This window comes from Phocoena phocoena, chromosome 1 (genome assembly GCF_963924675.1).
Source record: "Phocoena phocoena chromosome 1, mPhoPho1.1, whole genome shotgun sequence".
Classification (NCBI taxonomy): domain Eukaryota; kingdom Metazoa; phylum Chordata; class Mammalia; order Artiodactyla; family Phocoenidae; genus Phocoena; species Phocoena phocoena.
This window is the reverse complement of record NC_089219.1, coordinates 109,041,610-109,153,837: the sequence shown is the minus strand read 5'-3', so window position 1 is coordinate 109,153,837 and position 112,228 is coordinate 109,041,610. Positions and strand designations below refer to the sequence as shown.

Genomic DNA, 112,228 nt, shown 5'->3' with positions numbered 1-112,228 from the left:
GTGCTGTGATTGTTCTGAAGACGGAGTGGCTCTAACCACTGTGAGAAGCCCAAATAAAATCGATCCCCGAAAAACAAAACAAAGCAAAACAATAAGCAAATGTAATTTAAAAAAGACACCGCTGGGAATTCCCTGGCGGTCCAGTGGTTAGGACTCAGCACTTTCATTGCCGTGGCCCAGGTTCAATCCCTGGTTGGGGAACTAAGATCTTGCAAGCCATGTGGTGTGGTCAAAAAAAACCAAAACAAAAACAACTCATTATTTACAATAGCATAAGAATATATAAGGTATTTAAAAATAAATCTAAGAAAAGTTGAGCAGGACCTGTTTGGAAGAAATTATCAAACTTTACTGAAAGTCATTAAAAACACCTAAGTAAATAGAGAGATATGCCATATTTATGGATTCAACGTGGTAGAGCTTTAATTCCAACTCTCCCCAAACTAACCTTTAGAGGCAGTGTAACTCCACCAAAATCCCATCAGGGTTTTTAGAGAAAACTGACAAACTGATTTTCTTAATTGTATATGGGAGCTCACAGGCCCAAGAATTAAAAAGACATTCTAAAGAAAAAGAATAAGGTGGGGAGATTTCCCATATCAGTTATTAAGGTTTATTACAGAGCTATAGTATTTTTGACATGGGGTATATGTACATGTGTAGATAATAGACTATTTGAGCAGACTAGAAAGCCCAGAAACAAATTGCACATTTAGGAAAACTTGAGTTATAACAGAATGGGCATTTTTTGACTGCAGAAAAAGAATGGACTATTTAATAAGTGATACTGGAAAATAGGATATCCATTTAAAAAAACACATCTATGGTCAAGAGCAAACTTTAAAACGTTTAGAAGAAAATACAGAATGTTTTTTTGACCTCAGAATAGGAAAAGATCTCTTAAACCAGACACAAATGGTACAACATATATTTTAAAAGATGGATAAGTTTAACTTCAGAGTTAAGAACTCCTGATCACCACAGACATGATAAAGTGAGTAAAAATACAAGTCACAAACTTGGAGAAACATGTTTCTAAAAAAGGATTAGTATCCAAAGTTAGAAAAATAACTCCTCCAACTGAATAAGTAAAGGACAAATAATAGGAAAATTAACAAAAGACATGAACTGGCATTAAAAAAAAAGAAACATGAAAGGTACAAAAATATATGAAAAGGTGTTCAAGTTCACTAGTAATCATTGAAATACAGATGTTAATTTTTTATCAACCAGATTGGTAGACATTAAGAAGTCTGATAGTACAAAGTGTTGGCAAGGATGCAACTCATCCAAAGTTCTTATACACTGCCGATAGTAGTATCGAAGTACAAATTGATAAAAATCCCCTGTAGAAAACCATCTAGCATTACCTCTTAAAGTTGAATATACATATTCTCCACAAACCAACAATTCCACTCCTGTATATATACCAGGAGAAATATAAAAGAATGCTATTGTGGCATTGTACATACAAGCAAAAACCAAACAACTCAAATGACCACAGCCTGGAGAATTATCACAAAAATTATGGCATAGTCACAATCGAATATTATAAAGCAGTGAAAAGAATGAGTGAACGAACTAGAGTTGCATCCAATAATATGGGTGACTCTTAGAAACATATTAGTGAGTGAAAGAAGCAAATTACAGAAGATTGCATACATTATTATATTATTTTTATAAATCTCAAAATAAAACACTATTTACAATAACAATACACTATTTAGGGATGCATACTTATGTGATAAATCTATTTTTGAAAAAGCAAAGGAGGGAATTCCCTGGCAGTCCAGTGGTTGAGACTTGGCACTTTCACTGCTGTGGCCCGGGTGCGCAGCCAAAAAAAAAACAAAAAGCAAAGGAGTGATATAGAAAATTCAGGATAATGATCGCTTCTGGGAAGGAGGCAGGAAGATGATTTAAAGGAAAGAATACACAGGTAGATGCACTGAAATGGTAATGCTATATGTTTTAAACTGGGTAATGGATTCATAATAGTTCATTTATTACTATGTTTCATAACTAATATGTTACATATTTCTTTTGAATGTATCAAGGGACTTCCCTGGTGGCCCAGTGGGTAAAAACTCCCCACTCCCAACGGAAGGGTCATGGGTTTGATTCCTGGTCGGGGAACTAGATCCTGCATGCTGCAACTAAGAAGCCCACATGCCACAACTAAGGATCCTGCACGCCACAACGAAGATCCTGTGTGCAGCAACTAAGACCCAGCGCAGCCAAAATAAATAAATAAATATTTTAAAAAGTATTAGGCTTGATGAAGGCAGGGAAAAGAACAATTTTCCTGCACTGCAAGTATATTATCAGAAATCCAAAGTTCTTTGGCATACAGAACTCATTGGCTCCAGAGATCACTATGTGTTCGTGGGGGTGTCCTCTGAAGAGCCGAAGAGGGAACAGCTTAGAGAGAGCTCATTGGGAACTCTTGCTTGTCCATGCAATTCTTGGTTTCGGAGGGGCAAAGGGCTTTCCTTCCAGATAAGTTAACCCCCAATGAGAACAATTCAATGGCAGTCATGAAATATAACATGGTAGTGGAGAGCATAAATTCTGTAGTCAGTCCCTCTGGATTTGGATCCTGGCTCTAATAAAGCTTGGTGATCCTGAGCAAGTTACTTAACTTTTTAGAGCCTTGGTTTCCTCATCTATAGAATGGGGATATTAATACAATAATCCTATGACGCAGATGTTGAAATTAAATAAGTAAGTGTATGTAGAACACAGCACAGTGCCTGGCACTTAACAACTGCTATATAAGTGTTTGCTATTATTATCCTCCCTGGGTTTACTATGTTCCTCATTTCTTGCACCTTTTCTCTTGCTATGGAGTGTCTGGAAGTCAATGCTGTTTTACTTTTTCACTCAAGTGGAGTTCTAGAGCAAACTCTTCCCATATCACAGTTGTGCAGTATTGATAGTGTGTAACAGCAACAGAGAGGGGAGGCTAAGAAGTTCCACAGTTCAAAGTGCTGACAACTACTCTGGGTTACATACAGTTCATTTGGTGCTAGAAATGTAATAGATATTCAATGTATGATATGACTTGAAGAAAGGATTCCAGTTTAAGCTTAGCCTGTGTGTGTCCCAGAATTTAAGTGTCAAAACAAGTCTTGGGACTTCCCTGGTGGTGCAGTGGATAAGAATCCACCTGCCAATGCAGGGAACGCGGCTTTGAGCCCTGTTCTGGGAAGATCCCACATGCCGCGGAGCAAATAAGCCTGTGTACCACAACTACTGAGCCTGCGCTCTACAGCCCGCGAGCCACAACTACTGAGCCCACGTGCCACAGCTACTGAAGCCTGTGCACCTAGAGCCCGTGATCTGTAACAAGAGAAGCCACCACAAGGAGAAGCCCATGCATGGCAAAGAAGAGTAGCCCCTGCTTGCCACAAACTAGAGAAAGCCCGTGGGCAGCAACGAAAACCCGAAAACCCAACATAGCCAAAAATAAATAAAATTAAATCTTTAAAACAAACAAAAAAAAACACAAGTCTTTATGATGGTTGGGAATTGGTCTTCCAGACATTTGGTTTATTTCTAACTAGAAATTTCCCTGGTGAAAAATTCATCCTAAGGGAAGAGATAGTCTAGGTTGTGGGTTTAGCTAGAGTCAGAGCAGAGGTAATATTCTGACAATACAGTCTCTATGAGGTAAAGTGTTTTTTGACCCACCTCTTCTGAGTTCACTCAAACCTCAGTCCTAGGGTATGGGAGAGTCAAGAAATTCTCCTTTACCGTTGCTCTTGTCACTTTATTTTACCTACAGACTTGTGTGGTTTGGGAACTAGAGATTGCAAACAGATCCGTCTCTATTACTATATGAACTCTATCAACTTTTAATTTACTTTCAATGCACCATTTACCATTTAATAAGTAAAGCACAAAAACTAGGTTCTGTGGGCATAAAAAGATATATAACAAGGCCTGATTTCTGTCTTTAGGAAACTTACAGTCTGGTATGGGAGATGACATATCCATACAACTATGATACCGGTATTAAAATGATAAATGCCAGAACAGAAGGTAGTGGGCCTCTATGAAACTGTCTGGCCCACACTTCCCCTCCTGTCCATCCATATGGCTATTGTGAGAGCTGCCGTGTTCTGACATGGCTCCACCATGCTGGCTGCCACAGTTCAACAGTCTGGGGTAGACATCCAAGCTGGGCCAAAGCTCTTCTCTTGAATTTTTGTAACTGGAATGGGAAATGCATCCTGGCACTTACTAGGTATTCAATATGTACTTGCTGATAACTGAGTTGTAGTGAGAAGAGCAATTTCATTGCAGTTTTAATACCATGCCTGTGTCTTTATCCATTTGTATATACCTCAGATGTCACTTTCTAGATATATTTCTTTAATATCTCATTACATTTGCAGGCATGTACCTTCTCTTTATTCATCATTACAGTCCCTCAAAAAGGTCATATTATTTTACCCTGGTACTTACATACCTCACTAGACCCTTTACAGTCTGGATAGTTCATTAATTTTCCAACTTCTCTCCATTATTGCATTTCAAGAGACTTGTGTTTCTATCATTTATTCTCCTTACTACAGATTTCTAGCTATGATTTTATATACTATGTAAACCATCTCCATTTTATAAAGTTAAAGAGAAAAATAAATAAAAATATATACCTCCTGAATGAAAATAAATAATTCCAAAGCAATTGCTGATAAAAGTGTGAAAGGAACCCAAAGGGAAGAATCAGGAATGTTTCACTGAAGAGGCAAATACCTGAATTGAATTGAGGCCTGAGAATGAGTAGGGGTTTACCAAGCTGATAAACGTGGGAAAGGGGAGAAGCAGGAGAGAAGATAGTTCAAATACAAACATGAAAGTTTAAGGGAGGACAGCATAGTATGTTTGAGAAACAGTAAGTGTTCAGTAAGTGTTTGAGATGTATTCTCCCACCGAATGGGCAGAAGCAGTATCCTAGGGGCCTTATATGTCACTTTAAAGACTCTGGACTCAACTTTGCAATCAGTGGGGAGCCATTAAAAGCTTTTAAGCATGGAAATTATACCATTAGATGGTGGTTTTAGAAATATTAGACTGACAGGAATATGGAGGGTGCACGAGACAACAATTAACCTGAAATTCTTCCATTAATATGAGCCTCTAGAGGGTAAAAATCTCAAAGTTTTTCTTTTTTTCTTTCTTTTTTTTTTTTTGACTTCTCGCAACATAGATTAACACAGTGCCCACACCTAGTAGGAAATGTTTGTTGATGTAGAGACTCCAGTGTCAGAAGGAACACTCTGCTCCTCTTGGGTGATGAGAATGGACAGGATGACCCTTGTCTGATTAACAAACTCAGCTGGGGTAGGATTAGTCATAGAAATCTTTCTACAGGTGATGGTCAAGCTCAATCTGGAGGAAGGAAAGTACACTCCAAATGAAGGAACAGTGATAGAGACAAGGAAGCATGGGAACTTTTGGGGAAATACTGCTTAATTCAGTATGTTGGAGCTGACAATACATGAAAATGAAAGGTATAAAATCACAGAATCTCAGAGTTGGAAGGAACCTTTAAAAGTAATCTTGTTGCATCAGCCTTCTAATCATTCCTGCAAAGCCCCTGGGGGTAGGGTGAATTTAAAGGTACTGGTGTGGCATATGCTCAGGTGGCAAAAACATGGGACTGAAGTTTAGGCGTAAAGAAGAGCGAGATCTTTAGAGCTGATAGTCACCCAAGGACAGGATAGTTGAATCACAGGAGTAGATGAGATGGTCAAAGGAGAATTAGAAACAAGTGAATGTCTGCATTTATGGTGGAGGAAAGAGGTCAAGGAACCACAGATGGAATAGTTACAAGTAGGAAAACTAGAAGAGATGGGAGAATTTCAGGGAGGGGGCGGTTTGCAAACAGCCTTGTATGCTAGAGAGGCACGGACAATCTTCAATGTCTGGAAATTTGAAAACATCAAGTTATCTTTGATTCTCCTTCTCCTCTAATTAAATCTGAATTCCTGAACTTTGAATCAAAGGTCTCTAGTTTACTTATTCAAACTTCTCACTCATAGCTGCCAAATTTCAACAAACTAATTTTGCCCCTGTTAGGCTATCTTTCCTCTCTCTCCCTTAAAAAGTAAAACACATTCTTATTGAGAAGAGAAAAGAAAAAGGATGATGTTGTTTTGGTTTCAAGTATGACATGTATGTTCTTGGCTTTTATTTTCAAATGTATGGATCTGATCCAGGTTTTATAGGGTCTGAAGTTTATACAAGTTGGAGGTCTCTCTTTAAGAAAAAAAAAGATTTTTAATACAAAATTAGGTTTAAAGTTTTTAGAACGGGAAAAGATCACAATAAATTATTGGAGACTTGGATATTCAGTTTCCATTCTTCTGAAAACTCTTAGATAAAATAGCTTTTCTTGACAGATACAAATGACAGATAAAGTGGTAAATTCAAGATCTGTTTTCCAAAGAGAAGAACTGCCCTGGAATTTTTTAAAGTAGCACTTAAGTTCCTGTTTTGTTTGGGTTGAATAGCAGCACTGCTCGGGACTAGCATAGGGAAAAAGAGGTAGGGCCTGAATCTATTGGTTTATGTAAAATTTGGTCTTGCTAAAATAAGAAACAGAATAACCATACTTACTTACAAATCTATAGCAATGTCAGGCCCTCTTTCACTTAACACTTTCCAGAAAGATCAATCACCTTCTCCTTTCCTTGTGTTCTCTTCCCAAGTCACTTAATTTTTCCCATCTGTAGTGCCCTATATTTCTTTTCTGTTTTTAAACATTTTTATTGGAGTATAATTGCTTTACAATGGTGTGTTAGTTTCTGCTTTATAACAAAGTGAATCAGTTATACATATACATATGTTCCCATATCTCTTCCCTCTTGCTATATTTCTTATAAAAAAAACCCCAAAAACCAAAAATCCCAAAACTTAAAAAGACCCAGATTCTTTTGTGGCCATAAGTTTAGTCTGAAGGGAGAGGTGATGGTGAAGAAATACAATAATGAAGATTTCTTAACGATAATCCCTAAAATCAAAGACTTCCTCTAGCTAATAGGACTAACAGAAGTTCCACCTAATTTGCCTCAAACACGACTGTGCCCAAGACATCCCCTCTCAAATGAAAATTTCGCTTTTCAAAAACTCTCTAAGGAAAAAAAGCTCTTTACTTCCCTCAGTCATATCCCTAGTATTCCCCAAGCTTGTAGAAAGGTGTTATTAGATTCAGAAGAATTGTTGGAATTATTCCCATAAAAACTTTACCAGGAAGGTAATACAGGTAGTTATTTACCTTTTGAGAGAGTGATATCCAAGGCTGGCTGTTGGTAGGGCAGTCTCCTCCTACTCAAGCACATCTCTTGGCAGCCTCTCCTCTTTTCATCAACCCCTTCTTACAAAAGGAGAGTGGTTGGTGGCTCTCTCCCTTCCCCACTCCCACACTGAACTCAGAAGCGTCATGAATAGTTCAACTAAAATAGGATCAAGTTTCAGACACTCCCATAGTGAGTGAGAAAATGATCCCACTAGATTAAATTGGAGCCTAGATCAGTAGAAGTATATTTCCACAACTCTGCTAGGGCTGGGGCAGCCAAGGTTAATGGCTCAAGTAATACCTTTTAAGTAGGATCACATGGGTGGTAGAAGTTGGGTCAGTAGCCAGCTTTTTTGATCTCTGCGATGATTCTCTGCACTAGTAGCATCACCTGAGAAATTGTTAGAGCTGTGAATTATTGAACCCCTATTCCAGCTTTAATGAATCAGGAACTTTGGAGGTGTCGGCACCTGTGTTTTAACCAGCCCTTCTGGTTACCTGCAATGTATGCTCAAGTTTGAGAATTACTTGCCAACAAGATCAGTGAAGCTCTAAAATCTCCCCTTTTCCTCAAAAAGAATTTACTTAGGACATTTGGATCAGAAAAGTCAAAACTATTTCACTTAGCATTAGTTATTATACATGTACGTACACTTCAAATGCAAAATTTACTACTATTTCCTCTTAGGTTTTATTTGCGTCATTTAAAAAACTTCCATAGGATGTGTGTGCGTGTGTGTGTGTGTGTGTGTGTGTGTGTGTGTGTGTGTGAGTGTGTATATGCTTATAAGTATACAGAATATTTCTGGAGGGACGCACTACAGGGCTTCAAGGTGAGAATTGGGTGGCTTATATTGTACCATGGGCATATTATCTAGTCAAAATTAATTTGTTTCAATTAGACAAAATTTTAAACTATCATCACACCTTAAAAAAGTATCCTGAAAGATGTGCTATATTTAATAAATATTTACTGAATGCCTACTGTGTGTCAATCACTGTGCTGGATCCTGAGGACAGAATGGAGAATGAAGTGTAGTCCCAGCCCTCAAACTTTTATTTTCCCAGAACACTAATTATAGCAATTAAAAAATATTTTCAGTTTCCAAATTTCTTTTGAACTTGCCCGTACCATTTCAAATTGTGTGAAGGAACTGAGGGAAGGTAAGGGTATTATCTCTTTCTTTCCAGGAAAAACTAAAGCCTGAAACAAAACCACTCACTATAATAGGTACCATCTATTTAGTGATGGACCTTAAAACAAAATTGTTATATCTTTCTGTTTTGCATAATTATAAGTGTAATGTAAAGTCATAGTACATTCAAACATTACAGACATACACACCAAAAGGTAGAAATCTCCTATTAATCCCATTCTCTAGAGATAAACTGTTAACAGTTTGGTGGATTTCTCCAGCTTCAATTTCTACATTTACCATAATTTATTATTATTTACAAAATAATACTTATTTTATGCCTTTTCATTTAACAGTATATCTTGGACATCTTTCCATTTTAATACATATAAATCCATTTCATTCTTTTTAATGGCTGCTGAGCACGCAGGTACTCCATTACATAGATATCCCATGGTCCATTTTCTCTATAAATAGGCATTTGGGTTGTCTCAAAAAATTTTTTTTAATTAATTAATTTATTTGTTTTTGGCTGCATTGGGTCTTCGTTGCTGTGCACAGACTTTCTCTAGTTGTGGTGAGCGGGGGCTACTCTTCGTTGTGGTGTGTGGGCTTCTCATTGCGGTGGCTTCTCTTGTTGCGGAGCACAGGCTCTAGGCGCGTGGGCTTCAGTACTTGTGGAACGCAGGCTTCAGTACTTGTGGCTCACAGGCTCTAGAGCTCAGGCTCAGTAATTGTGGTGCGCAGGCTTAGTTGCTCCGTGGCATCTTGCTCTGTGGGATCTTCCCAGACCAGGGCTCGAACCCGTGTCCCTTGAATTGGCAGGCGGATTCTTAACTGCTGCGTCACCAGGGAAGTCCCTTGAATTTCTTATTATTATACCAACCTCGCAATGGATATCCTGTACATATATCTCCGGGTACTTGTGGAAATATTTTGTGGGATACATTCCTCAAAATATTAGAAATATAAATGCTGGGTTACAGGATATGAACATCCAGAATTTTAATAGGTATTGCCAAATTACACACTAAAATGGTTATAGCAATTTGTGCTTCATTCTTGTTTTTTTAACGGTGTCACCAATATAGATTACTTTCAATCTCTGAAATACTTGTCCATCCAACAGGCAAAAAATAATATCTTAGTTTCTTAGAAACTTGCATTTCCCTAAATACTATGGTATTTGAAGCTCTATTGTTTGAACATCTTTTGTAGATTTCCTGTAACCTATCCTTTCCCTTCTTTTAACTGGGCTATTCATCTTTCACTTACTGATTTGAAGAATATATGAATTCTTATATATTCTTATATATATATACATATAAATATATTTTAAAATATATTTTTACTTATAACTTTTTTTGATTTGTGCTTTTCCTAGTTCATATCCTCTACCACTCCCAATCTCTCATATTTTTTGTGTGTGTTATAAATTTATTTATTTATTTGTTTTTGGGTCTTCGTTGCTGCACGCGGGCTTTCTCTAGTTGCGGTGAGCACTTCGTTGCAGTGCTCGGGCTTCTCATTGCAGTGGCTTCTCTTGTTGTGGAGCGCAGCTCTAGGTGCACAGGCTTCAGTAGTTGTGGCTCGTGGGCTCAGTAGTTGTGGCACACGGGCTTAGCTGCTCCACGGCATGTGGGATCTTCCCGGACCAGGGCTCGAACCCATGTGCCCTGCATTGGCAGGCGTATTCTTAACCACTGCGCCACCAGGGAAGTCCCAATCTCTAATTTTTGAATCTGCTCTTTATCAACATCAGCTTCCAGAATTCAACCTCTTTTCTCAGCCCAATAACCTCTTTCTGGCTTCTCTTGTTTCCCTGAGCAGTCTCACCCCCTTCCAGACACTTGTAAACTGTACTTCTTCTGCAGCTCTAGAATCTTCCATTCCCAAGATACTGATCTAATTTGTCAGTCATTTCTCCAATTCTGGGTAAATTGCTCTGTTTCCTTTCTTTCCTCAGGCTTCTGAGTATTGGCAGAGAAAGTAATAACAATGCTCCATAGTTTCACGAAAATTTATGCCTTCTCACTTTGGGCTCTCAGAGCTTTTGACAATCTTTGTATTATACTTTTTTTTTTTACATCTTTATTAGAGTATAATTGCTTTACAATGGTGTGTTAGTTTCTGCTCTATAACAAAGTGAATCAGTTATACATATACATATGTTCCCACATCTCTTCCCTCTTGCATCTCCCTCCCTCCCACCCTCCTTATCCCACCCCTCCAGGCGATCACAAAGCACGGAGCTAATCTCCCTGTGCTATGCGGCTGCTTCCCACTAGCTATCTACCTTAAGTATTCATACTTTTTTATCCATACACTTCCTAACCAATTGCCTACAGCTGTACAGCTACAACCAACACCACTTCTACCTCTTATTCTCAGTAGAAGTTTCAGCTATTATTTCTCTTTGAGCATTGAAGCCATTGCACATGTGTTGTCAATTTCTCTTTCTTCTAGTTCAAAATGTTTATACATTTTCAGTAAAAGGGTGCCTTGGTTTTTCTGAGACTAACACTTCTGCACGCAGCCCAACCTATCTCCTGGTCCCTACTAAGATCAGTCTTACTTGTTTTCTTGAGCACATATATTTTATTGCATTTTTAAATTGTATTTTTCATTTGCCCCTTTCCACAAGCTCAGTCTGTAGACATATTTTTATATCTCTACCCCTACCCTATGCCTCACCCCAAACTAATGTTTGATAATATTCTCTTAATTGCCATATTTCTTGAGAAAATGGTGTATGCTAAAAACCTACCTGTATTTACTCACTTTCTATTCACATCTCACTCATCTGAACTATGGTTTTCACTCCTTCTACTTCCCTTAGGTTTGTTCATCCTCATCTCTGAACATATGATGCTGTTTCTAAAACTCTTTTATCTTGAAATTCCTTTGGCTTCCATTGCCCTGTTCTTTCCAGGTTGTCTCTTCCTTCTTCTATAACCTGAAACAGGCATTTCTTTTTTTTTTTAATTGAAGTACAGTTGATTTACAATGTTGTATTAGTTTCTGATGTACAGCAAAGTGATTCTGCTATACATACATATATATATATATTCTTTCTCATATTCTTTTCCATTATGGTTTATTACAGGATATTGAATAGAGTTCCCTGTGATCTACAGTGGGACCTTGTTGTTTATCTATTTCATATATAATAGTTTGTATCTGCTACTCTCAAACTCCTAACTTATCTCTTTTCCCTTTCCCCTTTGGTAACCATAAGTTTGTTTTCTATGTCTGTGAGTCTGTTGCTGTTTTGTAAATAAGTTCATTTGTATCACATCTTAGATTCCACATACATGTGTTATCATATGGTATTTGTCTTTCTCTTTCTGAATTACTTCAGTATGATAAACACTAGGTTCATTCGTGTTGCTGCAAATGGTATTATTTCATTCTTTTTTTTAAATGACTGAGTAGTATTCCATTGTATATATATACCACATGTTCTTTGTTCATTCATCTGTTGATGGACATTTAGGTTGCTTCCATGTCTTGGCTATTGTAAATAGTGCCGCTATGAACATTGGGATGCATGTATCTTCTCGAATTATAGCTTTGTCTGGTTATATGCCCAGGAGTGGGATTACTGGATCATATGGCAACTCTATTTTTAGCTTTTTAAGGAACCCCCGTACTGTTTTCCATAATGGCTGTACCAATTTACACTCCCACCAACAATGTAGGAGGGTTTCCTTTTTTCCACACCCTCTCCAGCATTTATTATTTGTAGACTTTTTAATGATGGCCATTCTGACTGGTGTGATGTGATACCTCATTGTAGGTTTGATTTGCATTTCTCTAATAATTAGCGAAGTTGAGGATATTTTCATGTGTCTGTTGGCCATCTGCATGTCTTCTTTGGAGAAATGTGAATTTAGGTCTTCTGCCCCTTTTTTTTTATTTCGGTATGCAGGCCTCTCACTGTTGTGGACTCTCCCGTTGCGGAGCACAGGCTCCGGATGCGCAGGCCCAGCGGCCATGGCTCACGGGCCCAGCCGCTCCGCGGCATGTGGGATCTTCCCCGACAGGGGCACGAACCCGCATCCTCTGCATCGGCAGGCGGACTCTCAACCACTGCGCCACCAGGGAAGCCCTTCTGCCCATTTTTGATTGGGTTCTTTTTTGTTATTGAGTTGTATGAGCTGTTTGTATATTTTGGAAATTAAGCCCTTGTTGGTCGCATTGTTTGCAAATATTTTCTACCATTCCGTAGGTTGTTGTTTCATTTTGTTTATGGTTTCCTTTTCTGTGCAAAAGCTTATAAGTTTGATTAGGTCCCATTTGTTTATTTTTGATTGTATTTCTATTGCTTTGGGAGACTGACAGAAGAAAATGTTGCTACAATTTACATCAGAGAATGTTTTGCCTATGTTCTCTTCTAGGAGTTTTATGGTGTCATGTCTTATTAAATATATTTAAGTCTTTAAGCCATTTTAAGTTTATTTTTGCGTAGGGTGTGAAGGAGTGTTCTAACGTCATTGATTTACTTGTGACTGTAACAGGCATTTCTTGAGGTGTTCTTTGTGTCCTTTTTCTTACCGGTTTTAGTTTTCGTGCTATCATTCCTGCAACCACAAGTCTCTTGTGGCTGATGTACAAATTTAGGTCTAGGTCCTATCCTCTCTTTTGCACAGATGTCCTGTAATTCCATACGCTTAATAAGCATTTTTACCTGGTTTTCCCACCAAGCAATCCAACAACTGAACTTCAACTGAACAAATCTGAACTTCCAGTTAGCATCTGTCTCTGTCATTGATATTATCCAAAAGACTTCTTTGACATCACAGCTTCCTTTCATTCCATATACAATTACATGGTAGGCCTTGTTGATTATTCTGTCACAACAGTATTTGTGGCAATCATTTTCTTTTCAGTTCCATTGACCTATGTCAAGTCCTTGTAATTTCTCCCCTGGATTTCTGAAAAAGTAGAATCCACCTAAGTGGATTTCCTGCTTGTAGTCTCTCCCCTCCCCAAAATAACCTGGATCAGTGTTCCTTAAAATTTTAACTTCGAGAAGTAGTATTTCCAGATAAAAGATGAATATTTTTAATTATAAATATGTCACATGCAATATTTAGAACACAATGATACTAAAAAATTATTTGTTGTTTATCTGAAATTCAAATTGACTGGCCAGCTTATATTTTTATTAGCTAAATCTGGCAACTCTATCTGGAGACACTAAGTAAAACTGATGTATCTGCAGACCACCATTTTAAGTAATTAAAAAAACTGGCTTACCATGAACTTACCAAAAAACTTGTGATAGTTAAAAATTTAATAGTAGTAATGGTAACTGTTTAATATTGGCAAGCTGAATACACGTGCAAATAGGGCAGGTTTCACAATTGACTTCTTAATTTTTATTTCTACTAAAATTAGAAAATCTAAATGCACAATGAGCTTGTCAGATATTGCAATGAGTGTTTGGTGGCTACTAGATAATTCCGAACAGTTGAATCTAGCATGGATCTAGCATCACGAGGAGCTTCTAATTGAAGACAGCTTTTAGTAGTGTTAGATCCTAAGAAGAGCATATGGCAACCTAAAAAATTGAAGTTTCAAGTTGAGAAAGAGTAGGAGTTGTATTCAATTGCATGGATTGCATTCAGCTCTGAAAAGCATTTTTTCCATACAGCTGCAACATTTGGATGTGGTTGAAAATATGTTGAATAATGTGTCAGCCATTTTTTTCTCTTAATAAGAAAGAAAATTATCATGTATTGGGAAATAATAAACTCCTGGAAGTAAAGGCATTTGAATAAAAGTCTGGTTTTCTTACAAAACCCTGATACTTTGTTTGTTTTTAAAAAATTAATTAATTTATTTTTGGCCGTGTCGGGTCTTTGTTGCTGCGCACAGGCTTTCTCCAGTTGCAGAGAGGGTGTGGTACTCTTCCTTGCGGTGCATGGGCTTCTCATTGTGGTGGCTTCTCTTGTTGCGGAGCACAGGCTCTAGGCGCATGGGCTTCAGTAGTTGTGGCTTGCGGGCTCTAGAATGCAGGCTCAGTAGTTGTGGCACACAGGCTTAGTTGCTCCACAGTATGTGGGATCTTCCCACACTAGAGCTTGAACCCGTGTCCCCTGCATTGGCAGGCGGATTCTTAACCACTGCACCACCAGGAAAGTCCCGAAAAATCCTGATACTTTGTTCTTAACATTAAAAATCATGGCATTTAGAATTTGAAGTAATAATTCAGGTTAATAAAAAAATGAAAATGTTGCTCAGATAAGCCATTTGAACAAGTCTACTTGGAAAAATTAAAATAGTTTTTGTTAGCATTATCTGTATAGTAAAGAAGGGATTTTTACTCCAGCCCTTATTTAGAAACTTGTGAGAGCACCTTCCCCATTACTGGCCTCCATACTTTATTGTGGAAAAAGCAGTGTTCTAACATTTGCCTGTTTCTTCTCAATGATTATGCTTACTGGCTGCTATTACTAAATACATTACTATGTCTACAGTTTACACTACTTTGTTATATGTTGAATCAGAATTAGGAGAAATATTGTTTGACTACCAATGTTCTCTGAATAAAACATGAAGTGGACTGACATTTTGCTTATTGTAGGAATAATATCCTTTGTACACCCAAAGCTACAACCCCATCAGTTTTTTTTGCGGGGGTACGCGGGCCTCTCACCGCTGCGGCCTCTCCCGTTGCGGAGCACAGGCTCCGGACGCGCAGGCTCAGCGGCCACGGCTCACGGGCCCAGCCGCTCCGCGGCATGTGGGATCCTCCCGGACCAGGGCACGAACCCGTGTCCCCTGCATCGGCAGGCGGACTCTCAACCACTGCTCCACCAGGGAAGCCCACAAAATAATTTTTTAAGTGAAAATTTTTCTAAATGAAAATGTCTTCTTCTATAAGCTGAATTTTTTTTTTAAACATCTTTATTGGGGTATAATTGCTTTACAATGGTGTGTTAGTTTCTGCTTTATAACAAAGTGAATCAGCTATACATATACATATGTTCCCATATGTCTTCCCTCTTGCATCTCCCTCCCTCCCACTCTCCCCCTATAAGCTGAATTTTTAATGATAAACCAAACAGGAAATTTCTGGGCATCTTTCCTTGTGTACCACATATACACTGTGAAATGATTCATATTGTGTACATCATTGCGTCCACTCATAAGATAAACGTCTGTTTAGCAAGTACAGGGTGATACTGCCCTTTCATGTTGTATACCATGATTTTGTATGATATTGATATTTGATTAGGGATTTTTGCTAAGAGCTTGTTATACTTTCTCCAAGCAAAATATTTATTAACTGTGTAGCTAGTTGCACAAGTTATCTCTGAAACAAAGTGACCTTTACCATTTTTTTAAAAAATGAGGGATGTAACTTGATCTTTTTTTATCCACAAGTTCATCTATTTCATTCTGGAAAACATTGCTTTTATTCCAGAAAAATACATTTCTTGGCAATGAGGTTATTGTATTTGGGTCAAAACTGACTTGAAGGCTTTGATGGCTTTCCAAGTCATTGACAAAATTTCCTAACAGTCGAGGTGTAGTGGGCAAGGGACAAATGGATGCTAGCCCAATAAAATCCAATTTTTAGATCTTCATAGTTGTACTTCCTATTTACTGTTTATTTTTTGTTGCTTGGATCAACTTACCACATTTAAAGCCACATAATAATTCATATTCTATATATGCACTGCAGTCTTGTTTAATAGCTAGCTACCTTTAATACGTAATTTGAATTGAAGTACTTGTTACCTTTTTTCACCACTACTTCTAATGCTTCAATGTACTTCATTTGAGTGAATGATTTTTCTCTTTTTGGTGAATTGGAAATATAATACAACAAAATGGTAACAAATAAAAATTTAATTTTAACAAATGTAAACAATAATATATGAATTATGTTAAAATACCTTGGCTGAGATAAACTATACTGATAACTAAATGAGGGAAATGGATCTGTGTAATCTTTGTAGTACATATACAACCTACAAGAATTCAAAGATGCTCAATAGCATAATGGGATTTCTGTTAAAATTAGAATAAATTTATGTTAGACAATTTGTGAAAGATGTGAAGAGGTGATGTGAAAGATGTGAAGAGTACACTGTAGTGCTAAAACAGGAGGATGGGTGGAATATATTCCCAGAGTCAGCCTTCTTCAGTTTGCCTCCCGCAACACTACTTACCAGCTGGGTGTCCCTTGCTTAACCTCTTTGCTTCTGTTATCTGCAAAATGTAAATAATAGAATCTACCTCACAGTGTCGTTATGAGGATTAAATAAGTACTTATAAAGCAGTGTGGACAGTGTCCGGCTCGAAGTGCTCAATGCTTCCTATTATTAGAAAATAAATCTGTGCAATCATCTTGCCACTTCTCTACTAAAAACCTGTCACTATGTCCCTATCGTTGATCAAAGGAAGTTATCTCATTCTTAATCAAAATACATTGCCTCCTGTTTTGGCTGTCGGTATCTCTCCTACCAGACATAAGCGCCCAGATCCTCTTACACTACCAGTTCTATAGCAGGCATTCAAAACTTGCTGAACTTTTTCCCACTAGGGACAAAGGTCCTTAAAAGAGGAAAAAACTAGAAAGGATTACAAATCACGAAGTGAAGTTTAAGCAGTAGGGCACCTAAAGAAGATTTACAAAACAAATCATCTGCAGAGTGGCCAACCAGGCGAATCCACCACCGAGCGAAGCTTTTTAGTAAAATTATTTTTCACTGACGTCACTCGATCGCTGACCTCTAAGGTAGAAGAGGCGGAATTAGAGAGACAGCTGGACTTCTTCCTCGCCCTCCCTCCTCCACTGGACTGGCTGGCAGCTCCGTGGCCAGCCCTGCTTCTGGTCGTTTTGCGATTCTATTGGTCAGTTTTCCCGAGGAGGCTGGCCTTGGGATGACCCCGCCCCATCTGGGGGCGGGTCTCTCCGTCGTAGGGGCTGGGGACGGTGGGCCGGGGGGCGGTTGCTGCAGCCGCCATCTTGGATTCCGCGGTAGCATTGGCGGCAGTACGGCGCCGCGTCTGGGGAGTGGCTCTCCCCTCCCCCTCCCCCCGGTTCCTTGGCGGTGGCTCCTCCCACTGGGGGGGGTGCGGCGGCGGTGGCATCTACAGCTATGGCGGCGACTACTGCTAACCCCGGTGAGGAGACGGAGGACTGGGGTGCCTCTCAAGGAGGAGGGGCTGAAGGGGTTGGCAACTGGGTAGACCCAGCGCTGAGGGGCCGTAGTTGGGGCTGAGGGCGCTGAGACGCGTGGGGGTGGCTACGGGGCGGTGGGGGAGGGGAGTGACCTGGGGGAGGGGAGTGACCTGGGGGAGGGGCCCGCCCCTGGGGAACAGGGGAGACCCGAGGTGGAGGGAGGGACCAGGCGGGTGGGAGTTGGGGATTCCTTGCCCCGAGTTCTGTTTGAGCAGCTGTCCGTGCGGGGCTGGCCCGCCTCCACTCTTGTGGCGGCTTTCTGGTGTGCGATGTAGTCCTCTTTCAGCCTTCTGCCCACTGTGGACCTGCTTGATGCCGAATAACTGTGGGCAGTGTGGCTCCTTTTACTTTAAAGGTAGTTGGGACTCGTAGGATCACGTTGCTGTTTAGCTGAGGTGTTACTTCCAAACGTTTAGATTTTAACTTTTAAAAATCTTTGAATTCATACTCAGTTTCTTAAAAAAAAAGCTGTACCTCCTCCCTCCCTATCCGAGGGCTATCCTTTGAAACTTGCGTTTATGTATTAAGAGGTGCCTCTAGTGTCATTAGCTGCTGAAGGCAGAGGTTTGTGTAATGTTTGAGTTACAGGATAGATCTTGCCAACAGCAAGCATCCAGGACCCAGATTTAAATCTTGTGAGGTGGGTCAAGGGAGTTCCCATTCTTTAAGAAAAGTTCAGTTCATGCTATTTCTCAATGAACATCTCTTCTAAAGTGGGAGCTTGAACGTGAAAAATCTAGTCAGTCATGTCTAAAAGATGGAATGGGGTGTAGTGCAGCAGCAGGTCTAGACAGATCAGGTCTTCAAATTCCTAGTCCCAGTCCTCTTTCCAGTACATTACAGTTATTTCTCCCTAGGAAGTATTTCATTTAAGGGATCCTAGTTTACTTTGCTGACCTTGGCTATTCCCCAGAAATCCTTATCTTTGATAGCCTTAGAAAAGAAGTGAGAGGTGGGGGTGGATAACTTGAAAATATGGTAGTGGGAAGGATTCACTGCTGTTCCCTTGTTAAAACTTAAATTGGATTTTTTTTCATGTCTCTGAAAGGCAGTAGTATTTTACAGTACTCAGCTTTTGCTATTACAATTGAATCACTGAAATTTACTGTCTTTCCTACCATGTTTCTGGGAACAGACCTATTTAAAGAAGTTAATTTGTCACATGTCAATATCATATTTTTAAATCTTTTAAATATTTTAAGAGGAAAAGGAGATAAAGTTAATGGCTAAAATTGCATTGCAGGAAGTGCTGAGTGATGGAATAAAATCGGAAAGATGCTATTACTATGGCAGACCTGACCTTGAAGTAAAATAACCTGTTAACTAGGGAGTAAATAAACAAGATTTTAAACTGATAACACATTGCAAAATACTTATATAACCCTAGTCAAGTTGCAAAGCATTTCTCTTATTAAGAGGTCGCCTGGGTAAACAAGTTTAGTGCATATGTCAGAAGTTTTTTTCTCAGCAGTGTGGGTGGGGTTGCTTTATTTTGTTTTGTTTTTTAAACAACAGTAACCAGAATGACAATCTCTTGACCACATTTTCATTAGCTGATCAATATCAACTTAAAACTGTAAGCAGAAAATAACATTCATTTGTGCAGAATCCTTGCTTATGATGAAACAGTTACTTTGTTTATTGGTCTTTGGCAGCCTGCTTCTGCAGTTTTTAGGGTTCTTTTTTTGCGGCCCTCTCACTGTTGTGGCCTTTCCCGTTGTGGAGCACAGGCTCAGCGGCCATGGCTCACGGGCCTAGCCGCTCCGCTCGGCATGTGGGACCTTACCGGACCAGGGCACGAACCCGTGTCCCCTGCATCTGCAGGCAGACTCTCAACCACTGCGCCACCAGGGAAGCCCTAGGGTTCTTTTTCGATGTTGGATAATTCTCCCATCTCTTACAAGTTACTGATCCCAAGTTCAACACATGATAATTAAATTAGAAAGTGCATTTTCTTCCTTCAATTCTCGTTTTGCCCCTTTGTATCAAAAGGAAGAGATCATAGCTGCATTGTGGAGTTTTGATAGCCTGTTCCTTTTGGGAAATGAGGACCATAAATGTAGGGACACAGGGTGGAAATGAACTGTGCTCAGAGAAAAGAAAGTAAATGGTTTTCAGGTCAGAATTCTTTGTTGCATGGTCAGACCTTTAATCCTTAGAGTCATTTTAGTGACTAGGGACATCAGACTGATTTCTTCGAGTTTTTTCTACTTTGTCATTTTGCTAGTTAAGTTTCCCTATGGTTCTTGTTTGTTCTGTCCTCACATATGTCTGCAAAGAATTTTGGTAATAATTATTTAACTCTTCTAAGCTTCATTTAAGTTAATCCTTAGTGTTAATAACAATACTTGATGATCATTTTAGTTGTATTTAGAGTTTGATTTAGAGACTGTTGGTGTCCCTTCAGGGTCTTGCAGGGGACCTGGTTCCTTTGCATTTTTCTCTATGTCTTAACATGGTGCTGGATCAAAAGAAGAGTAAGATATAGTTTATACTCCACAATCTAGGAGTTATGTTGAAGTAATAGCTCTAATGTGGTGGTGGCTTTTTTCTGCGTAATTGATAATTCTTCATATTCTATTATTTTTCACTAATTCTACTTACCAGTGGCAAGATAAGTGAGTGGGTAGGTGGTCCATGAAATCTTAGGCTATATCTTTCTTGTCTACATAATACTAAAAATTTTGAGAAACATTTAAAAAATTGCACGTGTGATTTGTAATGCATCGGCTAAGGCACTGTTTGGGAACAGATTAGTTATTTCATTTATAATTCAGTATTCAAACCAGAGATGTGAATGAATTTTTAGGAGTGCAGTTTTCTCCTTCCTTGATTCTGGTGTTCTCTTTCCCAGGGACCTCTTTTTGTGGTATTAGGTACCATTTATTGTGGGTAGAGAACGGGTAGAAGGCAAAGGAAGGAACACTTGTTTGGGTTTGTAAGGCTGACACTTAGGAAAACTTTTTTTTTCCACATAATTTTTACCTTCATAAATTATAGTTTTTAAAGCATCAATTAGCAGAATTCTTACCCATTACCTTTACTTAACCTTTTTCAGATACAGGAAAATAGGAATTTATGCAGTATAAAATTACGATGCCAAGATACTTTAAAAATTATATTCTATTTGCAAAAACCTATTTCAAAAGTGTTTAAATATAGTTTACTAATTCAGCAATTGAAATACAATTAACATTTTTGAAAAAGAACCTTAATCCATATACTTTTTTTTTTTTCCATATACTTTTTATGCTGTTCGAATTGTGGCACCAAACTGAATCTTTTCTGTTTTTTTAGAAATTAAGAAGTAGATACTTCTGCATTCTTGGAACTCTAGTTTTCTTGTTGTTTTGAAATAGTGGTCTCTCACTTTAGTTTTTTGCATTCCAGCCCTACTCTTCTACTCAAACAATCCACTAACAGATGAGAATATGTTGTTTCATGGATGTTTTGTGGAAGTCTTTTGTGGTTGTCTGCTATGGATGACTTTCTTCTAAGGCAGTAACAGTAGGGATTTCCACAGTACCAAGTGGTGGTTGATCTTCAAAAAACTAAATTGCAACACTCAAGGAAACTAAACACTTTTTCCTTGATTTTACTTAGGTTATGACATTTGGGGCATATTTAATTTCAAAACTAGTAAAATTTGAATCCTTAATTGTAGAAACTATCTTTGGAACCATCTTTTTTTTTCCCCCTTCAGGCTGTTTACAATATTTATTTTAAATGTTAATTCCCTGGCGGTATAGTCCTGTATAGAGGTGCAAGGGTGACATTTCTGTCAGTGCTATCCAGTGTCTCTGTGGTTGTATAGCTGATCTTATTTAGATGTAACAGTAAAGGAATACATTTAAAGCTCTTGTGATATGCAAGGCCTGAGCTCAGTGGAATCTATTTGGGCCCATCACCCACACCCAATGATAGGCCCTGCCTGTACAGCCATCTGTTTCTAAGAATGCTGCCTAATATGCCATGATGATTTCAATAAGTAGACATCAACGAATATTGGAGTTGGATTCAAGATAACTCCTATCACTTTACATGTAAGAAAACAAACCTAGAGAGAGGAACTGGCACATTTATTAAACATCTATTAAGTTCTTACTATATGCCAGGCTACACTTTCCTGTTTTGTTGGCTATTCTGTATGTTAGAAACCATCTCTTAGTTTCCAAATAAATTCTCTAAATTTGCATCTTTTCATCATTTCTTCGTTTTGTATTTGTCCCTTCACATTTTCTCTAGTTGAGTAGACAAACTAAGTTTATGACTTCAACAACTTAATTAGAATTTAAGTTCCATGAGAGTAGGACCTTTACCTCCCTTGTTCACCACAGCACCCTGCTGCTCCCAGGGGTGCCTAGTACGTAGGACTACAGTTCAGTAAATGTTTGTTGTATAAATGAATGTTGTAAAACCTGGCATTGGAGGTTCATATCTTTATGCACTGTTAATATGAAAATACCTTTGAAAGGATAACACTAATTAAACCATTAACATCATGAATTAATTTATAATAGCTAACAATAATTATATGCCAGATATTGTTCTAAATATATTACCTCACTTAATATTCATATATTTATCTCATTTAATCTTTTTCTTTAAAAAAAGTTATTTATTTTTTTAATTTTAGCTGCGTCTGGTCTTAGTTGTGGCGCACAGACTCCAGAGCACACGGGCTCAATAGTTGTGGCATGTGGACTCTCTAGTTGTGGCGCAGAGGCTCAGTAGTTGTGGTGCACGGACTTAGTTGCCCTGTGGCATGTGGGATCTTAGTTGCCTGACCAGGGGTCGAACCTGGGTCCCCTGCATTGGAAGGCGGATTCTTAATCGTTGGACCACCAGGGAAGTCTCCTCATTTAATCTTTACAAGACTCCTATGAGGTATATATTAATATTCTTGTTTTCAGATGAGGAAACTAAGGCACAGAGTGAATAATTAGTTTGTCTGAAGTCACATAGCTAGTAGGGGGTAGAGACAGTTTTTTTTGGGGGGTGGGTAGAGACATTTTGATTGCTGGCAGTCCGTCTACACAAATTTTCTTTTATAGGAGTTTTTTTTCTTTTTTTAAATTAAAATATAGTTGATGTACAATATTATATGTTTCAGGTGTACAACATAGTGACTCACAATTTTAAAGGTTATATTCCATTTATAGTTATTATTAAATATTGGCTGTATGCCCTTTGTTGTACTATAGATCCTTGTAGCTTATTTATTTTATATATAGTAGTTTGTAGCTCTTAATCCCCTACGCTTATCTTGTCTCTCCCCTCTTCCTTCTCCCTACTAGTAACCACTAATTTGTTTTCTATATCTGTGAGTCTGTTTCTTGTTTGTTACATTCAGGAGTATGTATTATTTTTTAGATTCCACATATAAGTGATATCATACATTGTTGTCTTTCTCTGTTTGACTTATTTCACTTAATACCCTCCAAGTCCATCCATGTTTTTGCAAATGGCAAAATTTCATTCTTTTTTATGGCTGAGTAGTATTCCGTTGTATATATGTACTACATCTTCTTTACCCATTTGTCTGTTGATGGACACTTAGGTTGCTTCCATATCTTGGCAATTGTAAATAATGCTGCTATGAACATTGGAGTACAAGTATCTTTTGAATTAGTGTTTTGTTTTGGGTTTTTTTTGGATAAATTCCCCCGAGTGGGATTGCTGGGTCATATGGTACTTTAATTTTTAGTCTTTTTTGGGAAACCTCCATACTGTTTTGCACAGTGGCTACGCCATTTTACATTTCCACTAACAGTGTCTGAGGGTTCCTATTTTTCCACATCTTCACCAACATTTATTATTTGTGGTCTTTAGACCGTATTCTTTTTTTTTTTTGCGATACGCAGGCCTGTCACTGTTGTGGCCTTTCCCGTTGCAGAGCGCAGGCTCAGCAGCCATGGCTCACGGGCCCAGCCGCTCCACAGCATGTGGGATCCTCCCGGACCGGGGCTCAAGCCCGTGTCCCCTGCATCGGCAGGCGGACTCTCAACCACTGCGCCACCAGGGAAGCCCTAGACAGTATTCTTAATTACTAAGTTATAAGACTTTCTCCATTGTGACTTAAAGTCACTTCCTACAGAAATGTGGCACAATGGATACTTTTTGAGGAGGAGGAGGGTGGGGTATTGTCTTTTTTAGTAGATGAAGAAGGTGAAATACCACGTCCGACAGCCAGGATGGCACAGTTGCTTGGATGGAGAAGTGAGTGCAAGGTGCTGAAAAAGTTGCTGGAAGAGTGTTGCAGTTCCTAAAATCTTTTCTGTAACTTCTTGTATTCTTTCTTCATAGTTGTTTTTCACCTCTTTAAATAACTTTTACTGGAATCCTTAACTCTTACTGGAATCCTTCTCCTAGTTCTTCATACCCCATAATTGTCCCTTTTTGATGAACTTCTTGAATTTGGCTTCAGAGACACTGCATTTCTTGTTCTTTCTCACTGACTCTTCCTTCTTCGTTCCTTAGGCCTGCTCATTTTCTTTTTCTTGTTCATTATGCTTCTCCTTTTCTAGTCTCACTCCTGGGACTGGAACTCTTAATTGATTAATTAATTAGTAAGCCAGTCAACTTCCTTCATTTCTATTTGCCCACCTACCTGCCTCAATTAAACATTTATTTGGTAACTACTGTATCTCCTTCCCTCATTTATCTTTTATATATTGAAGACTCTCTAAAATTTTTATTTCTGTCTTCTCATATAAGCTTCTTTTCCTGTATTTTCATCTATTTAAAAAAAACTTTATTTGAATAACTGTAACGTTATTTACATATATATATAGTCACCAGTATTTCCTTCAGATCTGCTGACCTTCCTAACTTTTCTGTATCTTTTGTGACTATTGCAGTTTTTCCAGTTCCCCAGGTTAAGCAATTAGATGTGTTTGGATTCTTATATGTATTTATCTGATTTGTTATCACATCTTCGTTTTTTTTGCATTTAAAAAAAGCATTTTTAAACATATAAGGATATTAAAACATATAAAACATTTTAACCATATAAAATATATACCCAAAATAGATGTATTTATTAATTTTTTAAAATTGGATTATAGTTGCTTTACAATGTTGTGTTAGTTTCTGCTGTACAGCAAAGTGTATCAGTTATACATATATGTATATCTACTCTTTTTTAGATTCTTTTCCCATATAAGTCATTACAGAGTATTGAGTATAGTTCCCTGTGCTATATAAGTAGGTTCTTAATTAGTTATCTGTTTTATATATAGTAGTGTGTATATGTCAATCCAAATCTCCCAAATTATCCCTCTCCCCCTTTCCCCCTTGGCAACCATAAGTTTGTTTTCTACATCTGTGATTCTTAAAATAGATTTATTTAAACATATATATGTTAAAAACTATTTTAATAAAAATTACCCATGCATATATTTAATGACTTAGTGTTACATGATTTGTTATAAAAACAGCAGTCCTCTACCCCTTCTCTCAGCTTCTTCTCCCCAATGACATCCATTTTTATTTCTTTTAACCAGACTTTTAACTTTTGATTAAATAAAATGTCCCAGAAGTAAAAGGCAAGAGTTTTCAAATTGAAGGAGCCAGAACAATGAATGAAAAACTCACCCACTCAAGGCACATTATTATGAAATTTCAGCATCAGATACAAAGAGTATCCTATAAGCTCCAGAGAGAAGAAAATTGGTCAGTTAAAAATAAGAAGGGGGCTTCCCTGGTGGCGCAGTGGTTGAGAGTCCGCCTGCCGATGCAGGGGACACGGGTTCGTGCCCCGGTCCGGGAAGATCCCACATGCCGCAGAGCTGCTGGGCCCGTGAGCCATGGCCGCTGAGCCTGCGCGTCCGGAGCCTGTGCTCCGCAGCGGGAGAGGCCACAACAGTGAGAGGCCCGCGTACCGCAAAAAAAATAAATAAATAAGGAATCAGATTAGTTTTGCTTCTCAGTAGTCACACTGGAAGATAGATGACAATGGAGCAATGCCTTCAAAAATCTGAGGGAAAGTAATCTCCAACTTAGAATTCCATACCTAGGCAAACTATCAGTTGGTGAAGTGGAAGAAAGATATTTTCACATACCCAAGGTCTCCCTTATACTCTTTCTCAGGAACTTACTAGGGGATGAGATTTACCAATAGGCGAGAGTAAACCAAGAAAGAGGAAACATGGAATACGGGAAAGAAGCAGTAGAACAGGATACGTCCATTTTGCATACATTGCTGTTAGTTTCCCTGTTTTCAGTATTGTAACCTCACTTTCAAATTTGTCTGGTGTTCCCCAGTCCAGAGGACCTCTGGTTTACGCTCTTCAGAGAATAAATCAGTTTTTTGACTGGGTGGTGGAGGGGCATTTTCCCTGCTGGAAGGGACAGGGAGAGGATCTGGGAATCCACCTGCTGCTTAAAAACAGATATCAAACTAATCCTTTTTATTTTAGCTTTCATTTGCCCTGCGTTCTACACCCCCACCTCATTTTTGATTAGTCTAGTTTCCCTGCTTCTATTCAAATCTGTCAAATTAATCTTTTAATTTACATTTTCTTCTTGTCACTCTGACTTAATATATTTTGTCTTTCAGTTGCTTATTGAATCAGATTTAAGATTTCATCTTGGCATTCAAGGCCTTCTTACAGTTGGCTAGCATTTGACATCTTATATTTTCTCCTGAATACAGACTCTATGCTCTTTATAGGCCTGTTTCCCTACACCTCCTCACAGCTATGTTCATACCTCCCTTTATGATTTGCTCATGTTCTTTTGTCTATGTGGAATGTCTTTTTCCTCTTCTTTAGTTTTTCTGAGGTCCAGCTTGACCAACTTTTCTGAAACTTCCTGGCTGGCTGGCTGGCTGGTAGCTTTATTTCCTTTAGTTTTTCCTTCCTGTTGAGTACCTTCTCTGTGCTAGGGAGTGTGTCAGACCTTAATTTAAACCATCTCAATCATCTTTTTTTTCTCTAAATTTCTCTATCCTTTAGATCCCATAAAAACCTATTATTGAAAGTATGGAATTTATTTTTTATGGGAAAATTTTGTTTTTTCTTAGGAAAGTTACATATATTAGCTATTTAAAATTTAACTGGAAAAAGTTAATAGTAATAACATATAAAGTAAACTCAGTTTTACTAATGATAGAGAAATCCACATCAAACCAACAATGATAATCATTTTGTACCTGGAAAATTCGTAAAAATTTGAAGATTGCTAAGGTCCAGTGCTGTTGGAGGTATGGATAATTTGATACCATTGGTGAGGTTCTTAATTGGTATGACCTTCTTGGAGGGTAATGGGCAGTTTTAAATATGCTCCTTTAGATCCAGCGAGTCATTTTTAGAAATTTTTTAGTTGTAGGTAATACTGGCATCTTTGCTTAAAGATATACAAGGATATTCATTGAAACATTATTTATGATAATGATAGTTTGAATGTCATAAATGTGTACGTTTGTACTATGAAATACTGTATAACTTAAAAAGAATGAGCTAACAGTATTTATTGACATGATATACCTTCCAAGATACATTGTTCATTGGAAAAAAATAAAAGTTTCAGAATAAATATAATATGGTCCCTCTCCTTTGTTATATAAAAATTGCTAAAACCCTGTAATATATGGTGTATAGAAAAAGGTCTGGAAGGATTCATATCAAAATGTTAACAGCAGTTTCCCATGGGGGAAGCTGGGGTATATGTGTGGAGGATTTTACTTTTGACTGCTTCTGTATTGAGTATTTTTAGAGACGTCTACATCTGAGTTTCTGTATATCCATATTTTAATATATTACTTTTGTAATGTAAAAATTAGTAATGGCAAAACCAGTTAACAAATTGGTGTTCGATATATTTTTACAAAGCTACTATTTAAGGCGTACTTTACAATGTGTCAGGCACTATTCACATGCAGTATCTAATTTAATCTTCCCCAAAGGTAGGTACTGTTATTAGCTACATTTTACAGGTAAGCCCTGAGAGATTAAATAATTTGCCCAAGGTCATACGTAGTAAGTGGTAACCCTAGGATTGGAATCTAGATTTATCTCACTTTAGAGTTTGAGCTGTGTTCTCTCAGATATTCAACGCATGCCACACACATAGACACATGCACATAAATTTTCTTTTTAAAAAATTGGGATCACGCATTTTCTGATTGTAAAAGTAATATATGTTTAATGTAAAAGAGAAAACGAAATGGATATGTAGAAAATCAAATATAGGAGTCTCTAAATGCCGTCCCATAGATAACGACTGTTAATAGTTTATTGTGTAACATTTGCTCACTCCATTCTAGCCATGATGTCATCCACACCATTTCTAGAACTGAGGCATGCTCTCACCTCTGGGTCTTTGCACTCTGCCTGGAATGCCTTTTTCCCAGATACCTGCATGGTTTGTTCCTTTACCTCCTTCTGACCTTTCCTTAAATGTTAACCTTTTCAGCGAGGTCTTCCCTCAGCATCTAAAATTGCTGGAACCTTTATGTATTTCTGAGTTGACTCCCCTAGTTTATTTTTCTCCACATTTATCACTATATAACATATCGTTAGGTCAAACCAAATGAAATGACTATCCATTTTTTACCTATAAAATGTCAGTTTCGGGCTTCCCTGGTGGCGCAGTGGTTGAGAGTCCGCCTGCTGATGCAGGGGACATGGGTTCGTGCCCCGGTCCGGGAGGATCCCACATGCTGCGGAGCGGCTGGGCCCATGAGCCATGGCCGCTGAGCCTGCATGTCCAGAGCCTGTGCTCCGCAACGGGAGAGGCCACAGCAGTGAGAGGCCCGCGTACCACAATAAATAAATAAATAAATAAATAAATAAATAAATAAAATGCCAGTTTCATATTATCAACCCATTTTATATTTTAATCATTTCTCAATTTATCTTTCTCTTCTACTAACATGTAAAAAAAAGTTAGGATTTTTGTCTCTTTTATTTATTGTTCTATCTCTAGGGCCTGCAACAATGCCTGGCATATAATAGGCATGCACTAAATAGAAATGAATTCTTCCAGGCTTTTGTTATGCATATAAACTTTATAAAGGATTATATTATATATAATTTTCTGTAGCTTATTTTCCATAATATATGGTGAATAACTTTCCATTTCAATGATATAGATCCACCTCAAAAATTTTTTTATATATTGAAATTTTTTTATTGTGGCAAAATACACATAAAATTTGTCTTTTTAACTTTTTAAAAATTTATTAACAATTTAAAAACAATTTTTATTTTATTTATTTCTTTTTGGCTGTGTTGGGTCTTCGTGCTGCACACAGGCTTTCTCTAGTTGCGGCAAGTGGGGGCCACTCTTTGTTGTGGTGTGTGGGCCATCCATCATGGTGGCCTCTCCTGTTGTGGAGCCCGGGCTCTAGGCACACGGGCTCAGTAGTTGTGGCTCACGGGCTCTCGAGCGCAAGCTCAGTAGTTGTGGCGCACGGGCTTAGTTGCTCTGCGGCATGTGGGATCCTTCTGGACCAGGGAACAAACCCGTGTCTACTGCATTGTCAGGCAGACTCCTATCCACTGCGCCACCAGGGAAGCCCCTAAAATTTATTTTTAATTGAAGTATAGCTGAATTACAATGTTGTGTTAATTACTGATGTACAGCAAAATGACTCAGTTATACCATTATATGTACATTATTTTTCATATTCTTTTTAACTATTTTTAAGTGTACAGGTCAGTGGCATTAGTATAGTCACATTGTTATGCAGCCGTCACCACCATCCACTTCCAGAACTTTTTCATCTTGCAAAATTAAAACTCTGTACTTATTAAACAATTACTTCCTGTTCCCCAGTCCCTCCGGCCCACGCCGCCATTCTACACTCTATGAATCTGACTATTCTAGGTACCTTATATAAGTGGAATCCTGTAGTATTTGTCTTTTTGTGACTGGATTATTTCACTTAGCATAATATTTTCAAGGTTCATCCATGTTGTAGCATGTTGCAGAATTTCCTTCTTTTTAAAGGCTGAATAGTATTCCATTGGATGTATATGCTATGTATTTAAAGATCCATTCATCTTGATCAACACTGGGTTGCTTCTTCCTCTTGACTATTGTGACTAATGCTGCTTTGAACCTGGGTGTTGTACAAGTGTCTCTTCAAGACCCTACTTTCAAATTTCTGTTCTTTTTAGTATATGCCCAGAAGTGGAATTGCTGGATTATATATTCATTGTAGTTTTAGTTTTTTGAGGAATTTCCATACTATTCTCAATAGTGGCTGCCACTTTTACATTCCTACCAAAAGTGTACAAGAGTTTCAATTCCCTCACATCCTTGTTAACACATATTATTATTTTTTTTATTTTTCATGGTGTCCATCCTAATGGGTGTGAGGTGATATCTCAGTGTAGTTTTGATTTGCATTTCTCTAATGATTAGTGATGTTAGGCACCTTTTCATGTGCTTATTGGCCATTTGTATATTTTCTTTGGAGAAACATATGTTCAAGTCCTTTGTCCATTTTTTAATTAGGTTGTCTTTTTTTGTTGTTGTTGAGTCATAGGAGTTCTTTATGTATTCTGGATTTTAATCTCATCACACATATGGATCACAACTGTTTTCTCCCATTCTGTGGGTTGCCTTTTTACTCTGTTGATACAGTGTTCTTTGATGCACAAAATTTCTAATTTTGATGAAGTCCAATTTATCTATTTTTTACTTTTGTTGCTTGTGCTTTTGATATATCCAAGAAATTGCCACATCCAGTGTCATGAAGCTTTTTCCCTGTTTTCTTCTATGAGTTGCATACTTTTCACTCTTACATTTAGATCTTTGATCCACTTTGAGTTAATTTTTGTATATGAGGTAATGTAAGGAAGGATACAACTTCATTTTTTTTAACATGCAGGTATCCAGTTTTCCCAGCACCATTTGTTGAAAAGATTATCCTTTCCCCATTGAACGCTTGTGACACTCTTGTTGAAAATCGTTTGACCGTATATGTGAGGTTTTATTTCTGGGCTCTGTATTCTATTTTGTTGGTCTATGTGTCTGTCTTTATGCCAGTGTCACACTATTTTGATTACTGTAGCTTTGTGATGCATCAACATTTTAATGGTGAGTATTTGAGTACTCTCTTTATCCAGTATTAAAGGCAGTTATAATGCTTGGGCATGTAACAAAAGACATGCATAAAAGAGTTTTTGTATTTTGAGTTTAGATGCAGTTTATTATAAATATAATTTGGAGGTAGGTTTTAGGAATAATAAGTAAAATATGAAAAAACACACCCAGGACTTCCCTGGTGGCACAGTGGTTGGGAGTCTGCCTGCCGGTGCAGGGTACATGGGTTCGATCCCTGGCCCGGGAGGATCCCACATGCTGCAGAGCAGCTGGGCCTGTGTGCCACAACTGCTGAGCCTGCGCTCTAGAGCCTGAGAGCCACAACTACTGAGCCCTTGCCCCTAGAGCCGGTGCTCTGCTGCGGGAGAGGCCACAGCAATGAGAGGCCCGTGCACCACAGGGAAGAGTGGTCCCCGCTGCCCACAACTGGAGAGGGCCCGCGTGTAGCAGCAAAGACACAACGCAACCAAAAATAAAAATGAGTAAATAGGCCTTCCTTGGTGGTGCAGTGGTTGAGAGTCTGCCTGCTGGTGCAGGGGACACGGGTTCGTGCCCCGGTCCAGGAAGATCCCACATGCCGCGGAGCGGCTGGGCCCGTGACCCATGGCTGCTGAGCCTGCGCGTCCAGAGCCTGTGCTCCGCAACGGGAGAGGCCACAACAGTGAGAGGCCCACGTGCCGCAAAAAAAAAAAAAAAAAAAAGAGTAAATAAATAGGTTTATGAAAAAAAGAAAACACATCCAAAGTGGTTCATATTTTATACAAGGTAGAAATATGATGAATTATTGTTACCAACATTTCTTTTTGAACATTTCATTATCTGTTCAACTTTTAATGCTTCCTTTATCATTTCTGTTTTCCTCATTCATGTTTTCAATGACTTAGTTTTATATTATTTCTTCTATTTCAGGAAAGGAAGTCACATTTAGTTAAAAATTATTTATTTATTTATTTGGGTGTGCTGGGTCTTAGTTGCAGCACGCGGGATCTTCATTGCCGCGTGCAGGATCTTTTTTGCAGCATGCGGGATCTTTAGGTGCAGGATGCGGGATGTAGTTCCCTGACCAGGGATCGGACCTGGGCTCCCTGCATTAGGAGTGCAGAGTCTTAACCACTCGACCATGAGGGAAGTCCCGAGAAGTACCTTTTCTATAAATTTGGGAGACTGTGTTGAATGACTAAAATATTTACTATTTTTCTGTAATTTCTGTCAAGTTATGATTTTAATAGAAGGTGCTTTTGTTCAGTGCACTAAGAATACTCCTTAACTGTGCTACACTTAACATCCCACTAAGTTCCTCTTCCATTTAAAAGGAGCTAACCGTAGTAAATTAAATCCAGAGTATGTTAAAAGAATCATACATCATTATTATATTAGGTCCTCAGGCCTGTAGTGACAAATTACCACAAACTAGAGGGCTTAAAACAACAGAAATTTATTCTTTTGCAGCTCTGGAGACTCAGCGTCCGAAATGAAGATATTGGCTGGTTAGGTTCCCTCTTTTCTAGCTTGTAGACACATCACTGCAGTCTCTGTATCCAAATGTCTGTCTCATTAAGTTTATAAAAACAGCAGTCATTGGATTTAGAGCCCATCCTAATTCAATATGATCTCCGTCTTCACTAATTATATCTTCAGAGACCCTATTTCCAAGTAAGGTCACATTCTGCGTCTCTGTGGACATGCATTTTTACACTCTTCAGCCCACTACAGTTTATTGAGCAAGATTTATTCCAGGAACTCAAGGATTGGTCACCCTGAGAAAACCTATATACTTGGGTCGTTAACAAACTAAAGGGGGAAAAATGCTTGTATCAATAAATGCTTTATAAAAACATTTGTTTCTGATTTTTAAAAATCCATTCCTGATTTAAAGAAAGAAAGACTATTAAATCAGAATATGGGAATTCCTGGGCGGTCCAGTGGTTAAGACTTGGTGCTTTGCTGTCACTGCCGTGGGCCTGGGTTCAATCCCTGGTCAGGGAACTGAGATCCCACGAGCTGCATGGCATGGCCAAAAAAAAAAAGTGAGTTAGTAAAGAGATTCTTAACCTTTTGTATCACATGGACCCCCTATGACTGGTGACATCTGTTGAACGCTTCTTCAACCTCATTGGGTCATTGTGGGAATAAATGAGAGGCACACAAGTTGCCCAGCACAGTGCCTGGCACACAGTGAAGACATAGAAAAAAATTAGTCATTATTATCACTGATTATCCATGCACTCACTGTAAAGCCAAGGAGTAACACTTTTGCTTCAAGGCTTCAAAAGTTCTTATCACACTTTTTGTGTTGCATCCACTCCTAAATAAAAACCTCCTCTGGTCTGGGCCAAGTTGGAGACCCTGGTGAGGGGCAGAAAGACTTGCACATGGGAGGAAACTCTGGTGAGCTGGTGGGGCAGGTCCCTAGGCCCCCAGATCACCCTGGCGTGCAGCTTGCTCTCCCTGTTGAACCCATAGAATGTTGTTCAGAGTGTAAATAACACTACATAGTATTTTGAAAAATCAATTCTATTAAAAATATAGCTATCAGAATATAAAAAATTACAAATTTGTAATACAAAAATTAATGTTTCTTCTTTATTAACACAATAAATAAGATGTAGTGACAAGTCTAATAATTGCCATATTCTCAAAGTAGTATTGAATGTAACAGTAATTCTAGATATCTGGAATAACTGTCATGTGATATCTGATTTTATTGATGACAAAATCACAGATACTGCTAAAACTACTGTGTTATACTGTACTTTCATGATTGAAGGAAATGCTAAATTTCAGCTAGAGATTAATGAAAGTAAAGAAAGAAAATTGTTCTTCATCCAAGTTTACCAGTGGATTTTATCCATTGACACACAGATTAAGAACCCTTGCAATAATGCAGTAAGAGAAGGAAACTAAATACTAGTGTAGGGCTTCCCTGGTGGTGCAGTGGTTGAGAGTCCGCTTGATGATGCAGGGGACATGGGTTCGTGCCCCGTTCCGGGAAGATCCCACATGCCGCGGAGCGGCTGGGCCCGTGAGCCATGGCCGCTGAGCCTGCGCGTCTGGAGCCTGTGCTCCGCAACGGGAGAGGCCACAACAGTGAGAGGCCCGCGTATCGCAAAACAAACAGACAAACTAGTGTAAATATTGAGTAAAGAAAGGTAAAATAATCATTCCTTGCAGATAATGTGATTGTATATTAAGAAAGTCCAATAGGGACTTCCCTGGTGGCACAGTGGTTAAGAATCCACCTGCCAGTGCAGGGAACACGGGTTCGAGCCCTGGTCTGGGAAGATCCCACATGCCGCGGAGCAACTAAGCCTGTGTAACCACAACTACTGAGCCTGTGCTCTAGAGCCTGCGAGCCACAACTACTGAGCCCATGTGCCACAACTACTGAAGCCTGCACGCCTAGAGCCGGTGCTCCGCAACAAGAGAAGCCACCACAATGAGAAGCCCACACACCGCAATGAAGAGTAGCTCCTGCTCGACACAACTAGAGAAAGCCCGTGTGCAACGAAGACCCAACGCAGCCAAAAATAAATAAATAAATTTAAAAGTCCAATAAACTAAATGCTTTTAGATAAGGTAATTTAGTACAGTTATTTGAGTACAATATAAACACACTGAAGTCAATAGCTTTCTCTTATTCTAGCAATAACCAGTTAGAAGTTGAAATGGCAAAGATTTCATTCACAATAGTATTAAGAGCTCTAAAATACCTAAAAATAATAAGAAAGATGTAAGACTTATGTGAAGAAAACTGTAAAATTTTATTAAAGGACATTAGGAAATGTCTGAATAATATTCCTGGATGATGAAGTGCAATATCGTTCTACTGGCCCCTCAAAATTATTATATAAATTTAATGTTATTGAATTAACCTCAAGCGTGTTTTTGTTGTTAGAACTTTATATAGATTTTAAATTCAAAAGGAGGATGAAGTATATGACATTAAAAGGTTTTTAAAACCTTTAAATTAAACTTTTTCTTTTGAGATGATTTTATATTCATACTCAGTTATGAGAAATAATACAGAGATCCCCTACCCTTAGCCCAGTTTCCCCCAGTGTTTGTACCTTGCAAAACTATAGTGTAATATGACCAGGATATTGACATTGGTACAGTCAAGATACAGAATATTTCTATCATCGCAAGGGTCCCTTGTGGTGCCCTTTTAAAGCAACACCCACTTTCCTCATACTTACACCCTCTCCTTAATCCCCAGCAGCTACTAACCTGTTGCCTATTTCTATAATTTTGTTATTTCAAGAATGTTCTATAAATGGAATTGTACAGTGTGTAGCCTTTTGCAGTCGGCTTTTTTCATTCACCATGATACTCTGGAGATTCATCCAGGTGGTTGTGTGTATCAGTAGTTCACTTCTTTTTGTTGATGAGTAGGGGTATATATATCAGTTTAACCATTTACTTTTGGAAGGACATCTGGAGTTTTTCTCCAGTTTTTGGCTATTAAAAATAAAAGTGCTCTAAATATTTATGTACAGGTTTTTGTATAAATGTAAGTCTTCATTTTTCTGGGATATATACCCACAAGTGCAGGGCTGGATTGTATGTTAATTGCATGTTGAGTTTTTAAAGAAACTCCCATACTGTTTCCTGAAGTGACTGCACTATATTATATTCTCACCAGCAATGTGTAAGTGATCTTTTTCTCTATCCTTCCTAGCATTTGGTATTTATTATTATTATTTTTTAGCCATTATGATAGGTATGTAGTGCATCTTATTGTGGCTTTAATTTGCATTTCCCTCTTGGCTAATGACGTTGAACATCTTTTCAAATGCTTATTTACCATTTGTGTATCTTCTTTGGAAAAATGTCTGTTCAAGACTGTTTGCTTTTTTACCGGAGTTTTGAGAGTTCTTTTTATATTCTAGATAGAAGTCCTTTATCCTTTGTTGCAATTTTTTTCTCACTCTGTAACTTGTCTTTTGATCTTCTCACAGTCTTTCACAGAGCAAAAGTTTTTCATTTCAGTGATGTCCAGTTTACCAGTTTTTCCTTTCGTGGATCATGCTTATGGTACCAAGTCTGAGAACTCTTTGACTAGCCCCTAGATCCTGCAGATTTTGTCCTTTTTTTTAAAAAATTTATTTATTTATTTTTGGCTGCGTTGGGTCTTCATTGCTGCATGTGGGCTTTCTCTAGTTCCGGCGAGCGGGGGCTACTCTTCGTTGCCATGCGTGGGCTTCTTATGCGGTGGTTTCTCGTTGCAGAGCACAGGCTCTAGGTGCACAGGCTTCAGTAGTTGTGGCACGTGGACTCAGTAGTTGTGGCTCATGGGCTCTAGAGCGCAGGCTCAGTAGTTGTGGCACACGGGCTTAATTGCTCTGCGCCATGTGGGATCTTCCCAGACCAGGGATCGAACCCGTGTTCCCTGCACTGGCAGGCGGATTCTTAACCACTGCGCCACCAGGGAAGTCCGACTCCTGTGTTTTTTTCTAAAAGTTACATAGTTTTACACTTTACATATAAGTCCATGATCCATTTTGATTAATTTTTGTATAAGGGGTCAAGGTTCATTTTTTTGCCTATGGATGTCTAGTTGCTCTAGCACCATTTGTTGAAAAGGCTATCTTTCCTCCATTGAATTGCTTTTGCACTTTTGTCAAAATCATTTGGGCACATTTGTGTGGGTCTGTTTCTGGATTCCATCGATCTAAGTGTCTGTCCGTTTGCCAGGGCCACACAGTCTTAATTGCTGTAGCTATATTAGAAGTCTTTCAGGTAGACTTTTCTCCCACTTTTTCTTTGTTTTAGCTATTATAGTTTCTTTACCTTCCTGTATAAATTTTAGAATGGTCATGTTTAATTTTTAATTTATTTTTATTTTTTTTGTGGTACACGGGCCTCTCACTGTTGTGGCCTCTCCCGTTGTGGAGCACGGGCTCTGGACGCGCAGGCTCAGTGGCCATGGCTCATGGGCCTAGCCGCTCCACGGCATGTGGGATCTTCCTGGACCGGGGCATGAACCTGTGTCCCCTGCATCGGCAGGCGGACTCTCAACCACTGCGCCACCAGGGAAGCCTCATGTTTAATTTTTTTTTCTTTTGGTACGCGGGCCTCTCACTGCTGTGGCCTCTCCCGTTGCGGAGCACAGGCTCCAGACGCGCAGGCTCAGCGGCCATGGCTCGTGGGCCCAGCCGCTCCGCAGCATGTGGGATCTTCCTGGACCGGGGCACGAACCCGTGTCCCCTGCATCGGCAGGCGGACTCTCAACCATTGCGCCACCAGGGAAGCCCTAATTTAAAAAAATTTTTTTTTAGTTAAAAAACATTTTTTTTAATACAATTAGTTTTTTAGTTTTTTTTTTTTTAAACCATTAGTTTTTATTTATTTTTGTTTTTGGCTGCGTTGGGTCTTCATTGCTGTGTGCGGGCTTTCTCTAGTTGCAGCGAACAGGGGCTACTCTTCATTGCAGTGCACAGGCTTCTCATTGCAGTGGTTTCTCTTGTTGTGGAGCATGGGCTCTAGGCATGCGGGCTTCAGTAGTTGAGGCACATGGGCTCAGTAGTTGTGGCTTGCAGGCTTAGTTGCTCCGTGGCATGTGGGATCTTCCCAGTCCAGGGATCGAACCTGTGTCCCCTGCATTGGCAGGCGGATTCTTAACCACTGTGTCACCAGGGAAGTCCCTAGAATGGTCATGTTTATATCTTCAAAAACATCTGGGTAGAATTTTGATAGGAATTGCATTAAACCTGTTTATCAGTTTGAAGAGAATTAACATCTTTTGTTGAGTCTTCCAATCCATGAACATGGTATGTCTCTCCATTTATTTAGGTCTTTGGTTCTTTGATCAGCATTCTTTCAGCACACAAATCTTGTGCCTGTTTGATAGATTTACACTTAAATATTTTTTCTTTTTTGAAGTGGTTATGAATGGTTTTATAGTTTAAATTTTGATGCCCATGTGTTAATTGCTAGTATATAGAAACACAGTTGATTTTTGTATATTTATTTTGTATACTGCAACTTTGTTGAATTCACTTATTTGTTCTAGGAAGGTTTTTTGTTTGTTTTCGTAGATTCCTTAGGATTTTCTGCAAAGACAATCATGTAATCTGCAAATGGGGACAGTTTTATTTTTTCCTTTCTGATCTGTATGCCTTCTATTTCCTTTTCCTGCACTTTTGCACAGGCTAGAACTTCCCACACTATGTTTAAATAAGTGATGAGAGTGAACATTTTTTCCTAGTTCCCAAATCTTAGGGAGAAAACATTGTCTTTCACCATTAAGTATAATATTAGCAGTAGTTTTTTTTCTTTCTTTTTATAGATACTTTTATCAAGGTGAGGACGTTTCACTTTATTTTAATTTTTCTATGTTTTTATCAGAATGGGTATTGAATTTTAGCAAATACTTTTTATGCATAGGCTGATATGATCATGTTATTTTTCTTCTTAGCCAATTAATATGTTGATTGATTTTAAGTATTGAACCAGTTTACTTCCCTTGAATAAAACACATGGTCACGTTGTATAGTTCTTTAGCTATTGCTAAATTCTGTTTGCTAAAATTGCTAAATTTTATTTACTAATATTTTGTTAAGGATTTTTGCATCTATTTTCATGAGGAACATTGATCTCTAGTTTTTGTTTTGTTTTTCTACTGTCTTTGCCTGGTTTTTGTATCAGGGTAATACTAGCTTCAAAACATGAATTGGTAAGTGTCCCCTTCCTCAAATAGTTTCTGGAGGAGATTGTGTAGCATTGCTGTTAGTTCTTTAAATGTTTGGTAGCATTCTCCAGTGAAATCAGCTAGACCTAGAAATTTTTTTTTTTGAGAGTGCTTAAATTATGAATTCAGTTTTCTAATAGGTATGAGGCCATTCATATCAACTATGTTGTGTTCGAACAGTTGTTTTAGTTTGTATTTTTTAAGGAATTGATCCTTTTGGTCTAAGTTGTCAAATTTATGTGTGTAAGTTTTAGTATTCCTAATTATCTCTTAGATTTCTTCAGGGTCTCTAGTGATATCCCTGGGTTTTTTTTTCCTGATTTTGGTAGTTTGTGTGTTGTGTGTCTTGCTAGAGGTTTGTCAGTTTTATTGATCTATTTAAAGAATTCTTTGTTTTATTTTTAAATTGTTTTTCTGTTTTAAAATTTTATTATTTTGTGTTTTCCATTATTTCCTTCCTTTTGCTTGCTTTGGTTTATTTATTTATTTATCCTAGGTTCTTGAGGTGGAAGTTTAGATGATTTGACTTTTCCTCTTTTCTTTTTTTTTTTTTTTTTTTTTTTTTTTTTTTTTTTTTTTTTTTTTTATGCGTTACGCGGGCCTCTCACTGCCGTGGCCTCTCCCGTTGCGGAGGACAGGCTCCGGACGCGCAGGCTCAGCGGCCATGGCTCACGGGCCCAGCCGCTCCGCGGCACGTGGGATCTCCCCAGACCGGGGCACGAACCCGTGTCCCCTGCATCGGCAGGCGGACTCTCAACCACTGCGCCACCAGGGAAGCCCCTCCTCTTTTCTAATATAGCATTTTAATGACTATAGCTTCTGGGGTGTCCCACAAATTTTACCATCTTGTAATTTCATTAAAATTTTTTAAAAATAAATTTATTTATTTATTTATTTTTGGCTGTGTCGGGTCTTCGTTGCTGTGCATGGGCTTTCTCTAGTTGCAGCAAGTGGGGGCTGCTCTTTGTTGTAGTGCGTGAGCTTTTCATTGCAGTGGCTTCTCGTGTTGTGGAGCACAGGCTCTAGGCACATGGGCTTCACTAGTTGTGGCACATGGGTGGGCTCAGTAGTTGTGGCTTGCGGGCTGTAGAGTGCAGGCTCAGTAGTTGTGGTGCACGGGCTTAGTTGCTCCGCGGCATGTGGGATCCTCCCGGACCAGGGCTTGAACCTGTGTCCCCTGCATTGGCAGGCAGATTCTTAACCACTGCGCCACCAGGGAAGTCCCTCATTTTAATTTTAGTTCACTGTACTTTTTATTCCCTTTGAGACTTCCTCTTTGATTATTTAGAAATGTGTTATTTAATGTCCAAGTGAATGGAGATTTTCTTGTTTTCTTTCTATTACTGATTTCTAAATAGTTTGATTCCACTGTGGTTGGAGAATCCAATCTATGATTATTTTATTTATTTATTTGTTTTTTAAATTTTTGGCTGCACTGGGTCTTCCTTGCAGCGTGCGGGCTCTTCGTTGTGGGTTTCTCTCTAGTTGCGGGCTCAGGAGCATGTGGGCTCAGTAGTTGTGACATGCAGGCTTCTCTCTAGTTGTGGCTCACAGTTTTGGTTGCCTCGTGGCATGTGGGATCTTAGTTCCTCTACCAGGGATCGAACCCGCATCCCCTGCATTGGAAGGCGGATTCTTCACCACTGGACCACCAGGGAATTCCCGCAATTCTTTTATACTTGTTGAGGTTTGTTTAAAGGCCCAGAATATGGTCTATCTTGGTATATGTTCTGGGAACACTTGAAAAGAATCTATATCTGCTGTTGTTGGGTGTAGTGTTTTTATAAATGTTAATTGGACCCTGTTGATTGAGGTATCATTGAGAACTTCTATATCTTTGCTGATTTTCTTTTTTTCTTTTAAGTTCTCTTTAATACTTATTTATTTTATTTTGGCTGTGTTGACTCTTAATTGAGGTATGCCGGATCTTTGTTGGCGGCATACCGGATCCTCCCCTGCGGTGCGGATTCCTCGTTGTGGCGCGCGAGCTTCTCTGTAGTTGTGGCGCATGGGTTGCAGAGCATGTGGGCTCTATAGTTGTGGCGTGTGGGCTCCAGAGCTCGTGGGCTCTGTAGTTTGCAGCATGCGGGCTCTCTAGTTGTGGCCTTGCAGCGCGCAGGCTTAGTTGCCCCGCAGCATGTGGGATCTTAGTTCCCTGACCAGGGATCAAACCCGCGTCCTCTGCATTGGAAGGTAGATTCTTAACCCCTGGACCACCAGGGAAGTCCCTGTTTAGCTATAGGTCTGCTGGTGACAAATCCTCCTTAGTTTTCCATCATCAGAGAATGTGTTGATTTCCCACTCATCTCTTAAACTTTTTTTTAATTTTTAAAAATTTTATTTAATTTTGGCTGAAGCAAAAGTAGTATATGACATTTAATAAGAAAATTTTGTAAAATAAATTAATGGAGAATGGAGGACTTTCCTATTAGATAATTCAAATGTACTATAAAGCTGTAGTTATCAAACGTGTTCAGTATTGACATAGGAGCTGGAAAATATATTAATACAGAATAAAAGTATAGAAAGAGATCAATTATTTGTAGACACCTAAAAGTAAAGTAAAGTAAGTAAAGTAGTAAAGTAAAAGTAAAGTAGTAAAGGAGTCATTTCCAATAAGTGAGGAAAGGATGGATTATCCCATAAATGATATTAGAATAATTATCTAACCATGTATAAGAAAATAATCAGAGTCCTGCCTTATGCCAGGTAGGCATAAGTAGTAAATTCCAGATGGATTAAAAATCTAAATGTGAAACACAAAAGTATTGTAAGAAAATATAGAAATAATCTCGAGGGTGGGGAGCTTTCCTAAGTAAGACAGAAATCCCGGAATTATTTAAGAAAACACTGATAAATTTTACAGCATAAAATTGTGAAATGTTATATATTTAAAGGCTAAGGTAGGTGATGAAAAAATATTTGTAATACATAACAGGCATATATTATCTTTTATATATTGATATCCTTTATATACTGATAGATCTTACAAATTCATTAGAAAAAGATATTCAGTATAAAAATATTAAAGATATGAAGAGTCAACTCATTGATTTCAGATGACTAATGTAGAAAGATACAAGAATTACAACAAATACTGTACCATTTTTACCTGTCAGGTTTGGTGAAATTAAAAAGTATAATATGCAGTTCTGATGAGGGAAATAGGTACTCTCATATCCTGTTAGTGGGAGCAAAAATTGTAGCAGGCTTTCTGGAACATAATTAGCCATGACCAAATGTGCCTGTTTTTGATCAGAGAGATAGGTGTATATAATCTGAGGGAAAAAATAAATAAAATGAGCTCAACTTAAAAAAAAAAAACATTTATTTATTTATTTGGCTGCACTGGGTCTTCGTTGCAGCACGTGGGATCTAGTTCCTCGACCAGGGATCAAACCCAGGCCCCCTGCATTGGGAACGCAGAGTCTGCTCTGCCACCAGGGAAGTCCCTACTCTATATAATTTTTTTTGAGTATTGGAATTTAGGTGATTTTTTAAATTTTGGGTTTTTTTGTATTTTCCAAAAAAAATAAATCAGAGGAGCTAAGTTATGTATATTTGTTGCATTAGTGAAATATGTAAACCAATTTGTGTGTGTGTTTTAGATTAATATTATATCACTATTACCAGCTTTTAAAAGAGAAGGCTATAGAATATAGTGCTACCTCTTCCAAACTGTATGAAGTTGGGGGAATTGAAGTGTAGGGAAATCTTTTCCCAGGGTAAGAATTCAAGAAAAGCAGCCTGGACGTGAGCATTTGGGTTTTCTAGCAAACTCCTGAGATTTTATCCATAGCTTGAGCCTTTCTTCTAGCCAGTTTGATGATGATGATAAGCAAGAACAATCTTTTTAAAATCTGTATTTCTGTTTTTCTCTGACAGAAATGACGTCAGATGTACCATCACTGGGTCCAGCCATTGCCTCTGGAAACCCTGGGCCTGGGATTCAAGGTGGAGGAGCCATTGTCCAGAGGGCTATTAAGCGGCGACCAGGGTGAGTTTGAGTGTACTATGTTACAAACGTCTCTCCTTTAAACCAGCCTGATTTTGTTAGTCGCTGAACCATCTATTCCTAACCCTCTCACTTCTTCTGGCTACTTACTACACTCCTATCAGATAACTTTCTTTAATCCCTGGATTTTTCTTTGTATGGAATTGATGTCTTTATCTTAGTTTCTTACAAGGAGTTTTATTTTGTTTTTTAAAACAAAAATCTCTTAAGAGGTAAAGGACTCTGGCTAAGCCCAAAGATTTCACCATTGCTGAGAAAATTTCACTGCTTTCATTAAGCTTTGTATCTGCATTCTCAAACTTTTTTTGGTAGGCCTTTTTTTTTTTCTTGGCTGCGTTGGGTCTTCGCTGCTGCACGTGGGCTTTCTCTAGTTGCAGCAGGCAGGGGCTACTCTTAGTAGCGGTGCATGGGCTTCTCATTGAGGTGGCTTCTCTTGTTGCGGAGCACGGGCTGTAGGTGCGTAGGCGTCAGTAGTTGCAGCACACGGGCTTAATAGTCACGACACAAGGGCTCTAGGGCGCGCGGGCTTCAGTAGTTGTGGTGCTCAGGCTCCGTAGTGGTGGCTTGCGGGCCCTAGAGCGCAGGCTCAGTAGTTGTGGTGCACGGGCTTAGTTGCTCCATGGCATGTGGGATCTTCCCAGACCAGGGATCGAACCTATGTCCCCTGCAGTGTGCCACCAGGGAAGTCCCTGGTAGGCTTTTTACTTTTCTGAATTTAGAGAAGGCTGAACTGTAGAATATGTCTCCTTTAAGTTATTGATATGTTGCCTTGCTTGGAACCTAGAGTCCATTCAGTTCCAAAATTATTTATTAGATGACTCATTAGTGTAAGTCATTGTGCCGATTGCTACTAGGATACAAAGGTAAATAAGGCACAGTCTTCGTCTTTTAGTTGCTTATGTTCTGAAAGGGATAATCATTACATGCATAAATAGAATTCAAGATAGAATATGCAAGGTTTGCTAAGAAGGGAACAAATACACTGCTGTGTGTTTCAGTGTATGGGAATACCACCATTGGTTGTTAGAAATTGGGAAAGGCTTCAGAAAAGAGGTTGCTTTAGAAAGGCCTGGAAGAATGGGTAGTATTTTACCTACTTTTTAAAGTATTAAAGTATTGAATTTCTTTTTCTTTCTTTTGCTTTTAATAATTATGTAGCTAGTGTTACAACTAGTCTTTAAGTTTCCTCTTACCAGTAGTAATGAAAGAGTGATCCCTGGGTTAAGGTGTTGACATGAGTAACATATTAAGACTTGCTATGTCTCCAAGAGCTTTATACATTTTAACTCATTTACTGAGGTATCTGGTGAATAAGTAACTTACCCAAGGTTTTGAAGCTAATAAGTGGAAGATCTATGATATGAACCTTGGGAGGTTAGCTTTTATTGTCTACTCTCTTAAACACAGTGTTATGGTTATATATAATAGCAAACAATTAGAAGCAGTATTATCAAAATTAGGGGATTCATTGAGAAAGTTGTATTGAAAATGTACAGCTATTAGAAGTGACAAATATGTATTGGTACAGAAAAATGTTTACAGTATATTGAGAAAAGAGGTTACAGGGGCTTCCCTGGTGGCACAGTGGTTAAGAATCCGCATGCCAATGCAGGGGACACGGGTTCAAGCCGTGGTCCGGAAGATCCCACATACCATGGAGCAACTAAGCCCATGTGCCACAACTACTGAGCCTGCGCTGTAGAGCCCACGAGCCACAACAGCTGAAGCCCGTGTGCCACAACTACTGAAGCCTGCATGCCTAGAGCCTGTGCTCTGCAACAAGAGCGGCCACCACAATGAGAAGCCCTCGCACCACAATGAAGAGTAGCCCCCGCTCACCGTGACTAGAGAAAGGCACACAGCAACAGAAGACCCAACGCAGCCAATAAATAAATAAATAAAATATATTTTAAAAAAAGAATAAAATGGGGCTTCCCTGGTGGCGCAGTGCAGGGGACACGGGTTCGTGCCCTGGTCCAGGAAGATCCCACATGCCGCAGAGTGGCTGGGCCCGTGAGCCATGGCCGGAGCCTGTGCTCCACAACGGGAGAGGCCACAACAGTGAGAGGCCCGCGTACTGCAAAAAAAAAAAAAAAAAAAAAAGAAATAAAAAAGGTTACAGTGTATGTAATATACCAACTCTATCAGAAAAAAATATATAAATAACGTGTGCATAGCAAAAAAACTGAAAGGATACTCATCAGATGTTATGGGTGATGGGATTATGGGTGATTTATTTTTTCTTTTGTTTTTAGTTATTTCTAGATTTTCTGAAGTAAGTGTGTTTTATTGATAATCAGGAAAATATATTAAAAGAAATATACATTTTTTAAAAGAAAGATTGGAAAATATAGAAAGAAGACTAAAGAGCAATAATCCTACTATCCAAAGTCATCTCCCATCAGTTTTTTTTAGTGTAATTACTTCATTCTTTATTCTATGTGTAGATTTCTTTAAATAGTTATAATCATATAATTATGTAGGTTTATATAGCCTGGTCTTTTCACCTAATTGTATACAATAACCTTTTTTCCATATTGTCACATATGCTATAGAAACATAATTTAAAATACTTACATAGAGGGGATGTACTTAATTGCTATTTTGGGACATTTAAACTGTTTTGAAGATTCGCTGTTATATATAATGCTTAATGAATATCTTTGTATATAATTTTTTTTCTCTGAGTTATTTCTTTAGGATAGATTCTTAGAAGTGGAGTTATTGGGTAAATAGGTAGACTTTGACAGGTGATCTGGGGCTACAGAGAGGAAGAAGAATGGACACTTTCAGGGTTGATGCTATGTACTTCATATATAACCCATTTAGAGGCCCATAATATCAGGTTATCACAGTAGTAGAGATGCCAAGATCATTGGGTTAAGGTGGTAACATGAGTAATGTTTTAGTTTAATGGAGTATAGAGATTAATAGGAGATTGGCCTATCTTGTTACCTATAATCTTGCCTAACCCCTTGAAATGAAAGTCACCTCTGCTTTTACTAAACATTTAAAGTTTATTGATTGTGCTCTCCATATGAAGCTTTCTCATTCTCACTTATATATTTTATTTGTCTAGGCAAAGAATCCCTTGAGGGCAAGTCTTTTGTTTTCACCTCATCTAACACAGTATCCGGAATGTAGCATATATTACTTGTTCATTAGGTGAATGAAGGAGAGAAACATCATTTAACAACCTTCGGGGAATTCCCTGTTGGTTCAGTGGTTAGAAATCCGCGCTTTCACTGCTGAGGACACGGGTTCAATCCTGGGTTCAGTCCCTTGGGAACTAAGATCCCACAAGCTGTGCAGCGCAGCCAAAAAACAACCAACCAACCAACCAGCCAACCTCCAGAGGTCTTAAAATCACTCCTTATGGAACATCACTGTTTTGAGAGATGTTTCAGAGAGCTTAACATAGCCTAAGGCAGACTATAGAAATGAAAAATGGTCCTGAATTATTCATATTAATTTTTTCTTGTCTTTTTGAGTTGATCCTGCTCCTTTTGTAGAGGTTGTACTGTGATATAAAACTTTGGCAAAGGTGGATTGCTACCCTAGGAAAATGAAAGGTAGCAATAGGTATTCTTTTTTTTTTTTTTCTTTTTGCGGTACGCGGGCCTCTCACTGTCATGGCCTCTCTCGTTGCAGAGCATAGGCTCACAGGCCTAGCCGCAACGCGGCATGTGGGGTCTTCCCGGACCGGGGCACAAACCCGTGTCCCCTGCATCGGCAGGCGGACTCTCAACCACTGCACCACCAGGGAAGCCCCGGTTATTCCCTTTTGATTGGCTAATTTCTTTGCCCAGTTTGGTACAACAGGAAGAGGTAATATACCTTTACTTATTCCACTTCCTCTTTTCCTTCTTCCATCTGAGTGGGTGTTCAGATAGCTTGTAGATTTGAATTTTTTTAATGTTCTGCATTTTCAATAGGCTTATAATATTTTTTGTTGGCTTTCCCCAGATTGGATTTTGATGATGATGGAGAAGGGAACAGTAAATTTTTGAGGTAAGATCTTAAAAAACTTTCTCTAGATTTCTGATATTAAAAATTATTTCATTATCTTTATATTTCTGACTCATAATATTTTTGTCTTTAGGCCTAAGGAGAGTGCTTCACCCTAAAACTAAAGTTACCTATTACATTATACCCCATAAAATTTTCAAGCATTCTGGTAATAACTCCAGAGGAAAGAGCTCAATGAGGGGAGAGCAGAGAATTTACAAGACCCTCTGTGTCAGTTATCTATTGTTGTGTGGCTTAAAAAGAACAATGATTTATTATTTTTCACAATTCTGTGGATTGGTTAGATGGTTATTCTGCTGATCTTGCCTAGACTCACTCATAAGACTGCATTCAGCTGCCTTGTCAGCTGGGAACTGGACTCAGCTGATAAGGCTGGGTATCTCTTTCTTTGTGGTCTTTTATCCTTAAGGAGGGCAGACTGAGTGTCTTTACATGATGATGGCTGCAATCCAAAGGGCAGGTCCCAGTCTAAATGCTTATCAAGCTATTGCTTTGCATTGACATTTGCTGTTGTCCCATTGGCTAAAGCAAGTCATATGTCTGAGTCCTGATTCAGTACAGGATGGTGCTATACCAGGTAGTGAATACTGCAAGGTGTAATTAGTTTGGGGGTCATTAATGTACTAATCTTTCATGCCCTCTAATACTCACTGACTTCTCCTACAGAGCAGGAATTGGAATTTGTATCTTTGAGTAGTGAATCTTCTGGAGAACTGAAAATGGACTTTTCAGTATATTGATGAAGGAGTTTTTTCAGAAAAGGGAAATTTTTATTTTTGCTTAAGACCAGTCACTTGGCTTTGTTTTTAAGTAAGGAAAGCAATAAGAGTCAAAGAATGGAAGATAACCTTGACTGCAACCTGCCTTTTTTCTTTTCAAATTTGAAAATATTACCTAGGTAGTGTCTACATTGCAGAATAACAAATATTTGAGAAATAAATAAAGGAGCCTTATTTTTTTTTTTTTTTTTTTTTTTTAAAACTTTTTTTTTTTAATATTTATTTATTCATTTATTTATTATTTGGTTGCACCAGGTCTTAGTTGCAGCAGGCAGGCTCCTTAGTTGTGGCATGCTAACTCTCAGTTGCGGCATGCATGTGGGATCTAGTTCCTTGGCCAGGGATCGAACCCAGGCCCCCTGCACTGGGAACGCAGAGTCTCATCCACTGAGCCACCAGGGAAGTCCCCAAGGAGCCTTATTTTTTAAACAATTTATTTTATTATGTGAGTGCCCAGGCTTCATTATTTGTTTGTTTTATTAACTAAGTTCTTAAAAGAAATATAAACATTATATTGCAAAATTTTTAAACAGTGCAGAGTTATATGTAATGAAAGTACATCTTCCCTCACTTCAGACCTTCAGAATCCTTCCCCTTAGACAATTAGAGTTTCCAGTTTATTAAGTATCCTTCCAGAAATATTCAGTGCATATGTAAGTGTATTTAAATGCACATATATGTGTGCACATACACACACTGTCTCCTCAGTTTTTGTTTTTACACAGAGGATGCCCATATTGTAAATTGCTTGCCATTGTTTAGTTTTGTAATGCTTAGTTTAGTCAGTTACATCGATCTGTGTATTTTTTTTAATATCGTTGTTGTTTTTGCAATGTTTAAAGTGAAAGCTTGTGTTTCTAGCTACTGCCTAGTCGCGGAACACTGCCATATATTCTTGAAAACAACAACCATGGCTTGGCCACCATAAAGAGATAGTTGCAAAATATTGGAGAAAGCAATTCTCCAGGAGAGCTCTTTAGACTTAATAAGTGTCAACAAATGTGAAGAGGGGTAGAGATTTCAATTTCTGTTCAAGAATAGACTTTTTTCATACACTTCCATTGGGAATTCCTCCAATTAGGAATCCCTAATTATAATGATAAATACTGTTAGTGGAACTGTGTTGTGCATATGAATGAGATAGAGGTAACCACTAGTCTTATTTATACCTATCAGTTAGCTCTATCCCTGAGTCATTGCTTCCATTTCCACAAAATCTGGTAGTCACAAACTATATGCAAATTTAAAAAGGTTTATTTGTCTTTTCCCCAACCATAAAAAAAGGTTTTCATAATTCATCTTACCAAGTAGGTCATTATGCCCAAGTGAGGCATCACCAATTTTTTTTATTTGACCATCGGTACTTTTTTATTTTGGCCTCGCGGCTTGTGGGATCTTAGTTCCCCAACCAGGGATTGAACCCATGTCTCCTGCAGTGGAAGCATGGAGTCCTAACCACTGGACTGCCAGAGAATTCCCAGTATTTTTTTTTTTTTTAATTGGAATTCTCCACTTTGGTCAATGAGTGAAAGTCTTATTTGCGTTGTATCTGTAAATCAATATTAAATCTCCTTGGTGGATGAAAGCTGTAATTTATTACCTCTGTTCATCATTTTGTTCAAGTGTCATTTTTTTTAAAAATTCATTTTTTAAATTTATTTATTTTTGGCTGCATTGGGTCTTCATTGCTGTGCGTGGGCTTTCTCTAGTTGCGGCGAGCGGGGGCCACTCTTCATTGTGGTGCACATGCTTCTCATTGCAGCGGCTTCTCTTGTTGCAGAGCACAGACAATAGAGAGATATAGGCTATATATAACGCTATAGGCGTGCGGGCTTTAGTAGTTGTGGCACACAGGCTCTACTAACTAACTAACTACTGATAGCTGTGGCTCGTGGGCTCTAGAATGCAGGCTCGGTATTTGTGGCACACAGGCTTAGTTGCTCTGTGGCATGTGAGATCTTCTGGGACCAGGGTTCGAACCTGTGTCCCCTGCGTTGGCAGGCGGATTCTTAACCACTGTGCAACCAGTGAAGTCCCAAGTGTCATTTTGTTATATTCTCCAGACAACATCTATAAAATAATTTTTTTTTTAAACAGAAGAAATTAATTTTCTTACAGTTCTAGAGGCTGGAAGTCTGGGGTCAAGGTGCCAGCGTGGTTGGGCTCTGGTGAGAGCTCTCTTCTTGGCTTGCAGATGGTTGCTTTCTTGTTGTGTCCTCACACAACAGAGGAAGAGGACGAGGAAGAGGAGTAAGAGAGAAAAAGAGAGAGAGAGAGACCATAAAATAATTTTTAAGAATATAAAGGCTTTGAAATTCTAGGTACAATATTAGAGTTGCTAGTATCTAGAATGCTTCTCAAATTCAAACAAATGCATGTACAAATCCACCAGGGGTTCTTGATAAGATAGAGATTACAATTCATTAGGTCTGTGGTAGTACCCAAGATTCTGCATTCTAATAGATTCCTAAGTGATGCTGCTGCTTCTTGTCCACTGACCACACTTTGAGTAGCAAATATCTGCAAGATTCATTCTTGAGATTCAAAATTAATATGAAAGGACTTCCCTGGTAGTGCAGTGGTTAAGAATCCGCCTGCCAGTGCAGGGGACATGGGTTCGAGCCCTGGTCCGGGAAAATCCCACATGCCGCGGAGCAACTAAGCCTGTGCACTGCAGCTACTGAGCCCATGTGCCACAACTACTGAAGCCTGCGTGCTTAGAGTCCGTGCTCCGCAACAAGAGAAGCCACCGCAGTGAGAAGCCCACACACTGCAACGAAAAGTAGCCCCTGCTTGCCGCAACTAGAGAAAGCCTGTGCACAGCAACGAAGACCCAACGCAGCCAAAAGTAAATTAAAACAAACAAACAAACAAAATTAATATGTAAATTGTAGGTCTCTTTTTTCAGCTTAGATCACTGTTTTCATTAAAAGTTTGTAGTGGGCTTCCCTGGTGGCGCAGTGGTTGAGAGTCCGCCTGCCAATGCAGGGGACACGGGTTCGTGCCCCGGTCCGGGAAGATCCCACATGCTGCAGAGCAGTTGGACCCGTGAGCCATGGCCGCTGAGCCTGTGCGTCCGGAGCCTGTGCTCCGCAACGGGAGAGGCCACAACAGTGAGAGACCCGCGTACCACACACACACAAAAAAATGATAATTTCCATGATACTTGAAAAACTCCTGCAACTCAATAACAAAAAAACAAGCTGATTAAAAAATGGGCAAAGGACTTTTAATAGACATTTCTCCAAAGAAGATACACAAATGGCCAAAAAGCATATGGAAAGATGCTCATGATCACTAATCAGAGAAATGTAAATCAAAACCACAATGAGTAGGCCATTAGGCTCGCCACCATCAAAAAACCCAGAAAATAACAAGTGTTGGTGAGGATATGGGGGAATTGGAACTCTTGTGTACTGTGGGTGGGAATGTAAAATGGTGCGGCCACTTTGGAGGAACATTAAAAACAGAATTATCATATGATCCAGCAGTGCCACTTCTGGTGATATATCCAAAAGAATTGAAAGCAGGATCTTGGAGAGATATTTGCACACTCATGTTCACTGCCCGATTTTTCATAGTAGCTGAGAGGTGGAAGCACCCCAAATATCCATTGACAAATGAATAGATAAAGAAATGTGGTATATACAGCTAGTGGAATATTATTCAGCCTTAAAAAAGAAGGAAGTTCTATCACATACTACAACGTGGGTGAACCTTGAGGACATTATACTAAATGAAATGAGCCAGTCACAAAAAGATAAATACTGTACGATTTCACTTATATGAGGATCTAAAGTAGCCGAAATCAGAGAGACAGAAAGTAGAATGGTGGTTGCCAGGAGCTGGGCTTGGGATGGGGGCGGGGAGAGTGGGAGGATGGTGTTCAGTAGCTATAGAATTTCAGTTTTTCAAGGTGAAAAAGTTCTAGAGATATTTTGTACAACAGTGTGAACATATTGTGGTTAGCACTACTGAATTGTACACTTAAAAATGGTTAAGATGGTAAATTTTGTGTTACACGGTTTTTGCCATAATTAATGAAAAACAAAAACAAAACAATCCCTAACCTCAGTGGTGTTGACAGGGTAGTCAGCTGTGCCCTCATGAGATCATCATCTTTTTTTGGAGTGTCTGATAAGTAAGAGTAAAGGACACATTAGAAACCTAGTCATGGGTTTTTAAGTTCTGTGGGATGCTGTTATTATCTCTATTGTTTTGTGATGCCTTTTCATTGGCTTTTTTTTGTTGAATATTTTTTACCCCTTTCTAGTTTTCCTTTCAGAGTGAAATAGATATAACAAGTGTAATGCCTTGGACTAAGCCCCTTTTTTTCTCCTTCAGGTGTGATGACGATCAGATGTCTAATGATAAGGAGCGGTTTGCCAGGTAATGTAGTAGAGCATCTTGGTCCTTGTCGTGGGACCAGGCAATTCAAAAATACTGAGTTTTGATTTTATCTCAGTGAGAGTTAATTTCTCTATCCAGTCTGTTTCTTCTTCTGAAAGCTGTTGAAATTTAGTATTATACTTGTTGTTTACATTCGGGTAACAGGGCTTCAGACTTATGGCTTCAAACTAATGGTATATTTTACCCGGTGTTTTTATGTATGTGTTAGATAGCTATACAGTGTGCTTGCTGGGTGTCCACAGGAACACAAACAATATGAATTTCTTTGTTGCATTTATTATTAAGTGGATCTACAAAATCTGTATAGATAATGGTTTTATTCTTTTAAAAATAACAGCAAAGAAATGATTTATGTGAAGACTGGAGTTTTTATTGAAAAAATATGTTTATCTGTCAAGAGGATGAAAAATAATGTGCTTTATTAAACAGATCCTTCTCAAGTCAAATATTGATTTATTTTTAGAAAGTTTATTCTATATATTATTAAGTAGTAAGTTATTTGTTTTTTAAATATCGAGTTTGCAGCCACCTCAGAAAAATGAATAATCCCAAATCTAGTGCTTAACTAATAAGCATTTACTATTTATTCATTGCTGATACTGCTGGTCTGGGGCCCATACATTGAGAACAATTGATGTAGAGGGCTAAGAAATATCAGTCAGAGTAGTTTAAAACTACTCTGAAGCAGTGAGATGCCATCATAAGCTTTGAATGAGATGCTAATATATAAAATGCATATGGGATTTTTCTCTAATAGCAGTATATAGGACTGATTAAACAGAAGCACTGTAGTCAGGGAGGTAGATATGAGGCTATAGAAATAATAAGACAGTGATAAAATCGTGAGGGCCTGGGCTAGAATGGTGGCAATGACAGTAGGAAAGGAGTGAATTTAAGAGGTTTTTGAAGAATTTGTTTATCGAAGTAGATACTTGTAAACATTTTAGGATGTGGACCATCTCTAAAATGAGAAGTTAATAATAGGGATTTGGGGAGTAGTTTTCCAAAAGCTGCATTAGAAAGTGAAGCCATCAAATAGTAGTGGTGGTGGTACAGGTTCATAGTCTCTTGACTGAAATTCCTAAAAGCTATGAAAACATGACCTGAACTGTTTTAGACTTCATTTGTCTTGCTTAATGTGAATATTTATACATTCATGTATTTCACTCGGAAATATTAGAGTGGGTAAGGGATTATGGATCTGTAGGGGTAGGAGTAGTAATAGGAATTTTTGATATTTAACTTTCAAACAAAAGAACTCATTTCTTTTTCTTTTTTTTTTTTCTTTTTGGCTACACTGTGTGGCTTGTGGTATCTTAGTTCGCTGACCAGGGGTTGAACCTGTGCCCTCAGCAGTGAAAGTGTGGAGTCCTAACCACTGGACTTCCAGGGAATTCCCAGAACTCATTTCTTTAAGATATGATTTGTTAAGCTAGTTCACCTCACATATCCTCCTTCGGAATTCAGTTAGAGGGTCTTTAGAAGCTTAAATGAATTTTCCCAACTTTTTGAAAAAATGATTTGTAGTTTGTTAAGGAATTATAACAACCCAATGAACATGAAACTTCACTTAATATCACTGTTTTCTTTCTCTTCTGGTAAGTATGCATAAGTTTTCACATGGTTCTTATCATTACTGTGTTATTTTTTGTCTCTTTTTTTTCCTGCTGGCCATTTTTTAGAAACTTTCCCATATATTGATAAAGTCATTATACTTGTCATTTTTAATAGCTAGTCTTTCAGCCTGTTATGTCATACTTAGACTTTTTTTGTTACTCTATTTGTTGTTAATCTCTTTATATTTATATATATATATATATTTAAGATAGAATTGATTACTGATAAACTGGCCTACCAACACCTTGTTTCTTCAGCTGTCACCAACCCTTATAGTATTTTAGTTATCCAGAGAAATTTAGTGATAATCTTTGTAGCCCCCTCCAGGGAAGGGGGAGTTGATACTAGGATCTAGTAATGTTATGGCTTTATTGCAGAGAAATGGGAAAGTGACTGAATAGAAATTTACTACTTTAGGATCAAATCATTGATAGGGAATATATCAGAAACTTAGCTCTTAGTTTTATTTATGTAATTTCTCCAGTGAAGCTGTTTGGTTATTTTGTCTGTGAGTGCATGTGTGCTATATGTGTGTTATAGAAAGATTGTGATCACTTGTTTGACATTCTTATCATGATTTACTGTTTGATTTTTTTTCATTATAGAATAGCATATGTGGATATCATTTTCTTTTCAGATTGGGAGCATTGTGTGAGAATGGTATTCCCTTGTTTGTTTCTTGTTCAAACTGTATATCCTTGGTTTCTACAGAGAATGATTGGCTTACTGTGCTCAGATTATGTTAATTTATAATGAATATTGGCCTTGCTTTTATGTTGACCTTTGTCCTGTAAGTTACTTTTTCTTAATCCTAACAGATGGCTTTGTAGAGTTACAGGCAAGGTTCTTGTCCATATTTCCATTTTCCCCTCTCTTCTCTGCATCTGTTTTGTTCTATTTCTTTTCTTTCCTTCCCTTCCCTTTTTTCTCTGTCCCTTCCCTCTCTCCTTCCCTTCCTCCCTCCCTTCCTTTCTTCCTTCCTCTTTCTTCCCTTCTTCCCTTCCTCCCTCCCTTCTTTCCTTCCTTCCTTCTTTATTTTTATTTTACTTTTAGCTTAGTTCGTTAATTCTGTTTCTAGGTCGGATGATGAGCAGAGCTCTGCGGATAAGGAGAGACTCGCCAGGTAGGAGAACAGTGTCTTTTGGCATGATGAAGCAGATCATGCTGCTTTTTCTATCCTTTTTCTTATTCTGCTCTTTTCTTCCCCTTTCTCTTCGTGTTTTTCCTTGTCTGTGGCAAGAGAGGACAAGATTTTTAGAAGTTTGTGTGTAACAGGAACTTTGGCTTCCCCCATCAGAAAGTGGGTGGTTGAAGGAACTTTACTCAGGCATTTAAGAAATTGCTGTTAGTTTTTATAGATTTCTCTTTTTATCTTTATCTTAGCACTAAGTTTCACAGAATAAAAAGCTTTCAGAAATAGTGCAGCTGTGCCAGTTGGTGCTTTAGCCGGGAAATACTCCTTTATCAGAAAACCAATAAATATATCTGTGTTTGCAATTAGTTCCCAGTCTTTAGGCCTCAGTATTTACTCCACACCTCTCTAGTAGGCTCACCCTTATTTTCCTGTGTAGACTCACAGTCTAGATTACTTTGTCACGGCAGTACTGGTGTTGCTTTGGTGATTGAATCTTTTGTGTTTCCCAGAAAAGCTTAGGAGCCTAGATGTGGCTGTTTAAAAGATCAGCCTTATGGATTTCAGTGTCAGAAATCTGTCAGATACTAGGAATATGGGTGCTTTATGTTTGAGTATTGAATTTTATGTTTCTCAGGCAAAGTAACTAAATGTCAATCTATGTTGTGAGACCTTTTCAGTAAAGGAGACTCTATGGAGTTCTCTTTGGAGACTGTTGTCGATAATGTAGAAATACTGTGGAAGAAATGTTGTGCCCAAATTTTCCTGTTTTTTGGTCTCTGTGATTTGGGATACTCAGTAGGAGGTAGATCACTAGTACCAGTACCAGTTTTTATTACTTCCCCCCTCTTACCTACCATTTCCTCTTTCAGCTGGGCCGCAAGCTCATTTTGCTGCCATTTCAACTTATGTCTCCTATGAACTCTTTCACTTTCATAAAACTGATTGTTGTGGTATGGTGGGAAGAACATTGCCTTCATTGGGAATGAGGGCAGCCCTTAGAAGAGTCAGTTAACTGCTTGACCTTAGTTTGCTCTTATCATAAAAAAGAGATTTATGTTAGATTTGTTGTGTTCTTTTTGTTTTGGCAGAGAACTTTTGTTCCAGTAGAATCCTTAAGTGGTAATAGAAGTCAATAAAAAAGACAAAAGCAAAGCTGCTCAAGTAAAAACAGAAGTGTAGCATGTTGTTTGGGTCTCTCCTTGAAGCAGTCCCACAGAAGACACTGAGGAACTATTAGGCTTTTCAGAAATCCAGTTTGAAAACTACTGGATTATTATTTTTAACAATGATACTCTGTTTGATTTTGAGGAAGTCAGTATTGGAGATATGTTCCACTTACCCTGGTGAGATCCAGATTGTATGTTTTCAGGCCTTTAAACATCTTCCTGTCCACTTCACTCCTATTCTCCAGTTCACTTTGTCCCAAATTGGGCACCCATAAGGGACCTCTAGTAGATGATATCTTACAAATCTCATGAGCTCAGTGTACTGGCACCAAACCCAGATAGAGAAGGTAGGGCTTTGTGCATTAGTGGGACAAGTAAAACTTCCAATTCTGCCGTCTAGTGTTGAGAATAAGAGAGATGCTTAGAACAAACAGCAATTTTATAGACCAAGGGAATCTATACTATCAATTCCTGTATCAGCTGTTGAGCAACATACTTGTGTTGGAAAAAATTGGTCATTTTATGTTTTCAGCCTTTAAATAGTTGAATTGGTAGACATGAAATCAGCCAAGCTGCTTTCAGCATTTGTTAAGACTGTCATTTTTTTTTTTTCTAACATCTTTATTGGAGTATAATTGCTTTACAATGGTGTGTTAGTTTCTGCTTTATAACAAAGTGAATCAGCTGTACATATACATATATCCCCATATCTCTTCCGTCTTGTATCTCCCTCCCTCCCACCCTCCCTATCCCACCCCTCTAGATGGTCACAAAGCACTGAGGTAATCTCCCTGTGCTATGTGGCTGCTTCCCAAGACTGTCATTTCTTAAAACACATTTTGTTCTGAGGGAGTGGTAATTTACATAGGAAGTGAAGGTTCCAGGAGTTAGAATTGCTGGTATCTGCTTGTACCCTGTCTGCCTCATTAGTTTCTATTCCATACTTGCTCTGCATGAGAAGTTTGGCGAGCCTTACTTTAACTTCTGAGACTTAAGCATCACTAAATCTAAATACCATATTTCTTCAGCAGCTCACTTGGTATTCATATCTCTCTCCTGGCTCCCAAATGGCCAGATGTGACCACCTGGATGGGGCTTCTCCTCTCTCTCTCTCCATGCAGGGAAAACCATAGTGAAATTGAACGGCGCCGACGGAACAAGATGACAGCCTACATAACAGAACTGTCAGACATGGTACCCACCTGTAGTGCCCTGGCTCGAAAACCAGACAAGCTAACCATCTTACGCATGGCGGTTTCTCACATGAAGTCCTTGCGAGGAACTGGCAACACATCCACTGATGGCACCTACAAGCCGTCTTTCCTCACTGATCAGGTCTCTGGGAAGCACAGCTGAGAGAGTCTAGAATCTTTTGAAGGTTTTGATCCTTTTGGGGTAGATGACCATAATCCTGAATAGCACATTATATTGGGAGTCAGAGCAGAGCTAAGTCTGTAGTTTCTTATTTATTTAATTTATTTTTCGACTGCTTTGGGTCTTCGTTGCTGCGTGCAGGCTTTTTCTAGTTACGGTGAGCGGGAACTACTCTTAGTTGTGGTGCGCAGGCTTCTCATTGCAGTGGCTTCTCTTGTTGTGGAGCACGGGCTCTAGGCGCGTGAGCTTCAGTAGTTGTGGCTTGCGGGCTCAGTAGTTGTGGTTTGTGGGCTCTAGAGAACAGGCTCAGTAGTTGTGGCACATGGGCTTAGTTGCTCCGCAGCATATGGGATCTTCTCGGACCAGGGCTCAAACCCGTGTCCCCTGCATTGGCAGGCAGATTCTTAACCACTGTGCCACTAGGGAAATCCCTGTAGATTCTTTAAAGCACAAGAATTCCGCTCTGAAGGAAATATTCAGACCATGGGAGAGTGAGTTTTGATCCCTGACTATATCATTTATTAGCTTTGGAGCAGTGAGAAGTAGAGAAGAATTGTGAAAGCTATTTAGCAAAACTTATAGGTACTTTAGAACTGTACTCATGAAGAACAGTGGAATCACAGGGAGAAGAAATGACTGTGTCCATGAACCAGTCCTTTTCCTTGGCTTTAGGGTTATAGAAGATGGAAGGAAACTATTTTTTATTCTTGAAGCAGCTTCCAGTTTTAGTGATACAAGGAGTCTAATAGGAAGTTGTTGTTGCTTAGAGATGTGCTCTGTTACATTTGATGCACTATGAGAAAAATAGAGAAGGCAAAAACATTTCCAGCCTTTCAGGAACTCAGTCTGAATATGGATATGTGAGTGGTAGGATACACACATAAGTGAAAAATGATAGGAAAATGGGTACGGAGAAGAAATGCCTTAAAAAAACTTATTAATAATTTATATAGGATTAAATGTGTGTGTGTGTGTGTGTGTGTGTGTGTGTGTGTGTGTGTGTGTATACTAGAGGGATAGCTAAAGTGAATAGAATGGCCAGGCCTGAGTGAGAATAGTCAGCAAAAACTTCAAAGAGTAAGGAAGCCATGTTGTGTTTTATTAAAAATAACACTTGATTATTGCAGAAAAATTTGTAAAATATAGGAAGTATAGGGAAGAAAAAATTGACCTGTGATGCCATGCTTTTATTCAGAGGATTAGAAGGAAAGAAAGAATATAATTTGGAAGAAAGCAATAAGAATTTTCCAAATAGGATGGTCTGTATGAAAGTACATATAGCACAGATATTATATATATGTACAATGAAATAGCTAATCAATTTGTTCTAACAGAACACATACAGATATTGATTCAACAAACTCCAGTAATGCACATTTTTAAGCTAACCAGGTTCTTTGTGCTATTAGAAATGTAAAGAATGGTAAGAGATAGTCACTGGTAGAAACAGACATGTAAGTAAATCAATCATAATATAAACACAGAATCAGTTCTGTATCAGAAGGAGGTGCAGTAATAAGTCCTGTAGAAGTGCAAATATGGAAAGCAAAGAATAGAGGAATAGGGTTGTAAGTATTGGAAATAACTTGATCAAAAGCATAGTGAGAATAATCAGGTTATTCAAGGAAAATCAGGTAGTTTAGCATGCCTTGGGAGATGGTAATAGGAAAGTAGGCTGGGACCTGATGATGGAATATTTAGGTGTTATGTTAAATAATTTAGATTTTAATTTTTAGGCAATGGGGAAAATTAAAATTAATTTAGGTTTTAATTTTTAGGCAATAAAAAATGTGGTAGCATTTTAAGGATGGATTGGAGACAGTGAAAGCAGGAAGACCATTTGTCTTGGCATGAGATGACTAGGACAGTGACATTGTATTTGAAAATAAAATTGATAAAACTGAGTTATCCCTGGAGTGTGAGAAAAAGGAGTTAAGAGTTTTGAGGCCTGTATCCTGAGAGGAAGGGGATACTGTTAATCAAGAAAGGGAATGCTAGAAGAGCACAGAGTATTGTTTTCGAAGGGGGAAATGACAGGTTTTGAGATGTTGAAATTGAATTGCTGGTAAAATGTCTATTTGGAGATGCTTAATAGATTTTAGGCAAGTCTAGGCATATGGATTTGGGTATCATTTCTTAGTGGAGGAGTGGATATGATTTCTCAGGGAGAGAGTATGGAATAGAGAAGAGAACTTAAGATAGAACCTTGGAAATGCCTATATTTGAGACTTGAACAAAGGAAAGGGAACCTGAAGCAGAGAAGGTACATTTGGAAAGGAAGTATAAGTTGGAGTGCAGTGTCATAGAAGCTAGGAAGAAATAAAATTTAAAGGATAAAGTGAACAACACTATCAGATATGCAGTGACATTGAGTAAAATGATATGGACTCAGGAAAGGGGACTTGAGTTGGCATTTAGGAATACATTAGTAACCTGAAAAAACATGAATATAGTGGTTTAGAGTGAAGATTGCAGTGGGTTTGAGAAATAAGTGAAAAGTAATAGAGAGTAGAGCCAGTGAGTGTAACACTACTCTTAATTTAAGCTTGGCGCTGAAAGATGAATCGGGCAAAGTTGAGCGAAGTTTTGTATAGAATTGAGAAAACTTGATCATGTTTAAGATCTGAGGAGAGGGACTTCCCTTGTGGCGCAGTGTTTAAGAATCCACCTGCCAGTGCAGGGGACACAGGCTTGAGCCTTCGTCCAGGAAGATCCCACATGCGGCGGAGCAACTAAGCCCATGTGCCACAACTACTGAGCCTGCGCTCTAGAGCCCATGACCCACAACGACTGAAGCCCGTGTGCCAAGAGCCCGTGCTCCGCAACAAGAGAAGCCAGCGCAATGAGAAGCCTGCGCACTGCAACGAAGAGTGGCCCCCGCTCACCACAACTAGAGAAAGCCCGCGCACAGCAACCAAGACCCAACACAGCCAAAAATAAATAAATAAATTTATTTATTTAAAAAAAAAAAAAGATCTGAGGGGAAAGAGAGAGAAGAACGCCAATATTTGTAGAGCAAGATCCTAAAAAGAGACCAGAGAGAGTGAGATCTAGAACTCAATTATTTATTTATTTATTTGAAAAGTAATTTTTAAAAATTTATTTATTTATTTAATTTATTTATTTTTGGCTGTGTTGGGTCTTCATTGCTATGCGCGGGCTCTCTCTAGTTGTGGAGAGTGGGGGCCACTCTTCGTTGCGGTGCGCAGGCTTCTCATTGCGGTGGCTTTTCTTGTGGCGGGGCATGGGGGCTTCAGTAGTTGTGGCGAGCGGGCTCTAGAGCACAGGCTCAGTAGTTGTGGCGCGTGGGCTTCATTGCTCCACGGCATGTGGGAACTTCCCGGACCAGGGCTTGAACCTGTGTCCCCTGCATTGGCAGGCGGATTCTTAACCACTGTGCCACCAGGGAAGCCCAAGAACTCAATTATTGTTAATGGTAAGCCTTTTTATTCCCTGTCTTGAGTTCTGAGGTAAAGAGGAGGAGATGGATAGTGACATAGACACATTGAGGAAATACCTATTGGAAAAAACTCTCTTGTCCGTGAAGGTAGTTACATTTAGGTTGCAAAGCTGTGCCTGTGGATTAGACAGAAGCCAGCAATTACTTATGGAGAATACATATGGCCTGAAGTGTCTTACTTCTTTCCATGAATAATATTTGGTTTTTCAGAAGAGTTCAGTATTAACTTGTATTTCTCTTCCTTGGGCAGGAACTGAAACATTTGATCTTGGAGGCAGCAGATGGCTTTCTGTTTATTGTCTCATGTGAGACAGGCCGGGTGGTATATGTCTCTGACTCAGTGACCCCTGTTTTGAACCAGCCACAGTCTGAATGGTTTGGTAGCACACTCTATGATCAGGTGCACCCAGATGATGTGGACAAACTTCGTGAGCAGCTTTCCACTTCGGAAAATGCCCTGACAGGTATGAGTTAATATGGATGGAAAATGAATAGCAAATTCTTTCTTCTTTTTTTTTCTGAGTTAGAAGAGGTATTTTAACTCTTAAATTTTTTGATTGAATCTGGCAAAACTTTTAGAATTTTCTCCTTTAATGAATATAATCTGTTCTTTTTATCCACTGCAGGTAATATATTTTGTATCTCATCTTTAGAAAATGTTTCATTAGTGACAATGCTTATAAAAAGTTTACTTTGATCTTAATATTAGTGTAAATACACAATAAAGGCCAAGCTTACAATAACCCCCACCCCCACCCCTCCAGCCATTCCAGAAGAATGAAATTATTCGTTTTCTGTCTCATTTGTATGGGTAAATACCTGGTATTTTTTCTACCCAGTTGTGCTTGGCTTTGGCTTGGTATTAAGTTCTATGATAGTAGATTTTTATTTTAGAGGGGGATGATTATCAGTGTGTAAGGTGTTTTCTTGGTTTGTTTTTGTATTTATACTATCTTTCTGTCTTGTTTTTGCCCCCACCTCCACACCCTCATTTAATGTTATTCAGTCCTTCTGCCCTAGTTTGGCTGAAGGAAACAAGTCACATCTGCTCCTAAGCGATCTAGAAAAAATTTTAATGTGGAAGCAGATTAAAACTGGTAATTAAAATAAAATCCATTATGGTCATATTAATGTTGGTATTTAGCTTTCATTTATGTTTTTATGGTTTCATTTTCCTAGTTCTTCTTTTTCCCAAAAGTTCCCACTGGTTTCTGTATAATAAAGGGAGGAACAATTTTAGCATGAGACAGATGGGTATTTCTGTAGCATATAAAATTACTTGTTATTAAACCAGTGACATTCACTCCATGCGTGTGTGTGTGCATGCATACGCACATGCATGTGTGTTTATAAAAATAATCAGACCTAAGGATATAGCCTTGCTCTTGCTTGCCAACTTTACCTACTTCTACTCCTGTCTTGCCTTGCACAAAGTTATTTCCAGTGCTTTGAACTGAAGAGTAAGATTCACTGATGGGAACAGAGGTGTTTTAGGCTTGAAAAAAATCCATCTCCTACTTGGCTTATTCTCTTATAAGCAAGGAGATTGGAGAGCATGAATAGGCTACTTACTTATCTTTGCCTCCAGTATCTCTCTCTCCCTCTTCCCCACACACAAGAATGTACTCCAGACTGTTCTTCACATCCTTCTTCAGGGCGTATCCTTGATCTGAAGACTGGAACAGTGAAAAAGGAAGGTCAACAGTCTTCCATGAGGATGTGTATGGGCTCAAGGAGATCTTTTATTTGCCGTATGAGGTGAGTGCCAGGATGAGGATTGTGATTTGCCGTAGGAAGAATTAAGAGCTGAGGGTTTGATTTCTGGTCAGAGGAGTTAAACTTCTAAAGCCAAGCTCCAGTTAGATTAAATTTAGCTCTCAAGACCCATGTGAGTTGTGACACAGAATAAAGCGTTAAGGAAACTAACATTTACTGAAGTCCTCCTATGCCAAACATTATGATAGGTGCTTTATGTCTGTCATCTCATTTCCCACAACTGCCCAATAGGGTAGAATTCATGGTTACTATTTTGCTGATTAAAAAAAAAAAAAGACTCAAAGAAATTGACTTCCCAGGATTACATAGACAATGTTTGATACAGGATTTTATTCTAATCCATACTAGTCGGATGCCAATACCTATGTTTTTTCCCAGTATATCACAAGGCAACATCCATGTACTCAGACCATTTCTGCACCCCTCCTTTTTATGTAGAAATTTAAGACTTTATTATGTCTTTCACTTAATATTTAGCATTAATAAATTATATACTATACATTTTAGGATTCTGAAGAAAGGATGGTGATACTTTTCTTCACAACTAGAGAAAATACTTCTTAAAGTCACAAAATAAATTCAGGTTGTATAATGGAAATTGACTACATTGTACGAGAGGATGCTTCTTAGAAATGATGAATAGGATATTAAGAAAGGTTTCCTGGGGGAGTTTAAAAATAATTGAATATTATGTGGCTTAGTGGTTTAGAGTAGTTTCTGGACCCAGACTACTGGATTTATCACTTATCTTCTGAGACCTTGAGCAGATTAAATGACTGCTTTGTGTTTGCTTTTTTTTAAAAATATTTATTTATTTATTTATTTTTGGCTGGATCGGGTCTTAGTTGCAGCGCATGGGCTCTTTGTTGCAGTGCATGGGCTTCTCTCTAGTTGCGGTGTGCAGGCTCCAGAGCACATGGACTCAGTAGTTGTGACGTGTGGGCTCTCTGGTTGTGGTGCGCGGGCTCCAGAGTGGGTGGTCTCAGTAGTTGTGGCTCACAGGCTTAGTTGCTCCACAGCATCTGGGATCTTAGTTCCCTGACGAGGGATCGAACCTGCGTCTTCTGCATTGGAAGGCAGATTCTTAACCACTGGACCACCAGGGAGGGTCCCCCTGCTTTGTGTTTTTATTTCTTCATGTAATATTGGGAGTTTTATCAACCTCATAAAGTTGTTATAAGGATTAGATGAATAAATATATGTAAAGATGCTTAAAATAGTACATGACACATGTAAAATTCTGTGTAAATTTTATTTATTATTAAAGAAGTGAAAGAAAGAAAGTAGAGGATGGGAGAGAGTGTTGCAACATGTGGACATGGCTAATGCAAAGACATAGGCAGGAACAAGATAAATAATAACGAAATATAGCAAATAGATTGTGTTGCAGCATAGTGCTGGAGTCAACAAACCACAACTCTTTGTTTGTAAATAAATCTTTATTAGAACATAGCCATGCCCATTTGTTCGCATACTGTCTGTAGCTGCTTTTGTGCTATAATAGCAGAATTGACTAGTTGCAACAGATTGTATGGCCCACAAAGCTGAAAATATTTACTGTCTGGTCATTTACAGAAAAAGTATACTAACCCCTGATGTAGAGAATCTCTGCATTTGCAGAGCATGTAGAACATTTTGACTTAAAATTCTGGGACAGTTACAAGTTGTAGAAATACCAAACCTGAATTCTTTATCCTTCCTTGTTAGGGGCATTGTCACCAATTTTCTGTGTCAAGTTGTATTCAGAACCCGTTATCTGGCTGTTAACTGATGGAAGCTTCTTTGATAGTGTAGTGCAACTTTTTTTTTTTTTTATTTTTTTATTGAAGTATAGTTGAATTACAGTGTTGTGTTAATTACTGCTGTGCAGCAAAGTGACTCAGTTATACATATATATTTTCATATTCTTTTTCATTATAGTTTATCACAGGATATTGAATATAGTTCCCTGTGCTATACAGTAGGACCCTGTTGTTTATCCATTCTACATATACCAGTTTGCATCTGCTAATCCCAGACTCCCAGTCCAGTCCTCTCCTACCTCCCTCCCCCTTGGCAACCTCCAGTCTGTTCTCTATGCCCCTGATTCTGTTTCTGTTTCATAGATAGGTTCATTTGTGTCATATTTTAGATTCCACATATAGGTGATATCATATGGTATTTGTCTTTCTCCTTCTGTTTTACTTCACTTAATATAATGATCTCTAGTTGCATCCATGTTGCTGCAAATGGCATTTCGTTCTTTTTTGTGGCTGAGAGTATTCCATTGTATATATGTACCACATCTTCTTTATCCATTCTTCTTTCAGTGGACATTTAGGTTGTTTCCATGTATTGGCTATCATGAAAAGTGCTGCTGTGAACGTAGGGGTGCATGTATAATACCCTTTTTTTTTTTTTTTTTTTTTTTTTTTTTGTGGTACGCGGGCCTCTCACCGTTGTGGCCTCTCCCATTGTGGAGCACAGGCCCCGGACGCGCAGGCTCAGCAGCCATGGCTCACAGGCCCAGCTGCTCCGCGGCATGTGGGATCGTCCTGGACCGGGGCACGAACCCGTGTCCCCTGCATCGGCAGGTGGACTCTCAACCACTGCGCCACCAGGGAAGCCCTATAATACCTTTTTGAATTATAGTTTTGTCTGGGTATATTCCCAGGAGTGGGATTGCTAGATCATATGGTAATTCTATTTTTAGTTTTCTGAGGAACCTCCATACTGTTTTCCACAGTGGCTGCATCAACTTACATTCCCACCAACAGTGTCAGAGGGTTCCCTTTTCTCCATACCCTCTCCAGCATTTGTTATTTGTAGACATTTTAATGATGGCCATTCTGACTGGCATGAAGTGGTACCTCATTGTAGTTTTGATTTGCATTTCTCTAATAATTAGCGATGTTGAGCATCTTTTCATGTGCCTATTGGCCATCTGTATTTCTTCCTTGGAGAAATGTCTCTTTAAGTCTTCTGCCCATTTTTCCATTGGGTTGTTTGTTTTTTTGTTGGGTTATGAATGATAGTGCAACTTAATTGCTTTTAATCTCTCTGTTCATTGAAACAGGTGTGGCAGTAGCTCTGTGGACCCAGTCTCCATGAATAGACTGAGCTTTGTAAGAAACAGATGCAGGTGAGATCCTAAGCTGTAAAAAAAAACCCAAAGGGATGGCCAAGTACCTTTAGAGATCGTCACATTTTCAACTATTTTACTATTGTACCTCCTTCAGTAGCCCTCACCCTCATCCCTCACTTCCCAGTTACTTTTTTTCTGGCAATATTTTCCTGAACTTCTAAAGCTTTTTCTCATCCTGTTTAAGGAAGTTATGCTACCACTTTACCTATTGATACTTTCTTCCTGCTGCAGTACCTTTCAGTTGCTTTACTTTGGCAAAGGTAAAAAATATGCTGGTCACTTTTGGGTGGGAAGGGTCCAAGTACACTCGTCCTGTTTTATAAACACCCAAGAGCCTAAAGTTAAAGGTACTAAGCCAGCATTGCCTTTTAAATGTTACTGGGTAGGGTTTTCTCCTCACACCTGTAATTTTTCTAGGAATGGACTTGGCTCCGTGAAGGATGGGGAACCTCATTTCGTGGTGGTCCACTGCACAGGCTATATCAAGGCCTGGCCCCCAGCAGGTAGGAAAGTTGAATAGTGACTTCTTCCTGGGTGCAGCAAGTTCCTCACAGAGTCCAAGAAAGTTAGCTAATATTTATCATGTACCTGTAGTATATGAAATGTACTTTGGTATAAACTGTAATAGGAAAGAAAAAGTGGACTCCTTCCCTTCCTTTATGGATCTTATATTCCAGTTAGGGAGATGGATTACTCAGACTTGAAAATGACTTGGTGATGGCTGTGTCACAGAATGTAGTTTTTAAATGTCCAAATAGTAATGTATACTGAATACCTGTATCTAAGTATTTGTGTGCAAAGAAGCAGTTGACGTCGAATGCAGTTGATTTGGGAAAGTTTTATAAGAAGGAGCAAGATTTGGCTGGAGAACCGGGTAAATGGCTTGATTGTAGTAACTTGTAAAGGGGATATTCTCTGCAAATACTTTAAATCAGGATGTGAGCGGATTAATTTTACTAGAACTTGAAGTCAAAAAGGGAATGTGAGAAAAGTGGTTGGGGTACAAGGATCAGCCTTTTAACCTGGCTTGTCAGAATTTCCAAATCGTAGCAATTTTATTACCTCCCTGCTGGCTAGGTGTGCCTGGGAAGTGGGGGTTGTAGGGAGATAGAAACTAAGAGAGGCAAGGTGGTATATTTTGGTAAAGGTTAAACTTTGGATTTGGAAAAACCTGGGTTTGATTCTGGCATTGTTATTTATTAGTGGTATAACTTAGGGTAAGTTGCTTGACTTGTATGGGAAAAAAAAACCCTCAATTTTCTCATCTATAATTTAGAGATAATATAACCCATATAGAGTTATTGTGAGGATTAGATTTAATGTAAGGAAAGCACCCAGCCTAGTGCCTGGCATATGGTAGGCACCCAATAAATGGTAGTTAAATGTAATTAAGAAAAATTAATTTTAAGTCATAATGAAGTTTGAACTTTTTAGTTTATATACTGTATAAACCATGCGTTTGAGATACACATGATCTTTTATACTTCTGTGTAGCTCTCAAAGAAATACTATTTTTCTTGGTAAAAAGAAGAAAAATATGCAAAGAGTAGGGGGAAAGTGCATCCTTCTTCCCTTTCCACATAAACATTGAAACACTAGCTTGTCTCTTTTCCAAAGTACATAAATAACTATTGGTGTTTGGTTTAATCTCATTTTTGTTGTTTGCTTACTTTGAAAGTCACAGGTTAGGCAAGACATCCGTTCTCTGCCTGTGATATGGTCACAGAGTAAATGGCTGTCTTCATATGTATTTGGTTTGGCCAGCATAGTCTTTTAGAATACTTTGAATGGGACCTGTACTCTGCAGTTTATTATAATTAATGTGAGTATAATATATGAATTAATATATATATAAGTACTTAAAATAGTACCTGATATATATGGTAAGTTCTTTGGGTTGTTTACCTTTATTTCTTATCTTTCAGCAGTCTGTATTGTTTCATACCTAGTCTCTTCATACCTACATGTGTTTTAAATCTTTACATATCTGACTTTTGAAGGCAATTGAGTTTGAGATACCTGTTAAACCTTTTAACTTCACCTTCCTGAAGGTGTCTCCCTCCCAGATGATGACCCAGAGGCTGGCCAGGGGAGCAAGTTTTGCCTAGTGGCTATTGGCAGACTACAGGCAAGTATGAATTTTTCACATCGATATCACCCATTGTCAGTGGGAGAAAAATCTCCTTCAGGATGTGTTAATGTTATTTTTTCTTTTACTCTCTGAATACAAATAAAGAATTCTGAAAAACTCCGAATCTTTTGAGGAATATGGTATTCATAGTTAACATTGCTTCTCTTGGATTTAGCAGAAGCTGAAGAGAGTGAGAGAGAGAGATCTTTTCCTCTTTCATACTTTTAGCTTTGCAATGCTGAATTTTCTATTTCCAACTAATTTCTTTTGCTCCTATACAATAGAAGAGAGGTCTTTTCATTTTTCATTACATGACTAACAGTAGAGAATTGGAATTATTTTGATTCTCCTTATAAAAACAGATGTTTCTTGGTTACTTGGGAGTATAATTTTCCAATCTGAATAGTGAATACCACCTAGCTAAATGAAAGTAAGTGGGTTTTAGGTTGAATGAATTATTACCTTTCTTTACAAAGTTCGTGAAGAGTACATGTGTAGGAGTGGAGCTAGGCCTCATGCCCTATCTGTGATGATCACTTTTTCCTTTTTGGATGGGTTGTGAAAGTTTAGAAATTCCTAAAATTGGAAACCTGATGGGAAATACATCTGTAAAGAATCGTGTCTTTTTATCTCATTTTTATCTCTTTTCTTTCAGGTAACTAGTTCTCCCAACTGTACAGACATGAGTAATGTTTGTCAGCCAACGGAGTTCATCTCTCGACACAATATTGAGGGAATCTTCACTTTTGTGGATCATCGCTGTGTGGCTACTGTTGGCTACCAACCACAGGTGAGGAGCTGGAGCTATTACACCACTGATACTTAGGCTTCTGTTTTCCCTTTGCTATGCTGAGATTATTCAATCGTATAATTCCAGAGATAACCAAAACATGTCAGCCCCAACTCAGAAAAAGAGATGATCCTAGTCTGTTGATAGCTAAATATAATTTCAGCTTCCTACCAAGGTTATCATCTGATCTAGAAAACTATGGCTTGTGAAACCAGGCTGGAGCAGCAGGTACAGGTAATGTATTTCTTTTTTGTTAGTGATATTAATACAGATGATGATGCAAAAACTAGTTATAATGACTTGGCCACCTTTAGATAATTCATATAATCATCTAGTTGCATAGTAACCCATAAAGTATGCAAATTTAGCACCAGTTATTATGATTTATTTAGATATCTCATTCAGCAGACCAGGTAACTATGTCTGAATTGAGAAACAAGTCATTACATAAACTTTCAAAATTATAGCTGCCAGGAGGGACTTCTGTAAAGAGGTTGGTGCAAAAGAGATCTTGAAAAAGGAGAACAAAGAGAGCATTTACACTACCTGATGCAACACCTGTTGTAAAGCTGTTGTTACCAACACAGCGTGGTGTTGGTGTAGGAATAGTTACATATATCAGTAGATGAGAATCGAGTCTGTTCTCATATTTATGGTCAACTGATTTTCAACAAAGATGCCAAGACAATTCAAGGGGAAAAGAAGCTTTTCCAATAGATGGTGACGGAACAGTTGTATACTCATAGGCAAAACAAAACAGAAAGAACTTAGACTCTTACCTCACACCGTACACAGAAATCAACTCGAAGATATAAAGGTGTAAGTGCCAAAGTTATAAAACGTCTAGAAGAAAATAGGATAAAATCTTTGTGATCTTGAGTTAGGCAAAGATTTTTTTTTGGCCACGTTGTGCAGCTTGCAGGATCTTAATTCCCCCACCAGGAATTGAACCAAGGCCACAGCAGTGAAAGTGCCGAGTCCTAATGACTGGACTGCCAGGGAATTCCCTAGGCAAAGATTTTCTATATGACCCTAAAAGCATGATTCACAAAACAAAAAATTTGGTAAGTTGGGTTCCATAAAAGTTAAAATTTGCCCTCTTAAAAGGGTATCATTAAGAAAGTGAAAAGACCAGCCACAAATTGGGAGAAAATATTTCTAAATCATTTATCTGAAAAAGGATTTGTATCCAGACTAAAGAACTCTCAGAACTCATTAAGACAACCAGCCAGTAAAAAAGGGGCACAAGATTTGAATAGACATTTCACCAGAGAAGCAATATGAATGGCATATAAATAGTTGCTTGTCATTAGGAAAGTACGGATTAAAGCCACAATGAGATACCACTATATGCCCATTAGAATGGCTATCATCAAAAAGTATTGGCAGGAACATGGAGAAACAGAACCTTCATACATTGTTAGTAGATAAGTAAAATGGTATAACTACTTCGGAAAACCATTTTGGCAGTTTCTTTAAAAGTTAAACATACACTTACCCTACAAATTAGCAATTCCACTCCTAAGTATTTACCCAAGAGAAATGAAAACATATGTTCACACAGATTTATACACAGATGTTCATATCTGTATTATTCATCATAGCCAAAAAGTGGAATGTCCATTAACTAGTGAATGGATACACACTGTGTTATATCCATGTTAGAATATTTATGAGCAATAGAAGGAATATACTATTGATACATGGAACAACATAGATGAACTTCAAAAATATTGTGTTAAATGAAAGAAGCCAGACACAGAAGACTACCTATTGTATGATTCCATTTGTGTAGAAAAGGCAAAACTGAAGAAGCAGAAGCAGATCAGTGGTTGGCCAAAGGATTAGGAGCAGGGATTGACTACAAACGGGCAGAAGGGCACTTTTGGGTGCAGTGGACGTGTTCTAAAACTGAATTGTGGTAATGGTTGTACAACTGTATAAATTTATTATAGGTCATCAAATTAGAATTATAAAATTCATTTAGAATGAGTGAGTTTATCTAAATTATACCTCAAATCTGTAAAAAATTCAGTTAAAATAAATGTACAAAATCCTGAAAAAGAAGAATGCTCTAGAGGTCAGTTGTTTCGCAGATTCAATCTTTTTTTGTTTGTCTTTTTTTTCCCCCCTCCACTCTTATCCATAATCTTAGGATAAAAGCAAGAGAAATGAAATCCAAGTCCCCTGCTAATGGCCCAGGAAAGTTAGATGATCATAAAAGTGTCAATTTTACTCTTCTTTTTCTCTTTTAGGAACTCTTAGGAAAGAATATTGTAGAATTCTGTCATCCTGAAGACCAGCAGCTTCTAAGAGACAGCTTCCAACAGGTAACTTTTTTTCCTGGTTTGGATTGGAATAGTATTTTAATCTAATATCTATTATTACATTTATGCCACAAATATTTATTGACTGCTGATTAACCGAGTACTGTGGCAGGCCCTGCAGTTTTATGTTCTTTAGTACTTAACCTGTATTTTTAAGAAACAGAAAAGAACCAGTACTTTGAAACTATGGATAATGTTCAAGGTATTTTTGTTTGGCTTTGGCTACTCAGTGTCTTATATCCAAGGGGCTGTCTTTAAAGTATTTAAAATATTCTACACTTCACTGAACAGTGGATAGTAGTTGAAAAATTCATTTCATGGTTCTTTTATAGATAAGTGAAAGTTGGCTCTTAATTGTAAGCAAACTCTTAATTTCAGGCCCTAGATCCTGAAAACATCTGGCGAATTTAATTTCAGGACAGGCTTGGCTTTAGATAGTAGCTCTTACTTTATATTAGACTGGTTAGTTTTCCTCTTTAAACCTCAATAGTGTTTTTACTGATACAATGGGTATATAAGATAAAGCATTTAAAGCACAAAGGCCAACTTCTAGAGGAAATCAGACAATGGCAGTAAAAAGTCTCTCTGTCTCTAATTCCTCAGCATCACCTGTTCCATCCACTCACATTCCATGTACGGGTAGTCTTTTTTTTATTTTTTGTAGTGTAGTCTTAGAAAAGCTATTCTGACTTCTGTTGACACCATTCAAAGCTAAGGACGTGGACTTCTGGCAGTGCGAGATGTTGTACAGTATATTTTAAATCCATGAAATTCATAATTCTCACGCTTAGGGCCACAGAGTATCACTTTATCATTTCTAGAAAAATGTTTATTCCAAAGCAATGGGCCATATATACACTCTGTAATCTCATGGTTTTTATTCTGACATCAGTTGCTGCTATGACACTAGAGTACAGAAGCAAAGGTACTTTTTAATGTGCAGACTAGTTGCTGCTTACTAGTTGCTGATATCTAGATTTTGATGTTTCATATGTCTAGATGGATTTGTATTTATTTTTGCTTTTCAGTACATTTAGTTGCTATTTCTAATGAAGGTTGTTTTTCTCTTTTTTTTTTTTTCTTCCCATTTTGGTTCTTGTCATGCTTTGTTTCACATTTGATTTTTAAAAGTTTTATTTATGTATTTTAAATGTGCCATTTTATTATTGCTAAGTGAAGTATGTCCCGTTTTCTGTTATAATTATTTCTCAGTCAGATTGTAATGTCAGCGGTTACTGCCACACTCTTGTCAACTTAAACACAAATGTTATCACTTAACTTTTTCTTAAAAAGCAATTTAAAGTGTAGGTATTTTGAATTACTGGGCTTATACTTCATTGGCATGAATATGTACAGTAATAATCAGGTTTCAAATCCAGTACTTAGTTTGTATACAAATGTAATGATGTTCATTGTGCATATATTATACAGTAAGCACATGTATTAAAGACTACTTATTATTGTTTAAATGTAGATGTTCATATCTCATTTCTTTTTTATAATGTTAAATAAATGTTGTTCTTAAAAAAAGAAAAAAACACATAGCCTAGTGCTTGACATATAGTAAGTACCAAATAAATGTTAGCTGCTAATATTTTTTTTACTGTTAAGGAGGGGATTCAAAAGATTATTTTCTGTTCTTTGAGATTAGAAACTAAAATGATCTAAAATTGCTTTCTTTTAAAAAATAAAAGCAAAGCAAAACTAAAGCCAACTTAGTTTTATTTATAGAAACCTTCATGGGTGCTATGAAAACAAATTCTCAGGCTTGGCAGAAAAAGCTAGGATTGAGGGGCAACATATAAGCTATGTTCAGTGTCATTAAACTTATAAACTCCTAGTAAATTTGCTAAATCAGTGTATCTTTAAGGGACTTTCTAAAGGAAGTGGGGAAAGGTAGTCTTTTCTCTCCTGGAATAATTGTTACTCCTGTTTGATATTGACAAGTGTGGTTAGATAGCTTGGGACTCTGAGAAGAAACATGATAAATATACCTCCTTATTGTTTAGTCACTTATTTTTACTCCCCAAAACAACAAAATGTTGTTTTGTTAGTAACATTGCAAGAGACTGTTACTTCAAGGACAGTGGCACAAGGATCTTAAGGTTGTAAATGTCTAAAGAAAATTTTTTGTGGGTTTCAACTGATAGCATGAAAACTTTTTCAGGTGGTGAAGTTAAAAGGCCAGGTGCTATCTGTCATGTTCCGGTTTCGGTCTAAGAACCGAGAATGGCTCTGGATGAGAACCAGCTCTTTTACTTTCCAGAACCCTTACTCAGATGAAATTGAGTACATCATCTGTACCAACACCAATGTGAAGTATGTACCATAAAGACCTTTTCCAATGTTGGGATTTCTCACGGGCCAAGTCTGCTTAGCTGTATCAGGTTACCTCCTCTTCTACTTTTCTAGTAGTAAACACCATTATTTCTTCATCTTCCAACTTCTTAGAATTTGGGGTAGTTCATCCAGGTAGAGTAAAATATTTTTAATTTAATTTTTTACTAGAGTATAGTTGACTTATACAGGTAGAGTAAAATTTTAACAAACAGTAGCTTAGAGACTAGATTCTGAAATGTGAAGGGTTTGGTCAGTTGACCTTTGAACAACATGAGTTTGAACTGTGTGGGTCCACTTATATGCAGATTTTTTTCAGTAGTAAATGCTACAGTACTATGTGAGCTGCATATACGGAGGGCCGACTATATAAGTTATACTCAGATTTTCGACTGCTCAGAGCATCGGTTCCCCTAACCCCCGTGTTGTTCAAGGGTCAACTGTATTTCAACTTTATGTTTCAACCCTTTTTAGAAAGGATTTTTTTGTTGTTTTTGTTTTGTTTTGCTGTATGTGGGCCTCTCACTGTTGTGGCCTCTCCCGTTGTGGAGCACAGGCTCCGGATGCGCAGGCTCAGCGGCCATGGCTCACGTGCCCAGCAGCTCCGTAGCATGTGGGATCTTCCCGGACCGGGGCATGAACCCGCGTCCCCTGCATTGGCAGGCGGACTCTCAACCACTGCGCCACCAGGGAAGCCCAGGATTTTGTTTTTTATACACCAGTTTATTACTCTAGTCTGACAGGAATTTTTTCTAGAGCAGGTATCTGCAAACTTTCTGTAAAAGACCAGATACTAAATATTTTAGCATTGTGGGGCATACAGTCTCTATTGCAGCTTCTCAATTCTGCTGTTACAGCACGAAAACAGTTCTAGACAAATGAAATGGATAAAGATGGCTGTGTTCCAGTAAACTTTTATTTACAAAAGCAGGCAACGGACTGGATTTGGCCCACGAACCATAGTTTGCATTAGAGCATAGCTATATTCAATCTTTTGTTAGCTTCTGTTTCTCTGTTCCTTGATTCTTTTCTCTTTGAAATTTCTCAGCTTTGTAAGAAACAATTTTATTAAAATAGATTTCATATACCGTACAGTTTACTCATTTAAAGTGTACGGTTTCTTAAGTATGTCACAGGGTTGTGCAAGTATTACCACACACACAAAAAAACTATTACCTCCAAAGAAATCCTGTACTAATTAATGGTCATCCTCCCCAAGCCGTATGTAACAACTATTCTGTTCTGTGTCTCTATAAATTTGCCTGTTCTTATAAATGGAAACATATAATATATGGTTCTTTTGTGACTGGCCTCTTTCACTTAGTATAATATTTTAAGGATCATCCATGTTGTAGCATGTATCTGTACTTCATTTCTTTTTATTGCCAAATAATATTGCTTTGTATTGGTATACCACATTTTGTTTATCCACTCATCAGTTGATGGATATTGAGTTGTTTACTACAGGCTACTAAGACTGCTGCTATGAACATTTGTTTACTAGTTTTTGTGTGGATATGTTTTTATTCTCTTTGGTATATACCTAGGAGTAGAATTGCTGGGTCACATGGTGACTCTATGTTTAATCTTTTGAGGAACTCCCAAACTGTTTTCCAAAGCTGCTGTACCATTTTGCATTCTCATCAGCAATGTATGAGGGTTCCAGCTTCTCCATATTCTTGCTGTCTTTTTTTATTGTACCCATCCTAGTGGGTGTCGGTTGTCAAGGTACTTCTTTTCCATTTAATCTATCTGTGTAGAATTGGCCTTAAACCCACGTGTGAAGATCTGATTATGAATAATTAGCAAGTGTGAATAATATCGGTGACAACATTGAGTCTCTGTCCTCCAATTCAACTTTTAGGGCTTGTAAAGTTTAGTTCTTTGCTAATTAATTTTAGTATAACTGAGTGGATTCTGTTAGAAATTTTCATTAACTTAGGACTCAGGTCATTGTAGTTTTTTGGGGTTTTGATTTTGTATCTTTATATTACAGAACAACAACTGTTTTGTATTTCTGTTTTGCTTAAATTTTGAAATGTGTAAGTCTTTTTAAGAAGTTGTTTCTGGAAATAATGGCTTTCCCCATTTTTGCATACTACAGTTTGTCCCACTACAGTAAGTTTTAGTTGATTCTTAATATTTTATTTTGTAATAAATACTCTTTGTAGAAAATTCGGAAAGTATTGAAAATAGTAAAGAGAAGGAAAAGAATTCTCACTATCCAGAAATAGTCTTTGTTAATGTTTCATTGTGTACTTTCAGTTTTTTACTTATGCTTTTTTTAAAACACAATATATGGATATACAACATATACATACACACATCCACAACGACTAGGTATTGAATACCTGGAAGGAGTTAGAGCCCAAACAGGATGAACTCTTGTTCCATAGGACATAGCTTCTATTTGTACCATGTTTTCTGTAGTGTGAATTATTTGCTGAATCTGAAGTTACAGGTTATCATAGGATTGGACTTGAAAGGGGAATTGATCAGTGATTACCCCATGTACAGGTGAATCTATAATGTCTTATGTACAAACAGAGTCAGATACTTTTTTTTTCTTTGTTCTCTCTACTCTTCATTTTCCTAGGAACTCTAGTCAGGAACCACGGCCTACACTGCCCAGCACAATCCAGAGGCCACAGCTAGGTCCCACAGCTAATTTATCCCTGGAGATGGGCTCAGGGCAGCTGGCACCCAGGTGAGAAATGGTCGAAGAATCATTTATTGAGCAGTGACTAGCCTGGGGTGGTGGCCGTATACAGTCCCACTTTTTTGTTTATATGTTTGTTTTAAGCCCTTTCCCCAGATTCTTTTTAAAAATCTCTTTTCCCGTTTCTCTCTTTACTTGCCTTTAACATATAGGCAGCAGCAACAGCAAACAGAATTGGATGTGGTACCAGGAAGAGATGGACTAGCCAGCTACAATCATTCCCAGGTTAGTGTGTCTTCTTTGAAGGATGGTGAACATTTCCTTAAGAAGTATCCCTGAGAGCCAGTTAGAGTATATTTGTATCTTTACATGAATTTTAGGGTTATTGAGTTGTCATGTTAAACCTTCTTGGTTATTTTTATCATTGTATTTCCACAGGTTTCTGTTCAGCCTGTGACAACCACAGGGCCAGAACACAGCAAGCCTCTCGAGAAGTCAGAGGGTCTATTTGCCCAGGATAGAGATCCAAGATTTTCAGAAATCTACTCCAACATCAATACAGGTATGTTTCTTCCTTATTCTCATTTTAAATTCTCATTTTCATCACTTACTGATGGGCCTACAATTGCCCAATCAGTAGTCTCCCAGTATATTTCCATTTAATCCTAATACCTCGTGAGTAAATAGGAACTTGCTGAACTAATATACTACAGCCCCTTGACTGGCCCTCCCCCAACTCCTTTTGGTCCACAGATCAGAGTAAAGGCATCTCCTCCAGCACTGTCCCTGCCACCCAACAGTTATTCTCCCAGGGCAACACATTCCCTCCTACCTCCCGGCCGGCAGAGAATTTCAGGTGAGCCCCATATGTGTGTGCTTTTACATGGCAACTGAGGGATTCAGTTACTGAATCCAAGTTTTATTCTTCCCTAACTTTCTCTGGTTATTTCAGACAAAGCAGTGGAACTTGTAGGCCTAGGATGAGACAAGCTTGTTTTTCTTCTCCTTTTTCTTTGCACCTGTCCTGTTGCCATGTTCTAGGTTCCATCTCTGTGTGTCCTGATCAGTGTGTGACTGTCAGTCTTTCTCGTCTTTTCCAAATACTGTTATCAAGTTTTCCTTAACCCCAGGGAGTCAAGGGAATCTAGGTATAGCACTAGATTGTCCTGTGATTCCTAGATTCTGTGATAAATGCACCTTTTAAATCCTTACCTCACTATTTGTTCACTCCTAGAAATAGTGGTCTGGCCCCTCCTGTAACCATTGTCCAGCCATCAGCTTCTGCAGGGCAGATGTTGGCCCAGATTTCTCGCCACTCCAATCCTACCCAGGGAGCAGCCCCAGCTTGGACCCCTAGCACCCGCCCAGGCTTCTCTGCCCAGGTAAACCTTCTCTTCTGTCTGTCCCTTGTATATTTTTTGTTTGCTTGTTTAGGCTTTTCTACATATGTAAAATTATTGCTGTCTGTCTTAGACATCTTCTTTCCACCCCTCCATCCCCTTCCTTCCAATTTTTATCTTTATTGGGAGCAGCTAGATAATTAAAAACCATAGATAATACAAACATCTCAGAGTCCATGGTTTTCACATTCACCTTAAATCAAAAATTGCTCACAAACATCTTGAACAGGTTTCAGTTTCAGATTTGTTTTGGAGTAAATTCTGAGAAGTTTCCACTTTGGTTAGGGCTACAAAATACAGGGACAAAGGAGAAAATTAATCACTAATTTATACACAGTGATATCTATTTACCAAAATAAAAAAATATTGTGTTGAAAAATCCTCCTATAGTTTATATGTGTATATATAAAATATATGTTAAGGCTAAAGCTAATGTCCTGTCATATGTTGATATATACTTATATTGCTAAGTAATATCTTAAATAAAAAAACCAAAACCAGAAGTAAGCTCCAGAATTGTTATATGCAGTATGGCCTCATTGTATAAAAAATGCATAGGAAAATAAAAACTGGAAGAAGTTATCCAAAAATGTTAACCATGGGTCTTTGGTGGTAGAATTATGGATGATTATTTCCTTTTTATTTTCCTTCCTTTTGAAAATATCCGACAGTACATATGCATTACTATTGTAGTGAGAAAAATGTTTAGTTTCCAAAAAAAAAAATCATTAGGAACAAATAAATGTGGTACAGACTAAATAAAATGATACAAAGTGTTTTTTCTCTGTATATAATGCTATACTATTATTAATACCTCTAGTTTTTGTATAACTTTACAGTTTATAAAATGCTTTCGGTTAAGTCATTTTTAATTCTCACAACTCTAAACGTGTAGTGTTACTAATCCCATAGTTCTTTGTTTTTTGCAATTTACCACGTGTCTAAAAATAGTGTCAAGGGAGATTGGGAGTTAATTGGAAGAAATATACAATGGCATATAAGTAATGAGCCTGGCTCAGAAGAATCCAGTGATTGACAGAGGTAATATTAACTCTCACAGGAATGGCCTGTGCAATAATATTAATGTTCCATTTGTTCTCTACCCCTTTCTTTCTTTTAGCAGGTGGCTACCCAGGCTACAGCCAAGACTCGTTCTTCCCAATTTGGTGTAGGCAACTTTCAGACTCCATCCTCCTTTAGCCCCATGTCCCTCCCTGGAGCTTCCACTGCATCACCTGGTGCTGCTGCCTACCCAAGTCTCACCAATCGTGGATCCAACTTTGGTGAGTTCAGACTAGAAGGAGAAAAATCACACCACTAAAGTGAAAGGATTTTGGGCTTCCCTGGTGGCGCAGTGGTTAAGAGTCCCCCTGCCAATGCAGGGGACACGGGTTCGAGCCCTGGTCCGGGAAGATCCCACGTGCCGCGGAGCAACTAAGCCCGTGCACCACAACTACTGAGCCTGCGCTCTAGAGCCCACAAGCCACAACTATTGAGCCTGCGTGCTTAGAGCCCGTGCTGCACAGCAAAGAGAAGCCACTGCAATGAGAAGCCCGTGCACCACAACGAAGAGTAGCCCCCACTCGTCGCAACTGGAGAAAGCCCGCGTGAAGCAATGAAGACCCAGTGCAGCCAAAAATAAATAAAATAAATTTATTTTTAAAAAAAAGAGAGAGAAAGAATTTCGTAGTTAAAATGGCTTGCTTTTGTCACGGCTGTACTGACCTAATTATAGGAAAATGCAAGGTGACAGTCCATTTGGAATATAAAACATACCCACATGAAAAAGACTTTAGCACATATAACAAAAAGCATGTAAAGTATTATAAATTTAATAATATGCAAGTATAGTGTGAATGAGCAAAGGACTCTTTGGAAAGGGTACCTAGAGAAGAAAAATGAATCTGAGACCAGGGTTTGAAATAGAAGAGGCATTGATTTACAGAAAGAAGGGCAGAAAGTGTCTAGGTAAAATTAATGATTTGCATGTGATAATATGCTAGTTTCTCCTCTCTAGTGGAGTTAGCAGATTGAAGTTGTTTATTCTTCTTTGCTGTATTTTTAGCTCCTGAGACTGGACAGACTGCAGGACAATTCCAGACACGGACAGCAGAGGGTGTGGGTGTCTGGCCACATTGGCAGGGCCAGCAGCCTCATCATCGTTCAAGTTCTAATGAGCAACATGTTCAACAGCCATCAGCACAGCAACCTGGCCAGCCAGAGGTCTTCCAGGTGAGAGGGTGAACAGACTTCAGAAAACCAGAAGCTGGGAGAGAGTCAGGGAGGAAAGACAGAGAAGAAAGCATGCATGGATTCAGGTGTTTGATTGAGGTTAGTAAGAAGAGAAGAAAAGAGTCAAGACATATAGGAATAGATGTCATTAATTGAAAAGATTGTGAACTTAGTGTGCTGCACAGCCTTTAACCAGACCATCGTTAGTGATGTGAAGCGCCATGTGAAGACATCAAAAAAAGTAATTTTGGCCCATTCACGGAGAATCATGTGCCCGCTTGTTAGTACTTTAGGTATAAAAGTACTGAATACAGCTCTAAAGGTCTATTTACATACATCCTGAGGGGACTGCAAGAGTCAGTGGAGTAATCTCAGGTGGGACAAAGGAGGAGCTTAGTTTAAAACACAGGTCGAAAGAAGGCAAAACAAGGTTTTGGTGGAAAACATAATAGGATAAGAGATATTCCATATGTATCCGGAGGGGGGTTTTATGAAATGTGACAAGCAGATTTTTCTCCTTTTGAAAATACTGAGGTCTAGAAAAGAGGGAAAATGTGGAACTGTAGGAGGAAGACAGAGAAGGAACTAGGAAGAAAGTTGTCATCTAAAGGAGTCAGTGTTGCTGGGAGTAAGGAAGGCTAAGAGAACTCAGCAGAGCAGAAACTCTCTGGGGCCAGAGATGACAGTTCAGGGGAATGTTGGGAGGCAGCTTGATAAATGTAAAGGATCAAGGTGTGTGACCCAAACTTATTCTTTTTCACTTATTAGGAGATGCTGTCCATGCTGGGAGACCAGAGCAACAGTTACAACAATGAAGAATTTCCTGATCTAACTATGTTTCCCTCCTTTTCAGAATAGAACTATTGGGGTGAGGATAAGGGGTGGGGGAGAAAAAAAAGATCACCATTTGTTTTTAAAAAGCAAATCTTACTATAAACAGAATAAAAGTTCCTCTCCCTTCCCTTCCCTCACCCCTGATGTATACCCCCTTTTCCTTCTGACCTTTCCCTTGTCTTCCTTGTTTCTCTCTGAGATAACATTTATAGAAGAAATGGAGTGAATCCTCAAGGCTTTGGGGACCCTTTGAAAAATTGAGACTGGATAAGGTTAAGAATGCCTTTCCTTATGTCTCCTGACCAGAAATTTTGTGCAGAGATGATTTGTGCTGGGTCAAGGGGCAGGTTAGAGAACCTGGCATCCACTATTTGTCTTGGATACTATGGCTTATTTCTGGAAAGAAATTCTCAATAAGGTGGAGGAGGGGAGAAATGTCCTCATGTTTGAGGACCATGAAGCATGGTAGGTATACATAGGGCTTTAGGAAGTGAGCATAGGCTCTTTCTGCTGCCTGTGAGCAATTCCTCTGGAAAGAAACATGAGTAAGGAAGTGTGAGAGAGAGAGAGAGTGTGTGTGTGTGTGTGTGTGTGTGTGTGTGCGTGCGCGCGTGCATGCATGTGCACATGTGTGTGCATGAGCACGTGCACGTTTGTTTCTGTGTTTCTTTCTCCCTATTGGGGAGTTATGCAAAATTTGTCCCAGATTTTGTCTCTGTGTTTTTTAAAGAGTCCTAAGGAGTTAACTCTTCCAGGTATTTTCCACTTAGTATTGCAGCCAAAGAGTATTTAAATAAATGTCTTTGCTGCACTTACATCTATGCCCAGCCAATAGGCAACTATAAGCAAATATATAAAAAGTCTTCTATTGAAATCGTTGGTTTCTCATCGAACACATATAGTGATAAAGATGGGTCATTCCTGCTTTTGGTGCTCTCACCTTATATGGAAGATATGTAAACATTACAGAAGTAGGCTGGCAAGATAAACACTTTTAGAAACCCCCTACTTGGCCATAATGATAATGCTGCATTTTTCTGTCAGAATCACATATGATGTGTGTTCTGTAGAGGTTATATATGCATGGAAACTCAACTTCTTGGATCAGCAGTCCCAGTGAAAATCCTCACTGGTGGAGTTTAAACCAAATACCAAGCCTTCTTGCAAAGTAACCTCTTTCATCCCATTCTCAAAGTATCCAGTCTGCAAGAAACGGAGATTTAGGTCTCTTCTGGGCCTATAGTTCTTTCCTCTTTGCTCCCTTTCCAATCTTGAGATTGGATTTTGCTTTATAGTACAAGTGTAATAAATCCATGTGATAGATGGGACCTGAACTCCCATCCCGACAGGGTCACTCAGCAATTAACTATAGCCATATAAACGCGGATACAGGTTACTACTCTCACTCTTTCCCTTCCTCAGGTAACAGCCATGTGTATCGGCCTTTTTTTGTTTATTTGTTTGGCTCAGGCCAGTATCTTAAGTGCAAGATTGAATAAGGAGAAGACATACTAAATGTAGCCATAGGGGACTGAGGAACATAGGTGGCCTTGGAGAGGCTGAAAGAATGTCATTATGTTTCCCTCCCTTTTGTCTCCAATCTGGTGCCAGGTAGTGGAATGGAAAAGGAGACAGTTTATTTTTTTATTCTATGTGCACACATACAATATACATATATATTTATATCACAGTTTAAGAAACCAAAAAGTTGAGTTTCCAATGAAATCCTTGTTTTTTAATAATCAGCTGTTTTTAAATGTGATCAGGACTATAATATTGTACAGTTATTATAGGGCTTCTGGGGAAGGGGAGGGGCGGGAGAAGATGCTCTGGGGGTTTTGTTTCTGCTTTTCCTTCAGGGTTTTATTTTTGATTGTTTTTTTTTTTTTTCCTTATTGGCCATTTCTGTACTGCTGGCATCTGTGCTGAGCCTTACAGTGGCAAAAATAATGACATGTAGCAAAGATTTTAAAACAAAATATTTTTTCCTTTTGTAAACTTTCCTGTGTTGTGTGATCTTGATTGCGGCTTTATTATTCCTTCCCAGCTCATAAACAACAAACACCCACAACTAGTTGAATCCATAGCTTGCGCTTCAAATATACAAACATAAAAGCACAGTATGTCTATAATTTCAGGAATCAGAAATCATAGGGCTCTGATCACTCAGCGTTCCTTGGTTGTCCTCCTGATCTTGACTCATTCTGAGTAAAATCATCAGAAACATCTGACCATGGGATGGGGGGTGGGGGATTGTCCAAGTCCTTGGGAGAGGGGGAAAGTTGGGACTTGAGACCAATAGGGCACTTCTGGATTTAAAGGTATTAAGAATGAGGAAATTTAAACTATTCAGGTCTAGACCTAGTTTCCCTCTAGGACAATGCGTTTCATTAGGAAATTTTAAAAACCCATAAGCATAAGCCTGTGTTCTTGAGGGTCAATGTGTGTAATCCAGCTAGAAACTGACTCTAGATCCCATGTGTTATCCTTTTTGTCCCCAGGACCCCTTTTCCTCTTCGCACACATCTGTTTATGGAAGAAAATGTTTGGGGTTGTGGTTTAGGGACTGAACTAGATTCTTATGATCTGTCACATGCCTGGATGTTGAGGGAAGCATTTGGTGAAGCTCATATGACTGGACCTGGATTGGGGATTTTAATAATTGAGACAGATAATGTTCATCATCCCACCATCTGAGAGTTGTAGCAACAAAGAAGTCACATGTGAATTTGTCAGTGCTTATGGCATTGATTCAAGTGCTGTCATAAATAACCAGGAATACTGTTTCTGGTTACTTTTAGAACTGGTTTCATCAGGACTCTTCTGGACGTATCCTTCCTCAGCAAAACCATGTTAGTCTGGGAAAGATATTCCCCTGCCTGGAAGAAATGACAACTTTTAGTCAACAAGTTTATAAAATACAAATGATTTTGGAGCCTGTGACTTCCCTTACATACTTTTTTCTAGCCTTTTGTGTTCATTTCCTCATCCCTCATGTGAGGATCAGACATATTGGAAAACAGGTTTCAAAGTTGGAGAGATGAATAATAACAGGAAAGGGACTGGAAAGTTGTAATCCCCCAGTGTAATAATATTTTGTCCACGAAAGAGAAGGTAAGCCGCAATTTGGATAATATGTATTGAGGTCTTTTTTTTGTCTGCTCTCAAAGGCAGGCAGCCACGTGAAACTAAATACCTAACTCTCTGCCCTGGCACACATGCTCCACATGCGCACACAGGAACGATGCAAATCTGCTGCCTCCTTCCCTCCTCCCTAATCCCCCTCTCTTAGCATTTCTATCTCCACTGCCCTCCCCATCCAAATTTTCCAGCCAACAGCTACAGTTGACTTCCGCAATCCTGGTGGAATAAATCCAGCACCCCTAGTCATCCGCTCACATTATCCACACTTCTCTGCTGAGACGAGCCCAGAGAATAGATCCCCATCAGCAGGTAACATTTTCAACTTCCTAGATCTTTTAGCTTCTCATTCCTTTCAGTTCTCCATTTTAAGGAATATTAGGAACGTAGTGACTTGGGGATCAAAATGAACTTTATAGACTTTGCAGATGAAAACAGTGATGCCCTTCTTAGGTTATTTCCTGGCTAAGTAAAATTTGCCTGGAAATCTTTAGGACTCCTTTTACGGTTTGTGTGTATGTATACATGGTTATTAATGAAAGCAAAGAATATAGGGCATCCTTTACCCATCCCTCAAGGAGTGACCTCTCAGGGTTGGTTTTTTTTGGGGGGGGGGTGGGCAGGTACCAAAAGGGTTAACTTACTAGCAGCGGGGAGGAGTGGTGCAGGGAGGTGGTAGCTCAGTAAGGTCTTCCTACTGTTTGAGACATCCCAAAGCCCTTAACACTCCAGATATTAAACGTCCTCCTGGACATTTTGCCAGTTTGCAAAGATTACACAAAAATGGACTATAAATTCAAAATTTATGCACGCTGTGTGACTTGATGCAGACTAACTTGCTCTTAAAATGGAGGACATGAAATTAGCAAGACACTGCGAAAAGTGAATGAAGTTAGAGTAAAATTCTGAAAAGCTGTGTATCTAATAATCACAGAACATTGCTTTTCTGTCTTACATTCTTCTAACAAACTTTGGTTCTGAGGCTTTTTGTCCTGTGAGGCAGTCACAGAGGTTTTGTGGGCTTTTTGGTCCGAAAAAGAAAGAAAAACTTTCCTGCCCACAGCAGCTGGTTGAGATTAGGATAGTTTCCTGCCTGAGGAAGGAGCAGGAAGAGAAAGGAGGAAGAAATGCATAAGAAGACTGAGGAGACAGTAAACATCTCATAGTTTGAGAATAGGAAATGCTGTCAGCTTTTCCCTTGTCCTCTCCTAGCAAGATCAGAAGTATCAGAATTTAGACAAGGAACAAAAGAATGCCTTGACGAAATGATCAGGAAGCAAAACTTAGCTGAAAATCTCTCCTTTGTGTATTCTCCGACCCCACTCATCCCACCCTGCACTTACCTTGTCTATCTCCTCCAAGTCTGCTGGGGACACTGGAGCAGACAGGTGTTGTCCCATCCTGATTGTCCATTTTCTATCCCATTGCTGGTTATCTGTGCAAGTGTATCTGTGTGTATGTGTGTGTATGTGTGTGTGTGTGTGTTGAATCTCCCTAGGTCAAAATACTTGTAACCAGATGTATCAACATCCCACCCAAACCCAGAACCCTCCTATCACTGTTTTTATCATATGGAAGTCATCCTCAATCTCTGTCTGCCTTCCTTGTAAAGCCTAGTTTTCCTCTGCCTCGTGGTCCAGAGGAAGGCGTTCTTAACTTTGGGTTCATGAACCCCCCAGAATTATTGTGTGTGCATTCATTTTTCTGGTAAGAGGGACTAAAGTGGGTTGAAAATTTTTATTAGCTTGTCGTGGGAGTCTATGAGTCCCAAAGGTTAAGAACCACCTGTCTGAGAATATGGTTCCAGCTATTTCCTCATCCCAAGCCAGGTTAGGAACCTCTGGGCAAATAGAAGAGTGTCCCCTAATTATCCCCTTCTTCAGGATGTGGGGGCTCAAGGTTCTACTACTGCTGCCTGTGGTGAGCCTTGCTCTGTACCCCGAGGAGATGCTGAACACCCAGTGGGAGCTATGGAAGAAGACCTACAGAAAACAGTATAACAGCAAGGTGCCTGGGAACCTGGAGGGGAACATGGTGGGAAGGTTGGAACCTGAGACATCTAATCCTAGCTTCCAGACTCCCTTCTTCAACCCCAATACTTTAACCACTACAACCAAGCAAACCTGCCCCTGGTCCCTAACTGTTAGCATATACTTTCCATTACTACTCCTCAATTCACCCTCCATCAAGTCCTGTCCTTCCTTTTCTTCATAACTGTCTTATATTTCTCTTTTGGGAAGCCTTCTCAGATTAAAGCTATTAATCCGTAAGCAATTATTTTCCTATATGTCTCTCCAGAGCTTGCATTCTATTATTTGTTTTATATATTTCTTTTGCATGCTCTTAATAATCCCATGGTCAGTTCCCCAACTAGATTGTAAACCCTCTATGACTGTAAATTTAATCTCTTCTAGAAACCTCCACAGTATTATGTAGATAACTTTGTACACAGGACACAGTCTATGCCAATACTGACTATGCTCTGTTTAGGTGGATGAAATCTCTCGGCGTTTAATTTGGGAAAAAAACCTGAAGCATATTTCCATCCATAATCTCGAGGCCTCTCTTGGTGTCCATACATATGAACTGGCCATGAACCATTTGGGGGATATGGTGAGTTGATCCTTAGCTCCTGGTCTACCTGCCCTGTTTGTCTTGGTTCCCTGCTTATGCCTGGCCTCTTTCTTCTTTGTCCCAGACCAGTGAAGAAGTGGTTCAGAAGATGACTGGACTCAAAATACCCCCCTCTCATTCCCGCAGTAATGACACCCTCTATATTCCAGACTGGGAAGGCAGCCCAGACTCTATTGATTATCGGAAGAAGGGATATGTTACTCCTGTCAAAAACCAGGTACCCTCCTTCCTCTTGGGTGTGGGTATGGAAACTGGCATGACCTCTCCCTTCTTCTGCTTCTTTGTTCTTAAGGTAGGAGGGCATCAGAAAAAGAGGGCAAAGAATTAAGTTACCTCTCCCCCTGCTAAGAGAATAAAGTCTATTCTGTTATTTAACTCATCATCTGTTTTTGTAGATTTAGGTTATTTCTGTTTTTTCTTTTCTACAAAGTGTTGCTGTAAGCACCTGTGTGCATATATTTTTGTGAATATATACAAATATTTATGCAAAACAAATCCCAAAATTGGAATCAGTAGGTCACAGAATCCTTTCCCAAAAAGTTTGTATGATCTTACATTCTTACCAGCATGAGAATGTAAGTTTTCCCACAACCTTAACAAGGCTGATTTTATCCACCAGATGAACACTTGATTTAACATTCATTCAACAAACACATTTTTTTCAGAACCTACCAGATATAGTGCTAGGCAGTAGAGATTCAAGATGACTAAGACATAACCTGTGTCCTCAAGAAATCCCCAGTTTTAAAAAATAGAACAGGAAAGAAAGAAAAATGTATAATCTAGCTGAAGAAACACTAATAATAATAACTAGCACTTTTTGAGAGATTATTATTATTACACATAATAATTCATCCTTTACATGAATTAACTTTTTAAATTCTCATAATTCCATTAAGTATATTGTAATTATCCACAATTTACACATAAAGAAAGTGAGATACAGAGAGGTTTAGTAATTTACCCAAGGTTACACATCTAGTGCGTTGCAAAACCAGTACAGATGGTCCCCAACTTCTGATGGTTCACCTTATGATTTTTTGACTTGATGATGGTGTGAAAGTGATAGGCATTCCATAGAAACTGTACTTCAAATTTTGAATTTTGATCTTTTCCCAGGCTAGGATATGTGGTACGAAACCTTTTCTTGATCTTGGCCTGTGGTAGAGAGCCGCTGCTCCCAGTCAGCCACATGATCACGAGGGTAAACAACCAATACACTTACAGTCTGTTTTTCACTTTCAGTACAGTATTCAATAAATTACGTGAGATATGCAACACTTTATTATAAAATAGGCTTTGTGTTAGATAGTTTTACCCAACTGAAGGCTAACGTAAGTGTACTGAGTACATTTACAGTAGGCTAGGCTAAGTTTTGATGTTCAGTAGGTTAGGGGTATTAAATGCATTTTCGACTTACTATATTTTCAATTTATGATGGATTCATTGGAGGAAGAGCTGTATTCTGCTTTACTACAGCTAATGGTAACAATAGTAACAACAGTTATCAATAGCAACAATAGCAATAGAACACTGCAACAAAGGTTAAATGAAGGGAAATAGGAAGACTTCACAGCAAAGGGGACAGGTGCTGGAATTTATAAAACATATGGAATTTCATCAGGCAGAAGGAAGAAACAAAAAGTGTGAACAGCAATGACTGGTAGTTTCTCTGTTATGCCTCTCAGGGTCAGTGTGGTTCCTGTTGGGCTTTTAGCTCTGTGGGTGCCCTGGAGGGCCAACTCAAGAAGAAAACTGGCAAACTCTTAAATCTGAGTCCACAGAACCTGGTGGACTGTGTGTCTGAGAATGATGGCTGTGGAGGGGGCTACATGACCAATGCCTTCCAGTATGTGCAGAAGAACCGGGGCATTGACTCTGAAGATGCCTACCCGTATGTTGGACAGGTGAGACTGTCCCATGCAGTCATACAGCTCTGTAATGGCTCCTCCTTCCCCAGTATGACATTTTGTACTGGAAACAAGTCCAGAAATCTTGTTTTCTGTTACCCTATCCAGCCTTCTTGATGGGATAATTTCCCATAGAGGCCAAGAAGATTCCCACAGTCTGGGAGAATTTGGGGAGCTTAGGCTACCATGGTTCCTATCTGCCTTTCTGCCCTGAAGAAAAAACAAAGGACAGGTTATCCCATAGATCTCTGAGTCAGTCTCTGTAACTCTGCAAAATTCCTCCACTCCCATCACAAGTCTCCAGGCCCACCATGCTAATTTCATGAATCACTTGGCCTTATTTTGTATGATCTCAGTGCGGGTTTGGGGAACATTTAAGCAAATTATGTAAGTTAACATGTATAAAATGAGGGAAAAAGCAAGTTGCTTCATATTTATTGCAGTTTTAGAGATCAACTCACTGCCTCCTATAAGGTCCTTTAGTAATAGGAAGATCTTTCTTATCTAAAAGGAAGAAGATCTGAGGGCTTTTTATATACGTGGGGTTGATAGATAATATAATATGGGGCCTTTGCAATAAGAGCCTTTGAAGCAGGGATAACAAGGCTGAATAATACAAATGATGGCTACCATGTGCTAAGCCATGTACTTAGTGCATGTTCTCATTTAATCCTCATAAAAACCCTGTAAGGTACCCTTGTCCTCACTTTATAGGTGAGGACATTGACACTTAAGGAGATAAAATAGCATATTCAAACTCACATCTCTAGTTATGTAGCAGAGCCAAGATCTATCTATTGGATCTGTTTATCTGCTGCAAACATTCCCAGGCACGTCTTCTATGCACATGTACAAGAATTTCTTTACTAGAATATAATATCTAGTAACAGAATTGTCTGAGTCTTGGGGTATGTGCATCTTCCTCTTTACTAGATAATGTCAAATTATTTACCAAAGTGTTTGGAAAAATTTGTATTTCCCACCTGCACAGTATAAGAAATCCTATTGATTCATCTCTTCATTGGTATGCTTATCTGGCCATTTGCATTTCTTCTTCAGTGAATTGACTGTTTATATCTTTTCCCATCTTTAGGTTGTGTTCTCCTTTTTACTGATTTTTAGGAATTTAAAAAAGATATTTGGATACTAATACTATGTGTGTTGTGAGTCTATTTTTCTTTTCATTCTCTTTATGATGTCTTTCAATCCAGAAAAGTTTTTAATTTTAGTGTAGAAAAATTATTAATTTTTTTCCTTTGCAATTTGTGCCTTTAAAAAATCCAGTAACAACGAGTTTTATTTATTCATGTTTAGTCATCTGAAATGGTATCTCCTGCCACAAAAATGCTCATTAATGTAAATGACTGAACAGATCCATTTTACTGGATACTCAGCAACCTACGTAGTAATGTCATTTCAGCACATCATCGTGACATTGGCCACATCAAAACTACTTCATTTCATAAATGTCATGCCCTTAGTATTCCATGTTATGGTTTTTTTTAGCTGTCAGGTAAATAAGTCAGAGAAGTTGGAGGTTGTGTGTGGAAAGCTTTTTCTTTACTCTGTGTACAGTTCTCAGAACTGCTGGATCCCCAGTCCATATCTGACCCTGGGGCTGCTGCCATAAGGCGCAGCACACTGAAGCTGCCCTAAAAGGTTAGCTTTTGAATTCTGAGTACATCAGGCCAGGCAGTGAGATAACCTGGGCGTGGTAAAATATTCTTTTTTAAACTGTCAAATATTCTCCTGACAACTTTTTGTTGTCACTTGACATCAAAAATATTAAACGAATCCTAACAGTGTATACAAAAAAACAGATTCATGTTTATAACTTTTTTCATATTGATTAATCCAGGCAACCAATTTAAAGCGTTGTCTAACTATGTTAAAAACATAACTTAAATATTATTAGAGCTAGTAGTTGATCACTTATCCACTGACAGCTTGCATCATTATTCAGTACTATATTAACCAGTTTGTTGAGAGACAGTTTAACTAATAACTCAGAAACTCTGAATAATTTAAAGGAAAATTACATAACATTTGAAACCCTATTTTGGAATAGAAGGAGCAATTGACTTATAATCTCTGTTCTCCTGCCCCCTCAAATGATCTTGTCAGCATTTTAGAGAAATGTGCAATGATTTTGGTCTCATAATCAATTAAAATGAAGAATTAGCCGTATAAAACATGTGTTCCATTTTTAACATTCTGAATCTTGGACAACTGTTCTCTTTTCTACTTTACAGTTTTTAAAAGCAGTTATTGTCCAAAACTGAAAGAACTTCTTATATGAACGTGTAAATGAATGGAAGGAGGTAACGAAAAACAAAATTAAAAAAAAGAAGAGATCTGATAGGGCAGCAGCCAGATAATACAGTAATTGAAGTTCACTCCAGCCATAATACAGGTTATTTTTAAAGTATCATCACGTGGTATCCTTCCAAACCCATTCCCTAGATATTTTATTTTACTTGTAGATCTATGCAATTTTTGGCGCTAGGAGGCATCAAGGGTTTGGATCATAAGGCAGATAAAGGAATCTTGAGAAATTATTAAGACAGGAGACTACTGTAATCTTAGAATATCATGTCAACTGCTGCCATTATTGTTAATATTTAGACAATGTATTCTTGTAGATGCAACTTCAGGGTTTTGAAGGGGTAGTCTGTAGGAAAATGAACTGCCAAAAAGAATACACCACCTTGATGTGGGTTCCCATTAGATTCCATAATTGTGGCTTGACAATGAAACATATCATCGTTAACTAGACCTGCAAAACATAACATAGCCTGGAAATCCACAAGCTAAATTGCTAAGTTCTTTATTAATTTGTTTTAGTGTCATGTTATGTGCTTTTATCTCATGAGAGCACAAGGGTCCAGCCAGAACTCTTTGCCTGTTATATGTGCATGGGGCCAAAGTCCTCCCTCTAGCTGGGTCTTGGCCTTGGCCTCCTCCCCACACAGCAGCTGCTGCCTCCCTGCCTACTGAGGATCACACATACTACATTGCCGGAAGATGATTTGTGCTTTTAAAAAAATCTTATTTCAGAAATCTTTCTCTACCCTGAGGTAGAAATAAAAAATATTCTCTTTTTTAAGTTTTACAGTGTTTCCTTTCACATTTATGTTTTAAAACCACCTGGAGCTGATTTTTGTGTACGGTACAAGGTATCCACTTTTCATATTCTTTTTTTATAGTTTCTAAAATGGTGAGGAGAGAACAGACCCTTTCTAGAGACTCTAGTCTGCTGCCCCTGTTAGTGCACTGACATCACCCAAAACATTGGCAGAATTCCTCACTCACTGATTCACTGCCTGTTGCTTAGTCCTAGTCCTATTTCAACCTGTTTTTTCCAGGATGAAAGTTGTATGTACAACCCAACAGGCAAGGCAGCTAAGTGCAGAGGGTACAGAGAGATCCCTGAGGGAAATGAAAAAGCCCTGAAGAGGGCAGTGGCCCGAGTGGGACCCGTCTCTGTGGCCATTGATGCAAGCCTGACCTCCTTCCAGTTTTACAGAAAAGGTAAGGCACTGTTCCTACGGAGCACAATCAACCTTCTCTTATGACGTGGGCTGGGCAGCTTCTCGAAGGGTACTGAGCATTTTCAGTACTTGTTTCCATAAAGACTGGGTTTGCCAGGGAGAAACAGCTGCCACAGCACAGAGCATCTCTTTTGTAAGCCCTCCTGACTGGGATGGGATTCTACAGAGGGTTTCCTAGAGTGGGAGACCTCACAGGGCGACCCTTGGATTGCAGAAAGCTTCACCTTGATAGTTTGTTTCCTAGGTGTGTATTACGATGAAAACTGCAATAGTGATAATCTGAACCATGCAGTTTTGGCAGTGGGATACGGGATCCAGAAGGGAAACAAGCACTGGATAATTAAAAACAGGTAATGATGGGAACACGACATGTCATCCTCTTAACACTCACCCTCAACTCCAACTTCCCAATATTCCTTTCTTTCTCTTAAATCAAGAGAATGTTTTCTCAGATGTTTCAATTCTACCTTCCCAATCAGAGGCTATTAATTCTAACACTTAATGACCAGACAAGAGTACTAAAGGTATTTGTTGGGCAGCTGCTGTATGTTCAAGGTACTTAGTCACATACACAAACACATGAGCAGGTGTCTGTCTTCAGTGATCTCATTGCCCCCTAAGAAAGACAGACCTAGCTAAATGAGAACATAAAGTAGCACCAAGAACCAGCAGGAGCTTTGGAATTATATTTTTTTCTTTCTTTTCTCTCTAATGTGATTGATTTTTTTAGAGAGGTTTCCATCATCAGTCTGTCTATAAGCACTAGGGTACAGTATAAACAAAGTAAAAGTTTAGTATCCTCTTGTGCAGCTTTTTGCCCTTCCAGATACACTTAGGATAGACATATATAAGAACTGGCCAAAGATTTTGAAGTCTGTGAAGAGAAATGCTTTTCAGAAAGTGGATATGAGCAGCAACAACAAAAATTAGTGTTTCCCTCTCTATTATTGGGAACAAATAAAACTACACGTTATTAGTAGTTGGCTCCCCATTTCTCTTTAGCCCCTTGTGACTTTGTAGGGGCGCAGATTTAGGATAGTTATTCTTTTTCTTTCCTCATTGGTCAACACCAGCCTAGCAGTAGCCCTGATTAAATTTTCTGTCCTTGGTGCCCTCCAAAGAGCAGGGGTCCTAGACTCTGGGGAGTGCACAGGCCAATGCAATAGTATAACCAAGTTGGATTTGCTGCCTGGAGGGCTGGCAGGATAGAATGTAAGGCTGGGAGTTGGCTTCAAACCTGAAGCAACTTTTTATATCACAGTCCCAATTAAGAGTGAACCTGAGCACCTTTCTAAGAGGATGTTCCTTCTCCCACAGCTTCTGTCTTGTGTTCTCCCTTTCTCGACTCCCAGCGCAAGCACTTACCCTTTCCTTTCTTGATCAAGTGCCAAGAGAGCTGGGAAGAATAAAGGACACACCTAGGCAGGACCAGGATCATTGGGGACCCCTGGAGAAGGGAACAGCGGTAGGGTAAAGGTCTTAAGTAAAATGTACCGGGTAACTGGTGAATTTTCTGGTTGGGGAAAAAGGACAAAAAACTCTTGAAAACAATTTAGGAAGATGTATAGACCAATCTTCCCTCTCTCTGTCTCTGTCTCTGTCTTTGTCTACATGTATCTAATCTTCCAGTCTCTCCACTTGACTCCTTAGCAATCTCATCAATTCTCATAGTTTCTTTCATTTCTTCTATGAAACCAAGATCACCAGCTTCAGCCTCTCTTGCCTCTTTCTTATGCTCTAGACTCACGTTTTCAAGATTAGTCTTCATAAAACACAAGTTGAATGATTTTACTCTCCCAATCAGAAAACTTCAGTGTCTCCTCTACTATCATGGGCCAGAGAGTCAAACTCTTTAGCCTGGCAATAAAGATCACTCAACCTGATCTCCCACTACACCCTGTCAAGCACCCTGTTTTTCAGCTACATGATCCTGACACATGTCCCATGCTTTCCTGCCTCTATTACTCATTTCATACTCCCCTGCTGGCTTCCATTTCCACAGGTCCAAATTCTATCCACCTTTGGGCTCAGCTCAAATGCCACCTTTTTCTTAAGCCCTTTTTGATCCCCTTGGTCAGAAGCAATTTCTCCTATAGCACTATGCCTCCATTTCTTGACTTTAAACTGTTTAAAGGTAAAAACTGTCTTGTTCATTTTTGTAAAACATCAGTACCTATACTCAGGTACAATACTCAGTAAATGTTTTATTGAATAAACTGAGGGTACTAAGTATTTTCCTTGCTTGGTCCTACAGCTGGGGAGAAAACTGGGGGAACAAAGGCTATATCCTCATGGCCCGGAATAAGAACAACGCTTGTGGCATTGCCAACCTGGCCAGCTTCCCCAAGATGTGACTTCAGCCAGGCAACCCCATCCTGCTCTTCCGTTCCTTCCACAATGGTGCAACATACTGATATACCTTGGAAGGGAATTGGTGTGCCTTTCTTGAAGAAGATGTAATGATACAGAGATTGTTCAGTTTCCATGTTTGTTTGTGCTTCAAGTGACACTCCTACTACTTTTCTTCTCTCCACCCAAGGTCTTTATTTTCTCATTAGAAATAGGAAATTTCCCTAACAGGTATGCATTCTTAGGCTAAGAGATGTGACCACAGCCTGCCCTGACTCTGTTGTCCTGGGGCCAATGCTGTGTAAATAGAGGCTAGAGATCTTCAGCTAGGCTAGATTCTCATTCACAGGGACTAGTTAGCTTTAACCACTCTAGAGGACTAAGGTGACCTGACTTCTCAGTCTCCACATTTACTTCTATATCTTCAAGGTAGAAATTCCACCCCATTAATAAATCTATTCATAAATCTTTGGTACAAGGTTACATGATACAACAAATGTGTTTTGTTTTTCCTTCTTTGCATTTATAAAGTAAACTGTATTTATCGCTTATCTCTAATTTAATAAATAGCTATTTAGTAAATGTTCCTTTTGTGTCAGATACCATGCTAGGTGCTGGAGACAAAAAGATGAACAAAACATATTCCTTATGTGTGATGTGCTCACAATTTGTCTGGAGATTCTGCTGCATAAACAATTTGTCCTAATTCATTTATTTGTTCATTCCTTCAACATTTTTATTATTTTTTTAATAGATCTTTATTGGAGTATACTTGCTTCACAATACTGTGTTAGTTTCTGTTGTACAACAAAGTGAATCAGCCATATGCATACATATATCCCCATATGCCCTCCCTCTTGAGCCTCCCTCCCACCCTCCCTATCCCACCCCTCTAGGTCGTTGCAAAGCACTGAGCTGATCTCCCTGTGCTATGCGGCTGCTTCCCACTAGCTAACTATTTTACATATGGTAGTGTATATATGTAGATGCTACTCTCACTTCACCCCAGCTTCCCCCTCTCCTGCTGTGTCCTCAAGTCCATTCTCTATGTCTACGTTTTTATTCCTGCCCTGCAGGTTCATCAGTGAGATGAACATTTTTTTTTTTTTTAGATTCCATATATATGTGTTAGCATATGGTATTTGTTTTTCTCTTTCTGACTTCACTCTGTCTGACAGACTCTAGGTCCATCCACCTCACTACAAATAACCCAATTTCATTTCTTTCTATGGCTGAGTAATATTCCATTGTATATATGTGCCACTTCTTCTTTATCCATTCATCTGTTGATGGACATTTACAACCAACATTTTGAAAGTGCTTACTCAGTATTAAGAATTGTACTAAGAGACTGGTTCAAGATGGTGGAGTAGAAGGACGTGTGCTCACTCCCTCTTGCGAGAGCACCGGAATCACAACTAACTGCTGAACAATCATCAACAGGAAGACAGTGGAACTCACCAAAAAAGATACCCCACATCCAAAGACAAAGGAGAAGCCACAATGAGATGGTATCAAGAGCTGCACTGGGGTCTAAAGATTCTTCTCAACCACTCCTGTTCCTTTTCCCATTACCCTACAGAAGCACTGACCCCCAGTAATTGTCTTGCACTTATAATTCCCTCTTGGTGTCTGCTTCTTGGAGGACCTGAACAGACATAGCCTATAAATAACAGAAGACTAGTATCTAGAACGTATATGTAAAAACAAACAAACTACAGATTGATGAGATAAAAACAAATAATAGAAAATTAGGCAAAAGACACAAACAGGCAATCCACAGAAGAAATCTAAAAAGCCAATGAATACAGGAAAAGATGCCTGATCTCATAGAGAAAGCCAGGGCGTTGCAACGAAAACCCAAGGCAGCTAAACAAACAAACAAATTAATTAATTAATTAAAAAAAAAAAAGATGAAGTACTTACCCATCTTTAGAGACTTTCCCACATGTGCATAAGGAGACACACAGAAGAATACATTGCAGAATTATTTGAAAGAGGAAAAGAACCTAGAACAATCTAAATGTACAGCAAGAGAAAAATGGATGAATATATTGTGAAACAGATATGCTACGGAATATCATACAGCTGTGAAAACAAATAAGCCACAGCAAAAATTTCCACGCGGAATGGAAGTGAAAAACTGACTTTTGGCTGTGAAAAGTCCTAATAATGTATACTTTATTTATCTTGAAAAGTTAAAAAAAAAGAAGTTAAAAAAAACAAAAAGACTTGTTTATCCTCTAGTCTACAGGAAGTAAGTTGACAAGTACTTTTGATGCGATTTGTCTTGGCCACACTAGCTGCTGAAGGAGACTAATTATGGTTTTGTAAATCTTTCATCTATTAAAAACAGACAGAAAAGTGTAAAAAAAAGAATTATACTAAGTTTCAGGGATTAAATGGATATAAAAATATTTCAATATTTAATTCTATCTGTATGGGGACCAGATTAAGTGACACATGAACCTATGTCTTGAAAAATATCTTAAGGCCCTTTCTGAGGTTCTGGAACCTAAAATTTTGCTGTCACCGAAAGAGGAGATTGAAACTCTTTATAATGATTCCCAAGCAGTATCAATTCTAAAAGAACTTAGCTGGCTAATAGTAAATCAGCACAACTGGTTTTGCCATTTTTCACAGGATGTTTATTGAGCATCTGTTATTACCACTAGAAAGAGTTCACATTTATTGAATGCTTACCATGTGTCAGGCGCTACTTTATTTCTTGCTGTGCAAAAATTATTTATTTTTGTTTGTCAGTATTTATTACCATGTGGTAAGCAGTGTATTTAAAGCTACCAGGATGAAACAAATTAGTAAGACATGGCCCTGACTTCTATGAATGTTATAGACTAGTGACAGGCATATAAACAACTGATATCAATATTATTAATAATATCAACCATAATAAAATAAATACGAATTATGGAAGCTCAGGAATGAGTCATTCTTAATCGATTTTAGATGTGGTTTCATTGAAAACAGCTTTGAAAAATCTCAGTGAGCAAAGAAGACTAGGGATTGGGGTGGATGAGGGATTGGAGAGATTTGGGTTGGGGGTGAGGAGTAGGGTTAGAGGAGGGAGGGCGGCATATCAGGCTGAAGGTTCTGGGTGAACAAAGGCACCAAGAAAGCTGTGTGTATGAATGGTAAGAGCTGCAGTGGCTCTAAATATAGGGTGCACACTCATATACGTGGTAGAGCTGAGGACAGAAAGTAGGTTGGAGGTGAGTCCTGGAAGGCCTTGAAAGCCTCTCATGTCCCTAGAAGTTCATATTTTATTTTATAGACACTCAGGCATTTAGTGGGCATCAAATATTTTTTAGTAGGAGAAAGACACTATCAGATCTATATTTTAGCAGTATTCCTCTGGCAGTGGTGTAAAGAACAAATAACAGATGAAGAACAAAATGGAGATGCAAGAAATTGGAAAATCAACATTTAGGAGACACTGCACATACTCTATTTCTTCTCAAAGAAAGAATACTTAATGGAAGAATGACTCCTGAACTTTTTTGAAGCTTGGGTATGGGTTTGGCAGATTGGGAGATGTAAAATGGCATTCAGACACAAAGAACAGTATATACTGAAATGTATAGGCATGAGAGACCACATTCGATAATCTGCAAGTAGTTTTTGTTGAGCTTTGTAAAGACCAAAGACAAGCTTGAGAGATGTCTGACTTCTAACTAGGCAAATTTACACACTTCTATTATTTTGATTTCTTTTTTTTTGTCTTTCTGCCTAAAGAACATCCCTTAGAACTTCCTTTTGTATGGATATGTGGGCAACAAATTTATTTCATTCCTGTATGTATTTGGGTTTATTTCTAGATTTTCTATTCTGGTACATCAATATGTATATCTATCCTTGGCCAGTATCACACATTTATAATGTTTTAATATCTAGTCAGGTTAGTCTTCCCCTTATTACTCTCTTTTTTTAGATTTTTTCCTGAAGATTCTTGCTTTTTATTTTTTCCATGTGATCTATTGAATTAGCTTGTCAAGTTATCTAAAATTCTTCTGGTATTTTTATTTGGATGACATTAAATTTATATCTCTAATTAGGGAAAATTGACTTCTTTATACTATTGAACCTTCCTATCTAAGAATAAGAGGTGCCTTTATATTTTGTCAAGTATTCTTTTGTGCCCTTATAGATATTGCCCATTTCTTGCTAACCTCTTTTCTAGGGAGTTTATCTTTTATTACTTTTGCAGTTTAAATGGGGTCCTATCCAATATAATTTTTAATTGGATATATATTTGAAAGCTATTGATTTCTATTATATTAGTTTTTGTACTCAGCTACCTTACCTTGAATTCTCTTTTGGTTTATACATTTTTCAGTTGATTCTTTTGATTTTTTTTTTTTGAGTATGTAAGCATATCATCCACAGAGGTAAATTTTACCTTTTTCTTTCTCATTTTTAACCTCTAATTTCTTTCTTGTCTGTTTGCATTATGTAATATCTCCAAAATGATGCTAAGTGATAGAATTGATAGGTCTTGACTTAGAAATATGATTATTTTTATAGATGCATGAAATTCCCTTATAAAAATGTATATAATTTATTTAATTAAACTCCAGTAAATGAATATCTATATTCTTTCCAGTGTTCTCAGTTACAAATTATACTGTAATTAATGATTGATACTTTGACACAAAGAAGTTTTAAAATTACTGTAAATCAAATCTGTTATTACATATTTTTTATTTCTTTCATAATAACAACATTAGCTAACATTTATTGAGCTTAACTATGCAGCCCATACTGTGTTAAATGCTTTACATATCCTAATTATTGCCATCTTACAGATATCGAATGGCTTCCCCAAGGTAACCTAGCTAGTAAGAGGCTGAGCCAGGAAGCAGACCAGGTCTTTTTTGTTTCTCTCTCTCCTTTTATATATTTTATTATTTGTTTTTATTTTTAACTTGGTTATAGAATATTTTAAACATACATATGAAAGGTGAGAGAGAGCAGTAGAGTGAAGCGCCATGTACCCATCATCCAGTGTTAACAATTATCAACATTCTCCAGTCTTGTTTCATCTATCCAGCCTCATTTTTTTCCAGTATTTTAAAGCAAATCCTGGATACTACTTTACTCATATAATGAAGGATTATGTGTAATCCCTCATTATACATCTCTGAGTCAGAAATTTTTTAATATAACCACCATGCCATTAGCACATCCAACAAAATTAATAATTATTTCTCAATATCATTTAATATTTAGTCCATTTAAAAGCCTCTCCAATTGTTTAAGGTGTCTTTTTACTGTTCATTTACTCAAATTAGTATCCAAACAGTTTTACACACTCATTTAGTTGTTAAGTCTACTGTATTCTTTGACCTCTAGGGTGACCTCCTCACCCTACACTCCCCCCAGACACACATACTTTTTTTTCCCTTGTAATTGATTTTATGGAGAAGCCAGGTCATTTGTCCAGTAGACTCTCTCATGCTCTGGATTTGGCCGATTGCTTGCTCTTTCTGAATCCAAGGTCCTAGTGCTCTTAGCTACCACAATATACTCTATTTCTCATTATCCTTCATAGATGTTGTGAGGAGTAAATGAAAACTTACAAGTGACAGCCCAGTAACTTTTTTTAATTTAATTTTATTTGTTTAGTTTTGGCTGCTTTTGGTCTTCCTTGCTGCGCGTGGGCTTTCTCTAGTTGTGGTGTGTGGGCTTCTCATTGCAGTGGCTTCTCTTGTTTCAGAGCATGGGCTCTAGGCACATGGGCTTCAGTAGTTGTGGCATGCGGGCTCAGTAGTTGTGGCTTTTAGGCTCTAGAGCGCAGGCTCAGTAGTTGTGGCGTACGGGCTTAGTTGCTCTGCATCACGTGGGATCTTCCCAGACCAGAGATTGAACCCGTGTCCCCTGCACTGGCAGGCGGATTCTTAAGCACTGCACCACCAGGGAAGTCCAGCCCATTAACTTTTAGTGGCACAGGTATTATAATACTCCTAGGCAATTTGATTTTTTTACAGTACATATCCTTTTTGCTGAACCTTTAGGCTCTAATGCCATTGAAAAGCCTTTATGAGTCAATGACAGCCTTCATAATACTTACAAACTAAGTTTGTCCACGGACTTCAAGAATCTAATTCTTCACCTCTGGACACTTATAGCCTAAGGTCTTCTTTCCTGTGTCGACTTAAAGAAAAACACACAAGGTAAAAGTTGTGAGTTAAGTTAAGCAGTAAAGAGGCTATTAAGTCATTTATATAGGGCAGTTCTTCGGGGTCTTTGTCTTCCTTCTGGCCAATCATCTTGCTTTTGTCCCCCCTAGCTTATTTGTTTCAGGACCCTCCCCCTAGGTGCGCACATACCTCTCAGCCTAGATGGATCTCGATGAAAAGGCATCTGGGAGAAGCAAGACTCATTATGGCCTGGCGTTGTCCCCGGACTTTTGACCCCCCAAGGAGCCTTTCTGCGCATGTATGGTGTCTCCCTTGCCCCAACGAGAGGGGGGGATGCTGAGACTCTTGATCCTTTACTCAAACGAGGTTTTGCCCCTCTTTGTTAGTGCCATGACTGTTATCTTAAGGTGTCCGCAAGAGACAAAGCCTGGCTATTTACCCTGTTTCTGTTGTTACTTCCATTTTGGAGGGCAAACAGGAGGCTGATTGTAAATGCCTAACCTGGAGCCCACCTACATCCTGTCTCAGGAAATGCAAACAGGAGGCTAGTTGTGAGTGTCCGACCTGAAGCTCGTCTTTTTCTCGCCCCAAGAAATATAAATAGGCGGCCAGTTGTAAATGTCTAACCTGGAGCCCATCTATCTCCTGCCTCATGGGGATGTAATGTACAGGATAACAGCTATAGTTAATAATACTGTATTGCATATTTGGAAGTTGCTAAGAAAGTAGATCTTAAAAGTTTTCATCACTAGAAAAAAAATTATGTAACTGTGTATGGTGATGGATGTGAACTAGATTTATTGTGGTGATAATTTTGCAATCCATACAGATGTTGAATCATTACGTTGTACACCTGAAACTAATGTAATGTTGTATGTCAATTATACCTCAATAAAAAAAAAGAAAAAAAGAAGTGCAAAACGTATACTCTGAAAACTACAAAACACTGTTGGAAAGAAATTCAGAAGACCTAAAAAAATGGAAAGACATTGCATGTTCATGGACTACAAGATAATATTAAGATGTCAATACTCCACCAAATTGATTGATCTATAGGTTCAAAACAATCCCTATCAAAATCCTAGCTGGCGTCGCTCTCGTGGTTCCTCTGGGGAAATAAAGATGAAGCAGGGAGCGGGGCGATTGCGCAGGGGGCGGATCCAGCCGTGGCTTCTGCCACCTCCGCCACCACCATCTCTGTGCTCGTGGCGTGGGAAGGGAGGTGTGAATCTCGGGCGCGAGCCGGCGGCTGCGCTGCTGCTGCAGGGTCGGCGGCGGGAAGGCGATGGCGGATACAGATAAACTCAACATCGACAGCATCATCCAACGGCCGCTGAAAGTGAGAGGGTCCAAGCCTGGTAAGAATATGTAGCTACAGGAGAATGAAATCAGAGGACTGTGCTTAAAGTCTGGAGAGGTCTTTCTCAGTCAGCCTATCCTACTAGAACTTGAAGCACCACTCAAAATATGTGGTGATATCCATGGGCAATACTATGAGTTGCTTCACCTTTTTGAGTATGGTGGTTTCCCTCCAGAAAGCAATTACCTGTTTCTTGGGGACTATGTGGACAGGGGAAAGTCTCATTGGAGACTATCTGCTTCTTACTGGCTTACAAAATCAAATATTCCGAGAATTTTTTCTTCTTAGAGGAAACCATGAATGTTCCAGCATCAATAGAATTTATGGATTTTATGATGAATGTAGAAGAAGATATAACATTAAACTATGGAAAACTTTCACAGTCTGCTTTAACTGTTTATGGATAGCAGCCTTGGTGCATGAGAAAATATTCTGCTATCATGGAGGTTTATCACCAGATCTTCAATCTATGGAGCAGATTCAGAGAATTATTCGACCCACTGATGTACCAGATCAAGGTCTTCCTTATGATCTTTTGTGGTCTGATGCCAATAAAGGTGTCTTAGGCTGGGGTGAAAATGGCAGAGGAGTGTTCTTCACATTTGGTGCAGAAGTGGTTGCAAAATCTCTCCATAAGCATGATTTAGATCTTACATGTAGAGCCCATTTGGTGGTTGCAGATGGATATGAATTTTTTGCAAAGAGGCAGTTGGTCACTCTGTTTTCTGCACCCAATTATTGTGGAGAGTTTGACGATGTGGGTGCCATGATGAGTGTGGTTGAAACACTAATGTGTTCTTTTCAGATTTTAAAGCCTGCAGAGAAGAAGAAGCCAGATGCCAGGAGAACCCGTAACACCTCCAAGAGGTATGATCACAAAGCAAGCAAAGAAATAGATGTCATTTTGACACTCTTTGTTGGGACTTATAACATACAGTATATAACCTTCATTTTTAAAACTGTAATGTGTGTTGGTCAGCTTGCTCAAATAGTGTTTGTGGCCCTGCCCCCTTCCATTTTTGACTTAATAAATGGTATTTGCTGGTTATAATAACAAATGACTCTCCACTCCCAAGGAAAAATGTTTTGTTTTGTTTAGTTCTCTGTTCCTTTTGCAAACAACTTTAATGAAGGTGTTAAAGCTGTACACCCCAGGACAGTTTATCCTGTCTAAGGGGTGAGTGTACAACTGATCTTTTTTTAATTCAGTACAGCCCATGAATAATGTAAATGCTCATTTTCTTTAGGATATAAAGAGAGCCCTAGGGTGCCCAATCTGTTCCTGTTATTGTCATAAAATGCATACTATTGGATAAAAAAGAATCCTAGCTGGCTTCTTTGTAGAAATTGACATGCTGACCCTAAAATTCATATGAACATTAAAGGGATCCAGAATAGCCAAAGCAATCTTGAAAAGGAATAGAATTGAAAGAATAAAGTTCTTGAAAAAGAATATACGTCCCAATTTCAAAACTTACTACAAACCAACAGTAGTAACCAAGACCATGTATTACTGGCATAAGGATAGATTTATAGATCAATGGAATAGAATTTAGAATACAGAAATAAACTCTTTTATTTATGTTCAGTTGAGTTTCAACAAGGGTGCCAAGACCATTTGACAGGGAAAGGAATAGTCTTTTCAACAAATGGCGCTGGGACAACTGGATGACACCATGTAAAAGAATGAAGTTGGAATGGTACCTCACACCATATATAAAAATTAATTCAAAATGGTTTAAAAAAACTAAATATAAGAGCTAAAACTATAAAACTCTTAGGAAAAAACATAGGGTCTTCCCGACCTTGTCTTAGACATGACACCACAAGTACAAGCAACAACAAAATAAATTGGACTTCATCAAAATTTAGAACTTTTGTGCATTAAAGTGTCTCAAGTGAGACACTTAAGGTGACTCAAGAGAGTCAAAAGAAAACCCACAAAATAAGAGAAAATGTCTGCAAATCATATATCTGATTTTAAAAGTAATATCCAGAATATATAAAGAGCTACAACTCAAAAAACCCAATGCAAAAATGGGCAAAGGATTTGAACAGACTTTTCTCCAAAGATGGACAAATAGTCAATAAGCACATGAAACTATGCTCATCACTAGCCTTTAGAGAAATGCAAATCAAAACCACGATGAGATATTACTTCACACCCATTATGGTGGCTATTACAAAAAAAGCAAACAATAGCAAGTATGGGAAGGATGTGGAAAAATTGGAACTCTGGTACATTGCTGGTGGGAACATAAAGTGGTGCAACTGTTGTGGTTTTGAAGCTTCCCCCCAAAGTTAAACATAGAATTACCTTTTTTTTTTTTTTTTTTTGCCATGCTGCTAGGCTTGTGGGATCCAATTCTCCAACGAGGGATTGAACCCCGGTCTTTGGCAGGAGAGCATGGAGTCCTAACCATTGGACCGCCAGGGAATTCCCTATAAAATTACAATATTGATCAGCAATTTCACTCCTAGATATACCTCCAAAAGAATTGAAAACATGGACTCAGACAGATACTTGTACACCAGTGTTCTTAGCAGCATAATTCACAATAGCCAAAAGGTAGAAACAATCAAAGTGTTCATCACCAGACGAATGGATTAACAAAATGTGGTATATACACACAATGGAATATTATTCAGCCTTAAAAAGGAATGAAGTGTTGATATATACTACAACATGGAAGAACAGTACAAACATAAGTGAAATAAGCCAAACACAAAAGAACAAATGATTCCACTTACACGAGGCATTTAAAATAGACTAATTCATAGAGACAGAAAGTAGAATAGACTAGAGGTATTACCAGGGGCTTCGGCGGGGGGCAAAATAAGGAGTTATTTCTTAAAGGGTGTAAATTTTCTGTTTGGAATGATGAACAATTTCTAAATGAGGGAGGTTATGAGTATGTGGGGTCGAGGAGTATATTGGAACTCTTTGTACTTTCAGCTCAATTTTGCTGTGAACCTAGAACTATTCTAAAAAATAAAGTCTATTTTTTTAAAAAAAATGTTCTGGAAATAGACTGTGGCAATAATTATACAATATTGTGAATGTACTTAATGCCACTTAATTGTATACTTAAAAATAGCTAAAATGGTAAGTTTTATGTTATGTATTTTTTACTACAATAAAAAAAGAACCAAAGAGGGAAGTTCTAGTAACTGGTTAAAGCTTTATTATCTAGTTATGTGATTTTGAATTAAACATTGCTCCATGTTTAATAACAACTGTTTTGTTGTTATTCCTGTCTTTTCCGCTTCTCTTACAATCCATATTAGAAAATTCCGTCCCTCTGTCTTCAAAATATAATATGAATCTGGCCACGACTTTACATCCACCACAACCCACACCCTCCAGTTTAAGTCCCCATCACTTCTCCCCTGGATTTTGTGGTAGGACTACTAACTTCCCTACTTCCACACTACACTCCCTCTACTGTAGGCACACTATAGTCTATTCTCTGGACAGCAAGCAAGTCATATCACTCCCCAGTGCAAAGCCCTTCCATCATACTTTCATTTATTTAACATGCTAAACTGTTCTGGGACAGTGACAAAAATCCATGACCTCACGGAGCTTATATTTTAGTGAATTTAGAATATAATACAAAATTCTTAAGCGACCTACAAGTATGATCTGGTTCCAGCTTACCTCTGACTTCATTTTAGCCCATGGCCCTGTGGAGAGCATTTCTCTAAACAAGATTAGAATTCTGTTGGAAAGGAAGTAAGGGGTGAATGGTTGTTAAAAAATGTTCATACCTACATTAAAAAGTGCTTACCAAAGTTCCCTCCCCAGTGAGACAACCCAGGGCCTTATCTGGTTACTGTGTTCAGCTCCAAGACCAGAAATTTTGGCTGATGTATATAGTCTTCCTCGTCAAGTTTGGATATGGCCCCTTGAGGCCTGGCAACCTAAAACTTAAGTTATCTATATCTAAGCTATCTTAAAAATGATGGAGAAGTAGAAATAGTATAACTACAGTGAAAGTCTAATTCTGGAAAGGGGAGAATGGATGAAAAAATAGTACACAGTTATCATTGATCCATAGTATACATTATACCAACTAGGCAGGAATATAGAAGACTCCCTCCCTGGGGGTGGAGTGAGTTTTTTGGCCAGCCAATTGGGAACCTCCAAATTTGTTCTCTGTGGGAATCTTCCTTACTGCCACCATGGCCCCTGTTTTTTCCTGCTAGATAGATGGTCTTGCTTGTCCTTATTCTCCATGGCTATACCAGAGGTGGGCATGGGGTAAATGCCTTTTCTGGAGATGGACTACTCAACTTTAGCTGTGGTACAAGTTGGGAGCCTAGAAAGGCAATGGACTGTTAGGCTTAGGGATTCTTTGGCACTACAGTTTCTATGACAGCTCAGTAGCCTTTGGTTCAATTCCTTCTGCTAGTTCCCACAGCCAAAGATTTTTTTTCCTAGTCACTGCAGCCAGAAGGATACAAAGCTCTGATGGGCTAGCCTTGGGACCTACACGTACCACTGGAACTAGGGGAGAATGTTGCTTCTCTCTTAATCCCATGAGTGTGTGTGTGTGTGGGGGGGAGTTCCCCATTTTTAAATCAGGATGCTATTGCCACACGAAGGGGAAATGGAGGCTAGGTGGCAAATAATATACACTTAGAGACATGCTTTAGCTCAAGTGTTCTCTACCTCTATAGAGAAGACTGATATTCACATTTGTGCCACATTTCCATGGATACACTCACAAAATAATGTCAGTCTCTGGTAGCTATCTATAAACCCCCCTCTCCTCTCCCAGAAAGCATATTGAAGTGTACTTATATCAAAGTGATGTTATTACAGAGATAACCTTAATCTAATTTTTAAATGTGTCACTTGCAAATTTTGACACTTTATCATTACTAACAAATTTCTTGCGACTTACCTTGTGTTACTTTGTGACACAAATGTGTCACAATTGTTATACGTTTGTTGGGGGAAGGGTCTTATCTGTGGCACCCCAGTACTCCTGAGTTATGTCTTGTTTTGATCTCTTAATAAAATTAACCTTCCTTCTTTGAGCACACATTGCCACGTGACAGAGAGAGGCACCCAGGATAATGGGGGATGTCTACTGGGATCAAATATTTCCAGAATAATGCACCAAGCAGATAATCTATACAGAAATTATTAGAAATACTGTATGTTTTCAATTAAAACATTCCTATCTTTCCCAATGATTCAAGAATCCTATTTTCTTTCTTCAGAAAATGTAAAGTAGATAATTAATTAATTTTCTAGTCTCCTATACTCTATTAAGGGTGTTCTTCATCTCACATTTGTGTACTTCTTGGGCAAAAGTGTCAGTAACAAGCGAGCTATCTTAACTATAGAAATAATGTACGTTATTAAATTCCCAGCATAAAGTTAGTCACTTGGGTAAATTAACAGAGAGTAAAACTAACATCAGCCTCATCCCAAAATTCAGAGTCCTTTTCTTTAAGACCAAGTAAGATAGTTCCTCAAAGAAACTTGAAGCAGCTAACTTTCAGGGTCCATAAGCCTGAGAGATGGTGACTTTAAACCCTGGAGAAGGGGGATTTCCCTGGGGGTGCAGTGGTTAAGAATCTGCCTGCCAGTGCAAGGCACACGGGTTCAAGCCCTGGCCCAGGAAGATCCTACATGCCGCGGAGTAACTAAGCCCGTTGGCCACAACTACTGAGCCCACATGTCACAACTACTGAAGCCCGCACGCCTAGAGCCCATGCTCCCAACAAGGGAAGCCACCATAATGAGAAGCCCGCACACCACAAGGAAGAGTAGCCCCTGCTCGCCGTAACCAAAGAAAGCCCGAGCACAGCAATGAAGACCCAATGCAGCCAAAAATAAAAATAAATAATAAAATAAATAAATTAAAAAAAAAAAAACCTGGAGAAGGCACTAGGCTTCCTTATTTGGCTTTCATTTTCCTTTTCGATATCATTCAGGAAATGTTTCCTCATCTGTGATGGAAGGGAGACAGCGTTCTAGAGAAGATTAAGTACTGTACTACTGCAGATTTCCTCTCTTTAAAAAAAAAATATCTCTAGTTAAATTTGCAACAGCAAGTTTGCCCCATTTCAAAGGAAACTAATGTGCAAAACTCCAATTTACAGGTTTAGAATGTTGCAGAATGAGTTTTAATTTTATGAAATACACTGTGTACCTGAGGATAGACTATATAATGATGTGTTCCCCTAATGTTTTTAAATACTGTAGTATGATTGTTTACAGACTTTTATATACGAAGAGGAGAGCAAAAGAAGCAGAGAAACCTAAGGCTAAAAGCCTTAGAAGCCATGGCCGAATGGGTGATGAATCAGAAGTGAAGATAAAACATGTAGAAGATTATAATTAGAAAATTAATCCAATAAATATTTATTTGTTTTTGCCTAAACATGTATTAAACAGAACAATACAAAGATAAGTAAGACAGGATCCTGTATTCTCAAGTCAGCTGGTGAGATGAAACCATCTTATGTGATGCAAATAGAGAATAAGTTCAAAACTGCATGGTACAATTTGTTTCTTAAAAGTATATAGAATATATGGGCTTCCCTGGTGGCGCAGTGGTTGAGAGTCCGCCTGCTGATGTAGGGGACATGGGTTCGTGCCCCGGTCCGGGAGGATCCCACACGCCGTGGAGCGGCTGGGCCCGTGAGCTATGGCCGCTGAGCCTGCGCGTCCGGAGCCTGTGCTCCGCAATGGGAGAGGCCACAACAGTGAGAGGCCCGCATACCTCAAAAAAAATAAAAAAATATATAGAATATATGTGTATGTATAACTGAATCACTTTGCTGTATACCTGAAACTAACACAACACTGTAAATCAAATATACTCTAATATAAAATAAAAATTAAATTTTAAAAAAGTATATAGAAATGGAAGATGGTGAGGTAGTCAGAGAAGACTGGGAAAGGTGATACTTGAAGTAGAACTTGCAAAGTACAGAGGCCAAGGAATAGAGAGAGTCATTTCAGAAAGAGACGAATGACCATGCAATGTGGGGGCCCATGAGACCAGCTTGACTACAACAGAGGGTGAAAGTTTTAAAAAATCTACTCTAAATTGAATAAAGTGCCTAAGGATGGGCCAGATTATGGGGAAATGCAGCAGGCAACAGAGAGCGTTTGTAGAAAATAGCTTGATAAAATGTGGTGTTTTTTATTTATTTTATTTATTTATTTATTTTTGGCTGCGTTGGGTCTTCGTTGCTGCGCAGGCTTTCACTAGTTGCTGCAGGTGGGGTCTACTCTTTGTTGCGGTGTGCGGGCTTCTCATTGAGTGGCTTCTTTTTGTTGCAGAGCATGGGCTCTAGGCGCGTGGGCTTCAGTAGTTGTGGCACATAGGCTCAGTAGTTGTGGCTTGAAGGCTCTAGAGCGCAGCCTCAGTAGTTGTGGCGCACAGGCTTAGTTGCTCTGAAGCATGTGGGATCTTCCCGGACCAGGGCTTGAACCTGTGTCCTCTGAATTAGCAGGCGGATTCTTAACCACTGTGCCACCAGCGAAGTCCCTAAAAATGTGTTTTAAGAGAACAATTTGGCAGTGATGTACAGAATGAGATTGCAAGGTAGATTGGATTGAAGGCTGTTGAAATAATTTAAATCTTGTCAGTAAATATTTGAGTGCCTACTAACTATATCATTGCATTCTATACTGTGGAGGATACAAAGAAGAGTAAGATATACATAACTCCTGTACTTAAGGGGCCAACAGGTAGACTTGTATGACAAAGACATAAATTAAGTAGAGAATTAAGAGGATGATTTTTCTGGTCTCAGAATCTTTGAGTTTGCCATAAGAGAGCCTCAAAGTACTGTAGAGGCTCAAAAAGAGATATTAAGCTGGGGATAAAGAAAGGTTTTTTTAAAAGAGGTATCTTTTGACATGGGCCATGAAGGAGGAGCAGGATCTCAAGAGGCAGCGATGAGGGAAGGAAATTCCAGACAGTGGGAAGCAAAATGATTCTGTTGGGAAAGTACTACTTTAAAACTGGGTTCAATCCCAGATCAGCAACCAGTTCTGTCCTCTTGAACAAACTATACAGCCTCTCAGAACTTTAATTTCCCCTCTGTAAAATGAGGATAATATTTGTCCTACCTCACAGTGTTGTAAAGATTAAATAATAATATATGAAGTGTATAGCATGCTCACTGGCATATAATTGGTGCATCCAACAAATGTTAGCTAGGACTGTTATAATAATAAAGTGAGTAAAGAGTGCAGAGGATAATAAGCATAAATGTCCTGGAAACATGAAGAAAACTACCTGCTTTGAGTGTAAGATTTATGTGAGGATAGTTGTCTTGGTCTGTTTGGACTTCTATAACAAAATACCATAAACTGGGTGGCTTATAAATGACAGAAATTTATTTCTCACAGTTGTGGAGGCTGGGAAGTCTAAGATCAAGACACTGGCAGATTCAGTGTCTGGTGAGGTCCTCTTCCTGGTTCACAGATGGCTGTCTTTTCGCTGTGTCCTCACATGATGGAAAGGCAAAGGGAGCTCTCTAGGCCGGAACTGTTCAGCATAAGCCTGCAATGGGTTGTCATATTAGAAAGAAAAGAATCTATTAAAGAGCACTAATCTCATGCCAAACACAGAGACTCAGGATTCAGAAGCCAATTTGAATGTTTTCACTGACCAAAGATGGGACAATATGAGTATCAATAAGGGTAAAACTGCATTGAATTGAAGCATATAAAATTTGGTTAAATCCATGAATTCATAATGATACAAGAAAAACTCAATGGTTTTGAAATGTATGGACCTTATTTGGATCTCAATTCAAACAAACCATTTTTTTAAATGTATAAGATAGGGAAATGTAAATACTGACATGTTTGAGGACATTAAGAAATTATTGCTAATTTATTTTAGATGTAATCATGGTATTGGGGTTTCATTTATTTCAGAGTCTTTATGTTTTAGAGATACACACTGGAATATTTACATCTGAAAGAATCTGATATCTAGTATTTGGTTCAAAATAATCTGGGTAGTGGGAGGGTAAATAAAGCAAGACTGGCCACGTATTGATAATTTTTGAAACAGGATAATGGTCTCACGGGTGTTCATTTTGCAATTACTGCTCCCATTTACCATCGCAAGAAAAAGAATAAAATGCCTAGGAAAAAACCTACCTAAGAAGACAAAAGACCTGTATGCAGAAAACTATAAGACACTGATGAAAGAAATTAAAGATGATACCAACAGTTGGAAAGATATACCATGTTCTTGGATTGGAAGAATCAACATTGTGAAAATGACTATACTACCAAAGCAATCTACAGATTCAATGCAATCCCTGTCAAACTACCAATGGCACTTTTCACAGAACTAGAACAAAAATTTTTACAATTTGTATGGAAACACAAAAGAACCCGAATAGCCAAAGCAATTTTGAGAAAGAAAAACGGAGCTGGAGGAATCAGGCTCCCTGACTAAAGACTATACTACAAAGCCACAGTAATCAAGACAATACGGTACTGGCACAAAAACAGAAATATAGATCAATGGAACATGATAGAAAACCCAGAGATAAACCCACGCACATATGGTCACCTTATCTTTGATAAAGGAGGCAAGAATATACAATGGAGAAAAGACAACCTCTTCAATAAGTGGTGCTGGGAAACTGGACAGCTACATGTAAAAGAATGAAATTAGAACATTTCCTAACACCATACACAAAAATAAACTCAAAATGGATTAAAGACCTAAATGTAAGGCCAGACACTATAAAACTCTTAGAGGAAAACATAGGTAGAACAATCTATGACATAAATCACAGCAAGATCCTTTTTGACCCACCTCCTAGAGAAATGGAAATAAAAACAAAAATAAACAAATGGGACCTAATGAAACTTAAAAGCTTTTGCACAGCAAAGGAAACCATAAACAAGATGAAAAAACAACCCTCAGAATGGGAGAAAATATTTGCAAATGAAGCAACTGACAAAGGATTAATCTCCAAAATATACAAGCAGCTCATGGAGCTCAATATCAAAAAAAAACAAACAACTCAATCAAAAAATTGGTGCAAGACCTAAATAGACATTTCTCCAAAGAAATATACAGATTGCCAACAAACACATGAAAAGATGCTCAACATCACTAATCATTAGAGATATGCAAATCAAAACCACAATGAGGTATCACCTCACACCAGTCAGAATGACCATCATCAAAAAATCTACAAACAATAAATGCTGGAGAGGGTATGGAGAAAAGGGAACCTTCTTGTGCTGTTGGTGGGAATGTAAATTGATACAGCCACTATGGAGAACAGTATGGAGGTTCCTTAAAGAACTACAAATAGAACTACCATATGACCCAGCAATCCCACTACTGGGCATATACCCTGAGAAAACCATAATTCAAAAAGAGACATGTACCCCAATGTTCATTGCAGCACTATTTACAATAGCCAGGACATGGTACCAACCTAAATGTCCATCGACAGATGAATGGATATAGAAGATGTGGCACATATATACAATGGAATATTACTCAGCCATAAAAAGAAACGAAATTGAGTTATTTGTAGTGAGGTGGATGGACCTAGAGTCTGTCATACAGAGTGAAGTAAGTGAGGAAGAGAAAAACAAATACCGTATGCTAACACATATATATATGGAATCTAAAAAAAAATGGTTCTGCTAAACCTAGGGGCAGGACAGGAATAAAGACATAGATGTAGAGAATGGACTTGAGGACACGGGGACGGGGAAGGGTAAGCTGGGATGAAGTGAGAGCATGGCATGGACATATATACACTGCCAAATGTAAAATAGATAGCTAGTTGGAAGCAGCCGCAGAGCACCGGGAGATCAGCTCGGTGCTTTGTGACCACCTAGAGGGGTGGGAGGGAGATGCAAGAGGGAGGGGATATGGGGATATATGTATACATATAGCTGATTTACTTTGTTATATAGCAGAAACACAACATTGTAAAGCAATTATACTCCAATAAAGATGTTAAAAAAATTGTTTTCCATAATAAAAATCTTTAAAAAAAAAAAAAACTAGATGGGGGACTTCCCTGGTGGTCCAGTGGGTAAGCCTCCATGCTCCCAATGCAGGGGACCTGGGTTTAATCCTTGGTCAGGGAACTAGATCCCACATGCATGCCA

At 38.6% G+C, this 112,228-nt stretch overlaps 2 protein-coding genes, 1 non-coding gene and 1 pseudogene across 7 annotated transcripts; 3 read left to right on the top strand and 1 right to left on the bottom strand.

The window, feature by feature from the left end:
• The first annotated feature begins 17,561 nt into the window (after window positions 1–17,561).
• ARNT (aryl hydrocarbon receptor nuclear translocator) lies at window positions 17,562–80,009 on the top strand. Of its 5 annotated transcripts, XM_065884841.1 has the most exons (22): window positions 17,562–17,586; window positions 42,276–42,387; window positions 46,372–46,416; window positions 51,558–51,602; window positions 54,319–54,363; window positions 56,663–56,876; window positions 60,626–60,839; window positions 62,031–62,133; window positions 65,207–65,272; window positions 65,693–65,778; window positions 67,327–67,403; window positions 68,062–68,196; window positions 70,452–70,526; window positions 72,691–72,842; window positions 75,457–75,567; window positions 75,732–75,804; window positions 75,958–76,081; window positions 76,273–76,375; window positions 76,754–76,901; window positions 78,040–78,202; window positions 78,985–79,151; window positions 79,920–80,009. In XM_065884841.1, the coding sequence occupies exons 1-22, from the start codon at window positions 17,562–17,564 to the stop codon at window positions 80,007–80,009; spliced, it is 2,373 nt and encodes a 790-aa protein (XP_065740913.1). The 5 variants fall into 5 exon arrangements, with proteins under 5 accessions (XP_065740913.1, XP_065740932.1, XP_065740923.1 ...); XM_065884860.1 differs by lacking the exon at window positions 17,562–17,586 and having other exon boundaries at window positions 42,278–42,387; window positions 67,342–67,403; XM_065884851.1 differs by lacking the exon at window positions 17,562–17,586 and having other exon boundaries at window positions 42,278–42,387; window positions 76,760–76,901.
• On the bottom strand, window positions 31,756–31,828 carry TRNAR-CCU (transfer RNA arginine (anticodon CCU)). The gene has a single exon. It is a non-coding gene; the product is annotated as a tRNA-Arg (tRNA).
• Window positions 80,010–83,277: 3,268 nt separating the features above from the next.
• On the top strand, window positions 83,278–94,152 carry CTSK (cathepsin K). Its single transcript, XM_065873068.1, has 8 exons — window positions 83,278–83,438; window positions 85,010–85,133; window positions 85,617–85,739; window positions 85,825–85,977; window positions 87,449–87,667; window positions 91,036–91,201; window positions 91,466–91,571; window positions 93,476–94,152. Exons 2-8 carry the CDS (start codon window positions 85,011–85,013, stop codon window positions 93,573–93,575), a joined length of 990 nt encoding a protein of 329 aa, XP_065729140.1. The 5' UTR covers window positions 83,278–83,438; window position 85,010; the 3' UTR covers window positions 93,576–94,152.
• Window positions 94,153–101,013: 6,861 nt separating this feature from the next.
• On the top strand, window positions 101,014–101,984 carry LOC136128809 (serine/threonine-protein phosphatase PP1-gamma catalytic subunit A-like; annotated as a pseudogene).
• The last annotated feature ends 10,244 nt before the right edge of the window (window positions 101,985–112,228 follow it).

Coding starts and splice junctions, on each gene's coding strand:
- ARNT (XM_065884841.1), top strand. CDS start 17,562: ATGGCGGCGACTACTGCTAACCCCG. Junction 65,779..67,326: donor CAAGGCCTGGCCCCCAGCAG/GTAGGAAAGTTG, acceptor ACCTTCCTGAAG/GTGTCTCCCTCCCAGATGAT. Junction 76,902..78,039: donor GCCCAGGCTTCTCTGCCCAG/GTAAACCTTCTC, acceptor TCTTTCTTTTAG/CAGGTGGCTACCCAGGCTAC.
- CTSK (XM_065873068.1), top strand. CDS start 85,011: ATGTGGGGGCTCAAGGTTCTACTACTGCTGCCTGTGGTGAGCCTTGCT. Junction 85,978..87,448: donor TTACTCCTGTCAAAAACCAG/GTACCCTCCTTC, acceptor TATGCCTCTCAG/GGTCAGTGTGGTTCCTGTTG. Junction 87,668..91,035: donor CCTACCCGTATGTTGGACAG/GTGAGACTGTCC, acceptor TGTTTTTTCCAG/GATGAAAGTTGTATGTACAA.